This window comes from Juglans microcarpa x Juglans regia, unplaced genomic scaffold (assembly GCF_004785595.1).
Source record: "Juglans microcarpa x Juglans regia isolate MS1-56 unplaced genomic scaffold, Jm3101_v1.0 JmScfU0001, whole genome shotgun sequence".
Lineage (NCBI taxonomy): Eukaryota > Viridiplantae > Streptophyta > Magnoliopsida > Fagales > Juglandaceae > Juglans > Juglans microcarpa x Juglans regia.
Genome location: NW_024475745.1, coordinates 609253 through 753431, shown reverse-complemented (window position 1 = coordinate 753431; position 144179 = coordinate 609253). Strand labels below are relative to the sequence as shown.

General features: G+C 38.1%; 4 protein-coding genes across 5 annotated transcripts; 1 reads left to right on the top strand and 3 right to left on the bottom strand.

Annotated features, from left to right (window-relative positions):
- Positions 1 to 21375: 21375 nt before the first annotated feature.
- Positions 21376 to 26817, bottom strand: LOC121245189 (probable protein phosphatase 2C 33). Its single transcript, XM_041143462.1, has 5 exons — positions 26024 to 26817; positions 24598 to 24987; positions 24388 to 24505; positions 22255 to 22478; positions 21376 to 22136 (listed from the first exon to the last, which is right to left on the bottom strand). Exons 1-5 carry the CDS (start codon positions 26363 to 26365, stop codon positions 21795 to 21797), a joined length of 1416 nt encoding a protein of 471 aa, XP_040999396.1. The 5' UTR covers positions 26366 to 26817; the 3' UTR covers positions 21376 to 21794.
- An 8879-nt stretch (positions 26818 to 35696) lies between these two features.
- Positions 35697 to 38018, top strand: LOC121245188. The gene is made up of 5 exons (XM_041143461.1): positions 35697 to 35902; positions 36641 to 36867; positions 36997 to 37077; positions 37185 to 37541; positions 37814 to 38018. The coding sequence occupies exons 1-5, from the start codon at positions 35770 to 35772 to the stop codon at positions 37913 to 37915; spliced, it is 900 nt and encodes a 299-aa protein (XP_040999395.1). The 5' UTR covers positions 35697 to 35769; the 3' UTR covers positions 37916 to 38018.
- A 125-nt stretch (positions 38019 to 38143) lies between these two features.
- On the bottom strand, positions 38144 to 77508 carry LOC121245187 (aspartic proteinase 36-like). Its single transcript, XM_041143460.1, has 10 exons — positions 77159 to 77508; positions 76035 to 76164; positions 75607 to 75854; positions 73639 to 73863; positions 70769 to 70931; positions 70597 to 70670; positions 67173 to 67263; positions 41530 to 41605; positions 40930 to 41001; positions 38144 to 38474 (listed from the first exon to the last, which is right to left on the bottom strand). The coding sequence occupies exons 1-10, from the start codon at positions 77386 to 77388 to the stop codon at positions 38326 to 38328; spliced, it is 1458 nt and encodes a 485-aa protein (XP_040999394.1). The 5' UTR covers positions 77389 to 77508; the 3' UTR covers positions 38144 to 38325.
- Positions 77509 to 129491: 51983 nt separating this feature from the next.
- On the bottom strand, positions 129492 to 143849 carry LOC121245199 (biotin carboxyl carrier protein of acetyl-CoA carboxylase, chloroplastic). 2 transcript variants are annotated; one of them, XM_041143472.1, is made up of 7 exons: positions 143450 to 143849; positions 137964 to 138017; positions 137704 to 137822; positions 137313 to 137622; positions 137095 to 137166; positions 129870 to 129935; positions 129492 to 129764 (listed from the first exon to the last, which is right to left on the bottom strand). In XM_041143472.1, the coding sequence occupies exons 1-7, from the start codon at positions 143600 to 143602 to the stop codon at positions 129741 to 129743; spliced, it is 798 nt and encodes a 265-aa protein (XP_040999406.1). In that variant the 5' UTR covers positions 143603 to 143849; the 3' UTR covers positions 129492 to 129740. The 2 variants fall into 2 exon arrangements, with proteins under 2 accessions (XP_040999406.1, XP_040999405.1); XM_041143471.1 differs by having other exon boundaries at positions 137704 to 137870; positions 143450 to 143848.
- Between the last annotated feature and the right edge of the window lie 330 nt (positions 143850 to 144179).

The following is a 144179-nucleotide window of genomic DNA, read 5'->3' as shown; positions in this document are numbered from 1 at the left end:
AGTCTCTAATGCACGAACAAGAGCATAAAGCTCTTTGTCATAAGTAGGGTACTTCAGGGATGCCCCACTTAGCTTTTAACTGAAGAAGGCTATGGGTCGCCTATCCTGCATCAAAACGGCTTCAATCTCTATTCCTGAGGCATCACATTCAATCTCAAAAGCTTTGTTAAAATCAGGTAATGCTAGCACAGGTGAAGAGCACAACCTTTCTTTAATAATGGCAAAAGCATTCTCTTGATTAGCCTCCCATTGAAACCCAACATTCTTTTTAATTACCTCAGTGAGTGGTGCAGCAATAGTGCTAAAGTCTTTAACAAAACGCCGATAAAAGCTCGCTAAGCCATGAAAGCTTCTTATCTCAGTGATGCTTTTTGGCGTTGGCCATTCCTTGATGGCCTTGACTTTCTCTTCATCCACCTCGATATCTTTTGTGCTAACAACATAACCAAGAAAAACAACTTTTTCCATGCAAAAGGCACATTTCTTGAAATTAGCATATAACTTTTCACATCTCAACACATCAAACACATATCTCAAATGCTCAATATGTTCATTTATGTCCTTGCTGTACACTAAGATATCATCAAAGTACACAACCACAAACTTGCCTATGAATGCACGTAGGACATGGTTCATTAATCTCATGAAAGTACTGGGTGCATTTGTAAGTCCAAATGGCATAACCAACCATTCATAAAGCCGATACTTAGTCTTAAAAGCAGTTTTCCATTCATCACCCTCTTTCATCCTAATTTGATGGTACCCACTTTTAAGATCAATTTTACTGAAAATACATGAGCCATGCAATTCATCAAGCATATCATCCAATCTAGGAATAGGATGGCGATACTTTACCGTGATATTGTTGACCGCCCTGCAATCAACGTACATCCTCCACGTCCCATCCTTCTTTGGCACTAGTAGCACTGGTACTGCACAAGGGCTCATGCTCTCCCTCACGTACCCCTTGCCCATCAAATCCTCAACTTGCCTTTGAAGCTCCTTTGTCTCCTTTGGATTACTCCTATAGGCTGGTCGGTTTGGAATGGCAGCCCCGGGCACAAAATCAATCTGGTGCTCAATGCCTCTAATGGGTGCCAACTCATTTGGCATCTCCTCCGGAAATACATCCTCAAACTCTTGCAACAAAGAAACAGCCAAACTAGGTAGAGACTGGTTAGTTTCATCAAGAGTAAGATAGGACTCTTTATAGACAATAAAAATCATAGGGCGGTCTGCGAAGAAAGCTCTCTTAACCTCACTCTCTCTTGCATAGAAACTCACTTTTGCCCTTCCTTTTTTCTCTGCAGACTCTCTTTCTTTTTTCTCTCGTGGCTCCACTCTTTTTTCTTTACTCTCAGCCACCTCTCTACTTTCTTTTTCACTCTTTCTTTTATGCTCATTTGCACTCTCACTCTTTTTTTTTTTGCTCAATCACTTTTTCACTCTTTCTTTTTTTATCACTCTCATTTTCACTCTTTCTCTTTTGATCACTCTCATTTTTACTCTTTCTTTTTTGAGTAACCTCACTTTTCAATTTCAGTTTGTCCTCATAGACCTGACTTGGAGTTAAAGGAGCAAGCTTGATTGTTTTGCCCTCCTTCTCAAAGCTGTACGTGTTCTTGAAACTATCATGTGTCACCCTCCTATCATACTGCCACCGCCTCCCCAACAAAATATGGCCAGCATGCATAGGCACAACATCACAAAGCACCTCATCCTGATACTTTCCAATAGAAAAAGTAACTAACACTTGTTTGTCCACCCTAACCTCTCCACAATCATTCAACCACTGCAATTTGTATGGTCTAGAGTGTTTTAAGGTTGGTAAATTCAATTTCTCACCTAAAGTAGTGCTAGCCACATTAGTACAACTTCCCCCATCAATGATCATACTACATACCTTATTGTTGACATGGCATCTAGTATGAAAAATGTTCTCTCTCTGTTGCTCTATATCATCCACCTTAATGTGTGCATTGAGAGCACGCCTGGCAACAAGAGACTCACCGGTCACGGGGTATACCACTCCATCATCATCACTAGCATCAACCAACTCGGGCATCTCATCACTATCATCCTCACTCTCAGTCATCACCTCCCCATTGTCACGCATAATCATCACCCTCCTATTTGGACATTGAGAAGCAATGTGCCCTGAACCCAAACACTTAAAACATTTACTATCTCTATTCCGTGAAGGTTGGGATTCTACCTTGGGTTTGTTGCTAGTTCCCTCATCTTTTCGCTTAGGTGGTTCGGTCTTTCTTTTTGCTTCAGCTGTATCATTCCTATCCCACTTTGATTTCCAAGTAGTGCTAGAAACCGAAGTGTACCTTGCTGTCCCTTTTCTCTTTAACTGCCTCTCCACCTTCATTGCCATGTGTACCATGTCTTCTATCTCTACATAATGCTGCAATTCAATTACATTGGCTATGTCCCTATTCAAACCACTCAAAAATCTAGCCATGGTGGCCTCCCGGTCCTCCTCTACATTAGCCCGAATCATTGCCACCTCCATCTCCTTATGGTAATCCTCCACACTCCTAGACCCCTGTGTAAGATTTTGTAATTTCTGGTAATGGTCTCTATAGTAATGGCTAGGTACAAATCTCTGCCTCATGAGAGCTTTCAACTCTCCCCATGTCTCTACTGGTCTCTCATAATTCCTCCTCCTATTGGTCACTAATTCATCCCACCAAATAAATAGCATAATCAGTGAACTCAATTACCTCCAACTTTACTTTCTTCTCCTCAGAGTAATTATGGCAATCAAACACCAACTCTATTTTTTTCTCCCACTCTAGATAAACCTCAAGGTCAGCTCTACTTTGGAAAGATGGTATTTTCATTTTGATGCTCCCAAGGTCTCTATCTACACCATCCCTACCCCTGAGATTCCCCTCAAGTCGTCTTTCACGCCTAACTCTTCCATATCTACCCGACCCAACTTCAGATGCTAAGTCTTCCTCATCCTCACCATCTCCCTCATTCTCATACTCATTTTCAACTCTATGCTCACGTCGCCTCCTATCTCTCCCACCTTGCAGATTTCTAATCGCTGCTTCTTGATGATCCATCCTATCTCTCACTTCACCCAACACAAAGTTCAACGGCTCAAACTGTTGTTGCATGGCTTGCAATACATAGGATGAGTTATCTGCTCTCCCCCTTGGTGATGCGCTACTCCGCTGAGACATTATAAGGTGCTGCACAAAAGAATGTTAGTGGCAAAAAAAAGTAAACCTCACACACTACCTTACGTGTTTACGCTCGAATAATGGCACTCCACTTGTATTTCACTCTTAATTGATTTTTTCCCGATAATAATCTCACACTCTCTTGCCTTTTACCTCAAGAGTTTTCCCATTCAAGTTCTTTAAGAACTAATTGAACTCAATCAAGACAAAGCAACCATGTTTTATCCCAACTAGTAATTAGGTCCATGAAACAAGAACAAGAGTAAGACGGAAGGAATAAAAAAAAATGACACGTGAATCTAAGAAATTATACGAATGAAACAGTAACTATGAGACAAGATATCAACTAGAATAATGTATGCAGCCCCTTTGAAGATAAGGCTCAAGAGAAATTTCAGTTTTCTTCTCTCTCTCTTTTTTTTTTTTTTTTTTTTTTTTGTCTCGACGATTTTTTTTTTTTTTCCCGGGCGAATTTTTTTTTTCACCAATTGATTTGATCACAATCAAGAATAAGCAATTAAGAAAACCCTAACAATAACTCAAAAACCCAAACACAAGTGCTATATGTCAGCCCCTAGAGCAAGAGATTTTAGCTAACACAAACCCTAGAACAATGAGATTCAGAAACCCTAACAATAGTGAAGAAATACAACAGCCACTATTTTTTTTGTAAGCAATCCTAGAGTAATGAAACCCTAGAATGAAATATGCAAGAAATAAAAGATAGAATCAGATCTGATTGGAAACCTTGCTCTGAATACCAAATGATATGAACCCGCGGGAATGAAATCCCTTGAACCCACAATCAATTTGAAAACTCCCCAAGAAAGCCAAATTCAAGTCAATGGATGGAAAATTAGACCCGATGAGAACTCGTTTCAAGAACCTAGATTTTATATCAAAATCTAGACCCGTTGAAGAACCCGTCTCAAGAACCTAGATTACAAAGGAGGAACGCCACAAATGTTGTGATTTACCTTTGATAAGTTCAAGAGTTCAATCAAGAACAAGAGGAGAAAACTCAACTCACAAATAACATTCAATATTGTCTAACCTTCAAATGAGGCTATAAGGAGTATTTAAACTAAACATAATTAAAACCCTAGCCAAAATAAAGCCCCTTTTTACCCAAAATGCCCCTGATGAACAGTGTCGCGCTATAGTACGCGTGGTTTCCGCGGCTACAGTAACGCTACAGTACCTCTTAAAACCCTAATTCCTAAAAAGTAACTTTTCAAATAAGCCCTTGGCCAAAATACAAGACCTTCTTGAAAACCCTAGTTCATTGAAAATAAGACGTGTGGGCCAGGCTTCTTCAAGCCCACTTATTCTAAACTAAAAAAATAAATCATTTAACCAAATTGGAAGTCTCCAATAACAATAGGCCCTATCTCTAAGTCATGTCTTCCACAGCTTGAATCAAGTGGATCAAAGCTGGTTCTCCTTCTTTCAAGCCCATCTTGTGTGTTGGGCTCTTGCTAGCTTCATCCCAAGTGGATTGCACCAATCCGTACATTGCTTCCTTAATCTTCTTGGCCCTTGATCTTGTAATTGGCCCATCTGGAATTTGCAAATGATCTTTAAGAGTAGGCCCAACTTGGTTTTCATCACTTAGGCAGTAGTCTTAAGAGTGTGTGAGGCAGTAGTTTGAAGAGTGTATGTGCATGGATAGTGAAATATGATGCTATGTATGGTACTCTTCCTCGGCTAATTTAGATTCTTTAGCATATGGTTTTCAAGAAAATTAAATTTTTTCCTCTTGCACTATAGATAGCTTATTTATCCATCTATAAAGGCGTAAATAAATTTAATGTAAGATAGGTGTTTGAAGAAATGCATTTTGTTTGTTTTAATACTAGTTAGTGGGTGGGAGTAGCCTATAGATAACAATATTTCTTCCATGTTTGCTATAATGGCTGGGCACTTGCTATGTATTGTACTTTTATAACACCCCCTTCCTGTAAGTTAGGAGTGTCACGTGTTTTTCATAAAATAAACTCGACAAGAGATCTCATATTTAATAAGTGAACTTTAGGATTTATTTTGTAGAAAAATATCTAATAAAATGTTTTCCAAAAACATTAAATGAATAAACTGAATAAATTTACGTCATAAAAGTAAATTTTATTCTAGAAAGTCTGAAACTAAATCAACTGCTCCTAATCCTAGCCTACCTGCTCGTATTCATCATCATCATCACCTGGGTGGTTAAAAACATGAAAACAATCTAAAATGAGTCGAAGACTTAGCAAGAAATCCATCACAACGTAAACATAACAAACATAAGGTTTTCATAAAAGTATTCAAGCTAAGAGTTTAAATTCATGATTGTTCATACTGATGATTATGCTATGCATGACTAATTTATCTGAATTAACTGACTGATCTAACTGATTTATCTTATTTAACTGATTGATCTGACTGGCCAACACACTTAACCCTGTGTGCAAGGTTGTGCACCGGACCCACGTCCCGCAGCCGCGAGGGGAGCCACTAATAGTATTTTGGTATACTATGGTGGACTACACTTGAGTCTGTGGCTTGTACATCCACCCTGGAACTGAACTGCATTAGTACCATATATCTGAATGGCCATCTGATTAACTGATCTGATCTTATCTTGCACTTGAACTTAAGATAATTTACCTGTCTTATACACATAAGATGCATGGCATAATACATACATAATTATAATTTCTGAATTTGAACATGATACGGAATGACATGATCGTATGCTATGCTGGATGATATGTTTGCATATGACATGAGTGGTTCATAAATAATGGTTGTCAATGAACTGTCTTGAATAATACTTATATATAAGCTAAACTGTGATGATCCTAATTTATGATCAAATTACTTACCTTGTTGTACTGCTTTCTGAATTTCACTTCATAGCTCGCCACCTATGTGTAGTATTAACTATCACTGAATCTGTCAAGGAACAATATGTAGTATTCTACTTAATTAAATCACATCATAGAACATAATCAAATAAATATTCTGTTTATCACAAAAAATCAATGAATATTGATATATTAAATTATTTACAATCCTAATAGCATATTCTTACTTTCAAAATATAATTTAGTATAATACTTTGAGATATAATCAATTCTATTAAAAATAAGTCATAAAAATCTCAATTCTTAAAAAGGTTTCATTTCTTATAATTAACATAATTGAACAAGAAATCAAATAAATAATAATATCATTTAAATATTCTTAACATATTTATTTATTTTCTTTTTAAAGTATAACATAATAATTTTATTAGGAAATCCTATTAAATAGACAAAAGAAATATTAACTAAAATATTAAGCTCAATAGTATACTTTAAAATATATTTCAAATTCTTTAAACACTTTCTTATAAAATAAGTCTATAACTAATATATTTATTTAAGTAAAAACTCATCTTTAAAATATTAAGCCCATCCCAACAACAAATAAAATACTCAAAGCGCACATGAGGAAATCAGAAGCTCTTGGCTGGATGGGCTTAAGGCCCAAGGCCCAAGGCCCATTAAAATCCTACAGGTAGTACATAAAATAAAGGGCTCGGGGTTTACTCATCAAGGGTCAAGGGCAATCTTTGAAATCCTATTTAACACTTGCAGTAACTGAAACTAAAAAAAAAACCAACTTATATCATGAAGAGAAAACAGAGGCTTGGGGGAGTGGGAGAAAGGCTTATGGCAGAGCTTACCGAGAGGGAGGAGATGATGCGTGGCAGCTCTAGGTGGCTGGAGGTGATTGGTGACACGACTGGTTTCCTTGGACAGGGAGGCTCGATGCCAAGAGAGGAAGGTGGCGACGCGATTGGTTTCTGGGATGGAGTGGATGTGATTATGGAGGTCGGCGTGTTCTGTGGCTAAGGGTGGTTCCATCTTCCTCGAGGGGGCGTTGGCGTGTTCTGGGCAGTGGTGGTACAATGCTGAGAGGAGGAGAGAGGGAGTTCTGTTATGCCGAAACAAGAGGGAGAGAGAGAAGGGTGGTGATTGCGGCGGGAAAGCATGAGAGGGAGGAAGAGGCTGAGGCGACGCTTTCTGTGGTGGTACTGATTGCTGAGAGGGAGGCTGCAATGGCTGCTGGAGAACAAGGCTCATGATTTGCAACTTGAAGGGAAGTGTTTTCTTTGTTTCTTTTCTGTGTAACTCTAGTTTGAAGTGTGGGCGAAAAATTTGATTTCCATTGGAGGTTCTGGCCATGGGGTATCGTGGGTTTGTTGATGGGAATAATGTGAGGAGGAAGAGAGGATTTGTAGTAGGGCTTGACGTGAAAGTTGATCTTCCATTAGGATACTTACAACTAAAACACTGAGAGACGTACTGTAATACCCCGCTCATTCCTTCTTATGTACGTTTTTCTTTCTGACGTAAGCAAATCCGAGGACGGGATTATGCAACAGTCCATCCTTCCCCCGAACGACTGCAAGCCTTGTCATGCATGCTGAACCTTGATGGTGTGTTTTAAAAGATATTATGTGACTTCTAAGGCACACCTAGTGTTTTAAATGTACTGAAAATATTTATAAGGAGTATTTCCAATGTTATTGAACTAAATTTGATTTTAAATTTGAAGAGCTCTAAAAATATTATAATTGTTGGAAATCATTTTAATATTATTATTAAAATGATTCCAGTTATTTAAAATATTATGAGATTTAAATTATGTTGAAAGCTTTAATTAATTAAATGGTTTTATCCTTTTAAATATATTAAATAAGACTTCATCATTTATATTAATGATGAAGGAATATTATTTTATAAACTAAAGTTAGTTTAAATAATATTCTACATTAATTCCTCTAAGTGCTTTTAATTAAGTTAAAATTTACGCATTTTCAAATCAGTATTTTAATCTTTCATCGTTAGATCGTTTTGAAGATCCCAAGACGAAGGGACTGGGTTAAATACCCAGACCCCTCTTCCTTCTCCCTCACTTTTCCCCCAGCTCTCTCTCTCTCCTTCAGCTTGCACTTCACGACACTCCCCCATGCCCGATCCCTCCACTGCATAGCCCGATGCGGCCGTGCGCCCCCTGGCCTCACCGCTGCCACCACCAGCTCCCTGTCACTCCTGCGAGTCCCCCCATGCCGGTCTCCCTCTCTCACGCTCTCTCTTCCTCTCTCTCAGCAGTGCACAGCCTGAATGGGCTTCTTGTTGCTGCGCCGCCATACGCCGTCCTCCGGCGCCACCACCTCCATGGCAACTTCTCCTTCCATCGGCCATCACCCTCCACCGAAGCTAGCCTCCATCGTGCAACCCTCCCTCTCTTTTAACGATAAGTAGCCGAAATGGGTTTTAACCCATTTTCCCTCCTTGTGCAGCCGTGTGCGGCCACCCACAGCCACCAAGCGCCTCCATGCGCTTCCCCATCCCTCCCCCCTCCTCCTCCAAGTGACCCGAGGCCCATAGCCTCCCTCCACCGCACAGGCTTCTCCCCTCTCCAACGCACGGGTTCTCCTCCCTCCACCACCGTACGCCGCCACCCACGGCGTATGACCACCATCTCCAGCCTCCTCTAGCCCACCAACATATCCCGACCACCCATGGACCCGATCTGCCACCTATGCATGCACACACTCTCTCACGGACCCTCCCTCCTTCACGTCTTCGATTCGCCACCGTAGGCCATCATGGCGCCACCTCGACACCACCCTGAGTTCCACCGCACCTCCCTCCGCTCTTCCACGGCCAACCATGACCAGCCAAGCCCCCCTCCGATTTTCCCTATTGGAGACCCACGGCCTTAGCTCCTCCACGAGCTGCCGTGTGTCCGACAAGAGCCACCTCGGCACCACCATGACACCACCACTCCAGGGCCATGACCTGACCCTCCTAAGCTTAGACCCGCACCTCTGGCCACCTCCAATAGCCAAGGTAGCCACTGCACATGATAGACAACCACTGCGCGTGGCTGACCGCCACTGTAAGGCTAGATCCACCGTGTTACGCTTCTTGCCACCATTACAAGGCCATTACGAGCCATTCCAAGACCACACTTAGCTATCTAAATGCCCAAACAGTCACCGTACGTGGGTTAGCCGCCACGTACGACCTTTCCGGCATCATCGGCTGTGACAATCAGTGAGCAACGCACGGGTTATCCCGTCGATGGTATAACCCTCTATCCCTCGTTATTTATGTTAGCTGATTGATTAGTTGATTAGGTTGTGGATTGTGCTGTTAGTATTGTGGAGTTAGCTGTATTGTGATGTGCTGTGTAGTGAAGTGTTAGGCATATCTGTGTAGAGCGCTATGAAGTGTTGGGCGTAGTTGAGAAGTGTGCTGTGAAGTGTTGTGGACTGTGTTGTGTAGTGTGGTCGTGGAGTATATGATGTATTGGTAATGTAGCATGTGGAATAGGAACAGTATACGCTGAGTGTACTCTATGTGTGACGTAGTGTAGGATAAGGAGAGTATATGTAAAATATACCCTTCTGGCATATTGTGGAATGAGAAGAGTACACGTGGAGTGTACTCTGTGTGGCGTGACGTGTGTGAAGGGAGTACATGTGAAGTGTATTCTATGTGGTGGAGTGATGCACCATATGGCGGGTATGCCATAATGGTGATGTGACGTAGTGCGTGTGAAGGGAGTACACGTGAAATGTACTCCATGTGATGGAGTGATGCACCATATGACGGGGTATACCATAATGATGATGTGGTATAATATGTATGAAGGGAGTACACGAGAAGTGTACTCCATGTGGTGGAGTGATGCACCATATGGCGATTATGCCATAATGGTGATATAGGAAGTGTGTATGAAGGAAGTACACGAGGAGTGTACTCCATGTGGTGGAGTGATGCATCATATGGCGGGTATGCCATAATGGTGATGTGGCATAGTGTGTATGAAGGGAGTACACGAAGAGTGTACTCCATGTGGTGGAGTGATGCATCATATGGCGGGTATGCCATAATGGTGATGTGGCATAGTGTGTATGAAGGGAGTATACGCGGAGTGTACTCCATGTGATAGAGTGATGCACCATATGGTGGGTATGCCATAATGGTGATGTGCCGTAACGTGTGTGAAGGGAGTACACGAGAAGTGTACTCCATGTAGTGGAGCAATGCACCATGTGGCGCTTATGCCATAATGGTGATGGTCGTAGCATGTGAAAATGGAGTATATGTGGAGTGTACTCCACGAGGCAGCGACACTCCTTGTGGCGTGTCACAAAGATAAGGATGGTTGTGTGATTGATGGGCATGGAATATGATGAATAATGTTAGGAACTATGGAACAATGTCCTGAAGTAGTTATGGCGTAGTCTGTAGTCTGAGGTGGCAAGTGTCACCGTGATAGACTTATGGCTAGGAGTATGCGTGAAGTAGCAAAATAAGTGTAAGAGTACGCAGTGGAAGCATGATTGGGCAACGTCATGAAGTGACGTGGTTACTGACAGTCGTGCTTGTGATGGGTAAGGAGTTAGTGTAGAAATGCTGTAGCAGGAACGTGACGAGATGTCACGATGTGACAGGAGTATGTGAGGAACCGTACCCATGACGAGTTAATGGTTGATGTAAGAATGACGTAGCGGGATGTCAGGTGACGTGACAAGGTCATGGTGTAGCTCGGGTGTAGTCTCGAGCTATAGGACGTGACATAAGGCGTAGTGGTGAATGAAGTCTTGTTATATTAAGTGTTGAGATGAACTATCAAAAGGGACGGGTAGCATGAAGGGTCATGCTAGCCGGGTTAAGAGAAGGTTGGTATCGAAGTATGACCCTTGTCCGTACGAGCAGGTGATCAACATGTTATATGTTGATCTTAGGTGATAAAGGGGTAAGGTACATGTGTAATCTGGTGATACACATGTGCTAGACGGATTCACTATATGTAATGGATAATCTGTCCTTAGCACAGTTACACAGTGCTTAAGCCTCAGAGTTGGCTTAGAGCCGTGTGGCTTGTATGGATGAGAATGAGAATTTAGTGTGGGCTTAAGGTGCATGAAGGTAGTGACGGGTGTATTGTTAGGATTGGGATGCGTGATTCCATTGGTCGGAATCATGCGTCGAATGTGGTTAGTAAGAAGAGTAAGACGAATGTCTTAGTGTCTTAATCCTAAGGTGAATCATGGGTTCACTTTAGTAGATGAGCACTCGAGGCAAGACCTTGAGTTGGAAGATGTGGTGACCGTAAGTGGTCCCCGAAGGGTTTAACATAGTAAAGGGCACGTAAGAGCATGAGATAGAAGGAGAGTGTTCCAAGTGATGTGTAGTTCTATTTCTAGTTCAAGTTGCTTATGAATTAGATAGAGAATGACGTTAAGGTTATGTGTATGCATGTAAGTTGCCATTTGACACGCACATGAATGGACTGCATGATATGCAAGTAGCATGGAGTCTAGGTAAGTGTTACTTTCATACTCTTCTAGAGTCTTCTAAAATATAAAGAAACGAAACAAAACACTTTTCCTCATGATACTTTACGAAAAGACACGAAAGACGTTTTACGAAAGAAAATGCTAAGTGTTCAAAAGTATACGTATGTACGGCCCTCCTTGGCAGCCCCTTTTTACACAATGAAAGTATTAATTGTATGCATGTGAATGGATAATTATACGCTGTATCTATTGTACGTATTTTCTGAGAAAATTCATGAACTGCATGCACGAAAGACATGAAAACGGACGCTTTTATGGATCCTACGAACCGACGCTTTCATGTGTGCCATGAGGTGATGCTCATGGATGCCGTAAAAGACGACATTTAAGGTGACGCTTATGGATGCCATGAAAGCTGACGTTTAAGCTCATGTATGTTTTAAAATGAAGTTTTCCATGAACGAACTGTTAAATGAAGCATAGAACTGAAATGAACTGAAAAAGGAAAGACGATTTTCGAGCTTACGCCCCAAACGATGTTTTTCTCATGAAATGATGTTTTCTCATGAAAATGAATGTTTTCTCATGAAAGGACTGTTAAATGAAAGAAAAGAAAAGAATGAAAACTCCAGCTCTTTAGAGCTGACATGAAGAATGAAAAGCAAAGAAAGACATGAAAGCATGAACTGTATGAAGATATGTAACGGCCACATGTATGAATGGAAAGGATACCAATGAATGGACAGATTGCAATGCCGGGTAAGTAGTACTGGTAATGCACCCAGTACTGTCCCCTGACTGAAAAGGGATTTCCAACCCGTGGCCACAGGCGGAGTTCGGGTCCAAAGGAAGACCGCTAACCCCAACACACGGGGTGTAACAGTGTGTACTGGCTTATGAAAATGATAAGAAAGTATGGATGTATGTATGAACGCATGTATGCATGAACGCACGAACTTTTAAGAAATGAAAGCATTGACGGGAGAAACGTTTTCAAAAGCTCATTTTCAAAAGAAACCCTGTCCAGTGATGTTTTCAAATGAACACATGTATGCACGCACGCATGTACGTATAGTATGTATGAATGATGAATTCATGAATGAAAATTTATGTTGTTATATTTTAACTGTATGAAGTAATGCTTACGAGTCATCGACTTATTTTAGTTTTTATGCATGTCCCCCCCTCACAGGAGTAAATGATCAGGACGGACATGGCCCATGGGGAAGAGAACGGAAGTCTAGTCATGAGTTTTAATCATACAAGAGACCCTTTTATTGTAAGAATAATGTTTTCCGCTGTAAACCTCTTTTATTCTAAAAGCACATTTTATGTTATAAACGTAGAGTCTTGCACACTAGGTATGCAAGTAAAAAATTTTAAATCGAACGGTAATTCCCGTCGTCCTTTATAAAAATATTTTATAAAAAGTCTCACCACAAGGACGGGCGTTACGTGTACGGGCTTGGAGGTTTTTTGTGTTTATTTCAGAGGGTCTTCATGGGTTTATAAAGAGTGAAAATGAACGTTTGCTTATAGGATTTTAGACTTTAGAGTTGGTTTCCCATTAGGATGATCAACTAAGAGGTAAGAACAAAGATAGATTAAGATTATAAAATCAAGAGATATGGATGATGCCTACGAGTTTGGATAGGAAGAAATAAGATTTAAGTTCAAATCAAAACTTAGTGGAACGTAAAATCTGATAAAATCTAGTAATAATTATTAATAATAAAACAAAACTCTAGTAAATTCAAACAAAATTATAATAGTAATTATTAAAATTAATAATGTAAAATCTGATAAGATTATATAAATAATAATAATAGAAAAATAACTAGGAGATTTACTTATATACCCCAAATCTATGGCTAGTATGATACAACTTTGCAGGATAAATTTTGATAGAACCACTTACTTTTTGTGTCATGAATTTGTAAATCATTATATAGGTTTGGTTTTTCCAGGAAATTGCTACTGCATGTTAATTGTTTTAGTAGTAGTTGCTACTAATGCTCCTTTATGATTTTAATTGATCTTGTTGTGAGCTCAATGGTGTCTTTCTTGCCCAAACTCTTTTATATATTTGTTTATTTTACCATCTGAAGTGGTTGTTTTCTGTTTACACATGATTCTTACAAAATTGTTTCATTTCTTTAGTTGTGCACATGGGCAGTATACATGATTAGTATGTTTTAAATATATAATTTTGATTTTTGTTGGTATTTACAATTGTGGGATAGAAAAATAGGAACTCAAATGAGGAAACCCATTTAGTTTTTTAAGATAATCTTGTGATTGATTTCGGAGAAAACCCAAGAAAGTGAAAGAGATTGAAACTACCTAGTGTTCAGCCATGTTTAGTATTTGTGCTTATTTTTTCTATTTCTTTTCAAACTACCTAGAAATTGTTATTTGTATTTGTTCACATTCTTTATGTATTCTCCAGCGATTGCCATTGTCTTCATTTGTTCTCTCCAATATAAGTCTCTCTTCCTCGCTCTTCTCTCCCTCTTCTATGTGCATTCTCTGTGCCGTCATCTTGATCCTTTATTCCTTTCTTTCATTGGCTACTGCTACATAGTTGATATCACTATGAGTTGTATTACAGTGGTAAAGTTGCAAATAATTTCATTTACTTGTTAAAATGCAGTGATAAGTATAACAACCCAACTGAAAAGAAGATATATTTGCTTCATCTATATGCAGTCTTGTCCAACTCCTACAAACCCTATTATGGAATATCTCTTTGCTTATTCTTTAATAATGTCATTGTGCAGACCTGACTAATTTTTAGTGCATTATCATATATATATATATAATAAATATATACATGGACAAGATAGATACCCCACTGAATGGATGTTGGCTGTTTATGGACAATATATAATATCATATATATTATGGAATGGACGTTTGTTGTTTCAAATTTTCATATTACAAAATAACCCTTGTACTTCTTATTCCTTTGGTTTTCATTATTCAATTTTCCTTTGTTTATGCAATATGATGTTGAGATACTGCAATATGATGCTAAGATACTACAATATTCCATGATGAGATATTATATAATACAACAACATGATGCTGAGAATTTAATATTCGACTTGAATATTGGCCAACTTCTCTGACTCCTTGAAAATTTAATATTTTTCAAAGATGGACACACGTTTTGATGATGACTTCTTCTTCACTACTCTATTGCAAAGTGGAGGAGGAGGTTATAATAGCACCCCAACCCAACTTGGTAATGTTGTTGTCCAAGTAATCCCTAATGACGGTGAACAGAGGCATCTTTAAAAAAAAAAATTAAAGAGGTGCATCTTTCACTGTTAAAGAGGATAACTTCCTCGTCTCAACTTGACTCAACATTAGCATCGATGCGATAAGGGGTACTGATCAAAAGTCCACTCAAATGTGGGAAAGAATTATCACATTTTATCATGAATATAAAAAATCGAACATTGCCAACCATTCTAAGGGTTTTTTGATGAATCGGTGGTCCACGATTCAAAAATGGACCAATAAATTTTGTGCATTTGTAGCACAAATAGAGTCATTGCACCTGAGTGGTGCAACGGCAAGACAATGTATGTATCATTATGGAACAAGACAAGGTATGTACCATCCTCCATTCTTTCATGCAATTTGTGATGAACTTACTTATGAATTAACAAATATTTCTTCATCATTGTAGATTGAGAAGGCAAAGGTGTTGTACAAAGAGATGCTAGGGTGTAATTTCACAATGGAGCACTGTTGGTGTCTGGTGTCTTTTGGGACACCAACCAAAATGGCAGCAACACATCTCCACCGTTGGTAAGAAGAGAAGGCCAATAGAAAAAGTGTTTGGTGAAGTTCTTATTGACATAGCCGAAGAGGGCATGGAGGTTCCTACTGAGAGACCTCCAGGCAAAAAAACTGAGAAAGAAAGGGAGAGGAAACAAAAGTCGATGGAAGGCAACAATAGTGAAATCAAGATTGCCTTAACTAAAATGACTGAGGATAGAGCAACATCCATACAAGAGCGTAGAAATTCTGTGTTGAAGGTAGACCTAGAAAAATCAGCAACATTTGAACTAAAGAAAATGAAGTTCGAGGCAAAGATGATGCTGTTAGATCTAACTGGCATGAATGTCATGCAGCAACAATATTTCGGCCATATTCAGCACAAAATTTTTGAGGAATGGAGGTCCCATAACGGAGGTACATCTACATCTCCTTTGACACCTTATGGAAGTGTCTACCAAATAATGTTGTTAGTGCATAATTTTTTAAAAATTTTAGTGGCTGCCCAGCTACATGTGGGCTGGATAAACATGTGGCTGGGTAGCAGCTAAATTAATGGACTGTGGTATGGACTATTTTGGTAACTATTGCAATATGTTTTGGTAATTAGTGGACTGTTTTGATAATTAGTTTCACACAGTGGTAATTAGTGGACTGTTTTGGGGTATATTAGTGGACTGTTTTGGTAATTAGTGGACTGTATTGGTAACTATTGCAATATGTTTTGGTAATTAGTGGACTGTCTTGGTAATTAGTGGACTTGTTTGGGGTACATTAATGGAATGTTTTGGTAATTTGCAGTGTGTTTTGGGGTACATTAGTGGACTATTTTGGCTATTTGTGGATTGGATGTTATGGACTTATCAATAAATAAATAAATAAACTAGATGTTATGGATGTTATGAACTGGATGTATTGTCCCAGTTCTTCTATTACCCAAGTGTGGAAATTATATGCACTTACTCAACTCAAGAATGTAATAGCTTAAAGTTCTTCACTATATTTGTTAGTGTTATTTCTGGGTTATTTGTAGCTATCAAAAGTATAGTAAAGGTTGAGATATTTTTTGAAAGAATATGATGATGAAGAATATGGAAACAAAGTATTATGGATGTTAGTACTATTTCGAAACATAGCAGGGATTTCTAACTATTTGTAATATTAGAGTCATTTTTCTAATTTTTTTTTACAAATTTCTAACATAGCAGGGATTTCTAACTATTGTAAAAATGTCCAATATTTTTTACAATTTCATAAATTAAAATTTATGGTGATCATGTAAAAGAAAAGCACTTAGCTTTTCTACATCAATGTGGATATTCCATTTAGAATAACATTTAATATTGAACTAGAAAAAAAGCAAATTTCTACATCAAAATTCGTATACACCTGCAAAAGAAAACAATTAGAATAACCTTTGATATGAACTAGAAATAAAAATCTACATTAACCTGGATATTCCATGATCTAGAAAGAAATTCAATGTCATAACTTTGCTTAAAGTTGAATATAGAATTACAAATTACATGAATTCCAAATTCTAAATTCCAAATTAAACGGAAATCCAAATTAGGTACGGCCATGAATATTCCATAAATGATCGATAAGGTCGGCCTGGAGTTGACTATGAGTGCCTCTATCTCTAATTCGATGATGTTGTGCAATGAACTAGAATGAATTCAGGTATATTATCGCGCGAAATTGGTTCATTTGGAGTCTCTTCCATTTGTTCATAAATGAATTGCTCAGCCCCGTATAGATGCCGCTCTTCTTCAACGATCATATTATGTAAGATAATGCATGCACACATAACGTCTTTTAGTACTTTAGGATGAAAAAACCTCGCAGGTCCACACACAATTCCAAATCTACCTTAGAGTACTCCGAATGCACGCTCCACATCTTTTTTTGTAGACTCTTGGCAAGCAGTAAAGTGTTTTTTCTTATTTCCCTGAGGAGATGGAATTGTTTTCACTAATGTTGCACGTAAAGGATATATACCATCTGTAAGATAATATCACATTGTATATTCATGACTACTGATTGTATAATTGCATAGAGGAGCACTACCTTCGGCCAATGCATAAAAAATAGAAGATCGATCAAGTATGTTGATATCATTATGCGACCTAGGCAAACCAAAAAAAGCATGCCATATCCAAAGATCATAAGATGCAACAGCTTCCAAAATAACAGTTAGTTCATTCACGTGACCAGAATACATACATTTCCATGTAGTAGGACAATTCTTCCATTTCTAGTGCATACAATCAATGCTACCCAACATACCTGAGAATCCACGTTTTTGTCCGGCATCTAGTAACCTCACTATATCATTGCTGTTTGGAGATCTCAAATACTCACCCCCCAAAAATTGAGACAATTCCCTAAACAAATTTCTTCATTTGCCTTAACAAATTTCTTCATGCTTTGTCATGTGGTTCTTTCTCCGATTCTTATGTACCGTCCATTAGATTTACGGTGACCCCATATGCTAGCATCCTAATTGCTGTAGTCATCTTCTGAAGGGAAAACAATCCAAGCCTCCCACTGGCATCTCTCTTTTGGACAAAATAATCATTCGAAACCTCCTCCTAAAAAGATAGGGCAAATATATTGGTGTTTCAGCAAAGTAATCATTCCAAAGGCGTTGATGACCTTCGAATGAATTATGTCTGATAAACCTACGACGTTGAGGAGTACGACGAGGTGTAGAAGATGTTCCCTCGGATATCATTGCAATTGCTTGCATCATATCCAACTCATGATCAGAATAATCATTATCAAAATTTGAAGAGGGATTCATAGCAAATTGAGGGAAGAAAAATAGAAGAATTGGAGGAAGAAAGTTTGGTTTTTTATGAGTGTAGTTAGAGGATGGGTCTATTTATAGGGTTTGATCATCAACTATTAGTTACAACTAAAAAAGTTGGTAAAAGAAGAAGGGTTGGCTACAAATTAGTTCATTCAAGAATTGTAGATAGTGATTAGTTGGTATAATAAGTTTTTTTTTTTTTTTTTTCTAATCTGGTTGGTATAATAAGTTGTTGGCATGTTTGTTGGCTTCAACCACAATTCTAAATGTAAATGTTGGGTAGAAGAAATGTTGGTATGTTTGTATATGTGATTGTTGGGTGAATGATTGACAAAATATATTTATTGAATAATTAGGTTGAGGGAAAAAATAGTTGAAAAATAAAAATTTTATTTTTTAATAAAGTTATTAATTAATATATAAAGTGTATTTGTAAAATATTAAAAAAAATTATATATTATTAACATATATAATATATTATTATTATTTGAACTTTAAAATAGCTAGTCCAATGTAGACTAATCTAGCTACAAGTCCATGTTATGACCAAAATATACCATTCTAGCCAAATTTTATACTTGCACCAATGGTCTAAGACTTTTTTATTGAACAAGTCTCCCTAAAAAATTAGCCAAGAATTGGCAATACATTGGTTTCTCACTGAGAACTAAGGATTGAATTCTCTCTTCACCATGTTTTTAAATTGAAGAAATACATACAAAATGAAAAAGTAAAAAGAATATAATGAAAATATCATAAGAAATTAAATTAAAAAATAGAAGAATTTAAAAAAGAATAGTAGAGGAAAACTTCTATCATTAAGTTGTGTATAAAGTTTACTTAGTAAAGTACTTACATTACATAATTTGATTTAAAATATAAATTTTAAACTTTAAATTTTGTAAATTCTTTTTCTTTTTAAATTTATTGTTTAAGTGATGTAGATGGTGCGCTCTATGCACACCAACTTAAGAATATAATAATTCATGATAAAGTCTTCTTTCCCTAGATGGCTGCCCTTGTGGGGGGAGAAGATTATGCGGTTGTGGCTGCCACTTGTAGGTTCGCAAAGCTTATGGGCCACCTTGCATTAAGGAATATTTTCTCTTGTACCATCTCTAAAGAGCGGGTTACCGTCCGATACTAAAAATTTTATAAAAATTTCAGGCAATTTTTTTTTTTTTCTAATTTCAAATATTTTGGTTTTAGCTTTCCAAAGTTTTTATTTTTCTATTTTATCTTTCAGTTTTTTGTAATTTTAAGTATTTCTTTTGGAGACATCATACGTTGAATGCATTCTAACCTTATTGGTCTTGACATGATGAGTAGGCGTCACTTGGGCATTTTCTTTCTGTTAATAACTTGAGATGGTGGGTATAAGGCATTTGTCCCCGATGATTATCCAAGACAATGGCTTTTAAATTTCTTAACCATGCACACGGATCCATTTGTAAGGAGGGTGAATCCCAAAGGCTTGTATATGTATTTTTTTTTTCTTTAAAATAATTACTTGTTTGAATTTTATGCCAATATGTCCTTTTGGCGGAATAGGTAGGTATTTTCGTCGCCTCAGCAATTCTAGTGGCATTCCTTTGCATGTTCACTTCCACGATCTCTGTTCTTTCTACGATATTAGAGAATCCACACAAGGCACCTAGCTAGGGCTCTAATGACCATAAAAGAGCCTAATCAGAGCACTGTTCAGTTTTCAAGTAGAAGAGTGTCTTCTGAAGCTTATAAACCTGCAGGCCGTATTCCACCCTCTATTATGCTGCAAAATTCACTTTTATGAGACAAAACTCGACCAATGTCTCTTTGTCGATAATCGCCAAGTCATTGGAGTCATATTAATTCCTCAAATGAGACAATGTGTAGAAGTAACAATACATCAACATAAGCAAAAATATCAGCCCAATAAACTTAACTGATCATATCCTTAAAGTAAAAAACTACTTTGTCACCTAAGTTGTACCACTCTACTTGACCGCTTAGCAAATTTTTTATTCATTTATACTTAATGATTAAGGAAGTGATTTTAAGTATATTGATGTATTTTTTTATTTTTTAAATATATTAAAAAAATGTGAATAAAAAAAAAAGTTGAAAATCAACTAACGGTCAAGTAGAGCAGAGTAGCCCAACTTATCCTTGAAAAACGATATTTTGTGTACAGATAAAATAGGACTAACCCTCTCTAGAGACTAGAGTCTAGGGTCATTCTCAGCGGCGCCAAAATTTATTTCATTGATGGATATAGCCCGTATAGGCTCTTCTCCATCAAGAGGGTTCTGATCTATGGCATCGTCTCCTACATTAGGCACATGTTCTTACTCAACTAGAACCTACAACTATTTTATAATCAGCCAATGTAGTTGTGCCACTCTATTAAAAATAATTTTAATTTTGTGTAATTGCCTCATTTGAAATACAGTTGTAAAACAATTGTAAGTTTAACATTTTCCAAAGCTCAATGAATAAGTCCTGACCACCCACTACTCTTTGAGCTTGACTCGTTTACATCCCTACTTAAGACCGTAAGGGTGGCAGCTTGTTTTTCTGGGGAAGGGAAAGATGGCGAGTGAGATCCATGCAAGCCAGAATCAGTATGTATAAATTGCACGCATATCTTTTGAGGACATGATTCAGGAGTTAAGAGGGCTGGATGGAGCCTGGAGTCGGTAACAGAGAGAAGGTGTGGGCAACTACTAAACCAGTTGACAGAAAGCTGGAAATAAGTGATACAAAAGTAATAGTGGGGCAGCAAATCAACTTCCCCAATTCCCTCATGTCAACTTGATATGGATACCCAGCTGGGAAAGACCAATAATCCAAGAAGAAAGAACAATTAGAATGTGGTAGGGAACTCAGGTTTTTCGGCCACAGTAGATTACGTAGAAATGTTAGGCCAACCAACCTCACGGCCTCCTACTGCCACCAGCCTTTCATGTCTTACGATTTGCTCTTTCAATCTTTCCTGCCACTCATTTAAACCCCACCCCCCACCCACAACTGTCACATTAGTATGATTGGCTCTTTCCATCTGTTTTGTGTATCAAATTTGCACTTGAAAAGTGTCTTTTTGGCCGACTGATTCAAGGCACAAACAAGAAAGAAAATATCTTTTCCAGCAAATGCATCGAGTAGAAAAACATGGCATGAGCTATGCTGCATGTCTACATCAGAACATGATCCAAGAAGGCATCTCGAACAGCAGACCACTCAAGTCGCACTAAAAGGAGGATGCCACAGAATTATTATCAACATTACAATCACCAACAAATCATTGTATTGTTATAAAAAAATTGAAAGAAAAATGGCGTATAGATGGATTTTTAACAAAATTCCAATTCCACCCAAAAGAGACGGAGGAAACTTTAACCAGACGCGCTAATATAGCCGGGCCCACCTCTCCGGATGTAACATCAATGACCCTACAAATATTTTTACCTTTCTGTAGAAAATTAAAAACTAAACAATAACAAGGAAAAAAGGTCACCATCTTCAAAGACAAAGGTAGTCATCTTCCTTCTCTTCCTTTCTTGGCACAAACCTAGGCAGATTCGATAACGTGTTTTACACAAGACAATCCTAGAGCAGACCACTCTTTTCCAGCGCCTATATGCATTTCTTCCTCCTTTAGGCTTTAAGGCCTTTTCATTGCATCCTTTTCCAGAGTTTCACTGCCAGTTTGGATTGTTCCTATACAATCCGAAGTTGTTGGGTTGGAGAGCTCCTCTTTCTCACTGCAAGCCTCAGCCTGATCCACAAAAGTAAGCTGCTCTTTCAACATGGTATTAGAAGCAGCAGACGTCCTGTTTGTGTCGAGGAAGAGGCAAACTACAGCACAGTCATCGGTTTTAGAAGTTGGATACCTATATCTCCAAGCTCGAATTGCTGACTCAACAAGGAACCGAGCCGCAGAGGAACGTGCTGGGGCTGATGCAACAATGTCTACCACTTCTTCGTTTGATAGCACATCCCAAATCTGCAGAAAAAAAAATGTAAAGCAAACTTAGTTTTGTTCACAACTACAGAATGAGTAATATCACACAGAAAAAGAAACAATATGGTTTTGTTATCTGCCTTTGGTTGGCTATCCTTACCCCATCTGTAGCCAAGACGATAAATTCATCCTTCTCGGTGATGTGCCTATGAGATATATCGGGCACAGAGATCAGACCAAAATCTTTTAGGCAGAAATCTCCAAATGCACGAGCCATGGCAAGGCCAGGGGAGTTATTATTTGGCAGCCAGACACGAGCAACCTCAGGTTCATTCTGAAGAGCAAAAACACGCCCTCTGCACTTCCGGATTCTATCCGCTTCCTCTGTAAAGGAAAATAAAAACAGAAAGACTTTAGCAAGAAGTTGACAAAAACGAAAAAGAGGATAAACAAATGTGATAGTAAAAAGAAGCAACCAAGCAAGACTACAATGGATTGCAAGAGAGTTTCTTTTGTATTTCCAATTCATGAATAAAGGTAAATGGAACACTTAATCTATACATCAAGGAAGTCCGCTACCTAGAAAACCAATATATCTATTAGCCAATGAGTTTGCTTAATTCATTGACACTATGTCATCATCCAAGTCCCAGCTGTTTTTCTCTTGCCAAACAACCGCACAATACCACTGCACCAATCCAACTAGCTAATATATCTTACTAATTAAAGGAATTTCGGATTTTCTGCCACTGGCTCCAAGCCCAAGCTTTAGGCCACTCACCGGTCTGATTCACACATTTAAGAGTTTACGCCATTAGGTCCATTACATACATCACTAGTGTAGTCAACACAAGCAATAATGCTAAATTTTCTCTTTGCCTTCTATAGATCTTTGCCATATGCATCAACATCATTCACTACTCCTAACAAATTCTACTTCGCCTACTATTTCCTTCATCTGTTATGACAGGCCTAATATAAGTACTTCATTGCCCTTACCAATTGCACCAAACATGTACTGCTAGAAAATGACAGATGTGAACAATGTCATTTAAGAATTATGTGTAAACATGGCAACAAGGTTTAGGAATATATGTCAACTGAGCAAGTGTGTAAACATTTTAATAATTTATTCTTCCATAACATGCCGGGATACTTCCTGTTACTAAAGCATAACCTTATTTTAATTCCACACAAACTCCAAATTCCATAACCTTATTTTATAGAAAATGTACTTGACTATTCGGAATTACTCTCACACCCAGATAAGAGAAGTCAAGTTTTTAGAATGATAAACATTCAATTAAGGCCTAGTCCATAGCTAAACCTAACTGTCCCATGGTACGTATTTGGAGACTCTGAAATATTGCAGTGAGAAAGGAAGGAAATATGTTATGTAGAAGCTTTGTCAATGAGACCCTATGTGTAAATATAATATAGGAGAAATGTCATTCTGCACCACCAAAGTACCACCCGTTTTTCTAATTGTACTCCAGACTACCAAGAGCATCAATGCTGTACCCTAAACTACCATTTGTTTTCCAATTTACACCCCACCATCCAATTGATTGCAATATAATGGAACCTAATGGGTTTTCTAAAGCACGCTCAATATGAATTTAAATGACCAAACTACCCTTCATTTATGAAAAAAATAAAATAAAAATTCAATTAATTAAGATTAGTTAAAAACTTAGAAAAGGATCAGGCCAACATCTTTCCCACAATAAAATATTGTTTCAAAATAAAAAAGAAAAAAAAAAAAAAAAAAAGGATAAAGAATTTAAGCCCGCTGTCTCCCCATCCAAAAGAATGAAAGCCCCTTGGCAGCTGCAATTGCTTTAGCTCAATATTACTACAATATCTAGGAGAGTAGGGTTGTTTGGGAGATGGGGTGATCTCGTCTCATTTCCTTCCCAAATATCATTCAAACACAAACACACAAAAAATTCAGCTTTTCCAAATCCCAAAACAAAAATAATATTAAAAAGTTATATTCTAACAATATTTTAACTTTATAATATTTTTATTCAAAATTTTCTCTCATCTCCCAAAACCCCATAAAACATCATAATTCAAACCATTTCATTACTATTCACAAACCATTTCACTACTATTCATAGATTTCTCATCTTATATCATTCCCCAAGCATCCCCTAACCCACAATGCACCCTTAATAGAGATAAACTTTTGGTCTATGCATAAGAGATACATTCCTTGTGTCTAGGTATTCAACATTGATTGAAAGAAGTAGTTGAGAAGAACTTATTGCAGAAAGAGAGAGAGAGAGACCTGGAAGACTTGGTTTGAGATCCACAGTCAACTGAACTGCAACTAGAGAATGATCTTTGTCTCTCATACCCAATACTGCTCTGGAGTCCCCAACATTTCCAATGACAAGATCCTGACCCTAAAATAGCAGCCAATGGATACACAAGCATTAAGAATATATCACAAAATACAGATTTAATTTAACTATTTTAACTGCTATGAGAGAATAACCTGCTTAACCAGAGTCACCGCTGTTGTCCCGCTACAGAAGCAATCAATATGTGGGTGCACTCTCAGTTCCCTGTCCATGGCTCTGAAAGCTTTCAGAAATGAATCCTTGAGAATCTGAAAGATCTCAGGATGCTTTTCTGCTTCTTGAAGATCAACAGAGACCCTAGATTCTTCACCAGCAGATATGAAGTGAGTATCTTCCAAGTTCATGCTTCCAGCAGTATTAAGGCTGATCTCTTTGAGAACATTTTCACCAGTCATGTTCACTTCCAAGTGGGCACTTAGTTTCTGAGGTAGTGAATCTCTCACTCTCTTTGCAACAATGTGACCATACGGACCATGGCCATCAAAAACACCACAAAAAAATGTGTCTGTTCTGGAACCATAATTCTGAAAATTGCAGTTTAAAAAAAGTTGGTGAATGAAAATCTAGCAAGCAAACAAACATATTAATACTGCTACCAATTTTGGATACAAAAGGAAGATGAATGATTTCATATAACGTAGCTAAGTATTTTTTCTGATCAGTTACTTAAAAAAAAATTATTTTTCCTGATCAGTGATCTTTTTGTAGCTAATTTTATGGAGCTATTATTTGCCATGATGTTTGTTCACAAGTAAACACATGTTAGTGCATATTTACTGAACTCAATATATTATGCTACTGCATATGTAAGGAAAAAAAAAATCTAGATGAGTTGAAACATCTGCTTTCCTTTTCATTCATTGCTTCCTTTTTGTTCCTTCTATATTGTTCTCTGGTCCTTGATTATATTATTATCCTACAATTAAGATCATCTTATGCAATTAGCTCATTATATCACTGATCATAAAATTATATTCTTTGTAAGGAATATAAAAATTGACAGAGTAGCTCTCTTTAATAAGTAATAAAAATTTCCATTATGGCAACCTTCAATTATTTGAAATGAAGCTGAGTCAAATCTCTTATTCCTCACCTCATACACGGACCCATGATGAGAAACATCAAACAAAAGAAGATTTCAATTTTCCAGCATAGAAGTGTGATATGGTGAGGAAACTGAAAGACTGGATAATATCCTGGAAAAAAGAAAATTACAGGATATGCAGACAGTTCATAGAAGTACTTTTCAAGAACTAGGGGAGAATTTCCTCTAGCTGAATGTATCTGAGGTGAAGGCAAATTAACAGATAAGATGAGAGTTGAAGAATTGAAGAAGTAGATTATGCATCTTGATATGAGATTAATAAATTAGCACCAAAGCTACAGATATTATACTAAAGTTCCATTTGCTAGAGAAAGCAATCAAGCAATTGTAAATGGAACAAAATAAATATTATTCTTCAATTAAAAAAAAGTTGTTAATAGTTTTCTTGGTATGCCACTAAAAAACAATATTGACCAAAAAGAATTTATAGCATGTGAAGATGAGGAAGAGCTCACCTCCCAAACAATCATGGCATCCTGGTTGGTCCCTTTCTTGCCTTGTTTAGTAAACAAAGACGCCACTTCACTAGACCCATTTAAGAACATCCTCCCTGGAATTCTATGCAATGGTTCATCCCTCCGATGCTCGAAGGAAAATTTCCGAGAGCCTGGCCTTTTTTTTAAGATCTTTCGCTTCCTGACTACTGCAGGGGATAATGGCGAATCAGGGAGTGGGCTCCCGCTTTCGGCAGACAAGCAGGACCCCATTCTGAGGGCTCTGACTACATTTAAGATGCATTCCAGAGGAGCTGAAGAATCACAACCCCTATTCTCAATTGACGGAGCCGTCAGAAACATTTAGTGGAATCCTACAAACCTTTCTAATTTGTGGATAAATCCACTGATTCAACTTTTAACCTCTCGAATTCAGCAAATCGAATAGAACCCTTGTGAATTCACAGCCTAATTATCAGATTAAGGCGTCAATTCGCCCTTTATTCTCTTGGATCACAATCTACCAGAAAATTGGCGCAGACCCTTTTGAACTCAAAGCCCCCTGAAGTAAAGCTTCTGAGGTCTGCCCCCAATCCCAGGAAAAAAAAAAAAAAAAAAACAGAAATCAGCGAGAACCAAAATCGCCATAATTGCTCAGATACTAATAGAAGGAAGGTACTTCTTGTAATCGACTCGTGGCTGAAGCACCAAAAATAAATAAATAAATTCGACCTTTTTACTATTATTTGACCACGAAGATACCGGAAAGCTAAAAAGAGCATATAGCCCAAAAGAAAGCCAAGTAGTAAGATTTATTGCAGATATAACTTTTTTCCGTATCCAATATGCAACAAATACCTCTTCCAAGACAAAACCCCTCAGTCTTCACATACCCATAGATCCAATATGAATAACCAAGCCATCTAACATAATCTCACAACTTTAACCAATATGAAACCAAACACTTCAACCAATGATTTTCAATCAGATCAAACTCAAGATAACAGAAATGAAAGCCAAAACCAATCAAAATCGGCACAAACCAAGGTAGTCTTGCCGCACAGAATGCCAACAAAAGGAGAGAGCAAGCGTAGATATGCCTTTGGGCGTTAGCTCAGTTTAGCTGAGCTCATTTACGAATAGCGATGAGTTGAATGGTTGATGGGCTATTTAAATTATGTTTAAAATATGTTAAAAAAAAATTAAGTTCAAAATGTGTTTCAATCTTAAGATAAATTTAATATTTTTTTAAAAAAATAAAAAAATAATATAAATTTTATATATAAAAAAGTTTTAAATTGTGATGAATTTAATAATTTAGAATTAAATATTTTATTTTTAAAATTAATTTAAAATTAGACTGAAATCAAATGTTAACCAAAGGCAGAATGAAATGAAGACGGAGACGGTAGAAGGAACGTTTCAATTGTAGAAAAATGGCAACCACCGAGACGAAGTGAGATCTTTCGTAACGAGATAGACTTTTTGTCTTGTTTCTTCCTTAGAGAGATAGAGAGAGAGTTTACCAAGAAAGGAGGAAGGGCTTAACCCTGTCGCTCACTTTCAGAAATAACAGACAAGGAACAAGTATAATAAGGTCAGACATGTTTGGGCGGAAAAGTGAAAAATTGTTGCGATAAACGAAATGTACGGATAACATACCATTTTCAAAAAATTTTATAATTTTTTTTTATAAATATTCATTAAATATAAAATATTTTTTAATTTTTAATTTTTTCATATAATTGTTATTTACTCGTTATTTACAAAGCACAATACAAATTTTTTAAATTTTAAAATAAAAATTATATTTAAATAATTTTTTAACTTTAAAATATTTTTATTAAACTTTTTATTTTTTATTTTTCAAAATCTAATAAATATTCACTATTATTCACAAACTATTTAACTAGTCAAAAATTATTTTTGATAAATTAAATCCTTAAAAATGATGAGCAAGGAGTCCGAGAAAAAGTTGCGTGAAATCAAAATCGACAACACCAAACAATCTGACATGAAATTGCTCTAGTATCAATTAATGCACGAAATTTGAGCATCAATCACGCACAAGGAAGTGAGAAAATAGTATACGAACTTTAGTCATATTTATCCAAGTAAGATTTTGAAATTAGGAATCTTCTAATCTATCCATTCTCATCAGTCCTCATAGTTGGCTACGGACCCTCTCAAAAGATCTATTTATAATGGTGTCAGCAACCTTCCATTAAGGAATATAAACACTTGGTGTATCATAAAAAATTACAACCTTTCATGGTTTATCTATATATTAGACAAACATCTCATTGAACCGCATTAAGTGACTCAGTATAAAAGGTCATTTAAGTATGAAGCGGCCTGGGTATCTGATGAAGAATGCAAGAAGCTTGTACGTACAAGAGGAATGGATGGAAGGAGAGGCAATGGATGTAAGTGGCATTAAAGGATATCCAGATATGTCTTCAACATTGCAGTTGAGCCTTATCAGTATGGAATAAGAAAAGCTGTTCTGACATTGGAAAGGAAATCAAAGAAAAAACTGAAGCTTTAAAACTGAAGCAAGATGATGAAGGGCAACATAATATTGAGGATATTAAGAAGTTGCAAAGGGAGCTAGGGATTTTACTTAAAATGGAGGATACAAGGTGGAGGCAAAGGGCAAAGGTGCATTGGTATAAGTAAGGTGACAGGAATACTCATTCTTTCATGCATGTGCTACACAAAGAAGGAAGCAGAATAGGATATATACACAAGATAAGGGATTCTGAGGATATTATGACAGATGATGAGTCAGAAATTGCACAAGCATTTAAAAATCATTTTTTGAGTATCTATTCATCATCAAGACCAAGCAAAGATGAATTGGAAGCCTGACTTTAATGTGTAGACAGAAGGGTAAAAGAGAATATGAGCTCAGAGCTGGTGGCACCTTTCACTTCTACAGAGGTTTATGAGGCTCTTAAATAGATGAGTCCTTTTAAATCTCCTGGACCAGATGGCTTTGGAGCTGGATTCTATCAGGAGCATTGGAGTGCTGTGGGGTCCAAGGTATGCATGGTTGTGCTTAATTTTTTAAATGGGGGTATATGCCTTGTACTTTATAAATCACACTAATATTGCTATGGTTCCTAAGACAAGTACTCATTTGTTGGTACATGATTATAGGCCAATTTCCTTATGTAATGTTTTGTTTAAGCTTATATAGCAAGACATTGGAAAATAGGCTTAAGAAAGTTTTATCTCCCATTATATCTAGCTCTCAGAGTGCTTTTGTCTCAGGGAGATCCATTACAGATAATGTAATGGTAGCTTTTGAATTATTGCACTCAATGAAGACAAGGAAAAGGGGCAGTGTTGGCAGTTTGGCATTGAAGTTGGATATGTCAAAGGTCTATGACAAAATAGAATGAGAATACTTAGAAAACATAATGAGAAGGTCGGGGTTTGCTGAGAATTGGATCAAGATAATGATGAAGTGTGTGGCATCTGTTTCATATTCTCTAGTTGTGAATTGTAGGCTTGGTGTAGGGGTGCTACCTGCCACCTACGGGGCGGGGCCACCCCTTCCCCTTACCCCGCCCCGAGTGTGGCTTTCACCCCCGTCCTCCGCCCTAGTGGGCGAAGTGGATTCCCAATCCGCCCCGCCTCCATCTACTTAAAAAAAAAAAACACTACATTTTTCTTGGTTTAAAAATTATTTCAAGTGCAAAATAATTAAAAATACTTTTTTAGACCCAAATTATAAATTTAAATTTTGTAAATATGACTATAATTTAAAAACTATGTAATTTTTAAATTTGCTAGTGTATATTTTATGTAAATTGTATTGTATTAGCTTTTAAACTATGTAGTTTTTAAATTTGCCAATATATATTTTGTGAACAAGTCTAACAAATTGTAATATATATTTATATATACACAATTTGTAAAATATAAATATATATTTATATATATATAAATATATATTTATATTTATATATATAATATATATATAACATATATATATAAATGTAGGCGGGGGGCCCCGCCCCAGCATGGGCGGAGTGAGGGGGGGGGGGCAGCGGGGTGCGAGGTCCTGCTGCCCACCCCTAGCTCGGTGAGAGTTTTAGACCAACAAGAGGGTTAAGACAAGGTGATTTATTGTCACCTTACCTGTTCATACTGTGTGAAGAAGGATTGAGCTTCTTATTGAATAGAGTTGAACAAAGAGGCATAAAGTGGAGTCGCAGTAGTAAATGGTGGAATAATGTAATATTCAGTAAAGCAAGGAAGGAAAATTGGAAGACAATTCAAGATGTTTGCAGTTGTATGAGAAGGCTTCCAGTCAAGTTCTCATTTGACAAAAAACATCAATTATGTTTAGTTCTAACACAGAAGAATCCATCCAAAATGTAATATTACAAGAAGCAAGAGTGGTGTTGTGTGGAGACTATGGAAAGTATCTAGGATTACCAACAATGATTGGTAGATCAAAGTACCAAATTTTCAAGGGGATTAAAGAGAGGATATGAAAGAAGATACACAGCTGGAAAAATTCATTTTTATCTACTGCTGGAAAGGAGATCATGATAAAGGCAGTGTTACAATCTGTTCCAACATATACAATGAATGCTTTACTTTCAAACTTTTGGTGGAACAACAAGCAAGAAGGAAGAGGCATATGTTGGAAGAGATGGGAAAAAATGGGGGAAAATAAAATGAAGGGTGGAATGGGGTTTCAGGACATAGAGATTTTCAATAAAGCTATGCTAGCAAAACAGTGTTCGAGATTGCAGCAGGATATGAACACTCTAGTTGCAAAAATATTTAAGGAAAAATAATATAGAAGCTCTCACTTTATAGAGGCAAAGCTTGGTTTTAAACCTTCTTTTATGTGGAGAAACTTGGTGGTAGCACCAAGTCTCTTAAAGGAAGGAATGGTATGGAGGGTTGGCATGGTCACAATATTTCTATTTGGAATCAGAAGTGGTTGCCTCAATCTCTTTCTTTTAAAGTAAGGTCACCTGTGAAAGTCTTGGATGAAAACTCAAAAGTAAAGGAGTTGATAATTGAGGATCTTCACTGTTGGAATGAGAAACTGATATTCGATATCTTTGAGAAAGATGAAGCCATTCAAATATGCAGCATACCTTTGAGTAGAAGATAGGTTGAAGACAAGGCAATATGGGGCTACACAAAGGATGAAAAGTTTACAATGAAGAGTGCCTACTATGCAAAGAAAAGCATTGCAGTTATTACCCAAGGTGAATGCTCGAGCATCCATGAAAAAAAAAACATCTGTGGGAGAAGGTTTGGAAAAATACATATCCTTGGAATAGCTAAGCAGTTCCTTTGGAAGGCACTTAATTCGATCTTGCCCACCAAGTAAAATTTATTTCAGAAGAAGGTTGTGGAAGATGCTTTATGTCCCATATGCTGCAGGGAAGAGGAGACCATTCAGCATGTGCTTGGACATGCCCAGCCGGAAGTGATGTGTGGGCTGAGAGACAAAGTGCATTGCAAAAGTGGAGTTGTGAGAATGTGGATTTTTTCCTGCTATGGGGCATGTTGCAGTAGAGTTTTAGAAGGAAAAACTAGAAGAAATATCTGTAATTTTTGCAAGTCTTTGGTCCAGAAGAAATAAAGCAGTGTTCGAGGAGAAATTTGATAACCCAAGTAAGGTTGTGCAAACTGCCTTATTTAATCTTAAAGTCTTTCAAGAATCTGATGATGATAAAGGAGAGCGACAAAATCAAGTTAGTAGGAGGAGAATGGAAACGAATTACAAAAATTAACTTTGATGCAGCAATGAACAAGGCAGAGCAGAAAATGGGAATATGAGTGATAGCAAGAGACTATAGAAGGGAGATCATGTTCTCTTTGTGTGCTGCTAAGAATTTTGTTGGAAGTACTGAGCTAGCTGAAGCATGTGCTTTGTGGAGGGCTATGGAGATATGTAGTGATCTGAATTTACATAAAGTGTCTTTTGAAGGGAATGCCCAAAAAGTTATCAATGATATTAACAAGAAAGAGGCTACAAGTGCATGGATGGGGCAACAAGTGGAAGAAATCAAATTCATTCTCCATCACAGATCTGATTTGGAAGTCAAGTTCAATAGAGAAGGAAATAATGTGGCACATGAACTAGCAAGGAGAAATGGATGGAGAGTTGTGCTGGATTGCAGAAGGTCCGTATGAAATTATGCCTATTGTTGAAAAAGAAAATCCATGTATTGATTAATTTTCATTTCAATGATGGATGAGAAGAAGTATTTTGCTGATTAAAAAAAAAATGGTATAAGAGATTAGTTTAAATTAACTCAATAGATTTCAAACGTCATAATTACTTTACAATTCTCATCAACATGCATTAGAAAAAACAAATCTTCATCCTCTTTTCAACATCTTTATGATTAGAGATATAATCAGCCGTCTCTACTAGGTCTACTACCTGCCCTATGCGGGTGGGAAACTGGCCCCCTGCTCCCTGCTTATTGGACTCGCCCCTCGGTCTCTCTTGTTTTGCATGGTTGGGTGGTCTTGCCCGACTACCGGGTGGGCAGATAGGCCTATGGGCTGTTCGCCCATATGTGCTCCACCCAATTGTCAACAGATGCCGGTCGTTACCAAAATGTGCTCCACCCAATCGTTAATAGATGCCAGCGTGGTGTCCTTCAAAAGAACCCAATCGTCATCAAAGTCAAGCTCAATGGCCTTAAGCGGTGTACTCGATGTGTCCTTGAGGACCTCAAAAGAAGAAGATGACGACGACGTAGAGAGGAAGACGACAGTATACGGAGATGAAAAAGAAAAAAGAATAAGATGAAGAAAAAGAAGGCAAAGAAGAAGAAAAATAAAGGAGGAAGATGATAGGAGAAAGAGGTTGGGAGAAGAAGAAAAGGAAGAGGGGTGAGATGCGACAAGAGGTTGGGAGAAGAATAAGAAGAGAGTGGTGAGATGCTGCGGTGTATGAAAATTAGGATTAGAAATTATGATTTTTTTTTTTTTTTTTAGATGGGGAGGGCGGCGGGTGGATATCTTGCTCGCGCATTAAATCGGTCGATTATTCACACAGTATCATATGAGCAGGGTGGGATGCATAGATGGCCCCTTGTTGTGAAACCAACGATGATAAATAAAATAAAAATAAACACAAGCAAATGATCACATGACAAAAATTAACTTTGGCAACGTTCCTATATCTATAGAGCTGCAAAGAATTTTTATTATACTAGGGAATCACAAAACACACTTTGGGGTAAAATCTCACTGTTCAAAACCCTCATTAAGTACATATTTATAGTGTCACGATAAAAATCTTAATTTTCAGTTTTTCACATTATTCGCTCAAGTAGAGTGTCAAGCGCACGTTAACTAAACTCTTTGCATGAGCTTTTGCGAGTGTTGAGTGAAATTTTGGGTTGGACCTGTTTCTGATCGCAAACGGTGCTAAAAAGTTTTATGCGCTCCATAGCACAAGCCTTATTGAAAATTCACCAAAAAACCATAACGCATCCTTATGGGTCATCAAATTAGGCCGACACACCGAAAAAACCAGGCTCCACAAATCTAACAATCTCCCACTTGAAGATTGGTTGCAACTAACACATCACCATTGCCTCCCAAACATGTAGTCCTCCACCTATGCGACTCACATCCCTTGCTTCAAGTTAGAAGACCAACTGAAGTTGCGCACAACCTCAGTTCCTCATGTACAACGCCCTATTCAACACATTTGCAGGGCAACTCTCAACTCCTGCTGCATTGGAAATATCTAGTCTCGTACTAACTCTGGCACACATCAGAGAACTTGTAGTTGAGGCCCCCATCTCTGACCTGGGCGACTAATCCCACCTCTAATCTGAGCAACTGACCCCACCTCCTACGGCTAGCCTATTCTTTCTTCAGTCAACGTGCCCCTCTCTAGTGCAGTTTCTGCTTCCTCCCTAGAAGTCCAGTCAACTACCTCTCAGCTAACTCTCACGTGCTCGATCTCTCATCTCCAAGATTTTACGTTTGTGATGTGGTTCACCGCTTTCAATCAACATGATATAATTCAAGGTAGGTGACAACTGTGGAGGTCTGGTCGTCCTAGTAGCTCTCGAGCACCAACTGTAGGTGTAGATGTCTCTGGAACAACAGACGCTTTGTCCTCGTTTCTCACACCTCTACTATGCACCGTGGTATTGGGAAATTTCCCTAGGCTTATATGATCTTTTGCACCTTTGTATTTTCCTGCACATCACTAGACCCTAATGTTAAATACAAAGTGTTAGTTATCTTCCCACGTGCCAAGATCAACGCACCCTTTGTAACCTTCACGTTCCTCTAGAAACTCTACTGTATGACCGCTATGGTCGAGCTGTCCCACAGATATCAGACTTTTCTTTAGATCTGGAACGTGTTTGACTTGTTGCAAAGTCCACACACTCCTATTTAGAAGTGCGATGTGCACATCGCCCACTCTCATTACATCCAATGCCTTTCCATCAGTCGTGTACATTTTCCCAAAATACCAGCAACATAGTCTGCATGACCTCTCAATGTGAGATGCTATGGAACGAAACCCCTAAATCCAACACCCAATCTTCAACCAGACTGTGCACTTCAGAGCGTCCTGTATTTCTTCAGCCACCACGTTCACAGCGTCTTCCTCTGTTTATTTTTTATTCCGACAGTCTCTTTTGATGTGGCTCGGCTTGCCATAATTTCGGCAAGTGATTTGCTACCCAGATTTGGACTTGCTCTTACCCCTGTTCCTGGAACTTGACCTGACGTATCCCTACCCTAATAGTCAATGTTCAAGGCCAAACCTGAACCTGAACTTGAACCTGAGATCTCACCAAAATCTCTTCTGCGCACCTCCTCAATAAGGATCATATCTTGGATGTCATCATATTTCAACTTCATCTTCTCATCAAATTTACTTAGCCATTTTCATAGTCTTCCAACTATTTGGAAATGATGCCAACATGATCAATGCCCAAATCTCATCATCAAACTCAATTTCTACAAATGACAATTAGTTTGTGATAGTATTAAACTTATTCAGGTGTTGGGCAACATACATACCTTCTGTCATTTTTCAAGTTGAACAGTTTCTTCATTAAGGGCACCTTGTTATTGGCCAATGGCTTTTCATACATACTAGACAAAGCCGTCATGAGATTCATTGTGGTCTTCTCCTTAATAACGTTGTGTGCAATTGATCTTGACAGTGTCAACCGAATAACCCCCCAAAACATGTCGATCTAATAGGTTCCAATTAGCATCATTCATGCTCCCCAACTTCTGTCCCAACAGTAGAAGATTGAGTCTCTTCCCATATAGGTAGTACTCTATCTGCATCCTTCAGTATCTAAAGTCAGTGCCGTCAAACTTCCTGACACATTGACAAAACCAAGCTCCCAATACCCTAGTGCCCATCTAGTAGCTAGTCTCTATTTGTATATTATTTTTTGTCCAAATTTCTTTACTTTTTTTTTTTTTTTTATAGGTAACTGAAAGTCTATTTGTTTGATTTCTTTTTTTATTCAGCTAATTGTTTCAATGGCTGTCACCTAAAGGTCATTGTTAAAAGAGCAAGGCGTTTGTATGTATAACACCCATGTCGCACAATTAATCCCCACACCCCAAACGAAACCAGTGGCTTTCGTTAAATACACACGTGGCCCCCACCTTATCTACAATTGAGAGGGTTAGAGAAGAAAGAAATTAAAAAAAATCACAAAAGGTGTAGGCTCTCTATTCCACTCATGAAGATGGTTATTGTATCATCAGAATGAAGAAAGATGAGTGCTTTGCTTTCTTCTGCTCTGGCCACCGCCTCCGCTTCCACAGCCCTCCGCCGCAGTAATAAATGCATTTTCAACTCCAAGGCTTTTGCCTCGTCCTCTTATTACCTCCACCCTTTTCTACTTAGAGGTGTTTCTTCTTCATCTTCTTCAATATCTTATCTTCTTCTTTACATGATGCTGCTTTCATGGCTTCTTTGCATAAGCATAACCATGTCATTAAGAATTTCGAAAGAAAATTAAATACATTAACGACAACTTTTGATTATTTTTTTTTCCTGCCTCACTCAAGTTTGGATTAGAAAATATAAGGAGAAGATAATTCATAATCAATTTATTGGGTTTAGAGTACTAGAAGCAGTCAATGTCCTGAGACCTGATCTGAACTTAGCAAAAAGAAGAAACAAAAAGACGTTTCTTATTCTTTCAGCCGCCATTCCCTCTGATCAGATTTTTCTATTTTTGATTGGTTAAACGAAAACTCGGGTCCAGCCTCTATCTCCCCTTTAACTCATTTCAACTTGCTGCTATTTGAAGGCAGTTTTCAGCATAATCTATTTGTGTGGATGCAGAAGAAAGTTTTCTGCGATTAGAGCAGCAAATACCTCTGTAACTTGCGTTCAGATATTCGCTCTCTCTCTCTCTCGAGCTAGGCATGTTGGCCACTGACTTCATAGTAATTGTCTTTGCCATTATTTTTCATTCATCCGGAAGTACGTAGGAAGCTCTTAACAAAGTTTCTGCTCATGAAATATTTTTTCCTTTACCATAACGCTGAAATTTCCATTTTGATGGCTGCTTAAATAAAAATGAACGTACCTCTGTTTGATGTAAACTTGACTGCATTAATGCTTCTGATGTCTTGCAGTTACAAATGATTCTAAAAGCACACAATTGTCTCCAGATGCTACCATTGACAGATCAGAGGCCGATAAAATTGTGGATGGTATGGACTTTGGTGAGCTCTGCAATGAGTTTGAGTGCATCAGTAGCCCTTTGGTGGAATCTACAGCAAGACAACTTGCCCGTGATATTCTAGAGCTTCGGGAAGGCAATCGTGCCCTTGGGACTTATGCTGTTTCTGTCAAATATAGGGTATTATTGCATGCATGGTGACATGCATTTCTTTCGACTTTTATATCATAAAATCACATGCAGGGTATTGAAACATGTATTATCACAATCAGAGTGTTTTGACACAATATGTCATGATACTAATTGCAGGATCCAGTCAGAAGTTTTACTGGTCGTGAGAAATACAAGAGACGATTATGGGCAACCAAGGCACTCGACAACCCAACTGTGGTAAGATATGTTGAACGACATGCATGCGTCTGTGTCTACATAAAGCTAGAACAAAAAGGTGTGCATTGGGTGTGACTGTGTTGAGACGAGTGTTGTTGTTGTTGCAGTCTGTGCAGGAAATGACGATGTTATCAACCAGTGTCCTCATCATTAAGTGGAGAATCAAAGGGAAGCTGAAATCTTTTCTTGCTGGTGTAGGATCAGGAGATTTGATATTAAAAGTTAATTCACAATTCACTCTCAACCAAATTAGTGGGCAAGTGGTTGAGCATGAGGAATTCTGGGATTTATCATCTTCATCAATAATTGCACAGGCATTCTTCTGGGCATCTCGACGTCTTTTTGCCACAGTTGAGGCTGGAAAAGATTTGGCTGATGGTGTTAAGAACTTGACAAGCCGTTTCTCAACTGATGAGAAAGAAAACTTGGAGATGTATCCAGACCCCTCGGGTGATCCAATGAAGGTGAGAGTTATTTTCTCTCTTTTCGAGCAACTCATGATGTAGAACAAATGGAGAATATTGTTTGGAACTCAAGAAATTCCTAGAAAATCAATTCAAATTAAAAAAACTCAGTTGCTTTACTCGAGAAGAATGTCTTTAATTTATAGGGTTTTATAAATTAAAAAAAGAAAAAAGAAAAAAAAAACAGAAAAGAAGATGAGGATGTTTTCTTCAGTTCGTTAAGGGTTGTTTACATTTATAAACTGACATTCCTGTTTGCTTTTGCTTTTCAGTTCTTTCAAAGAGATGACAACTTCCAAAGAGATGCGTACCAAATTGCACTATTTCTGGCAGTCCTCTATTTTGTAGTTCAGTTTTTGAAATTAACATTATAATAACAGCTCCGAGGACAGTCACTTTTGTAATTGTTGTTGTAATTATAAATACCAGCACAGTGTATATTGTTGTATAAAATTAATCTTGTATTATTAATTTTAAGGTTTTCTTGCAATAGCATGATCTACTCTGTACAGACATCATGAGTGCCAAGGATCCTGTTTATGCAGTAAGTAACTCACATTCCATTTATATATATATGTATATATATATATGTACTTATAATATATGTGTATTTGGCAAGTAATGCCATATATTGCTTTAATTATATATCATTTGCAAGAATGAAGAGTCCACCCTCACCCAACATCACAAACCTCATAAAAAGACAACTAATCACAAATTTGTCAATCAATAAACTATAGTACAACAAATAAATGAACGCTCTGCCAAACCAGAAAGAAACAATTCAATATAAAAAGCTTTGCAGCATAGCAATCAGTAAGAAAGAGGATGTTAATGTTCTTCTAATAATCTTAGTGGAAGCTGAGGAAAGATTGTGGGCGCCAACAGAATATACAACTCCAGAGTCATCCTTCACCTTAATGCCTGAAGAGCCTAAAAGAGAAGAAAACAACCAGAAATGAGAAAGGCCATATATTTCCTGCTACAGTATCAATCCACCAAGTGCACATGACATGACCATATGCATATTTTCCTTGATATGATGAAAAATGTAACTTGATTGACATTCAGATATTGTTATCACTCATTTAAGATGCAATTTAGGATCCACATTTAAAAGGCAATTTAGTATCCACCCCCAAAATTGGTGAAACCCTATCACATAAGCCACATGTGATATGGATAAGGGTAGGTAGTGTATGAGATCCCAATATTGCTTGGGAATGATAAGTTATTGCTCTTTTTAAGGTTCTAATGGGGCTCTAATTGCATCATTGACTAGTCCTTTTGGAGTATAGGCCATGTGATTTGGGCCTTTCATTGCGGCGTTACAGCAGGAGATGCAGATAAGACTTTCTAGTGCCCTTCTAAGAAAAAAAAAACGTCACCATCCGTTCATTCTATAAGTCTCTTATTATGCAAAACGCAAATCTGGAAGACTACGTCTCCCTAAAAGCAGCCGTCTTCGTAGCGACGGCTTCCTTAAGGAACAACCTAACCTTAGAAAATCTAGGGAAACATCGAATCAGTGAATAGATTGGTGTTGTAGGTGCAAAAAGGGGAGGGAGACCATCGATCATTTTCTACTTCATTATTAGGTTGCTATGACCTTTTGGAATGACTTCTTTGCAAGATAGAAATAGCTTGTGTGATATCAAGAAGAATGGTTGATTTTCTAGCAAATCGGAGAGGCCTTCACAGTAATCCAAAAATTACAGTAATTTTTGGAATATGGTCCCCATTTGTCTATGATGGTGTCTTCAGAGGAGAGGAATGAAAGGAGTTTCGAAGATCGCAAGCAGACAATGGATAATTTTAGTTCATTTCTCCCATTGTTTGCTTGTAATAGATTTTAATCGTCTCAATGTTCATGACTTTTTTATATCTCTTAATTGTTTTCCATCGTTTAAAAGATGTTTCCCTACCAAACACACAACATTCAAAATTTGTTTTGCTTCTCCTTCAAACATTTATTCACTTCTTCAATTGACAACTCAAACAAAAGACTTTATCTAAAAAAAAAAATTCCGTGCCACCACATTAGAAACAAAATATCCACAAAAACATCTCAAAAGTTTCAAAACAGTTCTCACAAGTTTTCCTATAAAACATTTTTCACAAATTTTATTTATCCAAACACATTTTTAATGGGACCCACAACATTCAAAAGATCACACAAAAATTCATCTTCAGTTTAAATAAGAAACCTTCGATTTACATCCAAACATGAACTTAGTGATTTTTATATACTTCTCTTCAGTCTCCTCAAAAACAAATCTCAGTTTTTTGTACCATTGAATCTATCTAGGTCTAGTGCCATTCCAGTTGCCCTAACTCAAACCCTAAAAGAGAACACTAGAGGCTGCAAATCATTGTGCAACCTCTATTTAAATTAAGATTTGGATAAGCACATCCTCTTGCAACTAGTGAGTTTCCGCTCCATTTTCTCTAGCATATCATTCCAAACTTATATCGATTTGTATGGAGCACCCAACAGGAGGCCAAGAAATTTCATTGGCAAACGAGATATCTTGCATCCCAGGATAGAAGCCATACTTTCCACATCATGAATATGCCTCACCGGTACTACATCTGATTTGGCCAAGTCCAACTTCAATCCAAAAACAGCTTCAAAGCATAGAAGAGCCCATAAGGCTCGAATATGATCATGGCTGGCCTCACAAATCAGGGTATCATTGGCAAATAAGAGATGAGATATATTGAGAGAATCAGTATTTGCCTCCCCCGCTGAGACGCCGAATAAGAAACCACCCTCTACATTACAACAGAAATCTTATCATCCACTATAGACATGCTTACCCAATCGACCTTCCATCAATGTTGTAAAGGATTAGAGGCAAACTCTCTGTTACAGCCAGCTTGGTATTTGGAAGTACTCTCTCTTTCAGGAAATAAAAGAAAGAAAAACACGTACTACAAATGCACAATACAAGGGCAACATTGCGTTGTAACTTTTATTTCCTTGTAGCATCTCTCTTAATTTCCAGAAAATGGAGTCAGCCATAAAGAACACCATACTCTGTTTTATTATTTAAATTCTATCCTAAAGCACAAATCAATCATCTTAGGGGATGAGAAAACAAAGAGAGAGAATAAAGAATACTTATGGACAAGTCATAAACTCTATTCAAGGAGAGGGGAGAAATGATACTTTTACCACACATATATCTCTCAATAAAGGTGCAATCAAGATGAAGAGAACTAATTTGGATTATCAACGGAAATAAATACTCAAATGAAGATATAAGTTAAAGATTCAGGCATGAAAATGAAAATAAGAACATTTACACAAGACAATAACATAAAAAAATTATATGGGAAGAAACCATAAACATAAAATATACAAAAATCATGACACATTACTCACAGTTGTATTCAGTCCATCCAATCGCCAGCTCTACAAGATCATATAAAACTAGCTTATTTGAAAGCACCAAATCTGCAATTTGAAACAGTGGAATAGTGGAATAAGTTATTTAATATAATCTTAATGCATATGACAATATAATTTGATTCCATTTCATTTTATGATTTATTATATAGGGAACCATTAATCATGAATCATTCCAAGCTCCACGGAATAAAATTAAGTGCCTAAAGAGAATAGATATCGACTTTTGTGCAGAATTACAGCTGATTGCAAACTAAGGGAATTATTTGTTGAGACAACAGTATAATTTCGAAAGATATCTCATGACAATTAGAGACAAAGAAGTGTCTGGGATTGAAAGTTTTTTGGATCTCTGGTTATTTTCTAATAAGAAGATAATGATATAATCACTTTCCTCAGAGCTAGAAATCCAGGATCTATATAATTGTGATCCTCATTTTCTCGATTTCTGGTAGAAACTGAAAATCAGAAGAACTCTTGGCCGGAAAGAACTACATATTTATTTATAAACTTAATCCAAGATAACTAGAAACATTAACCGATTGATTTCTATGTAAATGTAATTCTAGACTGCACCTCCCAAAAGAGTCATTTGGCTTCCATCCTTGGATTGTATCCCACTATTTTGCCATCCAATACACCACAAATCATCCTGCAAAGATGTCATGAAAAACATTATAAATTCCAACTATCAAAGGGAAGCTGAAATCCATTTTTAGGTCAATTACTGACATTGGTAAACAACCCAATGCACTATGATTATGATTCAATCATGACAGCCATAAGCAGAAAGCTCATATTCTTCATCGTCGATAGACGATTTGTTGGACTCAACACAACACCATGGCAACTCATTTTTTGACAAGTTATAGTAATTCTAGTAATTGACATTGGACATAATTCAAAAGATAGTGATATTTTTTCTAGTAGTGAACAAGGAAGCAGTATACTAGGTATGTGTATATTGAGGGTCTGTTTGGCAACACAACTGTTCTAAAGTATTCTCATATATTTCCTTCCCAAACATCACTCAAACACAAAACACTTTCAATTTCAAATGTTCAACTTTCTCATCTAATCATTACCTAATCATTACAACTTTTCTTAACTCCCAAACAAAACACAAAAAACAATACTACATTTTCAAATTTCAAAACAAAAATAATATTCAAATAATTATATTCAAACAATTTTTTAACTTTATAATATTTTTATTCAACTTTTTCTCTTTCATTTCCCAAAATTCAATAAAACATTTTAACTCAAACCAATTCACTATTATTCACAGATATACTAAAATATTCTAAGTATCCAAACGGGCACTTGGATAAAGTGGCTTTCTTTTTCTTTTTTGAATATAATTAATATCATGCTTCCCCGTTGAGAACTAGAAAGTTGACCATCAATCAGATGATATTTTATAGGCCATTATCATTATGCTAATTAATAAAGAGATCGAGTTATAAACACATTCATCCACCATGTTATACTACAAGCATTTTAGTATTATTGTAGCATACGGATCCAAATTTAGGGCTTAAAACTAGTATTTTATTTATTTATTTATTTTTATTGTTTTATATTTTTATTATCATTTTAGAAAATGTGCTAACAGATAGATTAAATTAGTGATTCCTTCCCTATCCAAAACCTTCGTATACTTTATCCATTAAGTTCCCGTCTTAGACTCGGTTCCAGTTTGAGATTAACTCCAACTCAAACTCTTCAAATCCTCTCAGAATCTGTATCCTCGTAAGAATAGGCTCCTAAAGTCTAGGCAACTTCAAATTTCAGCCAATCTCCTGAAGGTTCACATTGTTCCCTCCCATCGCCTATAAGAAACCCACAAAGCCTCTAAATTGCACAAGACAGTTCTGGGAGAAAACTCATAACGCAGAGAAAGAAAACTCGTTCACACAAGCACCATCGTAGCCCCTCTCGGCAGCCAACAGTCATCTCGACGGACCACCTTCCACACCACCACAGAAAATGCCGGCCAACCTAGTTCCGTCGCAACCACTCCCTTCCGGTAAGCCCATCGCCGTCAGCCACCATTTTCTCTCCCTAGTGTTTGTCGGTTTAATAGTTCACTCTCCAAACTCTCTCAGCTCACTCTCTCTCTCGCGTCGCACAACTGCCCCGAGGGCCCAGTCGCATTGCCGGTAGATTCCAGCCACCCGAGAGCCGCCGTCGCCTCAGCCTTCTTCCCTCGGTGAGTTCCATGTTATCGCACGACACCTTCCCTCTCACAACTCTCAGACTTATGTTTCCTGCCTTTGATATCAAAGTGGGCCTTGGGCTTTGAGGTCCATTCGGCCTGGTGATTTTATTCTTGTAAGGGCTGAACTATCAGATGGGCTCTGTCCTGTACTAAGCCCGATCCTTATCCCTCTCAGCACCTTGTGTTAGTAGGCCTAATTCCCTTATATTACGTAGACAATATTTAGGAGTTAATTAGATTATTATTTTAAGTTATATATTTTTACATGATAAAATCCTAAATTTCAGATTTAATTTTACGCTATTTATCTAGCAGCTTTATATTAAACCCGATTATACTACTAAGCTATCTATTCCTGATTAATTATATATCACAAGTATTCATTAATTTTGCATGGGAACAAGATAACGAATATGTTAAATTCCAATTTTGTATTTAATCACGTAGAGAACCGCGACACGTCTATCTAGAAAATTAGTAACATCGAGTATCTTGTATAGATAACACGCTACAAGTTGGAAATCAGGAAGCAGCGCTAAGAGGTAAATAGTATGATCATATGAATGCATGCGTACTGTGAATATTATTGTTATGTATGAAAATGTGATGTCCTTATGATGATTATCTATGCTACGCTATAAGACAAGTCAAGGTTAGATTACTTTCACGATCTTTGATGAAATATGAGATTATGCTTGAATGAATGAATTTGTTATTTGATTGATTGAATGTTACTAAAATCATATGAAAGCCATGAGATGTTTTCATGTAGTAATTCAAGTCAAATATGCCATGTAATAGAATAGTCAAATTATGCAAGCCATGTTCATATGATAATTAGATCATGTATGCCATGGAATGTCATAAAATGTTCAGTTCTAGTCATGTTATGCTATGTCATGTTATGTTATGCCATGTACAAGAATATACCATGTTAAGAAAGTTCATGAAGCCTAGTGAATTCTCATGCATTAAGAAAGATAAGAAATTTTAATACAGTACCACGGACTCAAGTAAAGTGAAACACGGACCCAAGCGTGTTTCACTCCATGTTATTCAGTTAAGTGAAACACGGACTTAAGGGTGTTTCACTCCATGTTACTCAAGTAAAGTGAAACACGGACCCAAGTGTGTTTCACTCCATGACTCAGTTAAGTGAAACACGGACTCAAGCGTGTTTCACTCCATGTTACTCAGTTAAGTGAAACACGGACGCAAGCGTGTTTCACTCCATGTTAAACAAGATAAACAAGTTATTATACATTCACGTTACATATTATGTATGCTTCAGCTCATGATGATGGATAGATATGTGCTATGTGAATATATGACGATATATGTATATATGTTGTTAAGAGTCTTCAGAAACTAAATCCATGCCAGGCCAGATTATGTTTTACAGTATAATGTGCTATTTACTGAGTATTTGACTCATTCTTGTTTGTCTTCTTGTTTCTTTCATGTCTAATTGTTACAGATGATGTTTATGACGATGCAGAGCTGGATGGCCAGGAGTAGATTTAGTACAAAGGATTTGGAAGGAATAGATGATAATTCACACAATAATAAAACATCTTTTACGTCATTCCTAGGATTAATTTATGTTCTTTTACTTTACGTTCAGTTTTTGAGACGATTATGTTCAAATCAGTTTTTAATATTTTATCGCTTTTAAATAAATGAGGTATATTCAAGATATGAATCTCTTTACCGGGCATTATGTTATGAATATTAGTAACACCAGATTGGCTTAGGATTATGGGTGTGTGATGCAATGGGAATTGCCTAAGGTTTACCCTTGATGTTTGGGCCACTTGGATAATGATTTGGGTAAGTATGGTGTAGTGTATAGCTAGGGTTTTGTGGGGTGACTAAGATGGATTTCGAGATTAGCAAAAGGTGGCTTAGGGTTTGAACGTAGGATGATGCTAGGGTTTGGTTGGCTTAGGAATGGATATGGTAAGTTGGAAAGATGGAAGGAATCTTTGAGTGATGAGGAAAATTTGAATTTGAATTTGAATTGGATGAAGTCAAGTCTCCTAAAAAGAAGGAATCACCTTAGGGAGCCTTGAGGGATTTTAGGAATTGGATGAGTGATTGGAGGGATGGAGTGATTCTAGAGAAGTTCCTAAAATTAGGGATTAGATTGGATTGAGTCAACTTTCCTTGAATTAAGGTAGTTGCCAAAGAGGACTCTTGATGGATGGCTAAATCAAGGGTTAAGATGATAGAGTTGGCTAGGGTTTGTGTTTAGGATTTTGGAGTTGGGGTAAGGAAGTGGTCAGCTAGGGTTGGCTGAACAAGGATAGAGAGTGATTCTAGGAAGTTGTTCCTAGAATCTAGGAACTCAATTTGGAAAGGATTTGGCCGAGAATGGTGAAGTGTTTGGGTCAACTAGGGTTCCTAAATTATAGGAACACAAGTTTGGCAAGTGGAATGGGTGGCTAGGGCAAATTCAAATAAGGCAAGTGATTGTCGAAATTTGAATTTGAATTCAAATTGGGAGTGTGTTTCGGCTAGGGCAAGTTCGATGGAGGGCACAATTTATGGTAAGTTTGACAAACTTATGGAAAGGATGACAAACTCTATGGTGGTCGAAATTTGTGTATGGCTTGGATTGAATGGATGACACCAATGAACAATGGATGAACACTATGAATGAATGGACTCAACAAAGAATATGAAGACTCTTTTTATGATTTAAGAATATTTTGATATGCAAGAAAATATATGAACAAGATGAAGAACATATATGGACAAGGATAGATAATGGATGAACAAGATAACACTTCAACTATTGATTCACGGATTGCACAATAATTGAAATAAACCTCATATATTGATGAACATAACTTGGATTCACAAATTGCACCAAGTTGCAAGAACAAGATAGATGGAATGAACCACACCTATTCACGAATTGCAAGGTGTGATCCTCTCTTTGGGATTCACGGATTGCACCCAAAAAGCCCAAGTGCTCTAGCACCGAAATATGATCTCAAGAACAAAAAGTCTACCCACTAGGGAATTTGCCAAAAGATGTGAATGCAAAGACTAAGGGTCCTATTTATAAGGATTACAAGTTGGAAACCCCCAATAGGTCCTTTGGAAAATAAATAATTAAATAAAAATTAATAATAAAAAATAACATAGTTGGCATGAGCCAAGTTGACCCATGACATACATGAGCCCATGGGTGGGCTAGGCTGGCTGACAGGGCCCTGGGCTGGTCTGGGCGCTGGGTGTTGGGCGTGCTGGGGCGCTCGCGCACTGGGCAGGCGCGCCCGTTGCGAGCGCGCTGGGCGCGAACGAGGCGAGCGCGTGGGGCACTGGGGCCCTGCACGCGCTGCGCGCGCGGGGCGCAGGCGAGACGCGCGTGCGCTGTGCGCACTGGCCATGTGAATGGGCTGGTTTGGTCACCAACCTCCTTGGGCATCCTGGGCATGTCCAGGCAGGCCCCATGGCATGCCCGTGGGCCTGTTTTGGGACTGTCCAACCTCGTCTTGACTTGGCTCGTGGCTTGACCATGGGCCACAAGACATGAGTTCCTACCATTCCCCCTCCCTTCAAGAACATCCTTGCCCTCAAGGATTAAATTTGAAAATTTCCATGTTTTCTCCTCATTCTCTTCCTTAGCCATCCCCATGGCTAAACAATGTGCCCCTCCATTGTCCAATTTTTCTAACATTGAGACCTCACCCGACTTGGTCTCTTTGGAAGATAAAGTTGCCCATACATTCTTCTTGGACCCTAGTTTGAATTCCATGGTCCTCTTGTTGTAGTCAAACACTATCCTTCCAAGGCCCTTGAGCCATGGAGTGCCCAATACAACATCAAGCCCTACCAAAGGAAGAACATGTAAATCCGCCACTACTCTCACTCCTTGCACATTCATTTTTACTTCCTTCACCAACCCTTCACATTTCATTTTATCCCCACTTGCCATCCTTACATCAAATGTCTCTATAGGAATTGGCTTCAACCCAACCTTGGCAACAATGTGAGTGTTGACAAAGTTGTGTGTGGAGCCACTATCTACCAACAAAGGAACCTCAAATGTCCCTATCCATGCCATCACCTTCAAGGAGGTATGCTTTTGGGTCCCCATCAATGTATTAAGGGACAACTCGGCCTCTTTATTATTTTTTTTTTACTTTGGCCTCTTCTTGATCGGACTCCTCACTACATGTTTCCACAAGATATTCATCTTCCTCCTCCACACTCCTCTCATCAACCAACATGTACACTTGTCCCGATCTACATTTATGCCCAATGCCCCATTTGTCTCCACACTTAAAACAAAGGCCTTTTTTTATTCTCTCTTGTACCTCTTCCCTTGAAAGTTTTTTCACTTCAATTTGCTTAGACTTAGAAGCACTCCCCATTTCCTCCTTGCCTTTCCAAGGAACATTGGTTTGCAAGGGTGTAGTAACCTTACTCCCCACTTCCTTAGATTGGCGTTTCTCCATATTAGTGCTCTCTTCTAGGATCTCCGCCATCCTCATTACTTCTTGACTCTTAGAGGGTTGCTTTAGCTTAATCTCCTTGGCTATCCATGGCTTCAACCCATCCACAAACGTGCCCACAAGGGCCTCCTCGGACCAACCTCTCACAAGGGTTTGGAGTTGCCTAAACCCCTCAATGTAAGCATGCACCTTGCCTTCTTGCCTCAACTTGGCAAGTTGGCCATGATGGTTAATGGTTGGGGATGGCCCAAATTGCATTAGAAATTCTTTTTCAAAGGCCGTCCAACCCAATCTTCTCCTTTCTTTCTCATATTGGTCCCGGATCCACCTCCACCACTTACTTGCTTTCCCCTCCAAATAAAAACACGCCGTCAACACCCTCTCATGTCTAGGCACCTCATATGTATGGAAGTAGTGGTCAACCTTATCAAGCCATTCATATGGATCTCCCCCATTAAATTTGGGAAAGTCCACCTTTGGCCTCTTAGGTCCCCGGTCATACGCCCGGTTTCCCCTTCTATTTTCATGGTCGTCAACATCATATCCTCTCTCATGAAGGTCTCTTCTTCTCTCATAATGGTCTCCACGGTAATAAGGCCTCTCATACTCTTGCTCATACTCAAACTCGGCCTCATAGGCTTCCATGGTTCTTCTATGTTCTTCATTGTCACGTGAGGTGACATTCAAGGCCATCCTAAGTTCGGCCATATTGGTATTGACCTCACTCAAGATGTCCAAGATTCTTGTACTTTGCTCTTCATGCTTCTCAATACGTTCCCGGTTGGAACTATTGAGCCCTTCGGTCTCTCTCATAAGGGTCTCCACGTCCCTTCTATTCTCCTAAACCGCACGGTTGGTAGCATTCAAGGCCATACTAAATTTGGCCAAGGTAGTCTTGACCTCATGGATAAGGTGGTCAAGCCTTAAGCCTTGCCTTTCTATGGCCTCTATACGTTCCCGGTTAGAAACACCTTGTTCCTCCTCTTAAACCACACGACTCATTGCTAGAAATTTAGTGGGGGCTTGCTCTTGGTTCACAAGTCCAACCTTGGGTCCCCCACCTTCAAAGGTGGTCGACCCCTCTTGCACAAGACGGTCCAACCTTGGGTCTTCCACCACTTGTGTGGTCGACCCCTACAAGCAAACTACTACTTTCTCCTCCTCAACCCCCAAACTTCAATTCACAATCAATGAAGAAAAAAATCAATGGGATCCACGAGGGTCTCCCCAACCAATTCACAAAGTTTGGGTTAACGCGTTGTTTACCTCTTTAGAGATGTGAGAACTTCCCAAAAAATTCCAAGCAAGGTAGCCCTCTCAATGCAATTGCTTGATGGAAGTACCAAGTATTGTTAGGGCTTCTCTCAATCTCCAAGCAAGGTGGCTCTCTCAATGAAACTCCTCAATGAATATCCAAGCAAGATGGCACTCTCAATGAAAGCACCAATTAATGTTAGGGACCTCGGTCAAGTCCCTAAACACTAGGTTCGCCACGCTAATGATAGTCTCGAGTTGACCAAACCCTAGTTCCTCTCTTGCTTGGTTCTCGATCAAGGATGGTCAAATGGCCAATATGGTATGGTGAGGTTAGGTGTTTAGGCTAGAAGGATGATGGAAACAAGGAAATGGTTCAAGGAAGTGTATGGTTAGGAATGGTTAAGGGCGCACGGCACTATGGTGTGCTAGGGTTGGCGCCACTTCAGGTTTGTGTTTAGGGTTTGGGAAAGTATGATGGTTGGCTAGGATTTGGAAAAGGATGGAGGTGTTGGGCGGCTTGGGTTTGAATTTAGGAAGGTTTCCTAAATTCTTGGGATTTAAATGGAAAAAAAAAAAAAGATATGGCCGAATATGGTAGGGAATGAGTCAATTAGGGTTCCTAAATTATGGGAACTCTAATTATGGAAAGTAGGATGGGCGGCTAGGTCAAGTCTAATTAGGCAAGTGATTGCTGAATTTGACTTGTTTGGCTAGGGAAGGTTTCGGCTAGGGCAACACAAGGAATCACTCAAATTATGGAAAGTTTGACTAACACTTGTATTGGTCGAAATCTAGGGAAAAATGGATTGGAAGGATAAAATGACGAAGAACCTCAAGAACAAAGATGAACACTCAAGAACAAAGTGTAAAACACTAATGCAATTGAATGAACCCTGAAACAATCAAATAACAATCAAATCTTGATTCACGAATTGCACAAGAAATGAATAAACCTCATAGATTGATAAATCAATTTGGGATTCACGAATTGCACCCAAATTGCCCAAGCACCGAAAATATGATCTCTCAACAAGTAGTCTCTCACTAAGAGTTTTGACAAAAGATCCTAAGGCAATTACATAATGTTCTATTTATAAGCAAAACAACTTGAAAACCCCCAATAGGTCCCTTAGAATTAATTAAATTAAATAAATAAAATAACAATGAGATAGTGGTCATGGACCAAGTCTAGCCGTGGCATGCATGACCCATGGTGGGCTAAGATGGTGCATGGTGGTCTCAGGCTGGTCCATGGTCAAGTGGTTCGGTCATGGCTTGCTGATGGTGAGCCCTGGTCAGGTGCGGTCCGGTCATGGCCTGGGCGGGTGGCCTAGGCGCTGGCTGCAAGGCATGGGCTGGAGCCGGGCGCTGGGTGGCATGCCTGGGGCATGCCACTAACCTCGCTGGCGTGCTGCAGGGGGCTGGCTTGTGCGTGCGCGCGCGCGCGCTGGCTGGTCTGGCTGTGCGGCACTTGGGCGTGCGCAGGGCCACGCGGCCCATTAGCGTGCGCACTGGCATGTGCGTGGGCTATCTTGCGCGTGCGGCCTGTGCCGCGCGCATGATTGCGCGTGGGGGCTGCCTTGTGCGTGTGGCCTGTGCCGCGAGAATGGCTATGCGCGTGGGCTGATGCCCACTAACCTCGCTGGCTGCGCACGCGGGCTGACTTGTGCGTGCTGCTCGCATGGCTATGCGCGCGGGCTGACTTGTGCGTGTGGCTTGTGCCGCGTGCATGGCTGTGCGCGCTGGCTGCCGCTCACTAACCTCACTAGCCCGCATGCTGGGCGCCCCGTGGGTGGTTCCGCACAAGCCAAGGCATGGTTGAGGTCTAGCCAAGGCGTCTTCCCCCCGCCATGACTAGGACATGTGCCGCTCCTCTAGGGCCCGCTCGACGTGGGAGTCTAACAATCCCCCTCTCTTCAAGAATATCCTTGCCCTCAAGGATAAATTCTGGAAATCTTGTCCTTATGTCATCATAGTCTTCCCAAGTGGCCTCTTCCCTTGGAGCTTTACTCCACTTGATCAACACTTGCCACACACTTTGCCTCTTTCTTCCTCTTGAAATGACCCTATAATTAAGGGTCTCTTTGGGTTGCAAAAGCATACGTCCCTCATCATCAAACTTGGGTAGTTCCTCCACAATGACGCTAGGATCTCCAATTCTTTTCTTGAGCACGGTTACATGGAAAACCGGGTGTAGTTTTGAAGTTGGAGGGAGTTCCAACCTATAGGCCACTTCACCCAATCTCTCAAGTACTTTGAAAGGACCATAGTATTTCTTGGCCAACTTTAAATTAAGTTTCTTCCTCAAAGTCATTTGGCCGAATGGTTGCAATTTCAAATACACATAATCTCCTACTTCAAAAGCAATCATCCTTCTTCCCTCATCATAGTATTTCTTCATTCTTTGTTGTGCCTTATCAAGCTCTTTTTTTACCTTTGCCAAGACTTGATCCCTATTGATCAACTCTTGTTCCACTTCATCATTTTTTGCCATGCCTCTCTCATAATTCACCAATATTGGTAGTGTCCTCCAATAAACTACTTCAAATGGACTTCTTTGAATGGAGGCATGAAAAGAAGTGTTGTACCAATATTCAGCCCATGACAAGTAACCCCCCCACCTTCTTTGTTCCTCATGACAAAAACACCTCAAATATTACTCAAGTGTTCTATTAACCACTTCGGTTTGGCCATCGGTTTGTGGGTGGTATGATGAACTTGCCTTTAATTTGCTTCCTTGAAGCTCAAATAATTCCTTCCAAAAGGAACTCATGAACACCCTATCTCGATCCGTGATAATGCTTTTTGGAAACCCATGAAGTTTCACCACATGATCAACAAAAGCTTTGGCCACACTCTTGGCCGTGTAAGGGTGAGTAAGGGGAATAAAATGTCCATATTTGCTCAATCTATCAACAACCACAAATATTACTTCAAAACCTCCACTAATAGGAAGTCCTTCAACAAAGTCCATACTCAACTCTTCCCAGATCAACTTGGGAATAGGCAATGGTTGCAACAACCCGGATGGAGGTCTTGTCTCATACTTGGACTTTTGGCACACATCACATTCGGCTACTAGCTTCTTCACCGCCTTCTTTATGCCTTCCCAATAGAAGAAATGCTTCACACGTATATATGTTCTCAACCATCTCTAATGTCCACCTTCTTTGCTATGGTGAAAGTGTTCAAGGATCTCTTTTCTCAAATTAGGCACATTAGAAACATACACATACTCCTTGTAGTAGATAAGGCCATCTTTGACCTTGAAGCCGATTACTCCATCCTCTTGAGCTTCTAAAAGCTCCATGATCTCTATTGCTCTTGCATCTAGCTTTGTTGCTTCCCTTATCTTGTCCCATATTCTCCATTCGGCCCCACTCAAGACCTTCAAAAAACTTTCATCTTCCTCATGTACTTGCCACAACAATGAGCTTCTTTCTTTTCTACTTAGTGCATCCGCAACCTTGTTCTCTTTTCCGGGTTGATAGATAATGTCATACTCGAAGCCCAATAGTTTAACAAGAAACTTTTGTTGTTCCGGAGTCACTATCTTTTGTTGCAACAAGTGTTTTAATGCTTGTTGATCCGTGACTATAGTAAATTTCCTTCCCAACAAATATGGCATCCACACCTTCACAGCATGAACAACCGCAAGCATCTTCATTGCATAAGTACTCCAAGCCTTCTTCATAGGCCCTAGTGCTTTGGAAATAAAAGCTATTGGTCTTTTTTCTTGGACCAAAACAGCCCCTATTCCCTCACCACTTGCATCGGTGTAGACTTCAAACTTCCTCTCAAAATTTGGCAATGCTAGTACGGGAGTGGTGGTCATTGCTCTCTTCAATTTATCAAATGCCTCCCTTGCTTCTTGGGTCCATGCAAAATTATCCTTCTTCAACAAAGAAGTAAGTGGCTTAGCAATAAGCCCATAGTTCTTCACAAACCGCCTATAGTAGCCGGTTAACCCCAAGAACCCTCTCAAGGCCGAAACATCACTTGACAATGGCCAATCAATCATGACTTCTATCTTCCTTTGATCCACCTTCACTCCTTCACCCGAAATGAAGTGCCCCAAATATTCAAGCTCCTTTTCCATGAAAGCACATTTTGATGCTTTAATGAAAAAGTGGTGGTCTTCAAGAATCTTCATCACTACCTCCAAATGTAACTTGTGGTCTTCCACGATTTTAGAGTAAACCAAAATATCATCAAAGAAGACCAATACAAATTTTCTCAATAAGGGCTTAAAGATGGTGTTCATGGCGGCTTGGAATGTTGAAGGGGCATTGCATAACCCGAATGGCATCACAACGGGATGGAGTAATCGGCTTCAAGGTCAAAGATGGCCTTATCTACTACAAGGAATACGTGTATGTTCCTAATGTGCCTAATTTGATAAAAGAGATCCTTGAACACTTTCACCATAGCAAAGAAAGTGGACATTCGGGATGGTTGAGAACATATATACGTGTGAAGCATTTCTTCTATTGGGAAGGCATAAAGAAGGCGGTGAAAAAGCTAGTAGCCGAATGTAATGTTTGCCAAAAGTCCAAGTATGAGACAAGACCTCCATCCGAGTTGTTGCAACCATTGCCTATTCCCAAGTTGATCTGGGAAGAGTTGAGTATGGACTTTGTTGAAGGACTTCCTATTAGTGGAGGTTTTGAAGTAATATTTGTGGTTGTTGATAGATTGAGCAAATATGGACATTTCATTCCCCTTACTCACCCTTACACGGCCAAGAGTGTGGCCAAAGCTTTTGTTGATCATGTGGTGAAACTTCATGGGTTTCCAAAAAGCATTATTACGGATCGAGATAGGGTGTTCATGAGTTCCTTTTGGAAGGAATTATTTGAGCTTCAAGGAAGCAAATTAAAGGCAAGTTCATCATACCACCCACAAACCGATAGCCAAACCGAAGTGGTTAATAGAACACTTGAGTAATATTTGAGGTGTTTTTGTCATGAGGAACAAAGAAGGTGGGGGGGTTACTTGTCATGGGCTGAATATTGGTACAACACTTCTTTTCATGCCTCCATTCAAAGAAGCCCATTTGAAGTGGTTTATGGGAGGACACCACCAATATTGGTGAATTATGAGAGAGGCACGGCCAAAAATGATGAAGTGGAACAAGAGTTGATCAATAGGGATGAAATCTTGGCAAAGGTAAAAAAAGAGCTTGCTAAGGCACAACAAAGAATGAAGAAATACTATGATGAGGGAAGAATGATTGTTGCTTTTGAAGTAGGAGATTATGTGTATTTGAAATTGCAACTATTCGGCCAAATGACTTTGAGGAAGAAACTTAATTTAAAGTTGGCCAAGAAATACTATGGTCCTTTCAAAGTACTTGAGAGATTGGGTGAAGTGGCCTATAGGTTGGAACTCCCTCCAACTTCAAAACTACACCCGGTTTTCCATATAACCCTGCTCAAGAAAAGAATTGGGGATCCTAACCTCATTGTGGAGGAACTACCCAAGTTTGATGATGAGAGACGTATGCTTTTGCAACCCAAAGAGACCCTTAATTATAGGGTCATTTCAAGAGAAAGAAAGAGGCAAAGTGTGTGGCAAGTGTTGATCAAGTGGAGTAAAGCTCCAAGGGAAGAGGCCACTTGGGAAGACTATGATGACATAAGGACAAGATTTCCAGAATTTATCCTTGAGGGCAAGGATATTCTTGAAGAGAGGGGGATTGTTAGACCCCCACGTTGAGCGGGCCCTAGAGGAGCCGCACATGTCCTAGTCATGGCGGGGGGAAGACGCCTTGGCTAGCCCTCAACCATGCCTTGGCTCGTGGGTAACCACCCACGGGGCGCCCAGCATGCGGGCTAGTGAGATTAGTGAGTGGCAGCCAGCGCGCACAGCCATGCGCGCGGCACAAGCCACACGCACAAGTCAGCCCGCGCGCATAGCCATGTGCGCGGCACAGGCAGCACGCGCAAGTCAGCCCGCGCGGGCAGCCAGCGAGGTTAGTGGGCATCAACCCATGAGCATAGCCACGCGCGCGGCACAGGCCTCACGCACAAGGCAGCCCGCGCGCGCAATCATGCGCGCGGCACTGGCAGCACGCCCACGCACATGCCAGTGCGCAGGCCCGTGCGCACGCTAATGGGCCGCGTGGCCCTACGCACGCCCAAGTGCCGCACAGCCAGACCAGCCAGCCCAGCCAGCCCCCTGCCGCACGCCAGCGAGGTTAGTGGCATGCCCCAGGCATGCCACCCAGCGCACGGCTCCAGCCCATGCCTTGCAGCAAGCGCCTAGGCCACCCACCCAGGCCATGACCGCACCGCACCTGACCATGGCTCACCATCAGCAAGCCATGACCGAACCACTTGACCATGGACCAGCCCGAGACCACCATGCACCATCTTAGCCCACCATGGGCCATGCATGCCACGGCTAGACTTGGTCCATGACCACTATCTCATTGTTATTTTATTTATTTAATTTAATTAATTCCAAGGGACTTATTGGGGGTTTCCAAGTTGTTTTGCTTATAAATAGAACATTATGTAATTGCCTTAGGATCTTTTGGCAAAACTACTAGTGAGAGACTACTTGTTGAGAGATCATATTTTCGGTGCTTGGGCAATTTGGGTGCAATTCGTGAATCCCAAATTGATTTATCAATCTATGAGGTTTATTCATTTCTTGTGCAATTCGTGAATCAAGATTTGATTGTTGTTTGATTGTTTCAGCGTTCATTCAATTGCATTAGTGTTTTACACTTTGTTCTTGAGTGTTCATCTTTGTTCTTCAGGTTCTTCATCATTTTATCCTTCCAATCCATTTTACCCTAGATTTCGACCAATACAAGTGTTAGTCAAACTTTCCATAATTTGAGTGATTCCTTGTGTTGCCCTATCCGAAAGCTTCACTAGCCAAACAAGTCAAATTCGGCAATCACTTGCCTAATTAGACTTGACCTAGCCGCCCATCCTACTTTCCATAATTAGAGTTCCCATAATTTAGGAACCCTAATTGACTCATTCCCTACCATATTCGGCCATATCTTTTTTTTTTTTTTTCCATTTAAATCCCAAGAATTTAGGAAACCTTCCTAAATTCAAACCCAAGCCGCCCAACACCTCCATCCTTTTCCAAATCCTAGCCAACCATCATACTTTCCCAAACCCTAAACACAAACCCGAAGTGGCGCCAACCCTAGCACACCATAGTGCCGTGCACCCTTAACCACTCCTAACCATACACTTCCTTGAACCATTTCCTTGTTTCCATCATCCTTATAGCCTAAACACCTAACCTCACCATACCATATTGGCCATTTGACCATCCTTGATCGAGAACCAAGCAAGAGAGGAATTAGGGTTCGGTCAACTCGAGACTACCATAAGCGTGGCGAACCTAGTGTTTAGGGACTTGACCGAGGTCCCTAACATTAATTGGTGCTTTCATTGAAAGTGTCATCTTGCTTGGATATTCATTGAGGAGTTTCATTGAGAGAGCCACCTTGCTTGGAGATTGAGAGAAGCCCTAACAATACTTGGTACTTCCATCAAGCAATTGCATTGAGAGGGCTACCTTGCTTGGAATTTTTTGGGAAGTTCTCACATCTCTAAAGAGGTAAACAACACGTTAACCCAAACTTTGTGAATTGGTTGGGGGAGACCCTCGTGGATCCCATTGATTTTTTTTTCATTGATTGTGAATTGAAGTTTGGGAGTTGAGGAGGAGAAAGTAGTAGTTTGCTTGTAGGGGTCGACCACACAAGTGGTGGAAGACCCAAGGTTGGACCGTCTTGTGCAAGAGGGGTCGACCACCTTTGAAGGTGGGGGACCCAAGGTTGGACTTGTGAACCAAGAGCAAGCCCCCACTAAATTTCTAGCCATGAGTCGTGTGGTTCAAGAGGAGGAACAAGGTGTTTCCAACCGGGAACGTATAGAGGCCATAGAAAGGCAAGGCTTAAGGCTTGACCACCTTATCCATGAGGTCAAGACTACCTTGGCCGAATTTACCATGGCCTTGAATGCTACCAACCGTGCGGTTAAGAAGAATAGGAGGGACGTGGAGACCCTTAAGAGAGAGACCAATGCAAGTCTTGAGAGGCTTGAGAGGAGAATGGTGGAAACTAATGGTCAAAGGCCCCCACATAGTCCAAATAGGCAAGGGCATGATGCCTTTGTGGATGGGGCCGAGACAAGTGTCACGGGGTCCATACGTGAGCTACCACAACATGAGTTGAGACGGGGTAGTAGAGTTGAAAACAATAGAGTGGTTGTTGAGAGGTGGATTCCAAATGTTGACCATCCCACTAGAACCCATAGTGTGAGAGAAGAGTATCAAGATGTAAGGCTTGAGAGACCACCAAGAGAGGAAGCCTATGAGGCCGAGTTTGAGCATGAGCAAAAGTATGAGAGGCCTTATTACCGTGGAGACCATTATGAGAGAAGAAGAGACCATCATGAGAGAGGATATGATGTTGACCACCATGAAAATAGAAGGGAAAACCGGACTTATGACCGGGGACCTAAGAGGCCAAAGGTGGACTTTCCCAAATTTAATTGGGGAGATCCATATGAATGGCTTGATAAGGTTGACCACTACTTCCATACATATGAGGTGCCTAGACATGAGAGGGTGTTGACGGCGTGTTTTTATTTGGAGGGAAAGCAAGTAAGTGGTGGAGGTGGATCCGGGACCAATATGAGAAAAAAAGGAGAAGATTGGGTTGGACGACCTTTGAAAAAGAATTTCTAATGCAATTTGGGCCATCCCCAACCATTAACCATCATGGCCAACTTGCCAAGTTGAGGCAAAAAGACAAGGTGCATGCTTACATTGAGGAGTTTAGGCAACTCCAAACCCTTGTGAGAGGTTGGTCCGAGGAGGCCCTTGTGGGCACGTTTGTGGATGGGTTGAAGCCTTGGATAGCCAAAGAGATTAAGCTAAAGCAACCCTCTAAGAGTCAAGAAGTAATGAGGATGGCGGAGATCCTAGAAGAGAGCACTAATATGGAGAAACGCCAATCTAAGGAAGTGGGGAGTAAGGTTACTACACCCTTGCAAACCAATATTTCTTGGAAAGGCAAAGAGGAAATGGGGAGTGCTTCTAAGTCTAAGCAAATTGAAGTGAAAAAAATTTCAAGGGAAGAGGTACAAGAGAGAATAAAAAAAGGCCTTCGTTTTAAGAATGGAGACAAATGGGGCATTGGGCATAAATGTAGATCGAGACAAGTGTACATGTTGGTTGATGAGAGGAGTGTGGAGGAGGAAGATGAATATCTTGAGGAAACATGTAGTGAGGAGTCCGATCAAGAAGAGGCCAAAGTAAAAAAAAATAATAAAGAGGCCGAGTTGTCCCTTAATACATTGATGGGGACCCAAAAGCATACCTCCTTGAAGGTGATGGCATGGATAGGGACATTTGAGGTTCCTTTGTTGGTAGATAGTGGCTCCACACACAACTTTGTCAACACTAACATTGTTGCCAAGGTTGGGTTGAAGCCAATTCCTATAGAGCCATTTGATGTAAGGATGGCAAGTGGGGATAAAATGAAATGTGAAGAGTTGGTGAAGGAAGTAAAAATGAATGTGCAAGGAGTGAGAGTAGTGGCGGATTTACATGTTCTTCCTTTGGTAGGGCTTGATGTTGTATTGGGCACTCCATGGCTCAAGGGCCTTGGAAGGATAGTGCTTGACTACAACAAGAGGACCACGGAATTCAAACTAGGGTCCAAGAAAAATGTATGGGCAACTTTATCTTCCAAAGAGACCAAGTCGGGTGAGGTCTCAATGTTAGAAAAATAGGACAATGGAGGGGCACATTGTTTAGCCATGGGGATGGCTAAATAAGAAAATGAGGAGAGAACATGGAAATTTTCAAATTTAATCCTTGAGGGCAAGGATGTTCTTGAAGGGAGGGGGAATGGTAGGAACCCATGTCTTGTGGCCCATGGTCAAGCCACTAGCCAAGTCAAGACGAGGTTGGACAGTCCCAAAACAGGCCCACAGGCATGCTATGGGGCCTGCCTTGACATGCCCAGGATGCCCAAGGAGGTTGGTGACCAAACCAGCCCATTCAACATGGCCAGCGCGCACAGCACGCGCAACCCAGCGCGCACAGCACACCCAGCACTCATGCCCCGCGCGCGCCCCGTGTTCGCACGCCTCGCCCCGCGCGAGCACGTCTCTCCAGCGCCCCGCGCGCGCGCCTCGCCCGCGCAACGTCTCTCCAGCGCCCCGCGCGCCGGCCCAGCGAGCGCCGGCACCAGCTCGCCCAGCGCCCCAGCACCCAGCGCCCAGACCAGCCCAGGGCTCTGTCAGCCAGCCTAGCCCACCCATGGGCTCGTGCATGCCATGGGTCAACTTGGCCCATGCCAACTATGTTATTTTTTATTATTAATTTTTATTTAATTATTTATTTTCCAAGGGACCTATTGGAGGTTTCCAACTTGTAATCCTTATAAATAGGACCCTTAGTCTTTGCATTCACATCTTTTGGCAAAACTCTTAGTGAGAGACTACTTGTTGAGAGATCATATTTTCGGTGCTTGGGCAATTTGGGTGCAATTCGTGAATCCCAAATTGATTTATCAATCTATGAGGTTTATTCATTTCTTGTGCAATTTGTGAATCAAGATTTGATTGTTGTTTGATTGTTTCAGTGTTCATTCAATTGCATTAGTGTTTTACACTTTGTTCTTGAGTGTTCATCCTTGTTCTTGAGGTTCTTCATCATTTTATCCTTCCAATCCATTTTACCCTAGATTTCGACCAATACAAGTGTTAGTCAAACTTTCCATAATTTGAGTGATTCCTTGTGTTTAGGGACCTCGGTCAAGTCCCTAAACACTAGGTTCGCCACGCTAATGGTAGTCTCGAGTTGACCGAACCCTAATTCCTCTCTTGCTTGGTTCTCGATCAAGGATGGTCAAATGGCCAATATGGTATGGTGAGGTTAGGTGTTTAGGCTAGAAGGATGATGGAAACAAGGAAATGGTTCAAGGAAGTGTATGGTTAGGAATGGTTAAGGGCGCACGGCACTATGGTGTGCTAGGGTTGGCGCCACTTCGGGTTTGTGTTTAGGGTTTGGGAAAGTATGATGGTTGGCTAGGGTTTGGAAAAGGATGGAGGTGTTGGACGGCTTGGGTTTGAATTTAGGAAGGTTTCCTAAATTTTTGGGATTTAAATGGAAAAAAAAAAAAGATATGGCCGAATATGGTAGGGAATGAGTCAATTAGGGTTCCTAAATTATGGGAATTCTAATTATGGAAAGTAGGATGGGCGGCTAGGTCAAGTCTAATTAGGCAAGTGATTGCCGAATTTGACTTGTTTGGCTAGGGAAGGTTTCGGCTAGGGCAACACAAGGAATCACTCAAATTATGGAAAGTTTGACTAACACTTGTATTGGTCGAAATCTAGGGTAAAATGGATTGAAAGGATAAAATGATGAAGAACCTCAAGAACAAAGATGAACACTCAAGAACAAAGTGTAAAACACTAATGCAATTGAATGAACACTGAAACAATCAAACAACAATCAAATCTTGATTCACGAATTGCACAAGAAATGAATAAACCTCATAGATTGATAAATCAATTTGGGATTCACGAATTGCACCCAAATTGCCCAAGCACCGAAAATATGATCTCTCAACAAGTAGTCTCTCACTAAGAGTTTTGCCAAAAGATCCTAAGGCAATTACATAATGTTCTATTTATAAGCAAAACAACTTGGAAACCCCCAATAGGTCCCTTGGAATTAATTAAATTAAATAAATAAAATAACAATGAGATAGTGGTCATGGACCAAGTCTAGCCGTGGCATGCATGGCCCATGGTGGGCTAAGATGGTGCATGGTGGTCTCGGGCTGGTCCATGGTCAAGTGGTTCGGTCATGGCTTGCTGATGGTGAGCCATGGTCAGGAGCGGTGCAGTCATGGCTTGCTGATGGTGAGCCATGGTCAGGTGGTGCGGTCATGACCTGGGCGGGTGGCCTAGGCGCTGGCTGCAAGGCATGGGCTGGAGCCGTGCGCTGGGTGGTGTGCCTGGGGCATGCCACTAACCTCGCTGGCTTGCAGCAGGGGGCTGGCTTGTAAGTGCGCGCGCGCGCTGGCTGGGCCTGGCTAGTCTGGCTGTGCGGCACTTGGGCGTGCGCAGGGCCACGCGGCCCATTAGCGTGCGCACGGGCCTGCGCAATGCCTAAGGAGGTTGGTGACCAAACCAGCCCATTTAGCATGGCCAGCACGCACAGCGCGCCCAGCACGCATGCCGCGCGCGCGCCTTGCCCGCGCCCCATGCGCGAACATCTCGCCCGCGCCCCTTCCGCAGCGCACCATCGCCCGCACCCAGCCCACGCGCAACGCACACGCCCCAGTGCGCGCGTGCCCCAGCACGCCCAGCGCCCCAGCACCCAGTGCCCAGACTAGCCCAGGGCCCTGTCAGCCAGCCTAGCCCACCCATGGGCTCATGCATGCCATGGGTCAACTTGGCCCATGCCAACTATGTTATTTTTTATTATTAATTTTTATTTAATTATTTATTTTCCGTGGGACCTATTGGGGGTTTCCAACTTGTAATCCTTATAAATAAGACCCTTAGTCTTTGTATTCACATCTTTTGGCAAATTCCCTAGTGGGTAGACTTTTTATTCTTGAGATCATATTTCGGTGCTAGAGCACTTGGGCTTTTTGGGTGCAATCCGTGAATCCCAAAGAGAGGATCACATCTTACAATTCGTGAATAGGTGTGGTTCATTCCATCTATCTCGTTCTTGCAACTTGGTGCAATTCGTGAATCCAAGTTGTGTTCATCAATATATGAGGTTTATTTCAATTATTGTGCAATCCGTGAATCAATAGTTGAAGTGTTATCTTGTTCATCCATTATCTATCCTTGTCCATATATGTTCTTCATCTTGTTCATATATTTTCTTGCATATCAAAATATTCTTAAATCATAAAAAGAGTTCATATTCTTTGTTGAGTCCATTCATTCATAGTGTTCATTGGTGTCATCCATTCAATCCAAGCCATACACAAATTTCGACCACCATAGAGTTTGTCATCCTTTCCATAAGTTTGTCAAACTTACCATAAATTGTGCCCTCCATCAAACTTGCCCTAGCCGAAACACACTCCCAATTTGAATTCAAATTCAAATTTCGACAATCACTTGCCTTATTTGAATTTGCCCTAGCCACCCATTCCACTTGCCAAACTTGTGTTCCTATAATTTAGGAACCCTAGTTGACCCAAACACTTCACCATTCTCGGCCAAATCCTTTCCAAATTGAGTTCCTAGATTCTAGGAACAACTTCCTAGAATCACTCTCTATCCTTGTTCGGCCAACCCTAGCTGACCACTTCCTTACTCCAACTCCAAAATCCTAAACACATACCCTAGCCAACTCCATCATCTTAACCCTTGACTTAGCCATCCATCAAGAGTCCTCTTTGGCAACTACCTTAATTCAAGGAAAGTTGACTCAATCCAATCTAATCCCTAATTCTAGGAACTTCTCTAGAATCACTCCATCCCTCCAATCACTCATCCAATTCCTAAAATCCCTCAAGGCTCCCTAAGGTGATTCCTTCCTTTTAGGAGACTTGACTTCATCCAATTCAAATTCAAATTCAAATTTCCCTCATCACTCAAAGATTCCTTCCATCTTTCCAACTTACCATATCCATTCCTAAGCCAACCAAACCCTAGCATCATCCTAAGTTCAAACCCTAAGCCACATTTTGCTAATCTCGAAATCCATCTTAGTCACCCCACAAAACCCTAGCTACACTACACCATACATACCCAAATCATCATCCAAGTGGCCCAAACATCAAGGGTAAACCTTAGGCCATTCCCCTTGCATCACACACCCATAATCCTAAGCCAATCTTCCTCATAGTCCACGGCAACCCTAGTTGTTTCCAACCCGAACCATAACCTCATTTCATCCATTCCACCCTAGCCTCCATCATCTCGGCACTTCACTCAAGAACAAATCTAGCCACCCACGTTGATTTGTCTTAGCCTAAACACTTAGCCTACCCAAATACATCATCATTCCATCACCCAAACACCACCATTTTGTGGAAGGCCAAGCAAGTTGGCAAGGTCACTCGGTCGTCATCTTCACCAAATGTACTAGAGTACGAGCCTCTCCAAGTTCGCGAGGATCTGACTTATGAAGAATTTCCAGTCGGAATCCTTGCACAAAAAGCTCAAGCACTCCGCAAGAAGACCATCCCGATGGTCAAGGTACTTTGGAGCAACCACACGGAAAAAGAGGCCACATGGGAGCTAGAAGAGGACATGAGGACCAAGTATCCATATTTATTCGATTGAGGTACGTTATCTCGAGGAAGAGATTTCTTTTAAGGGGGGGAGATTGTAGCATACGGATCCAAATTTAGGGCTTAAAACTAGTATTTTATTTATTTATTTATTTTTATTGTTTTATATTTTTATTATCATTTTAGAAAATGTGCTAACAGATAGATTAAATTAGTGATTCCTTCCCTATCCAAAACCTTCGTATACTTTATCCATTAAGTTCCCGTGTTAGACTCGATTCCAGTTTGAGATTAACTCCAACTCAAACTCTTCAAATCCTCTCAGAATCTATATCCTCGTAAGAATAGGCTCCTAAAGTCTAGGCAACTTCAAATTTCAGCCAATCTCCTGAAGGTTCACGTTGTTCCCTCCCATCGCCTATAAGAAACCCACAAAGCCTCTGAATTGCACAAGACAATTCTGGGAGAAAACTCATAACGCAGAGAAAGAAAACTCGTTCACAAAAGCACCATCGTAGCCCCTCTCGGCAACCAACAGTCATCTCGACAGACCACCTCCCACACCACCACAGAAAATGCCGGCCAACCTAGTTCCGTCGCAACCACTCCCTTCCGGTAAGCCCATCGCCGTCAGCCACCATTTTCTCTCCCTAGTATTTGTCGGTTTAATAGTTCACTCTCCAAACTCTCTCAGCTCACTCTCTCTCTCTCGCGTCGCACAACTGCCCCAAGGGCCTAGTCGCGTCGCCGGTAGATTCCAGCCACCCGAGAGCCGCCGTCGCCTCAGCCTTCTTCTCTCGGTGAGTTCCATGTTATCGCACGACACCTTCCCTCTCACAACTCTCAGACTTATGTTTCCTGCCTTTGATATCAAAGTGAGCCTTGGGCTTTGAGGTCCATTCGGCCTGGTGATTTTATTCTTGTAAGGGCTGAACTATCAGATGGGCTCTGTCCTGTACTAAGCCCGATCCTTATCCCTCTCAGCACCTTGTGTTAGTAGGCCTAATTCCCTTATATTACGTAGACAATATTTAGGAGTTAATTAGATTATTATTTTAAGTTATATATTTTTACATGATAAAATCCTAAATTTCAGATTTAATTTTACGCTATTTATCTAGCAGCTTTATATTAAACCCGATTATACTACTAAGCTATCTATTCCTGATTAATTATATATCACAAGTATTCATTAATTTTGCATGGGAACAAGATAACGAATATGTTAAATTCCAATTTTGTATTTAATCACGTAGAGAACCGCGACACGTCTATCTAGAAAATTAGTAACATCGAGTATCTTGTATAGATAACACGCTACAAGTTGGAAATCAGGAAGCAGCACTAAGAGGTAAATAGTATGATCATATGAATGCATGCGTACTGTGAATATTATTGTTATGTATGAAAATGTGATGTCCTTATGATGATTATCTATGCTACGCTATAAGACAAGTCAAGGTTAGATTCCTTTCACGATCTTTGATGAAATATGAGATTATGCTTGAATGAATGAATTTGTTATTTGATTGATTGAATGTTACTAAAATCATATGAAAGCCATGAGATGTTCATGTAGTAATTCAAGTCAAATATGCCATGTAATAGAATAGTCAAATTATGCAAGCCATGTTCATATGATAATTAGATCATGTATGCCATGTTCATATGATAATTAGATCATGTATGCCATGTTCATGTAGCACGTAGATCATGTATGCCATGTTCATGTAATACTTAGATCATGTATGCCATGGAATGTCATAAAATGTTCAGTTCTAGTCATGTTATGCTATGTCATGTTATGTTATGCCATGTACAAGAATATGTCATGTTAAGAAAGTTCATGAAGCCTAGTGAATTCTCATGCATTAAGAAAGATAAGAAATTTTAATACAGTACCACGGACTCAAGCGTGGTTAACCACAAGTAAAGTGAAACACGGACCCAAGCGTGTTTCACTCCATGATATTCAGATAAGTGAAACACGGACCCAAGCATGTTTCACTCCATGACTCAGTTAAGTGAAATACGGACTCAAGCGTGTTTCACTTCATGTTACTCAGTTAAGTAAAACACGGACCTAAGCGTGTTTCACTTCATGTTACTCAGTTAAGTGAAACACGGACCCAAGCGTGTTTCACTCCATGTTAAACAAGATAAACAAGTTATTACACATTCACGTTACATATTATGTATGCTTCAGCTCATGATGATGGATAGATATGTGCTATGTGAATATATGACGATATATGTATATATGTTGTTAAGAGTCTTCAGAAACTAAATCCATGCTAGGCTAGATTATGTTTTACAGTATAATGTGCTATTTACTGAGTATTCGACTCATTCTTGTTTGTCTTCTTGTTTCTTTCATGTCTAATTGTTACAGATGATGTTTATGACGATGCAGAGCTAGATGGCCAGGAGTAGATTTAGTACAAAGGATTTGGAAGGAATAGATGATAATTCACACAAGAATAAGACGTCTTTTACATCATTCCTAGGATTAATTTATGTTCTTTTACTTTACGTTCAGTTTTTGAGACGATTATGTTCAAATCAGTTTTTAATATTTTATCGCTTTTAAATAAATGAGGTATATTCAAGATATGAATCTCTTTACCGGGCATTATGTTATGAATGTTAGTAACATCTCTATCCTATGGGAACGGGGTGTTACAATTATATATGTAGTTTGATCTAGAAATCTATGTAAAACCACTCTTGAGACAACGTATCATCTATCTTTCTTGATATCTGCTACTTTCGAGACTAAGATATAAAATCAACAAAGTGAGAGGGGGATATGGTGTGGGTTTATGGAAGTTTATAAGGAAGGGGTGGCCATGCTTTGCAAATCAAATTCACTTTATAGTTGGTGAGGGCAATCAAATCAATTTTTTGCGGGACATGTGGTGTGAAGATCGTGCATTGGAAAGGGTTTTTCCAGCTTTATATCATATTGCAGTTAACAGGGGGGATTCAGTGGCGGACATGCAGTTATTTTTTCATGGTGCGCACCGGTGGAATATTCTGTTTAATAGGGATCTCCATGACTGGGAATTATCTATTGTTTCAGATTTTTTTAGCCTACTATATTCCACGGGGACTCCTATGGCACAAGAAGATAGATTGAAGTGGAGGTCTAATAATCACAAGATATGTACAGTTAAGGCGTATTATAACATCTTGACAACACAACTTGACAATACTCCGTTCCCCTAGAAGAATATTTGGAGGTTTTGTGTGCCTTCTAAAGTAGCTTTTTTTGTTTGGAATGCCGCTCTTGGGAAGATATTGACCACGTACAACTTGAGGAAGAAAGGATGTTCAGTGTTGGATTGGTGCTACATGTGTAAGAAGAATGGAGAATCTGTGGACCATCTCTTACTACACTGTGAGGTAACAAGAGTGTTGTGGGATGAGATCTTTCAAAGGGTTAATGTTGCTTGGGTTATACCTATGAGGGTGGTGTTGGGTTGTTGGACAAAAATGTAAGGCTGTCATCAAGTGGCATTAGTGTGGAAGATGATTTCGTTATGCATTATGTGGTGCATTTGGATGGAAAGGAATGTGCGTTGCTTTGAAGATAAGGAACGCACAATGACCGAGTTGAAGAATTTTTTTCTTCACAGTTTAATGTGTTGGTTTTCCACTATTGTATTGCATGGGGACAATGTATAGGATTTCTTGTCTTTAATTTATCGCTTTTAGAATGTATTTAGGTGTTCTTATGTATACTTCCTGTGTACAAGGGCTCTATGCCTATTTCATTCATATATATAATATCTGTCTCTTACTGATAAAAATATATATATAAAATCAACATTACTCACCTATCTGATGAAAAAGGTCAACTTTACAATCAATTTTAGCCGAGCATTTAAAGTTCAGTATATGGAGAGTAAAATCACAAGAACAGAAGCATTTATAAAAGAGAATCCAGCAAATTGCCAAACGAGACCTAACGATTGAGGATTTCAATTTAAATTTTAACTCTCACATTACTTACTCGAATCTGGAATAAATACTCATGGGGGTAAACTGTCAAAGAAAGGGAACGTTCAAAATGAAACTTGACTGTTGGGAATCCATCATCAACACTGCAGGAATACAAGAAGAGAGAAAATCAAGCTTGTCTCTACAAAAGCCTCAAAGTATTAAACAACTTGAAATACATTCATGAAGTTGACACAACAAAGAATCTATTTGCAAGGCTACTTATTGACAAATCCAACGCACCACTGATGTGGAAGCCTTCTACATCAGCTAGCATGAAAAAGTATTAGAGTTTTGGCTTTTTTCTATAACTCTAAAGTGTCCCACAGCAAGTGGTGTGCTACAATAAATTTGAGTTTGTAGTTTGTAATAAATGCCAAGATCTATCTTGGAATTACTAAACTATAACAAATTGTAGCTTCATCAATTCAATAAATTTGAGTTTGTAATTTGTAATAAATGTCAAGATCTATCTAGGAATTACTAAACTATAATTCATTAACTGGTGCATTATCACATAAAAAGCAAATTATTAAACTCAAATATCATTTCTGATGGCCTTTGCCCATTATATGGCTCATACATTAGAAATAACAAAAACAATAAGTTACAGACAAAAGAAAGAATGAATAAAACAATTACTAAGCTCCTCTCAAATCGATATTTATAAAGGATATAAAGAAAAGATTGAAAATTAATAAATTGGGAGGCACTGGAAAGACAAGACCATAACAAAGTAAAGAGACATGCATTTTAAAGATGTCATAAGTACTAGTTTAAACACTTGAATTAAAAGAGAAAAGAAAAGGTAAGGAGAGTTTGAGCTTGTCTGTATAACTTTGGCAGAGCCAAGACCCCACCTCAAGCCCTATAGAGATGCCTCTACCACTACACAATGCCAGCACAACTTTGGCAAAGCTTTTATACTCCATTTCTAAATCATAATCGTCCTCGTCCTCCAGTTCTAATTGCTCGAAAATAATCTTCTGCAATAGCATATTACCAAATCCTAATTTCTTAGTATACATGGCGTGCCAGTATTTATAATCCTCTCTCTTAATAGAACAGCAGAGCTCTTCAATGGCGAGGAGAGAGTGTATGTGGATCAAGCATTGTGTATCCACAGTCCGATTCCCGATCATGGTGAATAGAAGCCCCGTTAGTTTCTTTAACAGCTCTTGTGGATTGAGACAAGGAGACTCATTGTCTACTTCCCTTTTGTTATCGTTATGGGTGCGCTTAGTCGGATGTTGGAGGCTGCTGTTGGGGGGGGGGGGCTTTCAGTGGGTTGTATTAATAATGGTTTAATCAATGTTTCCAATTTTTTTGTAAATGATACACAGCTTTTTTGTGCGCCAAAGCGTCACATTCAATCATGTAGAGTTCTTTTGCTTTTCTTTTTTTCGTTTTTGAAGCTGTCTCCGACCTAAGTGTGAATCCTGCAAAGTCCAAGATGGCTCCGATGGGTTCTGTGCATAATACAAGAGGCATGGCTAATATTTTGGGATGCAAGGTCTCTTCATTGCCCATGAAAATACCTTGGTCTTCCGCTAGGGACCACTTATATAAGGCGAAGACAATTTGGGATGGCGTTATCGAGAAGATTGAGAAAAGGTTGGCGGGTTGGGAAAGGATTTACTTGTCAAAAGGGGAACATTAATCAAGAGTACTTTTTCCAACCTCAAAGATTTGCTCTCACTTTATTCATTTGCCTGCAAGTGTGGCTAATCAGATTGAGAAGTATTTTCGTAATTTCTTGTGGAAAGGAATCGAGAAGGAGACCAAGTTCCATTTGGTTAGGTGGGATATGGTTTGTTCCCCGATCTCTCACAGAAGATAGGGGATTTGAAAGGTGAGGATTTTTAATAAGGCACTCCTTGGGAACTGGTAATGGGAGTCATCATGGAGGGCTATTATTGACTCCATATAGGGAGTGATTGGGGTTGGTGCTCTAATGAAGTGAGAGGTGAACATGGTATGGGGTTGTGGAAAAACACCAGGAATGGTTGGGAGGGTTTTGTTAGTCACCTTAGATTTGTGGTGGGCAACGAATCCAGGGTCAGATTTTGAAATGACATCCGGTGTGGTGATATGGCCCTTAAACATGCATTTCCTTCCCTTTTTACAGATTTCCTATGACCAGGAGGCTTTGGTGCCAGACCTTTTCGGCAGCTCTAGTGGTTCTTTATGGTGGAATGTTCATTTTCTTAGAGCTGTCCAAGATTGGGAATTGGGTGATATTTCAGATCATTTCAGCTTGTTGAACACTTCAAGCACTAGTAGTGTGGAGGTGGAAAGGTTGTTTTGGACTCATTCTAGGAACAATATATTCAAGGTCTATACAAGGCTATGTCATGTCAGAACCATAATCCTTTTCCTTGGAAGCGTATTTGGAGGAGTAAGGTGCCTCCCATGGTTGCTTTCTTTGGCTGGACTGCTTCCAATGAAATTTTTTTTACCACAGACAATCTGAGAAAAGTGCATACTCATTGTTGTGGATTGGTGCAATATGTGTAAAAAAAAGTGGTGAATCAGTGGATTATTTATTACTTCATTGTGAGGTGGCAAGGGCTTTCTGGGATGAGATTTTTAACCGGATTGGAGTTGCTTGGGTGATACCCAAGAGGGTGGTGGATTTTTTTGCTTATTGGAGAGAGCTTCAGGGTAACCCTCAAATTGTTGTAGAGGGAAAAATGGATTTATGTCTCATGTGCTGCATTTGGCTTGAAAGGAACGGCCAGAGTTTCGAAGATCGGGAACGTTCTTGGAAGAACTTAGGCTTGGTTTGCTTTCAAAACTAAAACCCAAAACTTTGAAAACTTTGAAAACCTCTCATCTCATCATTACAACTTTCCCAAATTCTCATACAAAATATAATAAACAATTCAACTTTTTCAAATCCTAAAACAAAAATAATATTAAAAAATATATTCGAACAATATTTTATTCAACTTTTTAACTTTAATTTCAACTCATCTCATCTCTAAAAACAAACGAGGCCTTAAATGTTTCTTTTTCCATACTTTATTCCTATGGGCCTCCGCTATTTCTTCAATGGGGCTAGCTTTTATGAATTTCTTGTATTCATTTCTAGCTCCTAACATGTAAGTGGGTGTTATCTTTTGTATACTTCTTGTGTACTTGGGCTATGCCTATTTACTTTGATTCAATGAATTTTATTTACTTATAAAAAAATATACTATAAATATCCTTACTATTTTTATTATATGTTATTCTTAACCCTCTCTTCTTTCGTCTAGGATCTATTATGTAAAACCTTTCAATTTCAGAAATCTTATGATTCATCTGATTTCATTGTCATGCGACATTTAATACAGAAATGAGATGGTTTTAACCCCTACACAACCAAGAGATAATAAAGCTTTTGTCACTCTTATAATAAAAAATTGCAAAAGAGTCACTTCAATTGGCCTTACTTTCCAATGTACTGGAAACAAGAAAACTGGTCTTCAACGGTATGTAATGTCAATTCATGCTGCTGAGCCATAATCTGAATACAAAAGGAATATGAAAATAAATATGCGCACAGGTGTGTAAGAATCTGAAAGGAAGCCCTCAAATTAATGTGAGTTGAAGAATATCATGTACCTTAGGAATTAGGGTCTCATAAACCACCTCCGGAAGATAAGCCAATGTTGTACCACTATCAATTATTGTTCCTTTCCGAAGTCCATTTTCAAATGTATCTGAAGGAAGCGATAGAACGTCACCACCCACCTCAATATCCTTCAATACAACATTGTAATGTGCCCTATGATTGTAGATAAGAAAAAAATTATGACAAATTTCACAAGCCAAAACTTAACTTCATAAAAAAAGTACTTGAATAAGAAATTAAAAACTAAGAAAACATTCTGCAAAGAAACACTTTTATAATTTTTATATAGATTTAAAAAATTATAGTAAGCTTTATAATGAACTTAATAGTTAGGTTCCTAGCACATTTTTTGATAAGTAAGAACTTTATTGATCGAATGAAACTAGGCGAAACCCATGTACCCAGGAAGTATACAAGAGAAACATCTAACTACATTCTAGAAACCTGAAAAGAAAACAAAAACTCATGAACATTCCCTCCCTTAAGTACAATAGCAGAAAACCACTGAAGCAAAGAAGACAAGAAATTTCCAGATATCCTCAACAGCTCACTCCTTGTTGTTGAAGTACATCTCGTTCCTTTCCATCCATATGCACAGAGGAATCATCCACCACGCCGCTGCCAATTGAGAGATACTATGATGCCTATTCCAACATGCTAGTAAATCCACCACTTTCATTGGCATTACCCAGCTCTACTAAGAACACCAACCCATAACGCCCTAGCCACCTCACAATGTAAGAATAAATGATCAATCGATTCACCATTTTTCTTACACATGAAGCACCACTCCATAACAATCATACCATGTTTCCTCAAATTGTCAACCGTCAAAATCTTCCCACTTGTAGCTGTCCAAGTAAAAAATGCAACTTTAGACGGCACAAAACCCTCCAAATACTCCTCCACAAAAAAGAGATATGCTGCTGAATAGTCAACACCTTATAATATGATTTAACTGAAAACTTTTTGCTCCCCGTATGTTTCCACAGCATTTGATCCCTCTCATTACCACCTATATTCAGAGAATAAAAGAAACTGAAAAAATCTGCAATCTCATCAAGTTCCCAATCCTGACATTTCTAGTAAAAATAACATTCCAATGCACAGTCCCATTAGCACGACACGACACGACACAATGGGAAATAAATTGTGGTAGAACATTATATCTTTAATAAGATTAAGTCAGGAGTGTGGGTCCGTAGTGAAAGGTGAAGGCACGATAAGTCGTGTCATCTAGATGCAAAAGCATGCCCAACACCACATGGAGAACGCTCGTTCAAGGAAGTATGGAAAGTTGGCAGACCGTAGCGTGTGCGGACCATACCCTAGTTACCTGTCTCTGTCATCCTATAGTATGACAAGACAAGGATGAAAAACTCCTATACAAGCATACCTGGAGTCAAAGATATGTCAAAAAGGACATCTGACAATCCCATTATATATAAAGGACCTAGACGTGGGACAAAATCTCACTTTTGAGACCTTATTCACTACAAAGCTAGAAGAAGGTGACTACTACGGAAAAGCAAGGAGCAAAGAAGCAACGAGAGAGCTTCCAACGTATGAAGGTAGATTAGGTTCTAAGAAAGTGTTGGGTAATGTGGGGTGAACATTGTGTGTGAGAGGCATTGCATTACTTCTGTAATTCTTTCCCCCTTTTCTACCAGCATAACTATATATTTCAAGAACTATGTTTCTAACTACATTTACTTGCTGACTTCTAATGTTTTCAAAGTTTTCGATGCTTTCTACAATTGATGATGAGACCCAATGTGGGAACGTGGATATCAATGTGTGTGTGTGTGCATGTATGTGTCTGTGGAGTTAGCGAGAGTCTATATTCATGGTATGGGATAGAGAATTCCCCAGGACCATTCCAAGAAGCGTTACCAAGTACATCACACGAAAAAGAGAATGCCTCATAGGGAGTGGGATGGAATGATGTCGTATTTGGCCTCACCTAATAGTCAGGATGTGGGATCCCCTGGCGTATCACATCCTGGTGTCTTCGAGTTGGTTATGGCTAGGTAGAGTAGCATCCCCAAGGCGAAAAGTTTTAGTCTGTGACTACTACAAGGGTTCCGTCTTTTATGTATAAAACAAAATTCATACTTAAGTAGTTTTATTGATGTCACTATTGTCCACTTAAACTAAATCTAATCTATATCTTACATTGGTATTAAACATACCAAGGCGAGTCAAATTTTCATAAACAACCAGGATGATTCACAACAGCGGTAACCAATTTAATACTTTGTGTAGATGGATTGAATGCTAAAAAGTCTACCAGAAAACTAATTCTCAGTTCAAACTTGCAGTAAAATTGGGAGCACAATGTTTCTCACTTCTTCATCTGCTCTTCCTTTCCTCTTTCAATTGATCCAAAGTTGAGATAGGTCAGATCAGTAGTATGGTAACCAACATTTTGCTTCCATTGCCGCCATAGCCACAAAGCTTTTTACTCGAGAAGAGAACATAAATAATTAACTCATACCGACAAAAGCTTATTCTTGCAATCTCTAGCATACAATAAGCAATAATTGGATGAATGATTTGTAATCTCTACCTCTTCCAACCATTCTTCATTCACATTAAAGTCAGCGCAGAATTAAATGAAGCAAAAGGTAAAGAAGTTCTGAGTCCCCAAACAACAGAGCAAAGAACGGCAATAGAAGCCGAAATAGAAAATAGATAAGAACAAACTGAAAAAAGGTAAACTCGAATTTCCATATTAATGGCATCACCATCAAAACTGATCAATTCTCATTAACTAATAATAGTGAACTACTACCAGCCAACCAATAATGGTAGCTATAAATATCACAAGTTTTATAGAATGTCCAGTAGCATCACATACTGATTTGGTACCAATGGCGTTGTGTTCACTTTTGGATGCACCACTTGGCCAATGGCAAAGATTCCACCACCATGTATATTATCCAAGCAGTGTGCAAACATTTTTTTCAACTTTCCAGCTGAAGCAAGCTGTGAAATCATGGATGAATTTGCCTGTCCAAAACCAAGAATGCCATCAAGAGCTTCCGAAGATGAACCAAGCTCCCCTGATTGTTTAGATCCACACCTATCACACAAGGAAGCAAGTTTATAATATCTAGAAACAGCACTGCCAGTGTACACAATGCTCCAAGAAGAAATCATTTTGGACAAAAGTAAAATTCCACCGCAGAACTCGACTTGAAACTTGTGATGAAGCTTGTAAAGAGTATGTAGTAGTGAACTTGAACAAGGGTTCTAAGAAATCAATCAGCACTATTAAACTTTACCTCAACAGAACTTGGACCGTAATTTAAAATCTCAATGTCAGTTTATCCCCTCTAATCTCTATTGAAAACCGACTTTAACTGAGCATGTAAATAACACATGCCTCTAACAAAAATGCTTTGCCAGCAGGGCCAATCATGTCATTTATATGGTTTTGTCTAAGTTAACTGTTGTTTTGGCTGGAAGGGGACAAGATGACACTAAGACTTCAAGATTGGGTCCAAATTGTATTGAATCAAAGTTTGTGGTGTAGCATAAGCGAGAGAATGTTGGTAATTCATTAAAATGAAGTATAAATACTCAAAAAATTTAGAGAAAAAAAATGAAAATATATTTCAAGGTTTAGAGACAATTATATTGAAAAATAGCAGAATAAAAATAACAAATTTTAGCAGTCAAGAAAAATATTGGCATTAGGGGTGAAAATTTTACGGTCCAAACCGAAAAAACAGACTAGACCGGACCAGACCGAAAATGTTTTTTGTTGGTTTCGGTCCTTTGTCTGTGAGGAATTTGGTTTTCGGTCCAGTCCTGAGGTGTGGATTTTTTGGACTGGACCAGACCAAAATCAACCAAATTAGATTGTCATAAATTTTTAAAATATTTTATATATATATATAATATATTATTTTATATAGTAATTGTATAAGTTAATTATGTAATTTTCATCTAATCTATTATATCATTGACCATATAAAATGTTAAAATAATATATGCTATAAAATAACTAATAAATCATATGATAGTATATGTTATTATATGTATATCCATTTGTTTTTATAAGTAAATTATATGTACAGACATATTCTACTATTTACACTTAATTAAAGTAATTAGATAATTTTTTTTAAAATACCTAAATTGCAAGTAAGCATGAATAATCTATGGACAATAAAATTATTTAATATTCAGTAACCATATATAAAATGTTAGAATTTTAATATAGGTCATTATGAATACTAAAGTACTAAGTTAGTAATTATTAACATCATAGATATAATTATAATTAATTATTTTTTTAATGAGTTAGTTACATAATCCACATTAAAGAGTTCACTTAATTTTAATTTTACTAATTTAATTAATTTTTTTTATTAATTTATCTGCCAAAAAAAGAAAATAGGAAAAAAATGTTCTTAACTCATATGGACTAAATCGGATCGATTGGACCAAACAGACCGATAGCTAACAGTCCAGTCCTGATCCCTAGGGGTGATCGGTCTGGTCCGGGCCGGCAAAATCATGGACCAAAAATTTCAGTCCGTGACCCCCCTGGACAAGACCAAACCGGACTGATTACACCCCTATCGGCCATATATCTCAAATAGTGCCAAGATATCACTTTAGCTGAACTCCTATAAGGTCACTTATATTTTTGAATTTATATTCTTTGAAGTGAAAAAACAAAAGATATTATCATTATAGCTAACGTTCAGCATTTTACATAGATCAATGCCCCAGATATGCTCGGTCATGAATACATATGATAGCTAAAATTGTCCATTATATGGTGTTGAAGCGTAATATTAGAAACAAAACCCACCCGAATATGATACTCCCATTTGCTGGTGCTGTTTTAAGGTTTCCAGTCACTTGATCAAGTTGCACATTATCCTCCACAAAGTATCCAGAAGTTGAGCTTCCATCTCCATAAACAACATTATATTGGCAAGCCAAGCCAGGCCTGCAACCAGCAAGTGGACCATCGTATGTGGAATTGCAAAAATCTTGATCACAAGTAACCAAACTTGAAGTAGAGGAGCTCTTTGGATCGTATAGTGTCAGTTCTATCTGTAGTACAATCATCATAATAATAATGTAGCGCCAATAAAACAGTCAATATAATTTGGGTAACTCGATATAAAATTCACACGAGGAAATATAGAATAAAATAGTTCTGATCCAAAAAACAAATTAAGACTCGATTCAAGATTCGATTCAAGATTCGATTCAAGATTTAAAGGTACTTACACCAAGACCGCTTTTCTTAGGGCACCTGCTGCAGCCGATACAATTCACCCAAAGAATGTCACTTCCTGTATCAACTTGCACGTAATATTGTTTTGATGGAGACCCAATCCCAATTTTAGCAAAGTACAGCCTACAGCACCCAAGTAAACCATATAAGCATGCAAAACGAAATACAAAAAAATATTAGTGTTTTATCCTTTTTCTTGTAGGTGATATGCGTATGTGTGTGTTGGGACCCCGCGCCGGGGGGGGGGGGGGGGGGGGGGGGGGGGGGGGGGGGGGGGGTGGGCGGCTTGTGGATCCATTTTGCGAGTAAAATCCCGTGATAGCACGTACAGAAATAATGAAGAAAAAAAGTCCTAAATTTTAATGTTTGTCCAAAGAGATTCAGTTAATTCAGCCTTAAGCAACTACTAAGCACAACTAGACTGAATTTCTGATTCTCTCTGCACCAAAACAACAGACTAAGGCCCCCGTTTGGATTCTGAGATGAGATGAGATGGTTTGTAAATAGTAGTGAGATTTATGAGTTGAAATTTATGAATAGTAGTAAGATTCTCTCAATCCAAACCGGCTCTAAATAAGAAAGAAATGTCAAACAAACCAATAATGCAATAGTTGTATCTTAAATTAACTAGAGAAAACGATCCAAAGGCACAAGAGAGAAAAATAGAGATTGGATCTGAGCATACTTTTTTGTTATCACCAAGGATCTCAGCGTACTAAAGTAACACAAGCACATATAACATCATATCAGACCTAAAGTTCAAACAAATAGCAATATCAATCATTATTTATCAGAATCAAATAATCAGAAAGCAGAAAACGTAATATTCTCAAAACCAACTAAAGGAAAAATCAGCAACAAAGAAAACAGAAAGAAAGAAAGCTCAAATCGCATACGCAAATGAATTTTCAATTTAACTTGAACCATCGCACAAGAAACCAGAAAGAGCTGAAACAAGCATTACAGTAAATCAGAAAGAAAGCCCATAATCTATAGTTAAGTTTGCACAAACAAAACAAACTATCACCATTAATGGAAAACACATAATAGCGCTGCAAAAAACCCAGAATGCAAATTCAAAGAATTCAAGGAAAGAGAGAGAAATCAAGGAACCAACCCAGTTTCAGTAGGCTGACCATTGCCACCCAATTTAAGATCCACATCAAAAAGTGCTCTACCGTGACGGCGTACATCATGGGCTTTGAATGCACTCAAGTTCCGTTCCAGGCCTTTAAACTTGTGCTCCACCGGGAACACCACATTGGCTCTAACAAAATGAACAGCAATGAAAGAGTAGGAAGAAGCCAGAAAAAGGAGCACCGAATAAGCCAACCGCCAGAGATCCATTCCCACCGACCTCAATTCCTTCAAACCCCAGTTTGAAAGCTACTAGGCCGGTTGAAATTCCGCGCCCCGTCAAGGGGCTAAAGAGGAAACCAGGGACGTAAACCTGTGACACAGATGGCGAATTCAATGTCAAACGATATTACGTCACGTGTACGTGACTTCTCGTAGAAATATTAAGCCCTTGTATTAGGCCATTGTATTTTAATTTTTATGGCGTCTTATCCTATTATTATAATTTTTTAAATTTTTACATAAAATCTAATAAATAATTTAATTTTTTTAAATTTTAAAATAATAATAATATTAAAAAATAATATTCTTACAATATTTTATTCAATTGTAAATTTTCATCTCAACTTATTATCCAAACTACACTTTGGACATATAGATCCTTCAATCTATTTCATCTAGATCCTTCAATCTATTCCATCTAGATATTCAACTATCATAAATATAAATACTTTTTATCAAAAAAAAATATATAAATACTTTTAAATTTCAAATCTTTTATTTTTTTTATCTAATTATTATCTGATTTTTACAATTTTTTCAAACTTCTAAACAAAGCATAAAAAGTAATTCAATTTTTCAAATTCTAAAACAAAAATAATATTAAAAATTATAGTCTAACAATATTTTAATTTTATAATATTTTTATTTAAAAAATTCCATAAAACATTTTCTCTCAAACTATTTTTAATTCACCTCATTTCAACTCAAATATCTCACTATTATTCACAAATTATCTCAATTTATTTTATCTCAATTCACTATCCAAATCAGTTCAATGAGTTATAGAAAAGAGTTTTGCTACAAATCAGTCAATGTTCAGATCACACACCCCACACTTATAACTTTTTCATAGGATGTAGGGGTGTTTTCACAGGGTGTAGAGGTATTTTTTATAGAATAAATCTTCATAACCTCCTCACATTCCACACTCTACATTTTTTTTTAATTTTTATTATTTTTTTCTTTTATCAAATATTTATTATATGAATAATAAATGGAAATTTTGAAATAATTTAAAAAGAATAAACTCAAAAAAATATTAAAAAATTTAAAAATTTAAAAAAAATATAGAGTGTGGAATGTGGTGGAGGTTGTGTAGTAAAACTCTTTTTTATAAGGTGTGGGATGGTAAATAGTGGCGGATGAGAAAAATTTTTCTATAGAAAAAATAAGAAATTTTGGAATAAATCTTGAAATATGGATGATATAATGATATTACTGTTTTATCATAGTCATTCAAAAATAAAATTTAATGATATTATTTTATATTAGCATTAGATATTAAGGTAATCCTCTTTTGGACACTGTAGTTCCTATTTCTAGGCTTGAGCTTTTTACTCCATTTGCCTCAGCTTTGATCAAATAATTTATTCTATTAAATTTCCGTTAATATTCAATTAAAATATTATATCAGTACTAATAATGAGTGTAGGTGTCATTTTGAAAATAAAAAAATAAATATGGAAAAATCACTGTTTCTACACTGTTTACTGTCAACTGTTTCTTTAAGTGGATGTTTTTAAAATTTAAAAATGAAATATAGTGTTTGGATAGGAAAAACTACTTTACGGTATAGATGAGATGAAAATCTTGGCTAACCAAACGTGGCATCCCTATGGAGTGCTTCGGTTCTGGCCTTGGACGATCTAGGTTATGCTCAGGTCGCACAAAGGCATTGTTTGAGATGACCTAAGTTGATGCTTGATTTGGCACCCAAGCATCTTTTGGGTGCAACCACATCATCCAAGTGTCGATCCAAGTATCTGCTTTGGGTAGCCTCAGGATTCAGGCCCTGCCTGGGCAACCCCATTATGGCCTAGATCATCCCAAGGCTCCACCTTGGTCGTCTCAAGTAGCGTTTAAGCTACGTAGGTCTATGCGTAGTCGAGGTTTGTTAATTTTTAGTTGTCTTAACCTGGTTTGGATTCCTAGAAACACAAACCACTCCATCTTGTTTCGTACAGTCAAGGCATCTTTTGTATCCAAACGATTATTCCACCGAGCCAAACTCATCCCACTTCATCTCTATTTTTCTCAATACTATTCATTGAGAAGACAATACATTGTTGACCCATATGGAGACGGGGGCAAGTTGGGAGCTTTGCTACATGCAAAAGATGGAGACGATGGCTTGTTGGGCGCGTGTGGAGGCTTGGGTGTGAGCTTCCAATAGGTGTGTCCGAATTTCCCAAAATGAGATACAATCCGACCATGCCGAATAGTGGCCAAAGATCGAAGGAATTGTTGTTGTCGGAGAAGAACTTTCTCCTACTGAGTTGAAGGAGTTGACGCTGGATTTCAATTTATGCCCCTAGTTCGTGTGGCCTTGCACCACTACAATGCTCGTCACCATCCAAACACAGTTCAGATAGTTCATTCTTTTTTGTTTGTTTTTTGGTTTCACTCTGGAATTTGTGTTCTATAAATGGGTAGTTTTATGTTGAGGTGGGTGAGTGGGGGAGGGAGAGGTGTATTTATAGGGGAAGAGCATAGAGAAGGAAAGGATTGGGGGAAAACTAGAAGTAGTTTTTGAATGGTTGCGTTGAGGTGGGTGAGTGGGGGGAATGGGGTAGTGGCACACTGGAAATTGAACAAGGAGATGACAAGTCACAAAGAGAGAAGCAGAGGAAAGGAAGAGAGAGATAAAAAGAGCGTGAAAACTTACCTAAGACACGTGGCGATGGCACAACACAATGACAACGGCTGGACGACGTGAATAGGCAAATGAAATAAAAGGGAAAGTGTAAAATTATTGGTGAGAACCGTCATTTTATCAAATGCACGTAAAAAATTGAAACCATCTCATCTCATTTTTACATTTAAACACAAACTTTTATAAATCAACTCATTTCATATTAACTAAAATATCTCATTACTATTTACGTATCATTTTATCTCATCTGACTATTCAAATAAGGCTTTAGTAATTGATACTTGTGTGGCAATTTAATGCATTGCTAACGAAATGATTTTTTTTATTAAAGCTAAAAGTATAATGATTTAAAAGTCATAAAATAGAGCATAGGAACTGATCAAAGGACAAACTAATATATTAAACGTACATGTTGTTCATATTTTGAAATACTTAGGTCTAGTTTGGATTCAAGAATCACTTCATCTTATATCATTTTATTATTACAATTTTTTCAAATTTTCACACAAAATATAATAAACAATTCAACTTTTTCAAATATCAAAACAATAATAATATTAAAAAAAATAACTTCCTATCCGAAAGGCCTTGACCTCAAATAACTTTTTCATGATGTTCCTAGCCATCGTTACATAAGGCTGCATGGCAGCCGTGGAGGGTATGCTTGGTCGACAGTCTTATGCTGATCTAGTGGCGGCGATCCCTCAACCTTTACTAGAGATGGTTGTTGCGCCTCGTGCGCCGAAGTGCATGGACGGGGTAGTCTTCTTTCAATTCTCTAAGGAAGAAATCATTCTGTAACGCCCGTCCTTGTAGTGGGTTTTTTATAAAATATTTTGAGAAATGACGATGGGAATTACCGTCCGATTTAAAACTTTTTGCTTCTTCCCAGGGTGCAAGACTCTACGTTTATAAAATAAAAATGTGATTTTACAATAAAAGAGGTTTACAGCGGAAAACATCATTTTTAATAATAAAAAGGTCTCTCTTACATTTAAATGCTCATGCCTAGACTTCTGTGCTCTTCCCTATGGGCTGTGTCCGTCCCGACGCGTGCTTTATTTCCATCCCTGTAGGGGGAGGGACATGGATAGAAACTAAAATGAGTCGAAGACTCGTAAGCATTACTTCATGCAGTTAAAATATAACAACGTAGGTTTTCATTCATGCATTCATCATTTGTACATACTATACATACATGCATACGTGCGTTCGTTTGAAAACGTCACTGGACGGGATTTTCCTTTCTTTTCGTAGAACGTTTCACCCATCAGTGTTTTCATTTCTTAAAGTGCGTTCGTGCATGCATACATACGTACATACATACATTCTTTCTTTTCACTTTCATAGGCCGGTACACACTGTTAAGCCCCGTGTGTTAAGGTTAACGGCCCTTTGACCTGGATTCCGCCCGTGGCCACAGGTTCGGAATCCCTTTTCATAGGGAGTAGCACGGGGTGCACTACCAGTACTACTTACCCGGCATTGCAATCTGCTCATTCATTGGTACCCTTTTATTCATTCATGTGGCCGTTACGTATATTCATACATTTCATACTTTCATTCATTCTTTCATTCATTCATTCATGACAGCTCTCATTCATGCCAGCTATGAAGAGCTGGAGCTTTCATTCAGTTCTTTCTTTCATTTAACATGAGAAAACATTTCTTTTCGTGAGAAAACATCATTTTGTGAGCATGGGCTCGAACGTCCTCTTTCATGAAGTCCCCGAGCATCATCTCGCAGCATTCACAAAAGAATCAGTTCGTACCGTCCATAAAACATAAAGTACGGGCTCAAACTTCGCCTTTCGCGGCATCCAAAAGCATCACCTTGAACGTCGGCCTTCGCGGCGTCCGCGAGCATCACCTTGGGGCGCTCGCGACAGCGTCGATCCATAGGATCTACGAAGGTGTCGGCTCAAGCTCGTCTTTCGTGCATTTACATCAGTTCGTTTTCTTTGAAACTTTATAAATATTTTCACCATTTTAAACGAGTTTGGTTTTAAACAACTTTCCCTGAGGAGACAATTTAGGAATCTATTCCTAATTATTACGCGACATCCTCTTACACTTGGGATAGCTTTCGTGCTGCTCATTTTTTAGTGAGTCAACTACTATGTTCGTGGTCTCTGCTGTGAGCCGTCCACGAAATGTTTTTATTTAGTTTTCCATAGAATCTGACTTTGTGAAGGCTTTATCTCGTGAATCCAATGAAGTTAATGGAGCTCCCTATCGAGTATTCCATTAGACCCCTGATTTTGTTAAAAGCAGAAGTTCTACTCAAGTTCTTGCCCGAAATTCATCTTTGTCTCAATGATTGGTCCTATTGTTACTTGGAATATCAGGGGCATTGGCACTTCGAGGAGCCATTTAAAGAAGCTAATTGACAAGTTTAAACCGAAAATAGTTGCTTTGTTTGAACCGTTTTAGAGTTTAGATCGAGCTCAAGGTTTGATGATTTCTTTGCATATGGATTCTATGGTTGCTAATCATAATGCAGGTGGTAAAATTTAGATTTTCTGGGAGAAGGATATTGCTATTCAGGTTGTTTATGTGGGCATGCAATTCATGATGTTATGTTTTGGTGAAGGATCTTCTCAATTTTTGTGTACTTTTATATATACTAAATGCAATAGGTATGGTCGTCAAGCTTTATGGGATGAAATTAGTCTTCAAGAGTTGGGCATAGAACCTAGACTATTTGTTGGGGACTTCAATATTATTAGATATGATTCTGAAAGAAGGGGAGGAAGACCAAGACCAAGAGCTGCAATGGTCGATTTTAATAACTATACACCAAGAGGGATTGATTGAAATGAAGTCCATGGGTAGCATTTTTACTCGGTGCAATGGACAGGCTGGGTGTGCTAGATCCTGGGCAAAACTATATTGAGCTTTACTAGATGCTTCTTTATTGTCTATGTCCTAATGTGGTGTGCTCAATCTGTCCAATGTGGTCCACCTCTGATCATTCTCCCTTACTCATTGTGTTCATTTCTAATCCATTCTCTTATGGTTTGGCGCTGATGAATGTACGAAAATGCACTCTAAATACCTTATTATTGAACTAAAATGCTAAAATATAAATAAAAATCATAAGAATTAATGTGTATTTTTAAATTGAGTTTCTATTTACTTTAGGATACTTCTAAGCAGATTTTTATGTTTAATTTTAGGGTCTATAAAAGAGTAAGTCAAAACCCAATCAAATTCAAAGGACTTTCAAGTGGGAAAGACGTTGGAACAATTTAAGAACTTTTAATGAGTGTAGGACTCTTTAAATAAGGATAATGATGGGGTTTGAGAGTAATTCAAATCAAGAAAAAAAGTCAGAGACCAAAATGCACTAGGAAACAGACTGGATATACTTCAGTATTTTGATCGTAACTTTCTACTTAAATATCAAATTGATGCGATTCTTGATGCATCAAAAAGCTTTCTTAAAGGGCTACAAATGTGTCGCTGATAAGGATTTCTAAATTTGAACTCATAAAGTGCGTACGTGGATTCCAAGTTAAGTTCTAAAATTTAGGTATTTTTTATGCGGAAATATGACGACATGAGGTTTTCTTTCCATATAAACATATCATTTGCACGAAATTGAGAGTTTTTGGAGAAGGGAGATGGGTCAGTACTGAAGAATGAAGAGATGAAATTAATTTCAATGGCTATCGTTTGCTTTATTTTTCTCTGGAGATTTTTGTTATCCATTATATTTATGGATAACTAAATTCTCAAGTAGGTATAGGGATAAATTTGCACATTAGATGGTATTTTTAATTTATGTATTTGATCTTCAATTACTAAAATTTTTTTATTTTCTCATTCTCAATTCATTGTTGATGTCTTCTTCTCCGAGTAATCATAGAATTTATTTTGTTTATGGATTCAGTCATGCTTTTTCTATTGAATGGATTAGCTCTGTGATTATGTTTGGATCAATTATTTATCTATACTGATTTAATTCTTTACTGCATTATTGCTCCCTGAGTATATTATCGTCGTTGGATTTTCTCAATAGTGATAACAATTTACATATTTTAAAAGTGGTGAATGATTTTTCAAAAGATTACATTTGGTTTAATTTTGGTTTATAAATCTATACTTCCCGATTGAAAATTTTGGGAATTGAGTTCCCAATTGAGTTATTCAATGAATTAAGAATAATTAAAATACTGGATTTGTGCAAGGGATTCTCGATGCATTACTGTTCGTCAAATTTGACTACTTTTTCCGTTAGTCACTTTATTTCACTTTAATTCTTATTTAAAATTAATCTTTGTTTTCCATTAATCATTTAATATTTTTCTTTAGTTTTTTTGTTCCTTCTGTTATTCTTTTAATTTGTCTCTCTGTGGAATCGACACCCCAAATCTGTGCTACAACTACCATGTTATTCTTTAGGTGTAATCAAGCACCATTTGTATTTCAACAGATGTGGGTTGATCACCCAGGTTTCTTAGAATGTATTCGGAAGGTTTGGTCTGAAGTTGTGCTTGGTAGGGGTCTATATAAACTGAGTGCTAAACTTAAGAAGACTAAGGTGGCTCTTAGAGAGTGGAATAAGTTGACAAAACTAATGAAAAGATTGGTAGGCTTGAAATTTAGATTGAATTGCTGGAAAACAGGTTACAAATGGGTTGGGATGAGGAGATAGATAGGGAGCTTTACAGTTCATCGATTTAGTTGGCTTCTTAGAGAATGAGAGAGGATATCTGACTAGCTCAAATGGCCAAATTGAAATGGCAAGTAGATGGGGATCGTAACTCCAAATTTTTTCATGCAGTTTTAGTAAATAAAAGGCGTAAAAGAGTTCTAGAAATGAGGTCCCCCACCGGGATTGTATTTGAGTCCCCTGAACAGATTCACCAAGGTGATGTTGACTTCTTTACTAATTTCCTTCAAGGGGATTCGCCCAGAGAGTCTCCAAATTTGTCTCACTTAATATCGCTAGTAATTTTGGAGGAAGAATGTGGTCGTCTTTGTTCAGTTCCAACTATGGAGGAAATTTTGGATGCAGTGTCCTTTATTTCGCCTAATAGTGTTCCAGGGCCTGATGGTTTTGGCTTAGGTTTTTTTAAGAGCTGTTGGGAGATAATGAAATTTGATGTCTTGGTTGCTATTTCTAAAATTTTCAACTATAAACATCTTCCGAGATTTTTTTCTGCTTCATACCTCTTTGTTTTGATCCCAAAGGTAGATGCCCTAATGGGTTTTGATAAGTTTAAGCCTTTTAGACTCTGTTCGATTTTCGACAAAATATGCTCCAAAATTATTGTTAACCGTTTGCCAGGTTTTCTCCCAAGGATGATCTCGTTGGAACAAAGTGTTTTTATTCCAGGTAGGAGTATCTTTGAGAACATCAGTCCTCACTTAGGAAATGGTAAATTCCATTAATAAAAAGTCTCATAGTGGGAATATTATATTGAAAGTTGACATGGCTAAAGCATATGATCGGCTTGATTATAATTTTTTGCTAGAGGTTCTTCGATGTTTTGGATTCTCTCCTCAATTTTGTGCTCTAATCTGGGTTTGCATATCTACTCTGTGGTATTCAATTATGATGAATGGTACAACAAAAGATTTCTTTCATGGTGGTCGTGGATTGCGACAAGGGGATCCTCTCTCACCTTACCTGTTTATCATTTTACAAGATGTGCTTTCTAGGCTGATCAAGCAGAGTGTGGGGGCTAAACGGTTTGGACAATTTTCACAGGCTAGAGGTACGACTATTATATCTCATTTAATGTATTCTGATGATGTGGTAATCTTCACAAATGGTAGCATGAGATCTATTCAAGAGCTTTTAGTGGTGCTGAATCAATATGAGAGATGGTCAGGACAAAGTATCAATAAAGACAAGATGGCTATGTGTTTTTCTAAACATGTTTCGTTGTCTCGAAAAAGGGAGATAATGCGGAGAACAAGCTTTTCGGAGGGATCTTTCCCCTTCAAATATTTGGGGGTCCCTATTACATTGGGTAGACTCAAGCATATGCATATGGAGGAAATGTTGACTAAAGTGCGCAAGAAAATAAGTGGATGGAGGATGAAACTTCTCTCTTGCGGGTGGTAGACTTATTTTATTACGGCATGTGTTGTTATCTAGTATGACTCTCCATTTATTTGTTGTTTTGCAAGTTCCTCAATCCACCATCAAAGAATTACATCGTTTGATGAGTACCTTTTTTTGGGGGGAGGCAAATGGTAAAGGTAAAAAAAAATGGATATCTTGGCATACCATTTGCATCTTCACCCCCACGTCTACGTGCACCCTTGTAGTAAGTTTTTTCGAGTACTCACTGCGAGGATCGCGCTGAAGTAAGGGAAGAGATCTACTCCTGAGGATAACAAGCTGGCGAATAAGAGGCAACTGGGCAAACAACATGTAAGGGTCCGTCTTTGTGGTGAGGACTTTACAAAATAGTTTTGGTAGACGAGAAAGAAATTACTGAACTTTTTAAAAGTTTTTTCTTTCCTTCCCACGATATAAAAGAATCCATAGTTAGAAATTGAAATATGCTTTATAAATCTAAAAGAGAGTTTTGTAATTAATATACAAAGTCCTATTTACAAAACATGATTTCATAAATTATATAAAATATGCCTAGACATCTGTCACCTCATCTTTTTCCTAGGCCATATCTGTCCTAATGTTTCGTCCTCATTTTGTTTCTGGGGGGCACATACATAAAAACAAAAATAGTCGAATACTCAGTAAGCATTACTTCAAACTATAAAAATGTAGTAACATTGGTTTTATTCATGTATTTATCATTCATTTTCATACTTTACATAAAACATTTTCTTTCTTTGAAAACATTACAATGTGAGATTTTTCTTTAAAAAGGTTTTCATTCCTCGTAAAACATTTCCCACCTTGTACATTCTTCATAAAGAACTAAAACGTTTCATACAGCTAATTACTTTTATCACTTTCCTCGTGCTGGTACACATTATCACGTTCCGTGTGTTGGAGTTGTCTTTTGGACCCAATTCTGCCCATGGCCGCAAGTTGGGAATCCCTCAGTCAGGGGGTAGCACTGGGCACACTATCAATACTACTTACTCGGTATTACAATTTGCCATTCATTTGGTACTATAATTCATTTAGTCATAATTGTTACGTAGTTTCATATATTAAAATATTCATTCATTCCTTTTAGTCCTTTCCTTTTCATTCTTCTCATTAATCAATCTATTTCATTTTATAAAACTTCATTTAATAACATCAAGCATAAAACCTCATCATTCCGTCTCGTGGAACATAAATACAATAAGTACTATATATAACATCCCATTCGCATGCATATAACTATTCTCAAGACGCATAAAAAGGGGCTACCAAAGAAGGTCATTGCATACATATACTTAAACATTAATACATTAGCATAGATCGATAAAGCATCATTTCATTCTAAGAAAACATTTCCTTTTCTTTCATTGCATAAAAGAATATTTATAAAAACATTCATTTCATTCTTTAAGAAAAATCATTTTATTTTCATTTTCATATCATTTATAAAACTTTAAAAGAGTATAAACATAATACTTACCTAATATGAACATAATACTTACCTAGACTTCATGTTATTTTCATTTCATGCAGTCCATTCATATGTGTGTTAGATTACAACCTACATTTAGGGATATAACGGGTCCGATTTGGTCCATTTTGTACATTTTTTAGAATCAAGCCGGTATATACCGATTTTGAAAATTTAAACACCGATACCAGACCGATTTACTATTAAAATCAGAACTTCTCAAGTTTTTTGATTTTGGTTCGGTCCAGTTCGGTTATTCCGGTTTTACAGATTATCTATGTAACTAATAATATAATGTTTACATATAATAAACTATTAGTCTATTTATATTATAGTATAAGTACATTATTTTATAATAATTAACACATACTATTATAATATTGAATTTAACTATAGTTTATACAAATTCTGGACTTTTTATATGAGTATATATGATCAAATGTGTAAAATGTATTTACAAAAAATATATATATTATAATTTATTATGCCAAAAATGTATTTATCCTTGATATATATATATATATATCTCAAAACTAAGTTTATATTAATAACTTAATATTAATGTTTATATTTAATATTAAAATTTTATTTTATATTAATTTTATATTATAAGATTAAAATTTATATGTTATATCAAATGTTAGTAAAAATTATAAAATTAATTTTATGTTATATCACATGTTACATTAATTCATTAATTTTATGTTATAATATTAATAGACTTGAATAATAAGATTAAAAATTTATGTTATATTAATATGCAATTTAACATATAATATATGATATAATATAAAAAATTATAAATATATATACTAGTCCAGTTCGGTTTAAACCGGTCTTCAAAATATGAAAACCGGTACTGCACCAGACCGCTTACAAACCAGACCACAGTTCAGTTCAGCCCGGTTCAACTGGTTTTTCGATTTTTTTCTTACACTCCTACCTACATTCATACACAACCTTATGTCATTTCCTTTTCATTTACATAAGAATATGAGTTAATTACACTTTGCCAATCAAGCTTTCACTCAATTCATAATGTGCCTCCGAAACTAATAGTTGTATCAAAGTAGACCCTCAAACTTTCAAAACTTTCCAATCCCTCATTCCTTCTACCAGCAATGTTAAATTTAACAAAAATTCACTACACGTGCTGCTCATGTGCAAAACATTCACTGTAAAAATGTAATTTTCATTTATTTATTATCATTGAACATATAAAATATAAAATAATATATGCTATCAATTAATAATAAATTATAAATTATTAAATAATTTTTTTATTAATTTATATATGGTTAATGAATATCAAATAATTTTATTACGTACATAGATTATTCATACTTGTTTGCAACTTAGGTATAAAATAATTTTATATATGGTTAATGATTAATGATTTAGTATTAATTGATAGCATATATTATTTTATATTTTATATGGTCAATAATAATCAATTAGATGAAAATTACATTTTTACAGTGAATTTCCATTAGATTTGACGCTGTTGGTAGATCGAAGGGGGGATTGATAAGTTTTGAAAGTTTGAGGATCCACTTTGATGCAATTATTAGTTTCAGAAACACATTGTGAATTGAGTGAAAGTTCGAGGAGGCAAAGTGTAATCAATCCTAAGAATATTAAATTTAGAACTTGCATAATAAAACCACTCCTAACTCTTATTGCATTTTCTTCCACATGGCTTTAACCTCCAATTGGTTCTTTACTTAAATTTCCTCCACTTAGATTAGTCATCATCCAAATAATCTTCTTCAACTATTTATCCGCTTACTTCTTCATGACATTCTTAATTGTACAAACTTATAGCTCTAGGTATTCATAATATCCATTTCATTTCACTTAGACAAGTCATCATTCAATTCTTGAAATATAACTATTTTCATAAATCCCAAGCCTAGGTTGTGAACCTAAAAACCTAACTTCATTTCTAACTAATCAAGTGAGTTCATATGCTTCACTTTAAGATCCAAAGCATCACTCAACAACCTACAACTTAATCTTGCTTCACCATGAAATCTGAACTACAATTACAATACCCTTCCTCCATATATAATCCAATCCAACACCAATTCAAGTTCCATTTATTTATTAAAATCCAAATGCATAACGCAAATTAACCAAACATACCAATACAACCAACCCAAATACACTTAGATATGGCTTCCCAAATTTCACTCCTACACAATACTTTTAAAGTACACAAATCTGTCCAACACCTAAAACCAATCAATTTACACATGCATCCTTTATCACCTAAGATCAACATACAATTCATCCAAAGCATTCACTTGTAAATTACAAGCTTCATCGGTACTCAATACATTTACTATACAAATCTGTCCAATTAAAAACCAAAATTATTATCATGCTTTTCAAACTTCACTACAACTCCATCATTTAATCTTCAAGACACACCATCTCAATCCAAACTCCATACATTCATATACAACATCTCAATACAATTCAATCATGTAGCATAGTCCAAAGTTAAGGATAATTATGCAATTACAAACCATTTACGTACTCAAATATTAAGTATAAGTGAAGTCAAAGATTAAACTTAAAATCTATCAATTGCATACAATAACTTCATGGAAATCCAACTAACACATCCAATATATAAAATCTGTACAATATTTAGAAACCAACAAATTACCATGCTTCACTACTATTGTTCATGCATAATAATACACCCAAAATATTCAAATCTGTAAAATTCTTGGACCTCATTCTCCTGGTATAAATTCCAATCGAAAAACCATTGTATTTAACTAAAATCTAACCAACTCTTCAGCTAAATCAATATATACATATAAATTAAACTCATTATCCATTTAAACTAAATATCCAAAAAATCTAAATAATCACATAGCTTCACAAATCTCAAACCGATATAATCATCAACATATACATGGTTTCAAATCTTCGGTTCAATACTTGACACACTTCAATACTTAGCACCCATTCATTGCACTGCCCTTCACACTCCCATTTACCTAAATTATAAAACCTACTAATCATGTATATTGCCCATGTAATCCAACCCTACATAATTACAATACATAAGGATTAATAAGCTTCATTCATGACTCCACACAACCCAACCTTCACAATTACTACATTCAATTATTAAGCTTCATCCACATAAACAAGCATACTCTATAAAAAATTCTTAATACATACATCACTTCCATATAATTTATCATAACTAGCATATTAATATTCAAAATCTGTCCAATCTTTCAAGAGTATCCTTATACAAATTTTAATGATTTCAATAACATTCATACATCTCCAATTGCTACCATCTTACAACTATACATCATACACTCCACACAAGCATAAAATGCAAGAAAGATCAATTTAAACACAAATATGAAAATTCTATTAAAATCCCTACACCTACACATACTCATACCTGATCCATATATTACTTAACTCAACATATGACAAACTAACACACTCACATCACAAATTACACATTAATCTCCATCACTTCACATGATATACAACCACAACACGGACTGCACAGTAATTCCCATCACTTTACAGAACATACAACTACAACACAATTACACATTTCCCATCACTTCACATAGCATACAACCACATCACAAACCACACCAATTGCAGTCCACAATTCAGAACACAAAGCATATTTCACAATTGACAATATTCCATCACATCACATCATACCACCATATCACAAATTACACACATTTCAGCTTCACAAATACAACAATTCTAAATGTAAAGAGACAAAAATTATACCATAAGTCGAATGGATGTCATGTGGTGGTTCCAGGTTGGTGGCTAGGAGACTCATGATGGCCTGAGGTGTTGTTAGTTTTTCTAGGCTTGGAGGACAGGCTGGTAGAGGCGTACGAAGGGGGTTTTGCGCGACGGTGGAAGTGTCGTGAAGGGTGGAGCGCAGGGCTAAGGATTAAGGACACTTGCTCTATTTTCTGGTTGTTAAAATAGGGGTTGTGAGGTGGCATATGAAAGAGAAGGGTGGCACACTGCTAAGACCTAAAAGAGAAGAACCGTGAGAATGGGAGGAGAAGGTGGCTCACGGCTGATCAGGGGCTGTTTGGGGAGGGTTACAGAGTTCTCCACTAGGTGCAATGGTTGTTGGTCGTAGGTGAAGCAGATGGTGGGGCCTAAAGGCTTGAGGCGTCGGCGCTGGTTCTAGGTAGTAGCGGTGGGGACATGTGGGAAGGAGTGGCTTGTGGCGAAGCTCTGTGGCTAGATAGATCGTGAAGGAGGGGGAAATCTTGAGAGAGTGTAATACCCGAGTCCTACTATATAGGTCCTTACGCCATTTTATTAATTCCTTAAGTTAAATATTTTGAGATAAAGATTTTTATTACTTTTAATTATTTTATTTTAAGATGAGTATACTTTATTTTTAAAATATGATTTATTAAAATAAATAAAGGGTATTATTTTTTTAAACTTTGAAATATTTTCTCTAAGTCCTTTAATTTTATTCATTTAAGAAATGACCAAATTATTCTCTACTATTGGATTGGTAGGTGAAAAGTATCCTTGAGGTGGATAGATCTCCACCCTCCATTTTCCTAGCTTATGGGATAAGTTTTGATCAAATCCATTGACTTTTTCTCACCCTTTGAACCCGTAGGCTTCCAAATAAGCAACAAAATCTTTTTTTCTTCTTTTATTTTCTTGAGCCTGTAAGCTTCCTAAGGAAGCTCTTGAATTCATTTTCTTTTCCTTGCACCCATTGGCTAAGGCAACAAAAGTGATAAGAGAAACAAAGACAAAACTAATCCTAAGGCATTTCTTCTCCTACCGTTGGCCTCTCACTCAAGAAAGAAAGAAACTTCATCTTTCTCTCCAAGAAAGTCATAGCCAATCACCTTCATCCATTTCCTTCCTCTTTTCTTTTCATCTTCAAGAAAGCAAGTTCCTCTCATCTCCTTCAAGCTTATGACTCCATAGCAAGGGAAAAAGAAAAATTATTTTTCTCTCATCCTCTCCAAGCCATACGAGTATACTCTCTCCATACCCATTTTCGGCTTTGCCTTAAAGCTTGGAACTAAAGATTGATTTCATCTTCCAAATGGTGAAATATTGAAGGTAATAGACTTTTAGTTTATTCCCTAGTGTGATTTACATGTGGGTTTCAAGTTTCACAATTTTTCTTATCTATGATGTTTCGGTTTTGGGGTTTAAAACAGTGATATCGTGTTGCTCTTCATCCACACGGCTATACCTTTATATTTCATCTTCCACTTGTGTTTTGAAAGGGACTAAGAGCTCAAGGTAAAAATCCTAATTTGACTCATTTGATTTTAGTGTGATTTTGAAAACTCACTAAGTTATTTTAGCTTATATTTTGGTGTAGTTAAATTCCTATTTGTAAATAAATATGTATGCCATGTTTTTGGCCCAAACCGAATGGTATTATAGTTGTTTTGCTATGTATTTTCCTATATTTCAAAAATGCTATGTAGTTAAAGGTTTTGCTTGGGTTCTATAATTTTATATCTTGTTTTTAAAAGGCATTAAGTGAGTAAAGCATAAGCTTGAATGTTTAAAAGTTAAGTTTGCTTAATGAGTAACTTTGGTATACCTTATGCTACTTTAATTTTAATGGGATGTGTTATCTAAACTATTTAAATATTGATTATGTGAATAGGTTATAACTTAGTTAGTTTAGATATAAGAGATTAATTGTGCATAATATATTATGATATGCGAAGCTGTCCAAGTACCCCTAAGCCCATGTCATGCCACGTCTTGATGTATAAATAGCCCATTTATGTTGCCCCTAGTTTGATTAAATTATTCCTAACCCAAGAGTCCAAAATATTGATAAGCTAACCTTTTCATAATGAGGGACCACAAGTTGATTTAAAGGGCATGTTTCTTAAGCTTGTTTAGCCTACTTGAGATGCCTAAATCTATTTCAAAACCCATTGTTGAGAATTTCTAGATTTTTATCTCCTAATGTCCATAACCTAAAGTGAGCTTGAACCAAAGAAATCTTACTTGAAGCTTATGAATTCTTAACTACTTTCATGTAAGCTTTTAAAATAGCATTTCCATGGACAACAAACATGTCTTAATATTTAAGTTAATTCTCTTGTAAGTCGAGGTGATGAGTAGTCATTTGGGTTGATGTTAAGCATAGAAGGGCGTTAGATTATAATATCATGGCTTTCTCCTATAAATAGAGGGCTAAAGAATATTGTATGAGTATTAACACGCTTATACTATTTATTGAAATAGAACCTATATTGAAGTTGGAAGTATCGAGGAGTATAGAGGTAAGTAGTTATGACCATGCTTCTTATACCAAGTTCTTTTTATGAAAGAATGCATCTCTCTCTTTTCAAATGCTCTTCTAAAGAAAGAGTAAATGTATATAGTGTGTACAAGTCCTTTCTTGATAGCCCTTATTAAGTATCCTATCGATTTTAATTGTGTATATGTGTATAAGGTAATGCATGCACATAGGTTCTAAGTCATGAGATTTTCATACATGCTCTCTCAATAAACTTATTGATTATTCTTATATGTAGTATAGCATGAAAATATATCTTAGTCATAAAAATGCATGTGCATCGGAGTAAGAAAGATGATGAAAATATTTTGATTGCAAAAGAAAGGAAATGAATGTATCATGCCTTATGCTTCAAATGATGCTTTAAATGTGTTTTAAAATTCCCCTATAAACTCATGCTTTAATTGACGTGAAGAAAGAGTTTTAAAATGACCCTATGAACTGATGTTAAAATGTCTATATGAACTGATGTTTTATGGATGCCATGAAAGATGATGTTTAAGTTCATACTTTTAAATGATGTTCTTCCATGAATAAACTGTTAAATGAAAAAGACTAAAAGGACTAACATGAAAGAAAGAAAGGACTAAATGAATGTTTTAATGTATGAAAATACGTAACGGCCACATGAATGAAAAGGATACCAAAGGAATGAGTAAATTGCAATGCCGGGTAAGTAGTACTAGTAGTGCACCCAGTGTTGACTTTGACTGAAAGAGATTCACAACCTGTGGCCATGGGCTGAATCCAGGTCTAAAGGAAGACCGCTAACCCTAACATAAGGGGCGTAATAGTGTGTACTGGCCAAGAAAGTGAAACATGAAAGTATAGTTATCTCTTAAATTGTTTATGCATGAAAGTATTGCCTATTCCTTAAATGTTTATATATGAAAGTATGGCCTATTCCTTAAACTGTTTATGCGTGAAAGCATTATCAAGATTAGCATATGTTTATGTACGCACGTTTTCAAAAGAAAGGATTATGTGATTAATAAGTTAATAGCATGGTGTACTGCTTACTGAGTATTTGACTCACTTTTATTTTAAAAGTTTTAAACGTCTAGGTAATGACAAAAAGGCTGGGAAGCAAAGCACTACTGCAAAGGGAGAGATTGATGCTTAGGGTCTTCCCTAACTAGAACTGTTATGTTTATGGATGATGGATTATGTTTATGGTCAAACATTCTATTTGACCTTATATGGATGATGGGCTATGTTTATGTATAGACGTTTTATGTTGGGATGGACTCTAAGAGTCTTTTATCGATGAATGTTCGAATAGAATGTCTATCAGGTATTTCCTTTATTAGATTAGAAATTTAGAGTACATGTATGTCATGTTCATGTTGATCACATATTACTGGGAAAAGAAAGAAAATAAAGAAAATGAGTAAATGACAGGTATGTACGTCGTGATCCCACCTTTTCTGGGGCGGGGTTGTGACAGAGAGGGGCTTGCTAAGTGGAACACCGGTGGCTGGCATGCTGCAGCGTAAAGGAATGGGTTGTGCTCACGGCGGTCTGAGGTGGTTGGTGGCTGGCGTGGCTGCTAGCTGCGGACAGAGGAGGACGAAAGAAAGAGAGAGATCTATGGGATGAGGATGAGGCCAAGAGAGAGAAGGGGCTAGTCGCCGGCGAGGCGAAACAGCATGCTCATGTTGGCCAAGGGCCGCTCACGGTGGGGCCCAATGACTTGGCGCAGGGGAGGGAGAGAGAGGGACAACGTTGGAGAAAAAAGGGAAATAAAATAAAAGAGGAAAGAGAGAGGGGAGGGAACTAGGGTTTTGGACAATAGATCCTAGCCGTACATCTTGCTTCCTAACTTTAACCTAAGGGTGAAGATCACTTCTTGAGAAATAAAACAAAAACTAAAACAAAGAAAGAGGAACATAAAATAGGATGAAAAATGAATTAAGTGCAAAGTAAACTATATTTTTCTTGATCCAAAAATAAGATTTTTCATCATAAAATAAAATAATGAGTTTAATAAATATTTCTTAAGAGAAATAAAATCATCTAAATAAGCAGAGTTTTTAACATTAAAAAATGGTGAAAATTAAATAATATTCTTAAAGAAATAAAATGATTTTCTAAAATTATATTATTTTTGGGGCTCCAACCATTAAAGAGGCTAACATAAAAAATTTAGACTTGGTCCAATAACACTAAAAATTCTCCATTTAAATAATTTTGGACTTTTAAAATATTTGGAAGATTTTAAACACTTGGCTCAATTTAAAAATCATCCTCTATATTTAAAATAAAAATCTGAGATTTAAAATGATTAGGCGGGCTCGTGGCCAACCAGAGAGAAAAATGAGTGGTTGGTCACACAACATGTGGCCAAACCAGAAATACGGCGAGCATAACGTTGTAGAAAGCCTGGCTGCAGTCAAGCACTAGGTGATAAATGACTTTTCACCTTATATCAGACGGGTAAACATTGAACCAACCACACAAGAGCAAGAATGAAGAACTAAACAGGCTATTAGTTCTAGAAAAGGATGGCTAGTGGGATAAGGGTGAGTAACGGTCAAGGACAAGATCGATACAGACGTGAGAGCTCTCTGAGACAAGACAACATGGAGGTGGTAAGAGAATCCTCTATAATTTATTACGACTAGCGTGTGCCCACTGTATGACCACGCACTTTCCCTAGGAAAGATTAGGGTGTTGTCGACCAACTAACATCCCTAGTAGTGTAATTCCTCGCCGAGTACATTATCGAGGGCTGAGGGCACCACAGAGAGAGTTAGCTCCTCCACCACCAAAAATTGGTGTTGGTTTAAGTTATGGAGAGAGGCTACCATGTTTGAAGAAAGCTTAATTTGTCATTACTTTTCTCTTTCTTTGCCTTTCTTTCTTATATATATATATATATATATATATATACACACACACACACACACACATATATTCACTTTCTCCCACTTACAAAATAAAAAACCCTCAAACTTAGGACAGTCCAAGAAAACTTCCTTACAATTCCAAATCCTTAGTCCTATTTGTTGTCACTTGTAGGATTTCACAAATCTAGATGCATTGGAATAAAAATATTATATCTTTGTCAGTTTTTTATACATACATGCATGAAAAAAACATTTGCATTTAGATTTATTATCTTTTTAATTTTGTTTTACTTGTAAATTGAACTAGTTTGAGCTTTTAAGGCCTGGTTTGGTAGCTATTCCACCTCATTTGATTACATCTCATCTCATTTCCGAACATGACTCAAATATAAACACTTTTTAATTTCAAATTTTCAAATTTTTTATCTAATCATTACAATTTTCCTAAACTTCCAAACAAAACATAAAAAATAATTCAACTTTTTCATATTCCAAAACAAAAATTATATTAAAAAATTATATTCTAACAATATCTTAACTTTATAATATTTTTATTCAACATTTTCTCTTTCATTTCTGAAAACGTAATAAAACATCTTAAGTCAGACAATTTCACTACTATTTACAAAATATTTCATTACGACCTAGTTGGCTTGGGTGCATTCGAATCACTTGTATACACTATGTACTCTAGGATAAGCGGTCTTCAGGCACAACTGATGCAGCAGAAGCTTTCGGTAGTGTTACCAAATGGAGAGACGATATTTTGCACCAAAATGATTGCATAGTGTCCTTTGGAGATAGACGGTATCAAGGACGTGGACTTGCTAGTTTTTAGTTGTTAGGTTTTGATGTTATCTTAGGCATGGATTGGTTATTCAGGCATTTTGCGAGTATAGATTGCCGACAAAGGACAGTGAAATTTTGAGTGTCTGGGATGCAATATAAAGTATTCCAAAGTAGTAGGTTGCGATCAACGCCAAGAATAATTACCTCACTACAAATTAAGAAGGAGTTGGTGAGCGGCGTTGAATCTTATTTAGTACACTTAGAACTTAAGGAGAAAGAGCCCAAGGAGGTAATAATTATACAATGGTAAGAGAGTTCCCAGAAGTGCTTGGATAATTGCTAGGACTACCACCTCTTGAGGAAGTCAAGTTCTCAATTGAGTTGGAACCTATGAAAATTCTTGTACATAAGACCAGGAGTGTAAAAATTAACCGAAAAATTGGACCTGACTGGCTCAAACTGGTGGAACTGGTCTGGTCTGGGACCAGTTCCCTTAATTCCAAAATTAGCTAGTACAGGTCCAATTCTAGTTCTATATTTTTTAGGACAGGACCAATTTACTATATTATATATTTTAAATTAATTTTTTTAATATTATTTAAATTTTTTTATATATAAATTTATATATATACTATATATAATAATATAAATTATAATTATATATAAGATAATGTTATTATAATTTATAATATAAAATTCTAATTTTAAACATGAAAATTTATTTGATCGTATGCTTTAAGCATAAAATTTATATATTAATAACATTTTATAGCAGTTTTTATTATTTGTTATATAGCAATTTTTTTTAATAACAAATTGTGTTTTACATAACAGATTTTTTAAAGCAATTTTTTTTATAAACACATTTTTTATGACAAATTTGCATTTTATTAAAACTGAAAAACAGACTGAACAAGACCAAAACCGGTAAAACTAGAGGTACCAGTTTAGGAGGGTAACCAATGTGTAACTGATTTTCAAAAATGTAAAACCAGTGCATATCGGTTTGGTCCTAGATTTTGTCCAAAACCGGACCGGACCGGACCGGACCAGTTACACCTTTACATAAGACACCTTATAGGATGGCCCCAACCGAGTTAAAAGAGCTAAAAGAGTCAATTTTAGGAATTTTTGATAATGGATTTATTAGGCCAAGTATCCGCCTTAGGGAGCGTCAATGTTATTTTTTAGAAAGAAGGATGAGATCCTAAGGATGTGCATTGATTATCGAGAATTGAATAAGGTGACCATAAAAATAGATACCCTCTACCAAGAATAAATGACTTGTTTGACCAGTTGCAAGGAGTTGTTGTGCTTTCTAAAATTGATCATAGGTTCTGTAATGCCCGTCCTTGTGGTGAGACTTTTTATAAAATGATTTTAGAAAAGATAATGAAAATTACTGTTCAATTTAAAACTTTTTTGCTTCCATACCCATGGTGCATGACTCTACGTTATAAAATAAATTGTGCTTTGAGAATAAAAGATGTTTACAATGGAAAACATTAGTCTTAAGATAAAAAGGCCTCTCATACAATTAAACTCTCATGCCTAGACTTTCGTACTCTTCCTCATGGGCCGTATCCGTCCTGACGAGTATTGCTGATTCAGTTCCTGTGGGGGAGGGGCATACATAAAAACTAAAATGAATCGATGACTCGTAAGCATTACTTCATACAGTTAAAATATAATAACATAGGTTTTCATTCATGCATTCATCATATCATACATAATATACGTACATGCATCCGTGCATTTGTTTGAAAACATCATTGGACAGGATTTTTCTTTTAAAAAAAGGGTTTTCTTTTCATGAAATGTATCTCCTGTCACTGCCTTCATTTCTTCATGAGTTTGATGCATTCATGCATTCATACATTCTTTCTTATCACTATCATTAGCTGGTATATACTGTTACGTCCCGTGTGTTGAGGTTAGCGGTCTTTTGGACCCGAACTCTGCCCGTGACCACGGGTTGGGAATCCATTTTTCCGTTAGGGGGCAGCACTGGTGCACTACTAGTACTACTTACCCAGCATTGCAATCTGCCCATTCCTTTGGTACCATTTTCATTCATTCATGTGGCCGTTACGTATTTTCATACATTAAACGTTCAGTCCTTTCAGACCCTTTCTTTTCAGTTTAGTCCTTTCCTTTTCAGTCCTTTTCATTTAGTAGTTCATTCATGAAAAAACATCATTTAAGAGCATAGGCTTAAACATCATCTTTCATGGCATCATTTAAAATATCAGTTCATGGCATCTTTAAAACATCAGTTCATATGGACTTTTTAAAACACTTTTTTCGCGTCGTTTAAAGTAAAAGCACGAGGTAGAAGCCTCAAAATTTCTTTTCGTGGAAAATACATACAATAGATACTGCGTATAGTCATCCATTCACATGCATACAATTAATACTTTGATTGCGTAAAAAGGGGCTGCCAATGAGGTTCATACATATGTATACCTTTGAACACATATACTTAGCATGTTTTCGTAAAACATCTTCGGTGTTGTTTCGTAAGGCATTATAAAGAAAAAACATTTCATTTTCATTTCATGTATTTTAGAAAACTCTAGAAGAGTATGAATGTAATACGTACCTGGACTTCATGCTACTTTCATATCATGCAGTCCATTCATGTGCGTGTCAGATGGCAACCTACATGCATACACATAACTTTGACGTCATTCTTTATCTAATGCATAAGCAACTAAACTTAAAAGACATAAACTACAATTCAATTGGAACACTCTCCTTCTATCCAGTGCTTTTATGTGCCTTTTACTATATTAAACCCTTCGGGATCCACTTACGGTTACTACATCTTCTAAACTCAAGGTTAAGCCTCGAGTGCCCATTCACTAAAGTGAACCCATGATTCACCTTAGGATTAAGGAACTAAGACCTTCATCTTACTCTTCCTATTGACCACATTCCGATGCATGATTCCGACCGACGGAGTCACACATCCCAATCCTAGACAATACACCCGTCACTACCTTTATGCATTTGAGTTTACACTAAATCCTCATTCTCATCCATACACGCCACATGGCTCTAAGCCAACTTTGAGGCATAAGCACCGTGTAACCATACTTAGGACATATTACTCATTACATATGGTGAATCTGTCGGGTACACGTGTCTCACCAGATTATACATGTACCTTATCCCTTTATCACCTAAGACCAACATATAACACGTTGATCACCTGCTTGTGTAAACAAGCCCATACTTCGATACCAACCTTCTTTTAACCCGGCTAGCATGACTCTTCATGCTACATGTCCCTTTCGACAGTTCATCCCAATACTTAACATGATAAGACTCCATTCATAACTACACTTTACATCACGTCATAGCTCGAGACTACTCTCAAGCTACACCGTGACCTTGTCACGTCACCTGACATTCCGCTATGTCATTTCTATGCCAACTCCTAACTCATCGTGAGTATGGTCCCTCATGTACTCCTGTCACATCGTGACATCTCATCACGTTCCTGCTAGGCCATTCTTAAACTAACTCCTCACCCATCACAAGCACGACTTCTGGTTTAACCATGTCACTTCGTGACATTCCCTAGTCATGCTTCCGCTGCAATACTCTGATACTGTTTTGCCACTCCCCACAGCCATAAGTCAACTACATGGTAACACCTGTCACCTGTCACCTTAGACTACAGGTCATATCATAACTACTTTGGGACATTGTTCCACAGTTTTTGACGTTACTCATCATGCTCTATGCCAATCGACCACGAAACCAGCCTTATATTCGCAACACGCCACATGGTATATCGCTTCACCTCATGGAGTACACCCCATGTGTACTCCCTTCCCACATGCTATGCCACATCACCACTATGGCGTACACGTCATATGGTGCATCACTCCATCACATGGAGTACAATCCACGTGTACTCCTATCACATGTGCCACGCCACACAGAGTACACTCCACATGTACTCTTTCCAAACCACACTTCACAGCACAGTCCATAACACTATAAAGCACACTTCCCAACTAAGCCCAACACATCACATACACAGGACATCACATCACCACATTACACGGCGAACCCCACAATTGCTAACAGCACAGTCCACAACCTAACCAACCAACTAACATAAAACATAAATAACAAGGGAGAGAGGGTTATACAATCATCGGGGTTGACCCATGCATTGTTCGCTGACTGTCACGGTTGATGACGTCAGAAGGGTCGTACGTGGTTGCTAACCCACATACAGTGGTTGTTTGGGTCCTTGAAGATAACTACGGGTGCGGATCTATGCGTAGCAAGGTTGGGTCGTGGTCCTGGGGTGGTGGTCTCGTGGTGGTGTCGAGGTGGGACACATCAGAGGCACGGCAGCTCGTGGAGGTGTTTAGGCCGTGGGTCTCAAATAGGGGAAATCGGAGAGAGGGTTGGGCTGGTCGTGGGCTAGCCATGGAGAGCTTAGAGGGTTGCTGGTGGAGCTATGGTGGCCAGGTGGAGACGACAAGGCAACCTATGACGGCAGATCTAGGCCATGCGTGAGGGAGAGTCCGTGAGAGTGAGAGAGAGTGGGGAGCTAGGTGGCTTAGTTGGACATGGGGGTGGCTAGGGGAGGTCTCCGGTGGGAGGAGAAGCCTCTGGTGTTGGTGCAGTGGTCGTGGGAGGCAGAGCTCAGCCCTGGGTATAGAGAACCCGTGCATGGAGGAGCTACGTGCGTGCGGTCTAAGGAGAGGCTACTAGCTTAGGGTCAAGGAGAGGAAGAAGGGGGAGGCCAGGGGGAGCTCCTGGTGGTGCTTGGTGGTGGCCATGGCTAACAACAGTGGCGCTAGGGCAGTCGGTGGTGGTGAAACCCGTGTGAGAGCCATTTATGAGTAGTGTGCGTGTGCTTGTGTGCGACGAAGAGAGAGAGGGAGGTTGTTGTGGGGTTCACCGATAGTAGGAAGGTGCTCGCTAACGTGAGGGGGAGACACCGGCGATGGCGGCACCAGGCTAGAGGAGAAGAGAATTGCCTAGGGAGAGGGGGTGTACGCATGAGGGAGAGGGAAGAGAGAGAGTGAGGGAAGGGAAAAGTGAGGGAGAAAGAGAGAGGACTTGGGTATTTAATTCAGGCCCTTCATCTTGGAAACTTCAAAACCTTTTAATGGTGGGGAATTAAAATACTGATTTAAAATGCATAAATATAAACTTAACTAAAAGCACTGAGAGAAATTAAGATATAATATTATTTAAACTAAACTTTAGTTTATAAAATAATATTTCATCATTAATAAAATGATGAAGTCTTATTTAATATATTTAAGAGAATAAAATCATTTAATTAATTAGAGTTTTTAACATAATTTAAACCCCATAATATTTTAAATAATTGAAATCATTTCCTACAATTATAATATTTTTGGAGCTCTTCAAAAATATTATAATTGTCTTATTTAAAATCAAGTTTGGTTCAATAACATTGAAAATACTCCATATAAATATTTCCAGTACATTTAAAATATTCGAGTGCTTTAAAATACTGGACTTACTTTAGAAGTCATATAATATCTTTAGAAACACACCATCGAGATTCGGCACACATAAAGAGACTTGCAGTTGAATTTACTTACATAAAAAACAAGGAGCGGGGTGTTACTCTGTGAGTACGTTAATATATGCATCATACCACGAGTATCTACACCCGCTGTGAGTACATAATGTACGCATCCCAGGATAAGTATTTGCACCTACATAAGTGTGTATAACATGAAATTGAACTGCGGTTTGGCACAATTGATGTTGGTGCCCGACTTAGCTCTGGCAAACAGTTACTTAGACTCATTCAAAGCCAATTGATGGTACTTTGTCAACCTAGAAAATTTCATACCAGTTTAAACTCTCTAGTGTGAACAATAGAGTTCTATTAGGATATTATCCTATCCTATCACTTAGGGTAGTGGTAAACGTAAAAGACTCAACTAACTTGAAAATATTATTTTTTGTGACGAACTCCAAACTCGTGACATGACGTGATGTGAAATGAAACGATAGATGACATAGCTTGACATGATGTGACATGTACATCAGACCAGTGATATGACATAACATGATGAGCAACAAATAAACATGGCATAATCATGACGTGTAATAGTTAAGCATGGCATAACGTGAATAGATAAATATGTCATGACATAACGTAACATGCACATATGCATAAATAACATAAATGTTGGTTTCTTTTACCACCGTACACATATAGATACCTTGAAAGTACATATTTAGAATTTCATTAGCATTGAAACCCTCTTTGATTTGGCACAAAAATGAATAGTTGGATGGAATAGTGTTTGGCTTAGAAGCATCTCATTGGCTTGACCAAATCCATCTTCAAAATTTAGTCAATATCACACTTCTTTGCATTTGCCTATTTCATTTAAATTCAGTCTCCATATTGAATTATCCGTTAACTCTCTATATAATAATAAAATATTATTAATTTAATATTTTTTTATTTAATTTATTTTTATCAAATTTTGTAGTTCTACCAATTAAATGTTGATCACAAAGTTTGATTTTCTTTCATTTCCTTCACATTTCCATCTCATGGTTCCTCTTGGTGCCAAGTGTCCTATACTATTCACCAATTGAGGCTAAGATCTTTCCATGTGTCCAAATAAAACTTCTCTAGGCTAATTTGGACATTCCACACTGTGATTTGAAAACGACTAGATTGTGTGCCACATGGCGCTAACACAAAAGTTACTATTCACTCCAGAAATGGTAAAAATAACTTTTGCACCATAAAATCTTAATTAATCCTACGAAACTAGGAGTGCAATTTGTTTCACACATTTTGACTCCTAAGTGCCTTGAATAAATCGAAATGTGTTTTCAAACAGCAGTTGTTCGTAAAACGAAATTTTTTTTATTGAGTCGTAAAATCCTAAATATTCATCTAAGAGTAATGGCACAAATTGTTTCTCATTCTCACTCTCCTAAGTACCTTAAATAAATAAAATCATGTTTCTAACACCTAAGTGGGTAAGAAACTGACTATTCTGACAGATTAAAACCTACGCAATAATAGCTCGATTCATGAGACCTTTTTGGAGTTTTCACAATGTTCCTAAAGTCTGAAAAAATTTATCCATTGAATTTCGGGCAGGTTGTTATAGATTTCAGCATAGGGTGTAATAAATGACTTTTCATCCTGTGCTAGGTGAGCAAACACGAAGGCGAGAAAGGCTGCTACAAAAGGCAAGAAAGAGGACTGAAAAGGTTGCTAGCTCGAACGAAGGGTGAGGTACAAGCCTAGAGTGAGCAACAATTAAGTACAAGACCCATGAAGATGTAAGAGCTTTCTAGGACAACATGAAAATGCTTAGAGGGTAGCATCGACATACATAGAAGACCACACTCTATCTGAAACATCATATCTGGAGTGGGTCTGTAGGAAAAATGCTACAGCTTTACAGACCATATTGTCTGAACCCAGAGGTATTTTGACGCCTCCAATCCCCCGCTTAGGATGGAACAGAGACTTAGAGCATCGAGACATGTAACACAAGGTTACATACTCCCGTTCATGACAATTAATATGCAATGCATCTTAGTATGCAACTAGCAGTATGCAAGAATCGCAACGAAAATAAAAAGTTAAGGTGAAAAATATGTTAAAATAACTAAAACATCCCAACTTCATTAGATAATCATCATATTCGAAATACTAAAGTAGCATAGACTCATATACAAAGTCATATCATTCTCTTAATGTAATATAAAGCATAACGGACTTGGGGCTATGAACATCAAAATTAAGTCCCGTTTCCCCAGCGCATCCGACTCCTCCTCAATCATGCGAATCCAATACTCCATCAATCTCATCCTGGTCGATTCCTGACACAACTTCTACCATTCCGAGGGGAATGATACAAAGATAAAAAGGTTACATGCAACACAAGGTTACACACATAAAAGGGTGAGATTTACTCGAAATCTCAGTAAGTTAAACAACTAACTGACACAAAGATAAATCAATCATGAAAAATGATAAATATGCAATGCATGAGATGCAGAAAATCAGTATACATGTCTCCTATCCAGATTCCTCAACATCTTTTTAAAAAAAATGAGGACACGGGTTTTTACTCATTAAGTAATTTCGTCATCATTTTTTTAAAAGATATAACTTCTTCATAAAAATTTCATCATCATAGACTTATATCATTTTCTTAATTAACAACATAACATGTGGTAATGTCACAATTCCCCATATGCACTGTGAGTACCTACCGGTGACCGTAAAATAACTTACGTTGAAACTACGTTGTTTATAGATTCGTTCTCAATGCATTGGTAAATAACATAATATCATAAAAATCATAATGTGTATACCCACCAGCGTTAGGTGTCATAACATGTTGACTTCGCTCCGGTGTTCTTTAAAGAGAACTCATTCGAAGCCTGTTGACTGTTCTTCGTCAACCCAGAGCTTACCACTCCATTATTAAACACTCTAGCATGGATAGAGGAGTTCCATTAGGATAATTCTCCATCCTAGCCTTTGGAGTCATGATAAAATGATTTTCATGCAATATTTTAGAAAATATTTTTCATGACATGTGCAAATGTAGTAAATTTCATGCAAAAATAATGACTTTTATAAATGTAATATGTAAAAATGGTGAAAATGTCATATGTTATATAAGTACGCACTCAATGTGTCATATAACATGATAAATTATACCCAAAATAATAATTGAAGAATAAATGAAGCATTTATCAATAATTGATAAGAAAATTATCAAGGTGTAAGTTAAAGGCCAACTTACAAACTTCTGGAAAAATTCGAAATTAGCGTCATAACTGCATAAATTGTGTATATACTAAGTTAGGGTTAATACTCTTATGGATAGGTTCAAAATCAAAGGCTTCAGAAAAATTGAGTATTTACAAAAATACCTCTAGACTTTCAAAAATTGCAATTTAGGCCCTAAATTTTCACTAATTACAAACGAACTCCAAATTTAACCAAATTTCATAGAATTCATACTTTTGGCATTATAAAACTATAGATGCCCTTATATTTTCAAAATTCAAAGTGGAACTTGTCCAATTAGTCCCAACCCGTGACATGCATCCTAGTTGATGCCTATGTGTATTTCAACCACTGATCCCTATGAATGCATGTATATGAGATTTTCTTTAATCATTAATGAACACTAACATCTTTAGGGACATTATGAAATCTAATCCTTGAGTAATCAAGTTCATCCCAACACTTAATCAAAGCTAAGAAATCCTTAATCACCAATATGCTTAAAACCGATTCATGCTTGATGATCAAAACATGATAGATTTAAAACCTATCATGACATACTTCTAATCACAAATTTAACCTTCCATAATCATGTTAGGATAATGATAGATCATATCAAATCATGCTTAGGACATCCCATAGCTAAATTTTCCAATTAAAACATTTAATCATTCAAACATTCCTTTAATTGACCCGGTTTTGCATTAAGCAACATAACCTTCTCAAAACTCATCCAAATTTCGTACCAACACTTGGAAACAAAACTTTACATGCTAGCTAAGATCAAAATGAAGAAAAATTACAAATTTTTTGGCCTTCCAAACACTCTAGACTGCCTTACACAAGAGCACTCAAAAACTCACCAAAACTCACTCGGTTTGCACTCTTTTGATCTCGAAGAGGGGGAAATACTCTCAAGGCTCAAGATGATGCTTAGAGCTATGGTGTGGGTGAAATGAGAAGGGGAAGGAAGTATTTATAGGTGGCCAAGGGGTGAGGGACGTTGGCTTGGGTGCTTGGTGTTTGGGTGAAGTGGGAGGTGCTCAAATCTGGAAAATTTCTAAATTTGCTTAGTGTTTGTGCAGAATGAAATAGTGCCCTAAACTACCATCATTTCCTCTCCACAGTAGCTGCAAGGGTCCTGTAGATGACTCCAAGTCGTGGGGCATCATTTGGTGGAAGAAGATCCCTCAAACCATCATTGAAAACAAGTGGATGAAGGTGGTTTTGTGGTGGCAGAAAATCAGTTCAGTTTTGGATCTATTTGGACAGCAAAAAATGAGTCAAAATCCTTCATGATGGTCATGGGACTTCTTGGTGATTGGGTGGAGAAAGAGGTGGTGTAGAGTGGTGTTGCAAACCATAGCAGGAGGCTGGTTCAAATTCAATCCAAATGGTTCCTACACAAACTAGACCAAGGTGCACTCGGTTTGGTTCTTTGAGTTAGTTGATGCAACTAATTTCTTCAAGGCTCAAACTAAGTTTGGGAGGGTCTCATAAGGTTTTTAAGAACCATATTACCCTTGAGAATAAACCACAAAAATGTTGGGCCCAAGCGTAAAATAGTCCAAGCATTACAAAGGGCAATGCACAAAACCGATTGAAGCATGGTTTGAGCTTGGTATATCATTTTTCTTAATGACATGTGGAATGGTTTAGCTAGGGTATTAACATGGTCTAATTATGTTTTAATGGAGTATTAATTCAAAAAAATTTGAATTAAAAATTTTAAGAAAAAATTAAGCATGATTAAGCTTCAAAGCATAGCTTAAAGTACATTGCCTCAAGTATGATGGTTAATGGCCTTAGCCAATTTCAAAATTTAATTTGGGTACTTTGAGTGTGATTTGGGCTTAAGAAAACCAATGGTATAGTGTATTGGGCCTTTAATCTTTGAATGGTAAAATGAGTCCAAACATGGCTTAGGACCATATGAGCTTGAAAATGGCCAAGGGTACACCAAAAGCCTTATGTCTTCCTATACTTGGGCCAAGACTAGCCTTCATTTCCTAAGGGCTTGGTTCAGGGTTTTCTTGGGCTAGGCCCATGAATGTATTTGGGTCCTAAAAAGCTTTACCAAAATTACTAATGAGCTTGCCTCTCTAATCCTTAGCTCATTAATACTAAGTACCAACATTAATGCTAATCCCACTTTCAACCTTAATGAAAGTGATTAACCCAAAAATAAAAGCCTAAGCTAGAGTACTTAAGGGTTAATTAAGAGTTAATTAAGCGAGGTGCTACAGGTATGGTCTGGCGCCACGTGGAAGGCTTATACTTGGGGAAGGGCTACGGATTGGACGAAAGGCAAGCTGTAGAAAAATGCATGCCTTGTCTTATCAAACTATCTTTGTCATCTTGCAGATGAACAACTGAGACTAAATGGCTCATATTCGAGCATATCAGAAGTCAGAAGCACACCTGATGATACCACCCTATAAATGGCTTAAGGTAAAAGTCAAAATCTCATTTTTGAGATCACAAAGTGTTGGATCTTTTTTAGAGTTGGAACCTTCAAAAAAAGCAAGTGACTTCAACGGTACAATGGAGAGAAGTGGAAGATTAGCTCCAACACTACCGTAGTATTTTTCAAGTAGGTTAGCTTCTAAGATAGTGTTGTGAAATGTGGGATAAATGTTGTGAGTATGTCATGGGATTTGCATTGCATATTTTGTAACTTTTTCCTTTCTATTCCATGAATAATAAATATTTTCATTCATTATGTTTACAAATATCTTTAAATCGTGACTTTGAGATCTCGATTTGAGATATGAATAGTTCGGATTGGTGATGTGGTGATCTTAGATGTGTGAGTCTTACCGTGCAACCATCATGGAAGGGTTGAGGATTCCTCGGGTCATTCCTACGAAAGAGGTACAAGGAAACAATTTTCCTATTTATTCGAGCCGTAGTAATTGATATGTAACGCACTAAATAGGGGCATTTATGCCATTTAAGAGTTTAAGAGGTAGGAATGTGACTATAAATAACCCCCAAACCCATCCATTCTAGTCACAATACTTAGAGATTTTGAAAATTATCACTATCATGGGAAAGAAAAAGACTACATATAAGGTAGCCAAGCCACCAAAATTCATAAGACGATTCATGGAGGAGCAGCATGAAGTAGTGAGGTTGTTGGAAGATTGGCGACAAGCTGAGGAGGGAGGAGTTTCAGAGAACAACAGCTCAGATTGTAAGACATCGTAATGAAATTTTAAACTACCACAACAACGTTGTAGTCACCTGACTAGTGAGACCACTTGAAGTAAGGCATTACCTCCTTTCTAGGATCAAAATTATGAACATCTAGGTCATTCATTACATCTAATGATTCAGATGTTGCCATCTGCTAGAAACATTGGGAATCTCACTGTTGCACCATGTCTCATCTACTACTTGGGTTTCGGCGAGCAGCCTGGATAAAGCACAATGCTCCTCACCTCGATGAGCACTATGAAGGAACATGAAGCTCGTCATCTCAGCGAACATTGTAAAGGACACTGAAACTCTCTCCTAACTAAGCAACATGGAGAGCAAAAGTGCTCGTCACCCAAGAGAGTACCACGGAGACAAAAGTTCTCACCACCCAGCCAGCACTGCTAGAGCAAAAAAAGTACTCGTAATCACAGCAAACATTGGGGAACAAAAGCGCTTGCCAACTTGGCAAGCAATTTGAAGGAGCATGAAGCTTGCCACCTCGGTGAGTATCATGGACACATAAAGTGCTCGTTGCCCTAGGCGAGCACTATAGAGAGTAAAAGTGCTCATAATCTCGGTGAACACAACAAGAGCAAAAGTGTCGCCACCTAAATGAGCACCACAGGAGCAAAGGTGCTAATCAACTCAGCGATGATGCATAATTCTCCTCACCTCGGTGTGTATCATGAAAGATCATGAAACTCATCCCCTCGGCAAGCATCATGAAGGAGCATCAAGCTCGCCCTTAGGTGAGCAACATAGAGAGCTCAAGTGCTCGTCCTCTAGGCAACCACCGTGAAGAGCAAAAGTACTTGTCACACAGTCGGGCATTGTAAGAGCAAAAGTGTTCACTACCTTGGCAAGCAACATGAAAGAGCATGAAGCTTGCCGAGGGAAAGGTAAAGTGCTCGCCCTTTTGGTGAGCACCACAACAAGCAAAAAGTATAGCTACCTAGGAGAGCACTATAGAGAGCAACAATGCTCGTCACATTGGCGAGCATCCTAGGAAGAAAAGTGCTTGCCACCTTGACGAGCACCACAAAAAAATATATATAATGCTCGCCACTTCAAATATGTGAAGCCACGCACGTGCTTTGTATGTGTTGTGGCCGTTAGTTAATAGATAATTTGATCTAGAAATGCTCACTGATATGGGCGAAGGGCAACTCGCTTTTTTGTTGGTTTGTTAGATGAGTTTATGTTACAGTTTTGATTTGAACCGGCCGGCCTTAACAGACACCAATAAAATTTTGCCACGTCACATATTCCACATAAACAAAAAGAGGTGCATCACACTGGAATATGAATTCTGCAAAACCAAAACCCATAAGCCTTAGTCATTCCTCGCATTCCTAGACCTCATCCTCATCACCTCACTCTTCTCTTGTCGTCGTCACCCACCGCCACTTCATCACCCTCCAGTAATTTCGCTGTCGCTCACCATCTCCACTGCCCACCATCTTTGACTCCCATTGTCCTCTTCATCGTTTGATGGGTTTGTTGAGGGCTAACATTAGTGGCACTGAGGTATCTTTGATTTTTTTTTTATTGCAGTTTAGATCTGTTAAGAATCCTATCTGAAACTTGAATCGAAAACCCAAATTTGATAGAATCAGTGATAAAATTAATCTACCTTTAAACAAGCTACAAATAGAGTAGCTGGATATAATTTTGATAAACAACTACCCCTGTTGTCAAATGCTTTGATTGCCTTGGTGCAGGTTGCTCTTGAATTGGTGAGAGTCTTTGCCCATCAGAATTCTACGTTTTTAATGTCACCTAACTCTCTGGGTGCATTTGTCAAACACATTAGCCCAAAGGACAAATCATCTCTCTCTCTCTCTCTATCTCTCTCTCTCTCTCTACTCTCTTATTTATTGATGGATTTGGGTTGGTTATTTAGGTTAAGTTTTGGTTAAGAATAAAAGAATGGTGTATTCCAACTGCTAGCAGAAAGAAGAGCACAAAGTCATAGAATCCTAAAACGTCTTCGCAATTCTGTAAAATTTGATGGTTCAAATGACAATGAAATGTACCAAATTTTAGACTCGCTAGCAGAAAGTAGAACATGGTGTCCATATCAAGTTTACCTGACCCTGAAAAGGTCCATTGTTTCTTTCTTCATATGTTTTACAATCAGGCTTTTGGCACTCCAATAATTAGCTTGGGAAGACTGCTGTTCTTAGTTAACTGTAACAATTTATTACTTTTAATAAACATGGTGTCTTATAAATAAAGAAACAGAAATGTAATATAATTGAGAGAGCAACTCGTTTCCTTGAATGAATCTTAATTAACAAAAATAGAATAAAAATGATTGCTTCTGATGATGTTGCATTGGATTTTGACCACCATTGCTGGTGGGCTTGGAGTTTGTAATCTTTAACATGTCTAGAGTTTCAACAGACTTTTGCACTCTTCCCACTTACATTAAGATTAAGAGATTCTTAAGTTGTACACAAACAATGAGAACTTCAAGAGCACTTTCTGTTTTCCTTTTGTTTGGAGTAAGTAGGATGAGACTAATCTAGTGTTAAACAAGCTATAGTTTTGGTATACTGAGACATTTATGTCCATGAACAATGTGATAGGCTTCATTATTCCACTATGGTTAATATAGAGATTGATTTAACACATAGGCCAAAGTAATGTTGATGCCTCGGGTCCATAATATGCCATTCATTGGTATACTAACAACTCTTAAATTTTCTTTGTGTTCAATCATCTTAATGATTTAGGTTGTCTTTGGAAACTAGATTGTTCTCAAACTATTTTGTATTTCCTGACTAAATTTGTAATGTGGTTATTTTGTATCGAAGGATAAAATTCCATGCTTTGATGATGATGAAGTTGAGATAATGATGCGTGGAAATTGTCCACAAGTTGAGAATGTGGGAGTTGAGGCTGAAAGTCTAGAAGAATAATGTGTTATGAATGCGGAAGACATAGTGAACGTGGAAGATGGAGTGAATGTTGAAGATGAAGTGAGTGTGGATGATGGAGTCAATGTGATTTGCTTTTCGAGTAGTCATCATTTGGAGCCATTCATTGGTATGTTATTTGATGACGTTGAAGACACCCAAACATTTTACAAGGCATATGCAAGACGAAAATGTTTTGCTATTCAGACCATTCATACTCGATTGTCCAAAGATGAGAAAAAACTAACTGCAATAGACTATGTTTACTCAAGGGAATGATTTCAGTGAGAAAGTCACAAAGAAAAAGAATGAACAATTCTTGAACCTACAGAGACAAAGATTGGATGTAAAAAAATTATAGGAATAAAGAAAGATGCTGAGAAGCGGATAGTATCTAAGTTTGTGCTTGAACATAACCATGTTCTACTTACACCAAGAAGTACTAATTTGCTCCATGGACATAGGGGAGTTACTAAAGTCCAAAAAAACTTCTTATTACTTTGAATGAGTCCGATGTACCGACGAGAAAAATAATGTCGGTATTGAGTAAAGAGTCAGGTCGTGACTTTAATGTTGGTTGTATTGGTAATGAAGTTGAAAATTTCTTGGGAAATAAAAAAAGAAAATTATTTGAAGAGAGGAGGGATGCACAAAGGTTATATACCTACTTTCTTGATTGACAATGCAAAGAACCTGGGTTTGTATACTCCATGCAAGTTGATGAGGATGGGTGTATGAGAAGTTGTTTTTGGGTAGATGCATGATCAAGAGATGCGTACCAATATTTTGGGAATGTTATCACATTTGATGCCACGCACCTCACCAATATTTATAAGATGTCATTTGAGCCATTTTCTGGAGTTGACCATCATCACCAAACTATAATATTTGGTTGTGCTTTGTTAGTTAATGAAACAATCGAATCATGTACATGGTTATTAAGAACATGGCAAGATACAATGCTTGGGCTTGCTCCTTCAACTATAATTACTAGTTATGACAAGGCAATGGTGAAGGCCATTATAGAGGTACTCCCCAATACGACTCATAGGTTATGTTTGTGACACATTTTACAAAAATTTTCTGAACATTTGTCTGATGCACATAACACATTTCCAAAGTATCAAAAAGATTTTTGCCACTGTATCCATGAGACCATTACAACTAATGAGTTCGAGCATAAATGAAGTTTGATATTAGTGAAGTATGGGCTAGGAGATAATACTTGACTACAAAATCTTTACAGCAGACGAGATAAGTGGGTTCTAGCTTACTTGTATTCAACATTCTGTGCCGGTATGTCAACGACTCAAATGAATAAAAGCATGGACAAGTTTGTCAAGGATTATGTTCTTTCAAGCACTATGGTTAGTGACTTTGTGCATCAGTATGAGAAAGCTGTAGATGGACGTTATTTTAAAGAGAAAGAGAAGGATGTGCAGACAAAATCTATACAGGCAATTTTGAAAACATGTCATAAAATTGAAGAGGAGGCGGCCATAGTTTATACAAGAAAGTCTTTCATGATCTTCCAAGATAAGCTTTTCAATAGTCAGCGGTACAAATCAACAAAAATTTCCAAAGGTGGTGAAAGAAAGACATATGTTGTGGCACCTCATGGCAAAGAAACACCGCTTTATCATGTGACATTGGAGAGTGGTGAAGAAAATGTAACATGTACATGCCATATGTTTGAGTTTATAGGGATTCTTTGTAGGCATATCCTTTGTGTCCTTGGCAAGAAATCGAAGTTAGATAGATTGTCAAAGCAGTATGTTCTAGAAAGATAAACTATTAATGCTAAGAGTCGACCCATTCCAGGCATACCATGTTCTGAAGGGCAAATCCTGACACAAGATGATCCTACTATGAGAAAAAACAAGTTGATAATGCAATTTTATGACATTACAAAACTTGGGTCGCAGTCAATAGAAAAACTGAACACATCTCTCTTTCATTAGAGAATGTCCACAAAGATACTTATGATGGCAGATCATGCAGATATTTAGGAAACAAATTTTGCAAGTAGAGGGGAGTCAACCAATGATTCTCATGTGTTTAGAAGTCAAGTTGTGTCGAACTTTGCACAAACTGTCCAAGATCCTCCAAGGGTGCTAACGAAAGGACGACCAAAAACTTTGAGAACAAAGAACCCAAAAGAAACACAAGAATGCGGGGCATGCTAGGAACAACTGTCCGACAGTGAGGTATAGTAGTGTTTCTATAATTGTGTTTTACACCTCTTTATTCGCAGAAGTTAGTCTTTTTTGTATTTTATTGTGGTTTATGTAGGGGTCTTGGGCCAAAAACTGACAATGTATCGCTGGGTTTGGATTCTTAGTATAAATATAATTTAATGTTGTATGTGCTATTTATTTGTCTTTTGTTATGTTATGAAAAGTTAATTTAATCTCTCTTAATTGCAAAGTTAATTTAACCCCTCTTTATTTTGCTGTGACAATAAAGAACACAGAAGATTGTGAGTTCTAAATAGTGGATTAAAGAGTGTTTTGAGGAGTGGATGTTAACTGAAATGTGAATGTAATTCTGTTTTATTAATCCTGGATGTAATTCTGAATGTTTATGTAGTTCTGAATGTAATTTTGAATGTAAACAGATGTTTAGGTTTATGTAATTCTGAATTAATTCTGAATGTTTATGCAATTCTACTAGCTTTGATTTTGTTTGCTGTCCACAATGTATTCACCACATGAAACCAACATCAGCCTAACCACATGTACAAAAAGGCTATCCAAAAACTATCCAAAAAGAATGCTAGCACATGTACAAAAGTTCCATTACATTCATCACATATTTCGTACATTCAAAACATGTCCAAAATTTCCATTACATTCACCACATATTCAATACATTCAACTGAAAAAAGTGTTAAAACAATTACAATGGGTTACATGAGTTATAACACTGGCCGACATACATTGTAGTCTTTCAAAAACATAAAAATTACAACACGAGCTACCATAAAAAATAACCATGACAAAATTAATACTCTCAAGATTCCCTTATACTTCTTCTCCATTGCTTTAAATTTGGATTATTCGATGCCTAGATGTTCATGAAGTACCTTCTCGTTCTTCGTTAAGCTACCTCCAACGTCATCTTATAACAGTTGTTTTATTTACTTTGAAGATCAATCCATTCAAAGAAGCCACATTGTTTATTGATCTTGTAGTTTGGACAATTGTAAAATCTCTACCAAAACTATTAGTTTTTCTAGAAATTCGTAGCTTGGATTGCATGCCACAATAGCATAGTGATCTCTCAAAACTAGCTTTGTCTTCCCCTCTTGCCGTCCAAGAACTTTGCCCTGAATGAGAACCTAAACTTGTCATTTGCTAGAAAATGGAGAAGAAAGCAAGCACTATCAGGTACAAAGAAAAAGAAATTAAGCTTCTCTCATACGATATCCTGATGGCAAAATCTAGTTGGTACAATTGAGGAAGATTTATAATATAAACTTGGCTAAAATCTGTCACAAGTCACTTATGTATAGCATATTTTTCGTTTTATTTACAGAATGCTAATTCAAGATAAATTTGGTCATAGCTGATTTGGCTAGCTTGATCTCTTTCACATGATGAAGATAGTTAAGTTTGGTATAATTTGAACTTAAGGTTGGCTAGCTTTTCTTGGTCTAAGAATGAGTTTTAAATGGAAGCATTTTAAATTTCTTTGTAAAAATAATGTGGTCTTATCATCAAGAGAAACTCACAATTAGCACTCCATTAGCCATCCCATTATCAATCATTTCAAGATAGTGATTGAACTCTTCAGTTCTGAAAATTGCAACAAATGTAAACTGGAGTATACATGGATCCCCCACATACAACCATTTAAATCCAGCCAAATCTCTCTCTTTCTCTGAGAATTAATATATGTATTTAAGTATTAGCATGCAGTCTATTATTAAAGGTATAGTCCAATGTCTAAATAAGCCTTTTAGAATTCCACATCTAAAAAGCTCTGCTTTTGCAAACAGTTGTAAGCAACACTCAGTGAATTGAGAATGAAAGTGAAACCCACAATCAACCCACAAGACTCAGTCCAATGTCTAAATAACACTCGATATTTCTAACAAAAGCAATTTCGTACAAGAGTCAGTATGGTACAAGACTTATTTCAATGTTCCCAAATCTAGTCGGTGAATTTTGAAACCTGTAATCAACCCAGAAGCTGTACATGCCACAATGCCAACAATCAACCCACAATCAAACCCACAACCAAACCCTAAATCATTTTAACTAATTGCAATCTCAGATCAAGTCATAGAGTCTAGAGAATAAGCTTAAAAGGGCATACCAGAGAGTCTATTTGTTGTCGGTGGCACTGGGTTGATGCCAAAAAGACTTCGTCAGTGGCACTGAGTAGAGAATATCGATCGTCAGGGTTTCTGGATCTGGTTGAGTAAGACGTGGGAGGGTCACGATTAGGGGCTGGCCCTAAGGTTTCTAGAAAGGGGGCAGAGAAGGGGGTTTCCGTTCGAGAATCAGGAGAGGGGTCCAGGAGCAATGGAAGCAACGACGGAGATAGGGGGTGGAGAAAGTGGCAGAGGGGGGCAGAGAGGGTTGTGTTCCTCGTGTTTGTTCTATGCTAGAGGATGGATAAGGGATGAGGGATGGGTAACTGTGCGTGATCTCCTGCAGTGGGGGCACATGGTAGCTAAGGTGAGAAGCCTACGTGGCACTCACCCATTGAAGGCTATTATTTGGAGATAAACAACCTGACCGGCCAAAAGATGAACTCTTTATGTTATTGTGTTTAATGCACTCAGCCATTTGAGCCCACTTACACCATACCATGGGTTTCCCTCAAGCCCATATTGTGCCTCACACCCCTAAGAGTTTTCTATGGACCAAAAATTAAGTTTGAACTTGGGTTAAGACTTTTGATCAAAAATCCACATAATTAGTGATATTTAAACCAAGCTTTGAGCTTAATTTCCATTCTTAATCTTTTTATTATTTTTTATCTGAATTTTATTATTTTTATTATTGTTTTTAATCATTCTTAGACTAGATTAGAAGTTTAGTCTTGATCTCACATATGTCATTAAGAGCAAAAGCATGACATTGCACAAATCCACCCAATTGGTTCACTTATGTACTTTCATGTCCATTGCACTAAAATAGCCCCATAGCCATGCCAATTCCATCTCATTTTTTGTTCCAATCACACCTCATTTCATCCTTTTAGAACCAGACCAAGCCTTGGACAAAATTGGTTCCAAGAACCAAACCAAAAACCCCAAATCGATTGCACCTAAAGGCTAGTTGCAGAGCCACCGCCACATGACACTTCTTTCCTCCTCCAATCCCCATATGCCCCTCAAATCATCATGATAAATCTGACCCAAGTCATCCCCCATGAAGAGCCAAAACCAAATGGCTTTTATGCACAACCCCAGTTGACAACTACCCTCCATTACACCCTCTTTTTTGAGCTGCACCTTCATCATCACATGACAGCCAACCCTCCACCTTCTACCACCTGAAAAAGCCTTCAATAAGTGACTTGTCACCTACACAAAACAACCATGGAGATAAACCAAAGCGATGCAAAAAAAAAAAAAATTGCCCAGTTTTTAGGTCTATACCCGGTGCATCACGGCAAGGCATCATGCCTTGGTTTTTATTTTTCTCTCTTCTTCCTTGCTGCACCACGGCAACTCTACCCCTCTAGCAACCTTGTAGCACCTGTCATGATGAGATCATGGCAGTTTATAACACTATTCACCCTGCAAAGCATGACACAAGCTGAAGGGAAGCCATCATCACCACCACCGCCCCACTCCACCAATCACAAGCCACCCTTCCAAGCCTTGACCGGTGGCCCTCCCCTCCATTGAGAACTATGAAAAGCCTCTCAACCCCTTCATTTCCTGCACACTTATTTTCCAACCTCCTATTGAGTTCTTGAGAGATCTTCTTCCCTTAGAGTACAAAAAAGGGGGTTGAGTGTTGTAGATGGCCACGAAACTTGTAAGTTTTCTTTCCCTAGATCTTAGTTTATATTTCAAGTTTTGATTTTAAGTGTTGGAGTAATTTTTGGATGAATTTAGAAAAGGTTACCATGTGTGAGACCCTAAAAATTAGTGTGTTTTAAGTTGATCTAATCTTTTTAAGTTAATGCATTGTGTGGTTAATCTTTTTGAGTTTCATTGGAAGTGTTTGATCCCTTCAAGTAGAGTTCAGTTGTATGAATACTACGCTTATACTTTATTTGATTAGGGAACATCCCAGTCCTTTGTGTCTGCCACTTTTGCACGAATGTGCAACTTAGTCACAAAACCCTTACCACGGTCCGTGGTCGGGGCATTACCAAATAGAGAGATGGTATGGTGTTCAAAGGTCGCCTTAGGCTGTCCTTTGGATTTTGGAGAGAGGATAGTTGATGCCAACCTAATAGTGTTCAAGCTGCTTGGGTTTAACATCATTCTAGGTATGGATTGGCTGGTTTGGCACTTCGTGAGTATCAATTGTCGAAGCCGCATGGTCAGCTTTCATCTCCTTGGAGATTATATGGAATTCACGAGTAGCAAGCTGAAGTCGAGACCCACGGTTATATCTGCAATCTAAGCAAAGAAAGACCTGGCTAGTGGGGCAGATGCCTCTTTGGTTCAAGTAGTGTCTAAACCATCAGAGAGGAAGTCTATTGCAGGAATCCCAATCGCTGAGAAGTTCTCTAATGTCTTTGGGGATGACCTCCTTGGATTACCTCCGATTTGCGTTGTTGAGTTTACTATTGACTTGGAACCTAGAGTGGCTCTGGTACACAAGGCTCCTTACAGAATGGCACTAGCTGAACTAAAGGAGTTGAAGGCCCAGTTGCAAGAATTGGTGGACAAGGGATTTATTCAGCCTAGTTTCTCACCTTGGGGAGTACCCATGCTATTTGTTAAGAAGAAAGATGGCATCCATAGAATGTGCATTGATTATCAGGAGCTTAACAAGGTGACTATAAAGAATAAATTTCCACTGCCTTGGATCGATTATTTGTTTGATCAGCTTCAAGGTTGTTGCTACTTTTTCTAAGATTGACTTGTAGTCAGGTTATTACCAGCTAAGAATAAGAGACAAGGATGTACTGAAGACTGCTTTCAGATCGAGGTACGAGCATTTTGAGTTTAAGGTGATGCCTTTTGGACTAGCTAATGCCCCTGTGCTTTTATGGACATGATGAATCGGATGTTTCGGCCCTATCTAGATTCTTTTGTCGTGGTCTTTGATGATGACATTCTGGTTTATTCTCGGGATTTGGAGGAGCACGCTAGTCACCTACGGATGGTTCTGGGTAATCTGAGGGAACATCAATTGTATGCAAAGCTCAGCAAATGTGAGTTCTAGCTAGATGAAGTTAGGTTCCTTGGGCATGTCATTTTTCAGGAAGTTGTGGCCGTAGATCCCTATAAGGTTGAAGCTATTTTGGCCTGGCCGCGTCCCACATCAGTGCATGAGATTCGAAGCTTCTTGGAACTCGTAGGGTACTATCGAAGATTTGTGGAGGGATTTTCTAGATTGTTCCGATCACTCACTGCCCTGACTAAGAAGAATACTGAGTTTATCTGGACTGATAAGTGTGAAAAAAGCTTCCAAGAACTGAAGTAGAGATTGACTTCGACACCTGTTTTGGCACTTCCAAAGCCGCACAAGCCGTTTGTGGTATTCAATGATTCTTCTAAATTTAGGTTGGGATGTGTTCTTATGCAGGAGGGGTGAGTGGTAGTTTATGCGTCCCACCAACCTAAGGATCATGAAAAGAACTATCACACTTATGACTTGGAGCTTGCAACAGTGGTCTTTGCTCTTAAAATCTGGCGTCACTATCTTTATGGTGAGGCATGTGAGGTCTACACCGATCATAAGAGCCTGAAGCATCTCTTTACACAGAAAAATCTCAACATGAGGCAGAGAAGGTGGTTAGAGTTAATCAGCGACTACCAGTGCGAAATTAAGTACCATCTCAGGAAAGCAAACCAGGTTGCTAATGCGTTAAGTCGGAACACTTGGTGGATGAGGTTGAGTCATCAGGGTTAGACTCTCCTTTGCAGAATGGAAGACTTTTTTTTAGAGAGTTCATAGCAAGAGGAATTTTTAGCCTCTATGCATGAAGTCCGAGTTGTCGATTTTGAAGAATTGAAAACTCTTCAAAGGAGGGATCTGAAGCTACTAGATATCCAGAAGAGAGTCAGAAAGTCAAGAGGACCTGCACACTTCAGTTTGGATAAGGATGGTATTCTACTGTTCTAAAATCGTAGGGTGATTTCCACTAATTCAGAGTTTAGTGAGAGAATTTTAGCAAAGGCACATGTGGCTCTTTATTCAGACCCCGGAAGTACGAAGATGTACCGGGACTTGAAGAGGAATTTTTTGTGGGAAGGGATGAAGAGGGACATTGTCATGTTCGTTGAGAGATGTGCCACTTGCTGACAAGTCAAATCTAAGCACCAAAGACTTGTCGGTAACCTCCAACCCCGCTCAATTCCAGAATGAAAATGCGATGACATTGCTATGTGGATTTTGTAATGGGCTTGCCAAGAACTCCCAGTGGGAAGAATTCAATTTAGGTGATTATCGACCGGTTGACCAAGAGTGCTCATTTCCTACCTGTCACTAATAGCGACACCTTGGGAAAGCTGACGCAGTTGTATGTGAAAGAGATAGTCTGGTTCCACGGGATACCCAAGACCATTGGGTGTACCTCAAAGTCTCACCCATGACGGGCATCAAGCGGTTTGGGAAGAAAGGGAAGCTTAGCCCAAGGTCTGTTGGGCCCTTTTTAGATAGTGGAGAAGGTTGGGCATGTTGCTTACAGGATTGCATTACTTGAATATTTTAGGGAGGTCTAAGATGTGTTTCATGTATCCTCACTAAAGAAGAATTTCGGGCAACAAGGGCCCCAACTGGTTGACCCGGGTAGCCTTCAACTGCAAGGGACCGAGGCAGATTGTGGATTGGAATGAACAAACGCTTAAATCCAAGACAATACCATCGGTGAAGGTTTCATGGGGAGATTCAATGGTTCAAGACTCCACTTGGGAGAGAGAGGCAGACATGAGAGAGCATTATCCGTATCTGTTTGGGTATTATTGATTGTATGTCTTGTTCCAAGCATGTTTTGAGCTGCATCTTGTAATTTGACTTGGAATTAATGGATTAAGCCTGTCAATTTCGAGGATGATATTTCTTTTAGGGGAGGGAAGGGGGGGAGGATGTGAGACCCCAAAAATTAGTGTGTTTTATTTTATTTTTTTCTTTTCTTTCAGGGAAGTTTTTAGCCCAATTGGGTGATTGTGGGTTAATTGGTTGTTGTCGGTGATGTGGGCCAAACTTTAGGCCTAAAAGAATGGAGAATTGGGCCCAAACCATGGGCTAGTTGGGAGCCGAGCCCTCTCCTTCAAAACGACGTCGTTTAGTAGCTCAGAAGTGAAATTTTTTTTCTCTCCCCCTGGAACGACGTCGTTTTAGCGTGTAGGGTGAGAAAACCTAGCTTTCTTCTTATTTTCTTCCCCGCACCGCCCACTCCCTCTTCTTTCTTTTCTTTGTTTTTCTTCTTCTTCCTCCTCCCACCTGCAGACCTGCTCCCCGCAGCACTGATCCCCACAACCACCACCTCGGCTCCACTTGTTCGCCGATCAGGGCCCTCTTCTTCATTTGCTCCACTGTGCTCCACCGTGCGTCTTGCCCAACCCACGCCTCCGGAAGCCTGCAACCTATGAGGCCATGGCAACTGCTCGCTACCACTGCCCACCTCTCACCACACGCCATGCGTGCATTGCTGGTATAGCCCACACCGTCCCCTAACCCCAATCGCAATCGCTACTACTACTACCGAGACCCACCCCTTGGCTTATAAATAGGTTGAGCCCCTTGTCCCTCAAACCACCCCTCAATCGGCTTTCTCCTCTCTCAAAACTGAGTTCTAGCATTTCCCCACCCTCAGATCTACTTCTTGAAACCTCTAGGGTTAGTTTTGCCCTAATGTCGTTGTGTGCTACCACTCTCAGTTGCCTTCTAGTGGCCACACAACCACCCCTATGTACCCCACTTCTCTTTCCTACCATCCTCTTCCCTAGGTTCCACCCAACTCGTGAGTTAAAGCCACCTTAGTCGCTGCTCCGCCACACCCTGTCATGGAAACCCTCTCCTCCACCCGCTAGCACTCCAGATCTACCACACCTTCAAGAAAAACCCCACTAGTAACCCTTTGTTCTACCAAATCCGCCTCTGCCACCTTACTTCGTCGTTGGCCCGCCACTTCTCCACCACCTCTATAACATTTCTACCTCTTGTATTGTATTTTAATCTTCAAACTGTGTTTTGATTTAACCTAATCGTCTTTATTTGTCTACGCAGCGACACATGCACTCGTTCAATCGCAAGACACCGTATACCATCACGTGCAATCATCCAAAATAATTGCCTTCTGCATAGTAAGTAACCCACCAGCGTGACCCTTGAAATTCTAACGTGAAATTATCTCTAACTTCGTTGCAATTTGGTTATGTTTGAGAAGGGCCTTGGGCCCAGGGAAGTGTTGGGAATATTTGACGTGATTGTTGTCGGAATTTGGGCCAAGGTGTGGCATTCTCAATCCCCACGTGTTATTTTTGTGGAGTTCGTGACATCGGGATGATGACCACATGGATCACGCACCCCAATGACCAATGCTCAAAGTGTGTACAACATGTAATAAGTGTATAAAAAATATTCACAGCGGAGAAATAAAAAGGTCTTTCTTTATTAAGTACCAGAATTTGTTCAAAAACAGTAAAATAACTTTACAAGGATTATACGTCATCTGACAGATAAATTAAAAACAGTAAATAACATAAGGGAAACAAACCTCATAACGCTGAACAATAACTTAGCAACTCAGACCTCCGGCGGAGCTGATCCCTCGGGTTCATACTCAGGCTCTGCGTTAAACTCTACAGCACCATAAGACGGAACCGTAGGGTAAAATACCATAATGAGATTATGACATCTCAGTAAGTAATTAACTAAAACAACATTTAAGAGATTTTAAAACACATCAATATAGTCACGCGTCCCCGTACGAACAAATAAACAGAATAACAACCCACATTCCTTTTTTCCAAAAATATACTTTTAATACTCATACAAAAAATCCTATTATTGGCCCCGTTCATAATTATTACAAAATTACGCATGCACCACGGTCTCCCATATGGACCGTCCGCATACCCTGGCTCTCATCGTCACATCACTGATAACGTCCGTGCATGAGACTTTGTAACGAGCGATGCCCAGTTCCGCGCCTACATGGCCAAGCATCCTCTAACCTCACCAGCTAAAAGGTCACGGAATCGGTACGAGAGCGTTACCGTCTCGTCGGTTCCCGTCGTCGCCTTGCGACAACTCAAGGGACGTCACGTCAGTCTGTTACACTCCCGAGTGACTAGAGGAGCTCCACCGAGATAATATCCCATCTTGGCTTGGGGTCGTGATACACACGCACCTACACATTCAGTCTCATTTACAAACAGACAGCGTGACATCAATAACACAATTTATTAAAGACGATAAATATGCATTACAACAGTTTATTTGAATACATTTAAATAACTCATTACAATTTCTCAATAATTACAACAATACAGTTTACAACCAACTACAGGCATAATCTCGTCCTCCAATCGGGCCCAAGGCCCAAATCCAACAACTCCAATTAACAAACCCAACACTTCAAAGGCCCAAGGCCCAATTTCCAACAAAACCAACAGATCAACAATTTACAAATGAACAACAGTTATAATGCCAATTTAAATCACTTAATTCACGATGGAAAATTACATACACACGAAGTTAGGAAATTCTGAAAGATCACTCGAAAGGGCGTTGTTCAAGGTGGCGGCACAACGACGGCAAATGGTGAAATCAGTGGCTTTTCTAGTGGGTTCTCTCAAAAGAATTCGATTTAAGAACAAGTTTTTGAGAAACTCCACACACGGCAATTCCAACAATTCACCAAAATAAACCGATTGTAATACACAATTTTAGAACAAAACCAAGCACGACAAACACTTCACAATCCCTCGGATTCACCCACAATTTCACAGACCAAAACACTAAACAACTAGAAATGAAGATGGTTCAGACAAGTGAGAGAAAAAGAGGAATCTTCGAAGAATTTATTTGCAGAAGCCGTGGCCTATTTATAGGCCAAGCACGACAGTTTGTGAGGCTACATGTCGCACAGTAGAAGAAAAGAAAAACGGCAGCACACGCCATGGAGAAGTGAAATGATTTCACGCGGACGTGTGGTGCCGTGGCTGACAGTGCATCACGGAGTCCATTGCTGCACGACACTGAGCAGTCCATGCAAGAAGGAGGTGGAAGTTGGTGGCCGCGAGGAGCGGCAGCTCGACAGCAAGGCTTTCGGAGTCACTACTGAAAGACATGGAGCAAAGGTATGGAAGGAGGATGTGGAAAATAAGGTGGTGGTGGCCGGTGATGAGGGAAGTAATTATTCTGTGATGTCGAGCTGAGATTGGTGGAAAAACATTCGGCATGATAGCAGCTTTGAAGGAGAAGAAACCAGTAGAAGAAAAGAAGAAGAAGGAAGAAGTCGAGCGGCGCAAGAGAAAACAAGTGGAACCCTAAGTCCTTGACCGAAACGGTGCCGTTTGGAATAAAGGGGAGGGCTGGGTTACAATCCGCACGGGCTGGGCCCTTAATGCACACGGGTTGGGCTGCATTTTAAGCATAACACACACACACGGCGCACAATTAAAATCACACAACAAATAAAAACACACACACAGCCCACCAAACACAACAAAAACAAAAGCCCAAACCTAAAATACACACAATAACATAAATAAAATATCACAAAAATAAAATACCAAATAACATAAATAAACAAATAAAATAACACAATTAAAACCCAAGAAATTTAGGGATCTCACACAAGGGCCGGATGGAGAATGGGAAAACACGTGTAGTTGGGGTTTGTGAAATTGCGACTTTTGTGTTGTTGTGTGGTTGACTGTTTGTGCTATGCCATGTCGTTCAATAAACTGCTTGTCATGCAAATGCATATTCATTGTTATTAATATCTATCATGTTCTATGCTATGTGGCGTAATCTAAAACTGGTTTTAGGTGTCATCAAACAATAAATATATTTTTGTGTGGCTACGTGTATGTCACGACAAGTCTTTGACTTTTGAGTATTTTATTAAAGTCTACACAAATATTCTACTTTTGTTCCGGTTTAAATACAATTTGATTGAAAGACTTTCTTAGCAATGTGTTGAGTACGTAAAAAAAATTATTCTTCCAAATAGATTTTTCAAAAAATTATTTCCTTTGTTGCAAGAATTTTACAAAGCATCTTCTTAAATTGATTCATCATTGCTTAACCATGCATATATTGGATCAGAAGAAGAGAATGATATTTGTAATATTAGGATATGCAAGAAGCACGCATTTTTTTTTGAAAAAAGTAGATAAATTAAGAATTTACACGATAAAATGATTTTTTTAATGGTAAATCTCACTTTTTTTTAAAGGGAGTACACAGTACTTGCATATTCTAGAATTATATCTAGTATTACTCTCAGATTAATCATAAAACTAAGAAAAAAACCATTTAAATAGAAAAGGTCTTAAATTTGTAGTTATCTTATCATTAATCCAAAATTATTTTGAATTATGATCTATTTCACTAATTTGGTAATACCCAAAACAAATGAAAAGAGACTAGGGTCGAAAACCGGCAAGGAATAAATGAACATGAAGGAAAAAAAAAAAAGGGTTGGTGCACAGCATGATTCCATTTAAGACAATGGGCCCTCGAATTTATGAAGTACTTGCAGTTGCCGTGCAGGATATACGACATTAATTTCTAGGATAACTGGAGCCACATAAATATTCCCTTTTAGACACATTTCTCTTGCTATTTTGTTATTTTGCTTTCTTCTTTTGTGCTTTCATTACAAAGAAGAATGATGCTGGGTTGTCCCCAAAATTGCCTCTAAAGTGTCTCTAATGTATTTTGTTTTTTTTTTAAATGTTAAATAAAAACAATACATATATTCAATAGTGATACTTTTTTAAAGATTAAAATAAATCGAATCAAAATGCACTAGGAGTCACTTTGAATACACTTTTAAGGGGAAAAACTAACTTTTTCCTACCTACAAAAAAATGAGTTCAAGCTATACAAAATTGTCAGACTAAAAAAATCTAAATTTTGGTTATCTGAGCAAAGCAACAATATTTTTTCTCAGATCTTGAGTTCTAATACTCATGTTGGGGCGCAATGATGCAGCTAGGAGGGCTGTGCATCCGGTTATAAATCCAGATATCCAAATTCGTATCCGGATTTTTAAAACCTGATGGGTACCCACCTAGGTAAAACCGGTTACAACTTGAGTTGGTATACTCATATTGTAACAGTATCCAATATTTATATCCACTTTTTTTTTTTTTTTTTTTTTAACTCTAGTTAAAAATGATGTCATTTTGAAATAAAAGTTTTTAACCGAGCTCCAAACCGGACCCAAAAAAAAAATATGGTCTGTATGCACACCCCTAGCAGCCAAAGAGGTCGTCTAGCCTCTATAGGTTGCTATATTTGTGTTCCTGAAGCATCTTTATTTAAAAACTAAATCTGGTTTACATTGGTTTTTACAAGATTTTTAAAATTCTCTTTGATCCAAGAATTCTAATATCCACCTTCTTGAATCTTTTAGTCCCTTTAATATGTTCTTGATCTTTGGAGAAGAGAATATTGGAAATAGTTTGTTTATATTCTTTGTAAATTAAAGAAGGAAATAACAAGATTAATTTGGAGAAAAACCTTCTTATGATGAAACATTTTTTTAAAGAGGAATGTTATGCATCAGAGTCACTATTCACTCTTACACCCCATATTTATAACTTTTTTATATGGTGTGGATATGTTTTTCATAAAGTGTGGGATGTGGGATGGTAAATAGTGGCTGATGAGAATTTTTTTTTTTTTAAATAGAATTATAATGTTTCTAGCTTCAACACACTATAAGCTCTTTGATAGTCAGTTCTCAAGATATAATAATATTGGTTCAATTAACGATGCATTTAAAAGAAAATGCTCTAGTCCCAAATAAAAAGAAAAAATAATGATAGTATAAAATATTTTTCAAATATTTCTAAAAAGAATATTGAATGAAAAATTCATAGGCTGAAATCCCTATTTATAGAAATGAAATAACACTTCGCAGAGATTACAATTTTTTAAAATTGATAATTAATATTAAAAAAATATTTCTTAAAAAAAAAATTAAAAACATAGCACTTTGTGCAACGGCCTAGTGGATTAATCACACTTATTTATGAGGTACGTGGTACCTTTTAAGATACAAATTGACACACTTGAGCAGGTGCCTGGCCCATGGTTATTGGGTCTAAGCCCTAATCATACATGCCAGGTCACAATCACTTTGAAATGAATAAGGTACAATATTAAAAATTTATTTATTTTTTCATGTAGATTCTTAATTTTTTTAAAAAAGATTATGCAGTATTTATATATTTTACGATTGTAAATATCATTTTTCAATAAATAAAGACAACAAAAAACTTTGTATATATTATCACCACCCCAACACACAGCATATTGATATAAATTTTTCCAGTAAAATACTTCCAAGTTTATGTATTTTTTCCAAGAAAATGGTGAGAAGTGAGTGTTTATGGTTCGATTTCACAGATTTTCAATTTTTTTTTTTAATAATTGTTCATGGTTTGGAAAATGCATATATGTGACTTGGATGAAGAACTTGCCAAAGATGATAGGTTTCTAACTTTATTTGCTTGTTTTGATGGTAAAGAAAAAATGGCGAATAATGTTGCACATTTGAGTACTTGCTTGTGTGAGAGAGAATGTGCCCTTTGCTTTCTAAAGAAAAAGGAATCACAGAACATAACAAAGTTTTCCATTGTTCGCCAACTACTTGTTTGGAAACTGAGATGATCTCATCTCATCTCATCTCAAAATTTCTTATAATTTTCTTTTCAAACATCACTCAAATATAAACAATCTTCAATTTCAAATTTTCAGCTTTTCAGCTTTTACATTCAATCATTACTTAATCATTACAACTTTTTCCAAACTTTCAAACAATACAACTTTTTTCAAATTTCAAAATAAAAATTATATTAAAAATTATATTCTAACAATATTTTAACTTTATAATATTTTTATTCACAAATCATTTCACTACTATTTATAAAATACTCACATCATCTCATTATCTAAACGAATCCTTATTGATCACATTACTATGTTCTTATAAATGAGTAAGTTAGATTTTTAATCCCAACGACAAAGGAACAAGTATTTTCGAGAACTAGCTCGCTTGCCATAACTCAAAAAGGAAAATTCCTCACATTTATGGGAGCCATTAAAAGGTGACTAAAACAAACACAATCATTTTTTCTATTTTTTTTTTTTTTTTTGGGCGGGGGGACAAATCCAAGACCTCCATTTTGAAAGTTTGAGTGTTACGCCTTCAGGCCATATGACTTTGACAACAAACACACTCTTTTACATTATCCATTGTGTTTCGAATTTGTAAGAAGCATGTATTGTATTAAAACCAAAAGAAAAAAAACTTTTGCCGTGAGTGGACTCACAATAATTCATTTACAAGGGTCAAAACATATATATCGTTACAATATTTACAACTTTTTAGAAGAATTTGCCCAAAATACACTATCCCGTAACACGGTGAGCAAGTGGCATAAGATCAAGTTAAGGCTAAAAATACCAAAAAATAAAAATAATAGCATGCATAAAGCTAAATATTGTATTGCATTCTAAACGTGGGCTTTGTGGAGTCTATCTTGTCGCCAACTTAGTGTAAGACCAGATGATTTCCTTTGTAAGCCTAAATTACCATCCCCCGCTAGTAGCTCAAAGCTTTAGCTTTGGAATCATATGAAACATTTTCACAATGAGAAAAAAACGTATCCCTTGAAAAACAAAACCAAAGCATTACAAATATTACATCCTAAGCTCTTTGAATACAACCTTAAATAACAAATTTATTAGGACATCTTCTAATCATTAAAAAAATTTCGGATAAATAAATAATTTAGCAAACAATAAGTTGCTCTCAACTCTAGCCACCAAAATGAAACACTGCCATTCTCACAATGTTTCCAACTGCGCCCTCTTTCTAATCGCCTTGCTCCATCTATATATGCATACTTGATTGTCAGAGCGCTATGGTTCGATTACAAACAGAGGCTGAAAAGAGACAAAAAGAAGTCAATATGATTTGAAATGAATACAATAATTTACCATGATAGGGTACTTGCAAGCTATAAATTGAGCTGGCCGAGAACAATTTACCGTGTCAACACTGACAGGCTTGCCATCTTCTGCAACGATCTCAATTATGGTTCCCGATTGATCAGCCTGAACAAAAAAGAAAAGGTATACATTTTTTGAATGTTCACTTGCAGACAAAAACCTTGAGAGAATCAGAGAACTAATTGTTTGATACCCATCCAAATCACCCAAAGCAAAAGAAAGGGAAATTGAGCCAAAACCAGAAATTTTTGAGCATATATATGAGTATCTTAAGATGCAGATATCACGCACCAGGGACTAAGTACGGACGATATCAGTAGAATTCCTAACTATTGTAGAAGTTGCCGAAAGTAATTCAAGAAATAATACAAAACAGAAAAACTAAGCCAAAGTATATTCAATATGACATAACACAAGCTTAAGATAGGAGTAAATGGAACTAAGTTCTATCACAAAACTACTTTGATATCAGAACGGTTTACTAAGAAACACACCAATGAGTTCTAACTCAAATAGCACCTCCTCCCCCTAATGATTGAGCTAGCACATCCTTACCCTAAAAACATGGTGGAAGGTGAACTCATAGGTTCAAAACTCACTTAGAATATACCAATTAAAAGAAAAAGGTTTAAATATGATTGAGGTATTTAAAGGGTTACGCCGTTAGAATTCTGAAAGACAACTTCTCACATTTAATTTTACAAAACATTTTTTTAGGCCATGTCATCATGCCCCAATGGTTTGGCATAATAAGCAATATATCCCAACCACCTCTCATTAAATTGCTTATTGCACTATCGCATATCCTCCTAATGCCCCAGTACTCCTAATGCAGTTCATGCCATAACTTGAACTGAAGCCATTCACCATAGTTGGTGGGTAAGAGTTTTTGCTTCTTCTTGTTTTTTGTCTGTTTTTGTTTTTTGTTTTGTTTTTAAATTTTAATACTTTTTTTTCTCAGTAAACAAAGGTTTGTATTTTAATACTCTTCTAGATAAGATTTGAAACCAAAGACTTAACTTGATTATAGAAAGGTGGGTTATCTCTCAATTGTCAGTACCAGGTTACATTGTAACACCCCTCCCGCCGCCCCGCAGTTGTCCAAGAACATCCACTAATATATTCCCCATGCTAAATGTTGATATATGGGATACATGATAGGAACGACAAATTTTTTTTCTAGCAAAGCAAAAATATCACTGTTTAGTAAGAGATGTTAACTCCCTCATAAAAGCAATAGTTTGTCCCACGGCCCACAAGAAATTCACGTGCCCTTTTTACCCACATCATTCCATCAGGCTCATTAGTCTCATCAAACTGTGCCATCTAACACTATTAATATATTTTTATTTTTTGATAAGTAAGAAAATTTATTGACCCACATAATTAGGCATAACCCAAGTACACAGGAAGTATACAAGAGAAAACACCTAATTACAAAACTAAAGCTGGAAAAACAGCACTAAAGTCATTAAGGAGAGGTTTGTATTCGCAACTCATTTCAACTCATCTCACTACTATTCATTACTATTCATCAACTTTAACTCACAAACCTCACTACTATTCACAACTCATCTCACTATTATTCACAACCCATCTCAACTCATCTTCGAATCCAAACGACACTTTACTAGTCCCATCCAATACAATAACCGAAGCCCAAAGCAACAATGTATGAAAGAAAAAATATCTAATCCCTCCCAACTAACGTTCTCTATTGTCAAAACAGCGCCCATTTCTCTCATTCCAAATATACCACATAGGCATAGAGGTCCCATCTTCCAAACAACCACAATTTGTCAATTGCCTTGAATACCTCTCCAACAAGCCAAAAGATTCGCCACCCTGTTCGGCATCACCCAAACAATGCCAAGCCTAACAAAAACCTCCTCCCACAAGGCCTTCAACACATCACAATGGAGAAGAAGGTGATCCACCAATTCTCCACACTTTTTGCACATAAAGCACCATCCATTACAAATATACCATGCTTTCTCAGCTTATCAATAGTAAGAATTTTTCCATGAGAAGCCAACCAACCAACCAAAGAAAGCCACCTTGAGAGGCATTTTGATTCTCCAAATATTCTTCCAAGGAAAAAAAATCATAGGAGAATGTATCACCATGACCTTGTACAAAGATTTAACCGAGAGAGTTTCTTATTTCCAGGATGAATCCAAAAGCAATCTATCATCCCCTCCTGACTTTATGTTTAGAGCATAGAGCAAGCTATAAAAATCAGTGATGTCCCCCACCTCCCAATCCTGGATGTCTCTAATAAATCAAACTGACCACTGAATAAAACCAGCAGAATTGTCCATATGATCAGCCATGGAAGCAAGTTTATCTGAGGTAATCCTAAAAGGAGAAGGAAAAAATTCTTCAAGACATCATCTCCACACCATAAGTCATGCCAAAAACTGATCCGGTTACCCCTACCCACCTCAAATCTGAAATTTCTGGAGAAATCCCCCCATCCGTTTCAAATGAATTTCCATACTCCCACACCATACGCCCCTTTTACTTCATTTGAGCACAAACCTCCCCAAATACTCCCATATTTGGCATCAATAACAGTCCTCCAAAGGGCATCCCCTTCTTGATGGTACCGCCACAACCATTTCCCTAAAAGTGCCTTGTCAAAAGTTTTCAACTTTCTAACCCTCCAATCTCCTAAAGATAAAGGAGGGCAAATCTTGTCCCACTTAAGCAAGTTGAATTTTTTCTCATGCTTCAAACCTCCCCACAAAAAAGCACGAAAGATCCTTTCCATTCTATTAGCCACTCCTACAAGCAAAAGAAATAGAGATAGGAAATAAGTTGGGATGCTAGATAAGGCACTCTTGATTAAAGTGATTCTTCCCCCTTTGGACAAGTAAATCCTTTTCCAACCAGTCAATCTACGTTCAATCTTCTCAATAACCCCGTCCCACATTGCCTTGGATTTATGAAATGCCCCCAAGGGAAGACCAAGATACTTCATAGGCAAAGTAGATACCTTACAACCCAAAATATCAGCCAAATCCCCTAAGTTATTGACCAAACCAACGGGGACCATTTCGGACTTCGACAAGTTCACATTTAAACTGGAAACAGTGTCAAAACATAATAAAAGTTCCCGTAACGAACAAATCTGGTCAGAATTCGGCTCACAAAGGATCAAAGTGTCATTAGTGAAGAGTAAATGCGAGACATTAATGCTGCCATGCGATGAGCTACCCACCGAGAAGCCCGAGATGAAGCTACTATCCATTGCCGCTTTCAACATTCTGCTCAAAATATCCATTACTAAAATAAAAAGGAAAGGGAACAAAGGATCCCCTTGTCTCATTCCCCAGGACCTATTAAAGAAACCAGTTGTGATGCCATTAACCAAAATCGAAAATCTAACAGTAGAAATGCAATGCTTCATTCACTTACACCACCTCTCCCCCAAAACCATACCTACCAAGGATGTACACCAAAAAATCCCAATTAACAATATCAAAAGCCTTCTCCATATCAAGTTTACAAATGATGCCTGGCACTCCAACTCTGATTCTACTCTCCAAACATTCATTAGCAATGAGAACAGAATCAAGGATTGCCTTCCCTTGGCAAAGGCATTTTGTGACTTCGTAATGATCTTCCCCATAATCTCGCTCAATTGATTGGCAACAACTTTCGAAATGATCTTGTACACTCCACTAACAAGACTGATGGGATGAAAATCCTTCACCTCCACGAACCCAGCTTTTTTTGGGATAAGCGCAATGAATGTAGCATTAAGACTTTTCTCAAATTTCATATATGAGTGAAATTCAAGAAAAATCTTCACAACGTCCTATGAACAACGTCCCAACAAACCTGAAAGAATGCCATGGAAAAGCCATCTGATCCCGAGATGGTTCTATCTTTGTCCATCCCTCTTATCATGCTAAGCACATCCTCCTCCTCTTCAAACATTCTCTCCAAACAAACCGCACTAGACTAATCAATCGAATAAAAAACCAGCCAATCAACCTTAGGTCACCAAGAACATTGCTCTATAAGAAGCTTTTCATAAAAAGAACAATGTGATCCTTAATATCTGAACGATCTGTAAGGACACTTCCTTCCGAGTGAAGCACCTCAATGGCATTATTTCTTTGATGAGAATTGGCAACTCTATGAAAGAATTTGGTGCACTTGTCCCCTTCAACCAAAGAGCCCGGGATTTTGGTCGCCAAGAAATCTCCTCTGTAAGAGTGGTTTTTTTCAGCTTAGTTGCAACATCGAGTTTCCTTTCCTTATCATCAACCGAAAGAACCCCTACAGTCACTTTTTCATCAAAACAGTGAAGCTCCTCGAAAAGAGACTTTCTTTGATCAACGATTTTCCCAAGAACTTCCTCATTCCATTTCTTCAAGTCATTTTTCAAAGTTATGAGTTTTCCAACAAAGTTGGGTGTACCCGATAACTGATAAGAGGACCACCACAATCTCACCATTTCCACAAACCCATCAAATTTTAACCGCATATTCTCAAATTTAAAATATCTCTGCACCTCATGAATACCACCATAGTCCAATAAAATGGGGAAATGATTAGAACTTAATCTTAGGAGACGTTTTTTACATAAGAAGTCTGTCCAACCTAGACCATGCCCTCCTGTTCGACTAAGTAAAATCTCCCCCAGCCAAAGGTAAATCAACCAAACCTAGGTCAAAAATTAAATCAGAGAAATCAACCATGGCTGAACCAATACGAGAGTCCCCCGACCTTTCACTCGGAAACCAAGTGATGTTAAAATCACCACCAATACACCATGGACCCTCCAACCAACTGCACAATCCAGCAATCTCATCCCAAAGAAATCTTCTATCTCTATCAACATTGGGCCCATACATGCCAGAAATCGCCACCCGAAACCATTGTCCACATTCTTAAAGAGCAAGCCACCAAGAAGTCCCCAACATACTCGTCCTCCAAATTTACTACTCTCTTATCCCACATCAAAATAATTCCACCTGAAGCCCCCTGAGAAGCAAGACAGACCCATCCCACATAAGAACAACCCTACAAACTTCTAATAATATTTCTATCAATTAACTTCAATTTGGTTTCCTGCAAACAAAAAACATCTACTTTCCATTCCCGAATCAAATTTCTCACACGAAGACGCGGGTCAATCAACCCCCAAACATTCCATGAAAGGATCTTTGGCTTCATAAATCACTGATGTTCACCCAGTCTTTGTGCCTTCCTCTACTTGCACTACCTTTCCTTGCATCATAATTGATAGAGCATGACAGTCTCTTAAGCTCTCTTTCTTTTTTCGAGAAGGATCTAGCCAAAAAATGTTGTCCCACCTCGATAGCAGTAAGAAGAGCTTTAAATTGTTCTTCAAGACCCTCATAAGAAATTGCTATGCAATCACGAATTTCATCCATCTTCTATAAAACCCAGTTTGAATGAAACCAGCCAAAGCGTGAGCTGGGGGTAGTGAGTAGATAGGACTATGCTCGTCCCCCCGAATCATCCAGTCCATTAATAGAAGCACCAACCCCCAGCCACTGCAATTCATGCTCTTCAACTGACCCATCAGTCGAAATCACCAAGTCATGATCCTCAGCAACACAAGACCTTGGAAAGAACCTCTTCGTTGTTCATCAGGGGAGATTCCCTCTCATTTACATTGAAAACAACACCATCTGAAGTTGAAGGAGACAACTAAGGACCACCAGAGAGAATAGGAAGGCCGTCATCATCTTGGGTACCGGAAATGAGGACGGGATTAATTTCGGTGAGAAGCACCGGAATTAGTCATATTGGAAAACAATTTACCTTAGAAATTCCAAAGCATAAATCCACAAATTATCTTTCATGCCAAGTCCAAAAAAAGTGTATTCTTGTTCTTTTTTTTATTTTTAATCTTTTCTCACCTTATCAAATGGCAATAACACTATTAATATTAAGTCCTCATTTGGTAATCATCCACTGTTCATTGACGAGGATCACTTAAAAATGTTGGGCTACAAACCTCAGTTCACTATCCATTGAAATGCACACATTAGACACCAAGGTCCAAGTTGATAGTCAATAAAGCAAAAAGTTCTAATTTTCTTTCTTGACTCTCAACCATGAAGTAGATTATGGCACTGAGATTTTATAAGATCAAAGGATTTCCTGTTGTCATTTCTAATATTCAATTTATGATAGATTAAGGTTGCGTTTAGATGTTGAATTGAGCTAAGATGAGTTGAGTTCTTTATGAATAGTAGTGAGTTGAGATGGTGGAGTGAGTTTTATGGGGCCCACTTAAGATGAGTTTAGATGTGTTTGGATTTTAAGAGGAGTTTAGATATATTTATGGAAAGTTGAAAAAGGATGTGGGTCCCGCGTGTAAAGAGGTGTTGAGTTGAAAAATGTTGTAGGTCCCACATGTAAAGAGGGCATTCCACATTTTGAGCTACCAGCTCCAGAAATGTAATACTTAAAACTATAGCTCCAATCATCACTCGATTGTTTTCCTTTTATACGCTATTTACTGTTCTCAAGGATTTCTGCTTCTTTTTGTAGCTTCTGCATTGCTGTTATTTAGTATATAGGGTTTGGACAATCAACTATTTTTGAAAGTTACCGAATGAATTTCTATCTTTTTACCTTCGATTTCGCAACTACAACTCCGAACCTGAGTGATATTTAGTGATTTGAGAGTTGTGTGTTTAAATGTTGAGCTAGGCTTAAATTTAAACTCAACTCAGATGAGCTCAATTGCCTCTATGTTCCAAACGTCGCCTAAGGGTTTGGCATGGACCTAGACTGGGCTCCTTGGCCCACCTAGAGACAGAAAGAGATTGGGGTTGTGGTCGATATTCCTAATGTTAAATTATGCGAGGTTACAATTTTAGATGGGATTTTTTAGATGGAAACTCAAACAAGTCTGAGTTACCAAACCAAAAGAACTTCATGAATGATAATTATAGTTTAGAAAGGGACGCTTCTATTGGGGCACATGGTAAATGAACTAATGGAGTTTTAATGGAAAGGGATGCTTTTATCTGTTTTGGATATTTAAAATGTCACTTTTCTCTAATATTTTTACTTATAATAAGAAATTATAGTTAAGATGAAGGAGGAAACTATCCCTGATTAACTTCATCCTCGTAAAAAATCAAGGTAGTGAACCACAAGTATAAGGGAAAAGGATAACAAGCACTAATAGACAATTCCCAATTCATCTATGGACAAGAGAGACATCATAGCACACCGCCTCAGATAAAGTTCGGATGTGGAAACTTACTTCTATTTCATTCATCAATTTCATGGCCTCAATGATGCATAATACTTGTCCCTTCTGTACCTTGTCTCCAATCTAACAGAAACTCCTCATGTAAGACAAATAACCAAAAAAAAAAAAAAAAAATAGAGAAGAGAAAAAACAAATGAGGTAGTGGCAAATACATCCATCAATCACTAATCGTTCGAATCCAAGTAAATCACTAAGTATAAAGGATTAACCTTCACAAATGGTGGTTCACCAGGGCCTGGACTTCGGTAGAATGTCCCAGCCATGGGGCATTTAAGAGGTGGAAGTGATGACTTGGCTGACTTGACAGCAGAAGTCGATGAACTAGGGACTGTAGGAGGTAGGGAAGGAGCATTTGCAGGTGCAGGTTGGGCTGGGGAGACCATTAATGGAGCATGTGAATGCGTAAAAGTAACTGGTGTGGAAGGAGGTGGTTGAGGTAAGGCGTCCTTTTTACGAATTAGAACTTCACAGTCAAGCTGTTTCAACTCTAACTCCACTATATCTCTGGAATCAACAAGCCTGCAAGGGAGATAACAAGATTTCTCAATGATTAAAAAGAGATTATAGAAGTACCAAGACATTAAGATCCAGCTTGCTCACTTAACAAGACTTGAAACTTGAGCAATGAAGTCAGAAATTGATTCCTCCGTAGCCAAAGCTCCAGAAGAAGGGTCATTTGATGGTTTAGCATCCTTTGCTTCTGGTGCCACTACTTCTGACTGGAATGAGGGAGTGGCATCAGCATTTGAGGACCCATCAACTCCAACCTTGAAGAGAAAAGACAATTCCAAAAGCATGTCCAAGAAGGAATGAATATCTGAAAATATATCCTCCAATGAATACCATTGAAAGAACCTTACCTTGTTCAATTGAGCTTTTACTACACTGGAATAGTTCCAACCAGGTCGTAAACCCTACAATGTGGCATCAGTTTCAGACTTCTCATTTACATATACATATACCCATCAAAAAAATATATAGATACAAAAGTAGAAGAGCCTTCTACAAAACATTAATTGTTTTAATCAGTAAATAAGAATCTCATTGATGATAATAGGCATAGCCCAAGTACATGGGGCCTTGTGCAAAACGTTATTAGTTTCAACAAGGTATATCCTTTAATTGGGATATTGCAGTCCATATCAACTCCTGATAGTATGAAGAGGCTATTTATAAGAAAAGAAAGTAAGCCGCAGCTAGAAATGCCAAGTTCTGATTGAGAATTGGAAAATTGAGCTTTATCTTGAGAGAGAGAGAGAGAGAGCACACCCCGCTCTCTTACAGATTGCTCAAATTTCAAACTGACCAAATAACTAGTCCATTTTCTGTCTTACAGGCAACCAACTGAATCGCCAACAGCATTCTTGAACCAGAAAACTGCCTGCATTCCCGACTCCTCTGGAATTTTTGGTTTGGTATGGCATTTAGCATGTACAGATCCAGCAAAGTATTTTAAAATTACCTTTTATGAGACAGAAACTTCATATATTTGGCTATCTTTGTAAATCATTTGCTAAGCATTCATCTTTTATAAAGCTGTTGTCATGCTAGTCCTTTTGTTAGTGGCAACTTTCTTCTTCCCAATGAATAAAGCCCATATATATCAGCTTGCATAAAAAAGCATTTTTCATGGAGCTGTTTCAACTACCATCTACTGCATTCTCATTGAAATCATCAAAAGCATTCATTTTAGATCTCCAACAGTCTTTGCTTCAATTTTTAAACTAGAGATATCATGATCTGAAATCAGCAGGTAAGGTTGAAATGCTAAAAGGGTGCGAGTCTAGAACAAATGAGGCAAGCTTTCAATGTTCCAATGCATTGAGGAGGCATGAAATGTCCTTTGAGAGCCCAGGCAATGCATTAACCCAAAAAACATTATGATGCTAATTATTCAGGTCAAGATTTTCTAAAAGCTTGATGAAAATTGTAGAAACAAGAAGTAATCCATTTCAGACTTAACAGAACTAAAACCCATCACTCAATAGCCAAGTGCTCACACATTACTAATTTTTTAAGTATGAAATAGGCAAATTCTACTTTTCTAGCGCATTAATATTTAAAGTTGGGAAGGGGTCACCACAGACTTGGTCAACAGGGGAAGCCGAGCTGGTGGCTAGTCTCCCGGATGAAGGGGGGGGGGGGGGGGGGCGACGGCGGAGCCACCGTCTGACTCAAGAGTAGGGGGTGTTTTCTGAGGCAGAAAAAGCCGGATTTTCAGCTCATAAGGTCATGGAGGCAACGGGAAACTTTTCTCAGCAAGCGATAGTCCCTCTAGAGTTTTTTGGGACTGAAGAAGAGTTAGACATTGTGGGGACGGCACACATAGCTCCTTTGGAGTGCAAAGATGCCTGTTGGGAATATCCATTTCCACCGATATCCCTTTACCCGTATAAGAACAGTAATTTCCAGGCTTCAAATTGGGTTCTGAATAAGGTAAAGGAGATGAAAGAGAGTGTGGGAATTTTATGTGATGGTTTTGAGGACCAGCTTATTGCCCTTTTTGCAGCCATAGAAGCTGGCAAGCACAGTTCGGGGGCATACTAGTAATGTGGGATAAAAAAGTGGTAGAAAAAATGGAAGATTTCCTAGGGGATTACGTGGTGGCATGCTCGTTTAAGAATGTCATGGATGGCTATCAGTGTGTTTTTGCAAGTGTCTATGGGCTAATCTTGACTGGTCTCGAAGTTTACTTTGGGATGAGTTGGCCGGTATTAGCAGCGTATGGGGCCTACCTTGGTGTATTGGAGATGATTTCAACGTCACTCGTTTTCCGAGTGAGAGATCGGGGGGTTTGGGTTTCAACCCACCCATGGTAGATTTTTCTAACTTCATCTCTAAATAGAATTTACAGGATATTCCTCTTGCAGGTGGCTCCTTCACTTAGTCTAGCAACCGAGATCTTCCCTATTGGTCAAGGATAGACAAATTTCTAATCTCACCGGATTGGGATGCACACTATCTGGATCTTATTCAGAAGAGACTACCCAGGTTGTGTTCGAATCACTTTCCCATTCTTTTGAATTGCAGGGGCATTTGAAGAGGTCCAATGTACTTCAAATTTGAGAACATATGGTTGAAGTCAGAGGGTTTTATGGACAGAATAAGACAATGGTGGTCTTCTTACCATTTCCATCGTAATTCTAGTTATATTCTGGCCTGTAATTCTAGTTATATTCTGGCTTGTAAATTAAAGTCTTTGAAAAATGATTTGAAGGAGTGGAATGCACAAGAGTTCGGTAATGCGGAAAGCCAGAAAACTATTCTATTGGAGAGCTTAACGGCTTGGAGGGCGTGGAGGAGGAGAGGGTTCCTAGCAGGCCCGCAAACCAAGTGATTGCAGACATTGAATGGATGTCTCTTTTGGAAGAAATATCTTGGCAATAAAAATCACGTGCATTATGGTTGAAGGGAGGGGATAGATGCACCAAGTTCTTCCACCAAGTGGCCAACTCACATAGGCGGAACAATGGTATAGATACTCTGATGAGATGGGGCGGCCTCATCCAACCAATCCAAGATCTCAGACCACATTGCCAATTACTATAATAAGTTGTTTTCGGAACAATTTGAGTGGAGGCCGAGACTTGACGGGCTGGTTTTTGATGTTCTTGACCCAAAGGTTGGGGAACAACTCGAAAGGCCTTTTGAAGAGGTAGAGGCCAATTTGGTGGTCAAGGGTATGGCGAGCGATAAAGCTCCAGGCCCTGATGGCTTTTCCATGGCCTTTTTTCAAACTTGTTGGGATGTGCTTAAAGATGATATCATGGAGGTTTTCCACGAATTTCATGGAAGCAGGCGGTTCGAGAAAAGTCTTAATGTAACATTCTTAGCGCTCATTCCTAAAAAGCCCAGCGTAGTAGAGGTGAAAGATTTTTGTCCCATTAGTCTGGTGGGTGGGCTATATAAAATTTTATCCAAAGTATTGGCAAACAGGTTGAGCAAGGAGATGGAAAGCTTGATTTCAAAGCCTCAAAACGCATTTGTTCAAGGTAGGCAAATCCTTGATTCGGTACTTATAGCCAATGAATGTTTGGAAAGTCGTCTTAAATCGGGAGAGTCGGGACTCCTATGTAAGTTAGACATGGAAAAAGCTTATGATCATGTCAATTGAAGTTTCTTACTTTATATGCTCGAGAGATGCGGCTTTGGCACTGAATGGTGTTCCTGGATCCTTCATTGTATCTCTACGACCTGTTTCTCTATATTGGTGAACGGTACGTCAAAAGGTTTTTTCAAAAGCTCTCGAGGTTTGCGATAAGGGGACCATCTTTCTCCGCTTCTCTTTGTCTTTGTGATGGAAGCTTTCAGCAAGATGATTTCAGGGGCCGTGGCGGGAGGGTTCATATCAAGATTCTCAATGGGAGAGGCAAGTTCAGGTTCGCTTAACATTTCTCACTTATTGTTTGTTGATGATACTCTAATCTTTTGTGAGCCCAGACATGAGCAAATTCGAGCATTGAGGGCTCTATTATTATGCTTTGAAGCCGTGTCAGGGTTGAAAGTGAATTTGACTAAATCAGAGGTAGTGCCAGTAGGGTATGTACCCAATGTGGAAAGTTTGGCATCCATCTTGGACTGTAAGATATCTCAGTTGCCCATGAAATATCTCGGCCTTCTGTTGGGCGCGGCGTTTAAATCGAAATCCATGTGGGATGATGTGTTAAAAAAAATGGAGAGGAAATGTAACGCCCCAATAGAAGGCCCAAACCACAAGACCTATACTCCAAAAGGACTAGTCAATGATACAATTGGAGACCCATGGAAACCTTATAAAGAGCAAGAACTTCTCCTTCCCAAGCAATGTGAGATCTCATACACCACCTACCCTTATCCATATCATATGGGGTATCACAGATAGCCTCTTTGGGAAAGATTCTTACTATAGATAACCTGAGGAAACGTGGCATTATAGCTATGGACTGGTGTTATTTATGTAAGAAGAGCGGTGAGTCTGCTGACCATCTATTACTACTCTATGAGATTGTCATGACCTTATGGACTGAAGTCTTTGCACGATTGGGGCTAGCGTGGGTGATGCCGAAAAGGGTATGCAATTTTTTAGCCTCTTGGAGAGGTATTAGGGGCAACTCTCAAATTCCATCCATATGGAAGATGTTACTTATTTGTCTATGATGGTGCATTTGGAGGGAGCAGAACGCAAGATACTTTGAAGATCAAGAGAGATCAATGGAAGAGCTTAGAATTTTGTTTTTCAATACTTTACTCCATTGGTTGATTGTAATTGATTTTCATGGCAGCTCTTTTCATGATTTCATTGTATCTCTAAACTAGACATAAACTAGCTCTTGTATATGTCCCGTATACTTGAGCATTTTTGTCTTTCTTTTGATCAATAAAAATGTGTTTACGAATCAAAAAATATATATTTAAAGTTGGGAAACCAGAATACAAGGTGTATAAAATTATAAATTTTCATATAAAAGAAAAGTAAAGATCATTATTTTATTTGGTCCCACAACATTAGCGTCCTTTTTTTTGGAGGGGGCTGGGGTTATAGTGCTAAGCTTCAAGATCGAGTGGCAATTCTCAAACTCTGGCACTTTGACTATCACCATCTCCATTACCATGTTCACACACGCAGGAATACCCTTGTCAGCAGGGTTACTCCTAGTTTGAGTCGTCAGAAGCAAGGCAGCGAATGAAGGCAGAGGAAGAGGAAAGCTGTTAACTCGCATTTATATAAAATAGTCAAACAGATCCTAGGTTTGGTCAGTGACTTTTGGTTGCAAGCGGATGTGTCATGACAGGAACCAAAGACATTGGTCCCTAGATCAATTCCTCCTCTACCTATAAATTTATAGTTCCTCCATCTGTAGGAATTACAATTCATTTATACCAGGAAGACTTGTCTTTTGATAAAGGAAGACTTTGACCCTTGAGATCTTTAGTGAACAGACTGCTTTGGTCTTATTGTAGAGAGTTTTCTTTTCTTTTCTTCTATCTGTTCGAAGCACACCTAATCCATAAACTTTGCATAGACATCACTTTCTACAAATATTTCCCATTTCTAGTAAAATTATGTTATTATGCATTTCAAGTTTACCAGGGGCCGAAATGGTTCTACAAGTTCAACATAAAACCAAAAACCCATAAAAACCATAGCAGATATTTTATGAGAACGTCAACAAAACAAATGTCCACGTACAAAACCAATCAAGAATAGTTAGACAAAAAGGAAAATAATCGAGTTGCCGAGTAACCCAAAATATTCGAAAACCAATACATAACTATTAAAATTTCAGTCATTTCCCATGTTTTCACTGAATCCAAACATAGTATAATTCGAAAAAAATTAAAGAGTGAGAGAGAGTAGAGTTATTACCTTGGTCAAAAGGGGGAGACTGGGCTTGAGAGGGAGACGAAATGAAAGCTGGGAGTGAGTGTAATTATTGTTCAAACGAGTCAAGGTGGCTGAGGCTTTGCTGACAGCTGAGGCCGAAGCTGAAGCTGAAGCTGTAGTCAGAGACGAAGCCATTGCTCAGAGAGAGTGAGAGAGAATCAGTTATTGAATTCGCAGAAATGGGAGACCGAAAGAGATTGGTTTTATCTGAGTTGTTAACGGGCGAGGCAGAAAGACAAGTGACTGTCTTCACTTCCGGGTCGATGAAACCGAAGACTGCGAAGGAGAGAGTGAGACGGAGACTGCACGACCGTTTGCTTCTTCGACCCTACTCGCCGCCGCTCTCTGCCACGTTTCAGGATTAGGTTTATTATTATTATTATTATTATGTTTTTTTTACCGAGGATGGATTTTCAAAGAACATATCCTCTGAAAATCATTTTGCACAGACGGGCCTTTCTTTGATATACACGTTGCGGGTGTAAATGACAAGTCAGAACTCATGCCTGTGCAAGTGCTTGTCACATTTTAATTATTTAGTAAAAATTTATGTGATTAATTTATCAATAAATTCTGTTAAGGTGCGTTTAGAAATTGAAGTAAGTTTAGTTGAATATTATTAGAATATTATTTATTATTATTATTATTAATTTGAAATTTGAAAAAGTTGAATTATTTATTATATTTTGTATTGAAATTTGAAAAAGTTGTA

Bases quoted from the DNA above. Each gene is read 5' to 3' on its own strand.
- LOC121245189 (XM_041143462.1), bottom strand. From the start codon at position 26,365: ATGTTTCTGACGGCTCCGTCAATTGAGAATAGGGGTTGTGATTCTTCA. The intron at 22,479-24,387 runs GTCTCTCTCTCT...TTTCCTTTACAG, and splicing joins TCTCAAACCAAGTCTTCCAG to AGGAAGCGGATAGAATCCGG. The intron at 22,137-22,254 runs GTAAGGATAGCC...TTTTTTCTGCAG, and splicing joins TCGTCTTGGCTACAGATGGG to ATTTGGGATGTGCTATCAAA.
- LOC121245188 (XM_041143461.1), top strand. From the start codon at position 35,770: ATGAGTGCTTTGCTTTCTTCTGCTCTGGCCACCGCCTCCGCTTCCACA. The intron at 35,903-36,640 runs GTGTTTCTTCTT...GATGTCTTGCAG, and splicing joins CCACCCTTTTCTACTTAGAG to TTACAAATGATTCTAAAAGC. The intron at 36,868-36,996 runs GTATTATTGCAT...TACTAATTGCAG, and splicing joins CTGTTTCTGTCAAATATAGG to GATCCAGTCAGAAGTTTTAC.
- LOC121245187 (XM_041143460.1), bottom strand. From the start codon at position 77,388: ATGGATCTCTGGCGGTTGGCTTATTCGGTGCTCCTTTTTCTGGCTTCT. The intron at 70,932-73,638 runs GTATGTGATGCT...CTACAATCATAG, and splicing joins ACGCCATTGGTACCAAATCA to GGCACATTACAATGTTGTAT. The intron at 67,264-70,596 runs GTAAGGCCAATT...GTATTCCTGCAG, and splicing joins TGTTTCCAGTACATTGGAAA to TGTTGATGATGGATTCCCAA.
- LOC121245199 (XM_041143471.1), bottom strand. From the start codon at position 143,602: ATGGCTTCGTCTCTGACTACAGCTTCAGCTTCAGCTTCGGCCTCAGCT. The intron at 137,871-137,963 runs GTAAGGTTCTTT...TTTCTCTTCAAG, and splicing joins TAAAAGCTCAATTGAACAAG to GTTGGAGTTGATGGGTCCTC. The intron at 137,623-137,703 runs GTGAGCAAGCTG...TCTCCCTTGCAG, and splicing joins CAAGTTTCAAGTCTTGTTAA to GCTTGTTGATTCCAGAGATA.